The sequence below is a fragment of the Pieris napi genome, chromosome 6, assembly GCF_905475465.1.
Source record: "Pieris napi chromosome 6, ilPieNapi1.2, whole genome shotgun sequence".
Taxonomy (NCBI): domain Eukaryota; kingdom Metazoa; phylum Arthropoda; class Insecta; order Lepidoptera; family Pieridae; genus Pieris; species Pieris napi.
Genome location: NC_062239.1, coordinates 1,740,033 through 1,884,211, shown reverse-complemented (window position 1 = coordinate 1,884,211; position 144,179 = coordinate 1,740,033). Strand labels below are relative to the sequence as shown.

Here is a 144,179-nt window from a genome sequence, read left to right as displayed (position 1 = left end):
ATGAAGGGGTATCTTCAGGTGTGGACGGTGTGTCTTCTGGTGTTGAAGGCGTATTTTCTGGTGTTGAAGGGGAGCCTACAGGGGTGGACGGTGTGTCTTCTGGTGTTGAAGGGATATTTTCCGGTGTAGATGGTGTGTCTTCTGGTGTTGAAGGGGTATCTTCAGGTGTGGACGGTGTGTCTTCTGGTGTTGAAGGGATATTTTCCGGTGTAGATGGTGTGTCTTCTGGTGTTGAAGGGGTATTTTCAGGTGTTGAAGGGGTGTCTTCAGGGGTGGACGGTGTGTCTTCTGGTGTTGAAGGGGTATCTTCAGGTGTGGACGGTGTGTCTTCTGGTGTTGAAGGGGTATTTTCAGGTGTAGATGGTATGTCCTCTGGTGTTGAAGGGGTATCTTCAGGTGTGGACGGTCTGTCTTCTGGTGTTGAAGGGGTGTCTTCAGGGGTGGAAGGGGTGTCTTTAGGGGTGGACGGTGTGTCTTCTGGTGTTGATGGGGTATTTTCAGGTGTAGATGGTGTGTCTTCTGGTGTTGAAGGGGTATTTTCCGGTGTAGATGGTGCGTCCTCTGGTGTTGAAGGGGTATCTTCAGGTGTGGACGGTGTGTCTTCTGGTGTTGAAGGGGTACTTTCCGGTGTAGATGGTGTGTCTTCTGGTGTGGACGGTGTGTCTTCTGGTGTTGAAGGGATATTTTCCGGTGTAGATGGTGTGTCTTCTGGTGTTGAAGAGGTATCTTCAGGTGTGGACGGTGTGTCTTCTGGTGTTGAAGGGATATTTTCCGGTGTAGATGGTGTGTCTTCTGGTGTTGAAGGGGTATTTTCAGGTGTTGAAGGGGTGTCTTCAGGGGTGGACGGTGTGTCTTCTGGTGTTGAAGGGGTATCTTCAGGTGTGGACGGTGTGTCTTCTGGTGTTGAAGGGGTATTTTCAGGTGTAGATGGTATGTCCTCTGGTGTTGAAGGGGTATCTTCAGGTGTGGACGGTGTGTCTTCTGGTGTTGAAGGGATATTTTCCGGTGTAGATGGTGTGTCTTCTGGTGTTGAAGGGGTATCTTCAGGTGTGGATGGTGTGTCTTCTGGTGTTGAAGGCGTATTTTCTGGTGTGGACCGTGTGTCTTCTGGTGTTGAAGGGGTATTTTCCGGTGTAGATGGTGCGTCCTCTGGTGATGAAGGGGTATCTTCAGGTGTGGACGGTGTGTCTTCTGGTGTTGAAGGCGTATTTTCTGGTGTTGAAGGGGAGCCTTCAGGGGTGGATGGTGTGTCTTCTGGTGTTGAAGGCGTATTTTCTGGTGTGGATGGTGTGTCTTCTGGTGTTGAAGGGGTATCTTCAGGTGTGGACGGTGTGTCTTCTGGTGTTGAAGGGGTATCTTCTGGTGTAGACGGTGTGTCTTCTGGTCTTGAAGGCGTATTTTCTGGTGTGGATGGTGTGTCTTCTGGTGTTGAAGGGGTATCTTCAGGTGTGGACGGTGTGTCTTCTGGTGTTGAAGGGGTATTTTCAGGTGTTGAAGGGGAGTCTTCAGGGGTGGACGGTGTGTCTTCTGGTGTTGAAGGCGTATTTTCTGGTGTGGATGGTGTGTCTTCTGGTGTTGAAGGGGTATCTTCAGGTGTGGACGGTGTGTCTTCTGGTGTTGAAGGGGTATCTTCTGGTGTGGACGGTGTGTCTTCTGGTGTTGAAGGCGTATTTTCCGGTGTAGATGGTGTGTCTTCTGGTGTTGAAGGGCTATTTTCCGGTGTAGATGGTGTGTCCTCTGGTGTTGAAGGGGTATCTTCAGGTGTGGACGGTGTGTCTTCTGGTGTTGAAGGGGTATTTTCTGGTGTAGATGGTGCGTCCTCTGGTGTTGAAGGGGTATCTTCAGGTGTGGACGGTGTGTCTTCTGGTGTTGAAGGGGTATTTTCCGGTGTAGATGGTGTGTCTTCTGGTGTTGAAGGGGTATTTTCAGGTGTTGAAGGGGAGTCTTCAGGGGTGGACGGTGTGTCTTCTGGTGTTGAAGGCGTATTTTCTGGTGTGGATGGTGTGTCTTCTGGTGTTGAAGGGGTATCTTCAGGTGTGGACGGTGTGTCTTCTGGTGTTGAAGGGGTATTTTCAGGTGTAGATGGTGTTTCTTCTGGTGTTGAAGGGGTATTTTCCGGCGGAGATGGTGTGTCTTCTGGTGTTGAAGGGGTATTTTCAGGTGTAGATGGTATGTCCTCTGGTGTTGAAGGGGTATCTTCAGGTGTGGACGGTCTGTCTTCTGGTGTTGAAGGGGTATTTTCAGGTGTAGATGGTGTGTCTTCTGGTGTTGAAGGGGTATTTTCTGGTGTGGACGGTGTGTCTTCTGGTGTCGATGGGGTATCTTCTGGTGTAGATGGTGTATCTTCAGGTGTGGACGGTGTATCTTCAGGAGTGGACGGCGTATCTTCAGGTGTAGTAGGAGTAGTTGTAGTATCATAAATATTACATTCCCCTTCGAAATCTGGTGGTATATATCGAAATGAGTCGATTAATACAATAGAATTAGAAGCAGCTATCCCAAGCATTGTTATCTGGAACAAATAATATAAGTCTAACTTTTCAAATAATAAGTCTTACTTTACTTCAAGTACTCGTAGTACTTGAAGTTAGTGAATAAGTAGAGTAGAGTAGATCTATGATAGATTTTTTATAAAGAAGTCAATCAATACAATGTTGACATGTCAGTTTTATTAATTTATGGTTTACTGAGTTAAAATTTTGATAAATGTATTTTTGGTATCATAAATTGTTATTTAATTATTTATGAATATTACGGTAATTATAAGTTCATACAGCAATGTCAAAGTGTGAAAATGATAAACCTAGCTATTTTACGATTAATAAGAATTATCGATTTAAATTTCTAATCATTAAGAATTTAAATATTTGATAATTTTATTATGATTGGTTATCGATTAGGAAAACCTGACTATAAAATGAAAATTCCTGAAAGGAAAAAAGCCAATTTTACTATTTTCAGTTGCTTAAAAACAATGTTACTTAATTATTCGTTTCTTATTTCTATGGTTGGAGTGTGATTTTTGGAAGTTCGTAAGTCGTTGAGACGTCTCTATTTAGAGTTGTGACGCTCTCTCCTGTTTCTTTAACGATTTTGACAATTACAGTATTTTAATCCATATTAAACTATAAGTCTGACCCGCACATTCAAACGTGACATATATTGTCTTATAAATATTTATTGTTAAAAAAATTACGTTTTAAAACTTCGGTTTATGCAAATATTACACAATTAAATAAAACATCTGTTACAGATAGATGATGAAAGATCAGGTCTCTCGCTATCGACGATAGCTGGAAAGCACTTGAAACTAGATAGTCTATAACGCTTTTTTGTTTTCTGTTATTTGACTTACACTGCCTTGAAATTTGCTTGGACCATTTAGAGTAACTCTCGTTGTTTGCCAACCTGGGCCTCGGAACCACAAATTCCCCACAGTAATACTACTATCGGGCATTATTTCAAACACCGACACCCAAATTTGATCACCAGGCTTTGCTTCCATATACGCAGTCACTTCCAATATCCCTCCTTCAGACATCGGAAAAGATATAGATGACATACAGCTCTGTATTTTAAGTGGATAAACGAACTTTAAACTCTTTTCATGAGGTCTGTCAATATTAATATCGGTATAATTCTGAATCTGCCACATTGGTAAACCAGCACACATATTATTATTTTGATTAAATATAACATCAAAATCCTTTTCAAAGTCATAAGTAATACATTCACTACACACCCGGGCCACTAATAAACCGAAAATTAAAATATGTTTCAACATGACTAGAGTAGAATATTAAATTAAATATATCAGTAGCGTGTGACATTCGTAATGACTAGAGCGATGATAAAAGTTTGGAAATCACATTTTTATACAAATTATTGTTGCCGTATCTTACGCAGAAAAGTAATATTGCTTGTAAAGTAGGAGTTAAATTTTTATTGTATGTAATTGCTGGTTTTAGCTAATTATTTTTAATTTTAAATTTTCGTTAAGTATTGCTCTATTTCAAAGTATATTTTAGCAAAAAAATGGTTTTGTAAACAATTTACAGGTAATTTATTCATATTAGTATTTGTTTGTGTAAATAGGAACATTATATTATTATCAACTTTTCAGTAGGTAACTAAGTGCTATAACGCACGAAACTTTTATGTGACGTAAATCCTTATCTGAGCAGTGTATTCAAAAATTACTTAAAATCAACGTTCTAGAAAAAAGTTCTAGTGGGAGTAGGTACTTATAAAAAACTGGCTTATTTTAATAAATTAACGAAATTAATATTAGGATACTTAACTCTGTCTCGTCCGTCCAAATGGCAAATGGATATTCCCCATCGCACTAAACACTACGAGTGTAGTGAATAAATAAGATCAGTCAAGGAAGCTGTCTCGTGCCTTTATAATCCAAGAATTTTTAAGCTAAACTAAAAAATGATGTACTTGTAAAAGTTCCTTAGTAATTCTTACATAATTATACTTACTTAAATATTCAAATAAAATATTTTTTTTATAATCTAAATGCACACGGCTCTGAGCACGTTAGTTGTAGTTTATTGATTAAATAGTTATACGTTGTTAAAACAATTATTATAAATTTAAATTGTATTCATTTGCCGCTTAACAAACCTCAACGATGGTACAGCTATTTAGCTGTCAATACTACTTGTGTGAGATGGTACCTATAGTCGGATTTGAGAGCGCCAGGGCAAGGAAAGGAAGTATTACCAGCTCATACACCCCTTGATGTATTTTTTATAAAAAAGAGTCTAAATAATCGATTAAGATTATGCTTTAGAAGTAGGCTTTTTGAAGTTATTTTTTAGATTTCAGAGCAAAGTTTTACATTTTGTGTTACCCTCTTTACATGTCATCCGTACGATAAATCAAATAGTAAAATGTAGATGAATAAGAAATACTCCAATGTGGGATCGCTATTTAGGCATTTTGAATTTTATTCTTCTTTCCTGTGTTGTCTGTCTTTATAGATAATCAGATGTTTTATCCTCCCATAAAGAAAAGCAGTCCGCCTTTAAAATGCATCTGAATTTGAGCACAATAGCCAGTAAAGTGTTCTGGCTTATGCAACGAAGCTAAGGCGTTTTTATACAAACTGTACGTAATAAAGGTATTTTTACTTAGCTGTCTATTCATGTATCCGCCATATCGATCGATAAAATATATTATTGGGAGCTTGATAGCCACATCAAAGAGCAATTACCTGCGTGATAACGATCAAAGATAAGATTATAAAGATAATATCAAGATCTCTATATGGACATAGATAATTTCGTATTTTTAATTAATGACAAGGAATAATGACTGCTCGTATTTGAAAATAACGTTTATTTTGCGCCTATCGTAGTTGTAATTGGCGTCATTTGTAAAATAATAATAATTTATTATTGTTTCGGTCTACTGTGACAATGAACTTGCTTAACAGAGACCTGAAATGCGGGACGTGAAAAAACTTTGTAGTACAAAGGTGATGAGGGTGGAAAAAGAGAAAATAAAAAAAACGCTGGCTCTAACGTAGTTACGTGATGAAGCGAGGTCACAAATGTTTCTTAAGACAACTTTATTGATGTAATTAATACTGTATGTGTTTGTGTGTGCTAGGCTAGGCATGCTACTGTGCTACAGTGCTAGGCATGCTAAGGGTACGAATCACTTGAACTACGGAGACAGAAATCAGTAATCTAGTTTGCACGAAATGCTTTGAGGGGTAAAACAGACTGTATGGACCTGACACAGGAGTAGGTTGAATGTGTTAAAAACTAAATAAAGATCTTGTTATCTTACGTTTATAACTACGTTAAATAGGGCAACATTGAAGGGTTACCAATTCTGTCAACTCGTGGTATAATAATAATTGATCTTGGTAAATCATTAAAATCTTGCAATATTACGATGTTATTACTTCGACCTCTTTTCATACCTAAATAGAAGCAAATACTTGAAACAATTAGAAAAAATATTATTGTTATTAATACCAGCATTGTTATTGTGAAGGGGTTCCAAAAGCTGTAGGGATCTATCAATACTGGACTTGTCATTGGGTCTGTTGGCTCCATTGTGCTAGTATATCATATCTTCAAGTGAGGTCCGTCCGTCACCACCCACACCTAAAGATACACCATCTTCTAGTGTGGAGAGGGTATCATCTTCAGATGGTAATGCTCTGTCTGTGTACTGATGCAGAGGGGGTATCATCTTCAGGTGTGGACGGTGTGTATTCTGGTGTTGAGCACCTTCTTCAGTTGTAGAAGGCGTATCTTCAGGTGTAGTTGGTGTGTCTTGAGGATAGTTTGCGCCTCAAGTGTAAACGGCTGTTTAACAAGTTCAGCCTTGCGATTCTGTAACTCACTCCACCAACTCTCACAGCGGATTTTTGCTCACAAATCGTTCGTTAAGGTGTCATGTTACAATTTGGTATTCTGATAAACAATAACCGCGATAAAAGCGCCGCTCAAATTAGATTGTTTACTAAAATTGGAACTAAAATTTGGCACTCCAAACACTAAAGCTTAAAAATTATTGGTATTTGGTATTCTGATAATGCCATTTGACATCTCATATGAATTAAAATGTAGATTTTTACGTCAAATTAAAAGTTGCTCTTCCCTCGGTGAAATCGTGATTTACCAGTGAGTTAGCCATTTTTAGCGAAGTTAAAACTTGTTTTATGTGAAAATATTCTAACATAGGACAATCTATATGTATCTTGGGGTAAGTTTATAAAATAATATTTATCAATACAGCATTATTTTCCAAAAAAATTATATATATAAGCATTAGGCTTAGTGTTTTGTTATTGTTACAGAAGGCCCGTTTCAACTTTAAAACCTCTATTTCAAGAAATAAATGATGTAATCCATTAAAAAATACTTAATAAAATATCTATGGATGGCGAAGAAAATGTAGGCACGAAACGACCAATTGGTTTCTCGGCGTTGGTTACTGTCGCTTTTTTCCAATACCCAAAAAATTATTATGAAGTACACAATAATCTTAAACACGGTAATACAATTTTTCATATAAAATCATAGTTGCCTAAACTGCATTCAAAATAGATTTGTGGTCTGGGTTTAATATCTCTTAACATTTCAATCATTGGTAATTTTCTTCCTCGTTCTTGATGACTACCGCTGATGGCTGTAATACAATGGTTATCTGTTAAAATTATAAATAGTGAGATGTGGTAGGTCACTGTACTCACAAAATAATATTGCGTAGCAATTTAATTATTTTAAAGTTTAGGAAAATAATAAAAAACACTTGCATAAAATACACAGAAACTGAACATAAATTATGACATATTTAGTGTATCTTAGTAAAAGTTAAAAAAATTAACAAACAGTTCTTATGAATGTTAGACAAAACATAGGTAATATTATTTTTGTGGGTTTGACCTCTGAATCACTTAAAAAGGTTGCAATAGTAGTTTTCATGCCATCTAAAAACTACCAACACTTGCAATTACACAAATGAATAAATAAATAAACACTAATTTGTCTTCTTTATAGATACCCTTTTATTTTATAATTTTAAACCTTTTGAAACATAACATTTTGAAAATTTAAAATATCTATCCATCCTATTTAGTTTGAATCCTTAGACCATTTGCTGAGAGAATTACTTTTAGAGTGACATTTTTTTTTTAAAGATTAAAATTGTAACAATATATCCAGATGTCCGGTATCCATTGTTTTGTGCTGAAACATAATTTATATTTTTAAGTTATCTGTCCCTTACAAACAGCAGGGCTTGTCAGTTATCGGGTTATAGTAAATACTAAATATAAACTCTTAATTGGAAGTTATAAACAAAACACGTAACTTAAGATGTACTAATAAATAAACTTATTACTTACTTTTAAGCGGCCCCTTTGCCAGATGGGTTTTACGGTCAATATCAATATCATCTTCACAATATTCATAATAGGTTATTATTGGCAAGACGTTTTTATATTTACACTACATTATACAAGTGTTTTTATCTATTTTGAGTTTAAACTAGGTCTTTAGATAGGTCTCCCAAAACATGTTTTATGTACGTACCTATTCTATTTTTATCAAATAAAAGAGAATACGTAATTACGTACATATTAATAGACAACAACTCACTAGGTTGTTGAGCTACAAACTCCCTCCACTTGTCAAGACGTAATGTAAAATTTCTTAACCATGAGATTCCAAAAATTACGTGAGTGACGAAGGGAGCGTTGTTAGTGCGTGGTGAACTCACGGATTAACATTGAGTTACAGAATCGCAGGTCTGTTGGAAAATAAGTTGTTTTAAAGTTCTTTTGTTGTTAGATAGTGTGAAATTAATGTGTACTTGCTATTTAACCATAATAGCTTTGATACTGAGAGCAGGTTTGAATATAACTGTATAAAATTCAAATTCAAAATTCAAAAATCATTTAATCATATTGGTAACACTTTGTACACTTTTGACTTGTCTGTAAAGAAATACATATAAATGCTTCTAATTTTACATTTAGTGCCAGTTCTCAAATCAAGGGCGTAGAACGGAAGAGAAGAACTGGCAATAAACTCTCCGCCACTCTTTTTAATCGCCATGTTTTTTTTTTACACAACGTTTGTAAGGAGCTGTAACCATTAAACCATGTTCCACATGACATCTTAAGTAATTAATAATAATAACATAAATTAAAAACAAAGAGTTGTCCTCTATCAGCAGGAGGCATGGTGAAATAGGAGCACGCACTTACACTCTCGAGGGAACGAGGAATTAAATAATTAACATCACCGCATATAATTTAACATTTCAAAATGAACTGTGCTGCGTGTAAGAAGTCTGTGAAAAATGAAGACCTATTGGTCTGCACAGCCTGCAGGGCCGCGTACACACAAGTGCATTAACATGACTTCAATACATTTAAAAAAATATTTAACAAAACTAAAACAGTCTTGGATGTGCAGGAGGGCCTGCCAGGATGTCAAGGCAAGGCGTAAAGGTGATGAGACACCCGTAAGACTCAGTTTTTGGTGTCCTCCGGAAAGCAGTGCATCATCAAATGCATTTTGCACTCCGGGACTAGGCCAGTAACGTATGAAAAGCTACTGGAATCGAATATAAGTGCTGCTCTAACCGAGATTAAAAAGGAGTTCTCTAACCAATTATTCTTATTTTTAACTTTTAATTTAATTTTATTTATTACTAGCGACCCGCCCCGGCTTCGCACGGATGCAATGCTGATACTAAATTCCAAGTGCTATAGAGTATAGGGAGAACCGCGGCCTCCGACGCGCTGCGTCCCGCAATGTTTAAATTTTTAATATCTTCGAAAATATTCATTTAAATCATATTCTGTAATGGGCCAAATAGATCTATATTAAATCAACAATGTATATAAAGTATTTAATTGGATAAGCATTAATGCTGTATTGGTTAAAATCGCTTCGAAAATTATTTGCCATTATTTGTCGTAAAAAGTAAATGACAAAAAAAAATATTGTGGGATATCCATAAGAGGTAGACATATACCATCGCGGAGTTTTCTGTAGACCTTTTCAATGTGTAGAATACTTAGTACATTATTTTGATAAATCTCGTAGGGTTCGCAATGTAAGCGGAAAAAATGTAATTATTTACGACTAGTAGACTCGGCCAAGCGTTGCTGTGGCTAAGATTCTTGTTATATTACATAGTAGTAAACTATTCAAGAGAAACGGCAGGAGAACACCAATCCAACATGCTTTTTTGGTGGTTATGCCATTAAATTGTAGCTTATGTGAAACGTTGGTATTTTGTTTGATAAGGATACCTAGGTACGAATAAAGAGCCTTATCTAGCGGTGGTATTTTAATTTAAAAAAAATTAATAAAAGGACGCTTATTGTGACGTAACTATAAAAGATAGAGACATTCTGTCGCGACATTTTTTATAGATAGTGATGTGTCCTGAAAAATTGTAATACATAATTTTGTTCTATCATTAATAGTTTTCGCAGCTCACGCGATTTAAGGAAGTTTTTTGTTTATTTTTTACACCTTGGGTTAGATTATTCAAGTATTCTCAAAAATAACAGTATTTCTCCATCCATATTTAATGGATATACACATTTTACATAATTTACACATTACATATAAACCTTCCTCTTCAATTACTCTATCTATTAAAAAAACCGCATCCAAATTTGTTGCGTAGTTTTAAAGATTTAAGCATACATAGGGACAGAGAAAGCGACTTTGTTTTATACTATGTGAGTGATACAGTTTACACAAGACTTCATTACTTACACTACTAACTGTTGCTATTATTATTATTAATATTATTTATACGACTAAGTAATAGTATTATTACTTTCTTTTTCTTTTTTTGGCAACTGAGGCGCAAACTAGCTGCTGTGGCAGAATGACCAGCGCTGTGGATCAGTCTGCTCCTCAGCATAATGCCGAGCTAGGGCCAATTACAACCACATCACACACCCATTACACACTTGAAACGAACCGAAAGGAAATAGGGAAAATAAAAATATTTTTTTTGTTTTCTCATTATATTTTTTTTTCTTTGATAATTGCTATTATGTGTGTTTATGTGTGTATGTTTTTGTTTGTATTAAATGTTATGTCTACGTTTATGTCTATGTTTATGTCTATGTTTATGTTTATGTCTATAGCTTCTGGTGATGAGGGGGTATCTTCAGGTGTGGATGGTGTATCTTCTGGTGTGGAGGGGGTATCATCTTCAGGTGTAGAAGGTGTAGCTTCAGGTGTGGATGGTGTGAATTCTGGTGTTGTGGGGGTATCGTCAGGTGTAGACGGTGCATCTTCAGGTGTGGACTGTGTGTCTTCTGGTGTTGAGGGGGTATTTTCAAGTGTTGAAGGGATAACTTCAGGTGTGGGTGGTATGTCTTCTGTTGTTGAAGGGGTATCTTCAGGTGTTGAAGGGATAACGTCAGGTGTCGATGGTATGTCTTTTGGTGTTGAAGGGGTATCTTCAGGTGTAGATAGTGTGGCTTCTGGTGTTGAAGGGTTATTTTCAGCTGTTGACGGGATATCTTCAGGCGTGGACGGTGTGTCTTCTGGTGTTGAGGGACAATCTTCATGTGTTGATGGTGTAACGTCAGGTGTGGACGGTGTGTCTTCTGGTGTAGATGGTGTATCTTCTGGTGTGGAGGGGGTATCATCTTTAGGTGTATAAGGTGTATCTTCAGGTGTGGATGACGTATCTTGAGGTATAGTAGGAGTAGTTGTAGTATCGTCATAAAAATTACATTCACCTTCGAAATCTGGTGGAATGTATCGAAATGAGTCGATTAATACAATAGAATTAGAATCAGCTATCCCAAGCATTGTTATCTGGAACAAATAAGAAGTCTTACTTTTCAAATAATAAGTCTTACTTAACTTCAAGAACGAGTTCGGAGTTATGATAGATTTTGTATAAAAAAGTCAATTAAAACATCGTTGACATGTCAGTTTTATTAATTTATGGTTTACTGAGATCAAATTTAGATAAATAAATAAATGAGTTTTTGGTATCATAAATTGTAAGTTAATTATTTATGAATAACGGTAAGTATAAGTTCATAAAGCAATGTGAAATTGTAAAAATGTTAAACTTGGATATTTTACGATTAATAAGAGTTATCAAATGAAATTTCTAATCATTAGGAATTCAAATATTTGATAATTACTTTTAATAATTGTTTATCTAATAGAAAAACTTGACTACTAAACTTAAATTTCTGAAAGGTAAAAAGGCAATTTCACGTATTTACAGTTGCTTAAAAACAAAGTTAAATTATTAGCTTCTTCTTTATTGGCTAGTTGGAGTGTGATTTTTGGAAGTTCATGTACGGTTTGTTCGGTGACTAATTAGACTTTATATGAGTTGTGACGTTCTCCCTCTCGTGTTTCTTTAACGATTTTGACTATTACAGTTTTTTTTATCCAGATTCAAAGGAAAAGTTTGACTTGCACATCCAAAAACGCAGTCAAAATAAATATTTACTGTTAAAAAATTACGTTTAAAAATGCAAAGTGTAACGGTGTTCGGTTTATGCAGAGATTACACACTAGATTTTAACAAAAAAATTATGTACTTGTAAAAATTCCTTAGTGATTCTTACTTAAATGTTCGTATAAAATATTTTTTTATAATCTTAATGCACACGGCTCTGAGCATATAAGGTGTAGCTTACTGATTAAATAATTATACGTTGTGAAAACAATTATTAATAATAATAATAAGCCTTTTTATTTCCTGTTTTAAAATAGTTGCTAGTTGCTATATTACAGTAACCAAAAATATTGATTTTGTTAGTAGCTTGGGTCAGATTATGTAGTAATATATATGATTTATTTATGAATGAATAGAAACCCCGGTTTGGGTAAACGCCTCCTCCAAAGATGCCCATTTTTGTTGGTCCTGTGCTATGGAGTGCCAGTTTTTGCCAGCTTTTCTTTCCAGTGTCTTATTTTGTCCATTTTCATTATGTTTAACATGCTTTGCTCTAAACCTCTTTGACATACATTGATTTTACTCATAGCTTATGTAGAGAATTTCCAGGTCTGGCTTCTATAAGTTAAACTAGGTAGGAGACATGAGTTTATAACTTTAGCTTTGAGAGTTATTGGTAAGTTACACTTAAGTATTTCTTTCAGGCTTCAATATTAATTCCAGGTTTGTTGGACCCTGCTTTCTATTTCTATAATGTTACTGTTTTTCTCGAAACTTATTCTTTTTTCCAGGCTATATATTCTAAAGGGTAACCATTGATAGTTATAGGTCTTATTCGTGTATTACTCATTATCTTTGTCTTCGTTAGATTCATCTCCAATCCAACTTCCGCACTCGCTTGATGTACAGATTTGCATGAATTGCATCTCGTTGACGGTAGAAGTATCAAGTCGTCAGCGAACCTCAGGTGACTTAGGTAGGTGCCTTTTATACAGAGTCCTGTTTTACTCCAATCTAAAATAGATTCATGATGTTTTTGAGTATTGCTATGAAAATAGTGGGTGAGAGCGGGTCGCCTTGTCTTACCCTTCTTTCTATATGGAAGGCGGGGCCTAAAGTTTCGAGCTTTATTCTTCCTTTGTTGTATGTATTAACCCTTTGTAAACCTTTATGTATTTATCTGGCACCTCTTGTTCTTTTAAGCTTTTACTTATGTGTGTGACTGAATCGAAAGCTTTTTGATAATCAACAAAAGTTAATTATCAAAAAGCTTTCGAGTAAGTAAAGAGGTCTCTGAAACACTTGATATTTCTCCATAACTAACTCAATGGTGTAGATATGGTCGATAGTAGAGTACCCTTTTCTGAAACCTGCCTGTTCTACAGGTTGTTTTGCCTCTATTATCGGGCTTAGTCAATTATTTATAATGGATGCGAAAAGTTTGTATATATTTGGTAACAACCTAATTGGTATGTAGTTGCTGATCATTTTTGGATCGTCTTTTTTATATATAAGTACGATATCTGCTTCAGACCATTCTATGGGCGTTTCAGAACTTAGAAGTATAGAATTAAACAGTTCAGTTAATGGTTTTGCCAAAATTAGGTGAGATTCTTGTCTTCTTTTTTAATAATTTTATAGTAGATACGTTCTTGTAATATCTTCTGTATTAGGTTTCGCAAGGATCAAACTTTGTTGGATAGTTGTTTTTATTTTGACGTAGGAGGTCTGTACCGTTTTGTTCTCTAGGCTGATGGGTTGACCTGATGGCTCCAAAAGAAAGCTTGATAGGTTTTTTGTATTTTGCTATTCCATCCTTGTTTCTAAGTTGATTTGTTTTATTATTTGTAAAGTTAGTCCTATTTTTCTTTTGCCTGGTAAGCCTAATTTTACACCTAATAGGGCGGTTGTATGATGCGTAGCTTAGGTTCAGAACTTCTATATTTTGAAACAATTTTGGGTGATTTGAAAGAATGTAATCTAAATGCCGATCGCCAAGTCTACCTACGGGTTTATTTTTTCTTGAAACAGGTATTTATAATTGTTAATTCATATTCTATTTCGAAGTTAACAAGTCTCTGACCTCTATCGTTTCTTTCGCCGTTTCCGTATTGTATCATAGCTAGATATTCATTTTCTCTGGGGACTCCAACTTTTGCATTGAAGTCTACCATTAGAATGATATGTGTGTGTGCTGTTTCAAAGGCCTTTTCTATGGTCTTATAAAATTTTTCAATATGCAACGAAACTAAGGCGTTTTTATACAAACTGTAGGTAATAAAGTTAATTTTTCTTAGCCGTCTATTCCTGTATCCGCCATATCGATCGATAAAATATATTACTGGGAGCTTGATAGCCACATCAAAGAGCAATTACCTGCTTGATAACGATCAAATATAAGATAATATCAAGATCTTTATATAGACAAAGATAATTTCGCATTTTTAATTAATGTCACGGGATAATGACTGCTCGTGTTTGGACATAAAGTTTATTTTGCGTCTATCGCAGTTATAAGCGACGTGATTTGTAAAAAATAAAAATATTATTTTCGTTAAACTAGCAATTGTTTGGTCTGCCGTTACAATTAATCTGCTTAACAGAGACATGAAATGCGGAACGCGAAAATTATTGTAGTACAAAGGTGATGAGGATGGAAAAAAAAAGCTGGTTCCAGCGTAGTCACGAGATGAAGCGAGGTCACAAATGTTTCTTGAGACAACTTTATTGATGTAATTAATACTGTATGTGTTTTTGCTAGGCATGCTAGGGGTATGAATCGCTTGAACTATGGAGACAGAAATCATTAATCTACTTTGCTCGAAATTCTTTTAGGGGTAAAAGAGACTGTACTCTACCATTGCTTAGACTTATGCATGCATGCCTTTCTGTCTGAGTAGAGCTCACAAACTGTCCTCCGCCAGCAATCACGAATTCAGCAAATCGTGTCACTTCTTTACCGTTCCATTATACTACTGGAAATTTCTTTCACTGACTGAAGATAGTGTTTGTTATTTCAGGTAACATGTATACGTAATCGACTGGGAATAAGCATTTAACAGGTCGCTAATACAAATATGTATTATGACAACTTTCATATTGAGAATCGCATGCCCGTGCGTTATCAGGATTTCGAAAAGACTATGTAGGCACCACAGTAAATGTATTCTACCTATTGGTAGAAATTTTACAACGCCTAAACGTGCTATTAATTACCTTATTAAATGATATTCACTTTAATGATCTATAAAAATAAAGTCATTCATTAGTATAGGGGTTTTTTTAATGGAACAGGAGGCAAAGCAGCAAACTATGAATAGAGTGATCGCTGAGACAGAATTCGACCTTCCAGCATTGATGCATTGATATCACACCGCATTAACGGCGGTGGTATATTCCTCTGGTCATCAAGTGTCCTTTGAGGTTTTGGCTATCAATTTATCCACCCTACAAAGGCTTGCATAAAGTCCCTTGTACAGACTTAGCAGGGGACCAGAAGGCACATGTACCCAAAGGGAGGCGAACTAGTCTCTCGCCAATTCCACCAATATGCCCAAACTTTTCCTTAGCAATGGCTCTTTTGAAGGACCTACAGAGTGAGCTGTGAATTTTTTAAATTCATTGGTTTTTTAATCACACTTTCGTCATGTCGCTGTTTTGCAGACGGCGATATTATCTTCATACTTTCGTAACGCGAGTTCCTCTGCGCAGGTCAAAGGTCAAAAATGTAGTCCGTGTTACGATCATTCAAATTCATTTATTAATTATTTAATTGGTAACACAATGTACACTTGTAAATGTCAATAAAAAAATACATATTAATTCTTCTAATTTAACATTTACTGTTCTCAAATCAAGGGCGTAGAACGGACGAGAAGAACTGGCAATAAACTCTCCGCCACTCTTTTTAACATCTAACTCTCATTGTGAACATCTACTGTAGCACTCTAGGCTATTTTCACGGTAGGACAAATATTATACATTTCAATTGAAGTGTAGGAGATTATTAATGGATGTCAAATTTAATTTTTTTCCACGCGATAGTTTCGGCATTCCTTTTATGCTTCACCTCCTGACTGTTATTTATAGTTTCGCTAACAATTTTACATAACACCGTCTAGTCTAGTACACTAATCGTGCGCAACACCTTTTAACTCATGATTCTATTAATTATGTCCTTATTCAATTTTCATTACATTTGATTATTTACTATATTATGAATATAGTGAATAATGTTGAGTGGAGCAAAATTATTTAAATACAGACAGCAGGACCCAGGTACTTAAAATTAAGTAGCTACTTCATAAACATTATGCATTTTCCTACTGATTTCAGGATTTAATAGCTAAATTATACTGCCTGATCGTGCGTTGTTTTACCAATTTATTTCTAGACAATAATTTGGTAGTTAAATTTATAATAACCAACTTTTTGAAAGTGTTTCGTAATTTGTTGCGACGATTTTATGATGAATTTGATGATAATTGCAGTGCTAATATCGGGTTAAACTTAATTTCAAATTATTTAAAAAAATCTCAAACACTTGCACTTATTATTAATTAAATTACTTTGGCTCCAATACATACTCGTATATTAATATGAATGTACCGAGTTATTTCTTGGTATCTGCTATAGCAGATGCAGCTTGATATTTTTATATACTTCTTCCCACAATCGCAATGGCTACGTACAACAAAATAAGCAAATCATTTTGTCATAAAAGCTTTTGTCATGGCTTCCGGGAAAAGATCAAATGGAGGAGTGAAGCCTGGACGTAAATGTACACTTAATCTGTTTACTAACACTAAGTTAAACAGATCTTTAATGCTATAAAGTATAATTACAAAAATATTCTTTAAGGAAACCTATCTATTGGGCTCATATTAACTAAAACGTAAATTATATGAGAATTAAGTATATATTCTATAAAAAATTATTGATAAAAAATCAATCTATTATTGACTATATTCATATAACCATTAATATAAAAAAGTACTTACATATCCGGTAAAATTCCCGGAACCTTCCATAATGTCGATTCGTAACTTATGCCAGCCCGAATAAAAGTTTGGCGTGACTGTGGGCCCCAACATAATGCTTCCAAAAGTAGCATCACCAATCTCCCTCACTGCATTCACCATAATTGTGATTTGATCCTGCTCACTCGACTGCATGTATGCATTGATATCTACACGCCCTCTTTCACTTCCTTCAAAAGTAAAAGAAGCCACGCAACTCAACCGCTGCCTATTTGGGGAAATAAACTTCTCACTCAGCCAATGCGGAGGGTCTAATCCTATATCTGAATATGTCTTAAGGTCCCACATTGACAGGCCATTACACATACCAGCTGTGTTTGTGAAATTGTCCCTATAACCATACTCGAAATTGTAAGGCAAGCACGCGTCACACACCACGAAATATGCAAAAATCGCAATTAATTTATACATCTTTGAAATACTTAAGCATATTAAAGAATATGTTTCAGCTATTCAAATTATTATCTCGGATAAGATACGGCATTATTGATAAAATCAATTACAATGCTAATTCTGTAATTATACTATAGTATATAATTGCTGTTCCATTACCGATATCTTTACACAGGTAAGTCGACAGTTCAATGAAATTAACTAATAATAATAATATTGAAATCACACGTTGATTTTGTTCCATCACGCATTTATTATTGGCTATAAAAGTATAATTAAGCCTGGAAGTAGTTGTTATAAAGCTAATAACAAAATTGTAAAGAAAACTAGAAAACAATAACAAACAATATACCATGTATTTTTTACAACATACAAATTGCAACAAGGTGTCCTAAACCGTTCAATATGTATCTACGCCAATGTGTGGGCTATGCCCACTAATATAAGCAAACTCTGAGCAAAACTCATAATTTTTTTCTGTAGTAAATTGGGAACTATATTTTAACTTGGAGAAGCTAAAACTTAATAATACATCCATGAGACAAATTTGAACTTTGACCAACATTTATTTATTTACGCTCTGTTATTGGTTCTATAAATCAGCTGTTAATAAAAAAGTACTAGGAGATCCGGTAAAATTCGCCGAAACTCCGACCACGCGGAAATGATCTGTTATCTATTGACTTACCTAAAAACCTAAGGTAATTTAAAAACGAGACGCTAGTAGCGCTAAGTAAAAACTTCAAAAACGTATTGAATTTAGATGTGCGGCAGTAAGTTTCGTTAAACCTTCTACTTAAAAAAAGAATAAACCTAAACCCTAAACTCTTGCCATTGTGATTTGTACCTACTTATATGAGCTAAAACAAATTATACAGAAGTATTATAAGCAGTATAAGGCATTTGATACTCTAGAGCACGAATTTATTTGGTTAGCACTAAAAAAGCAAGGTGTCCACCAAAAATATATTACACTGGCAGCACAGCAGAAATATGACTAGAAAAATCTGGACCCATATTTCAAACAGCTCAAGGTGTAAGGCAAGAAGATCCTATATCACCAAAACTTTTTACAGCAATGATGAAAAATGATATTCAGAAATGACTGGGGAAAAAAGGGAGTTAACATAAATGGGGAACCATTAACTCATTTGCGCTTCGCAGACGACATTGTTGTATTTTCTGAAAGCTTGTTACAAGAACTAGCGGAGGAGCGAGCTAAAGCAGGACTATGAATGAATATCTCAAAGACTTAAGTGATGTCAAATTCAATAAAAGTGCCAATAAACGTGAACCAAGATGATGTTGAATATGTAAATGAGTATGTCTCCTTAGGACATTTGATAGCTAATAAAGAATGCATGGGCAAAGAACTGGACCGTAGAGTTACAAATACTTGGAAAAGATACTGGTCACTGTGAGAAATAGAAACTTGAAAATATATGTATATTATTAAACAAGAAAACAAACTAAGATTATGTCAAAATACTCTCGAAAGGAGTGTTCTAGGTCTGAAATTAAAAGATAGAGTAAAACTAGAAGAAATAAAGGACATGACGGAAGAAGTTTAGAAATGCTGTTACTTCTAGTAATAGATTGAAATGGAAATGGACAGGACATATTATAAGAGACGATAAAGTTAAATAATAATAATAATCTTTATTCATTTCTCACAAAAACTTAGTACATAAGCAAGTGACAGTTATATAATATTATAAATAAATAATTGTCTTACTTCTGCTTAGGGAAAATGCTAGTTTGTGTGAGACTGATGCCTGCTAAAGCTAAGAGTACCTGTGTTACAGGTCATCAGGCCTCCACCACTTCAGATCGACAGAAGGTCTTATATAGTAGAGAAAAATCTAGTGAGAATAAGCAATCATTATTGCAATATTTATAGGAATATACATATAAGAAAACCACATGGGGTATGTGTGTATGCGTAAATTGTGTGTATGTGTGTGGGTGTGTGTCTGTGTGTTTGTGTGTGTTCGTGAGTGTGTGTCTGTGTATGTTTTATTACTTAATTGTTAGTCTAATAAAGCTAAAACTATTATACTATACATTTATTCCGTATCATTAACATAAATTAGCATCAACTTTATACTCAACTATTTATTTATGGTAAGCATTTTTTCTGTTTCCTCATAGTTGAGGTCCAGTAGCCACAGTGCAACCGTCTTCTTACATTTATGTTTTACTATGCCTTTTCTACGCTTGTTGTTTAAGACCAACACGGTCATAATTAATAAGCGAGTGCTTGCGTAAAATTGTGGCAAGAACGAACATTTGACGCACAGAGAGTACCTTCCAATGTCTGTATACCTCTGTGGTGGGACAAATGAAGGAAAGGAACGCACTAACCTTGAGTATTGCCCTCTGAGCTCTCTCTATTTTCAAAAGGTGGGTTTTTGCGGAGCCACCCCAAGAAGAGATGCAATAGCTCAGAATGGATTGACATAGCGACAGGTAGACAGTTTTTATTAATGTGTGATTGGCAATGTGCCTCAAAATTTTGAATATATAAATGAATTTCCTAATTCTACCTGCCTGGTTATATAATTAATGGTCTCCCAGAGTTTCCTACTATTTTTATTATGTTTGTTAATTTCATCCCTTTCATATGCACGCCTAACCTTTTTTAGTAACGAATTACAGAATTTTCTGTATCTTTTATATGTCACTGCTAATGTTTCGTCAGCTGGGTTCTTTTTAGTTTTTTTGTGAAGGTTATCCCTGTTACGCATACATCTGAGGAGCCCAGGTGTCACCCAGGGTTTAATAATTCTTTTACGTCTGGGTACAGCTATCTCTTAGGTGCTATCAGTAATAGCCTTTGTCAATAGGTATCTAAATAACCTAGCTACCTCATTCACGTTTTTCAGACCATACAATTGCGAATAATCCAGTCCCGGAATCGCTAAATCTAAGCCAGCAAGGTTTATACTGCTTTAATATTGACGGGGAGTTAGAGCATAGTCCTTTTCGATCTTTAAGAGGAGTGCTACACTGTTATGATCGGTTATGAAAGATTGAATTATAAGGCAGTGTGCTTCATTATCTGATTTAACCATATGTGATCCAAACATGTCCGGTTGTGGGTAGGAACGTTATACCCGTGGTGGATGTTAAACTCTGCAAGCAGATTCAGATAGTCCCATGAGCGCTGGTCACTTGTCCCTGGAGCTATGTCAATATTTATATCACCTATAATAATTAGGTTATGGTTATATATATGGAATGGCTTCCTCGCTTTGATTAAAGAAAACGAGGAAGACAAAAAAAAGATGGGAAGATGATAGGTGGCTACGTAAAGCTAGAAACAGAGAAGAGTGGAAGCCCTTAGAGGAGGCCTATGTCCAAGGACAAGCTGTAGAACAGAAATCTACCGGCTTGCCGATTAGTTATTACAATTTTTTTTTTAGTGTTAATTTTTTAGTATTCCACATTTTTATGTACTAGTATAAGTAATTACAGCAATAAAGGCTTTTATTATTATTATGTATGAGCTAAAACACTGTAAAGGGAACTTTAGTTTAGCTCAATTGGTAGTTATAGTATACTCATTATTTCAATTATAGATCGGATTTTAGAGGTGGTGGAGTCTCAACTTATGTCCATAACAGTATTAGACATAGTTTGTCGGAGTCAACATATAAAGATGGCAACAACTACCTATGGGTCAAATTAGATAGATATGCCACCGAAATTGGACTTGTGTATAATCCTGGAGATACAAACTTCTCAAAGTTTTTGGAAGAACTTCGCTTGCAACTAAGAGAAAGAAAGAGGGCTGTAGTCTTTGGGGATTTTAATATAGATTGGATGTAATGGACGAGGCTGGATATAACATCATAAATAAAATTAGGAAAAAATATTGTACACGTGACTCGAAAACACGTAAATCAATAATCTGAGAGATCTGAAAAAGCGTTTGACACCGTAAGCCTCAACTTATTGCTTAAAAAATTAGAATGCATAGGAATAAAAGATTGTGCGCTAAAATTATTCAAATCTTATCTATCAAACAGAACCCAGATAGTAAAAATAGGTAATGCTCAAAGTTCAGAAATACCAGTAACATGCGGCGTCCCACAAGGATCTATATTAGGTCCATTGTTATTTTTAATATATATTAACAACATTCACGAACTCGGTTTACACGGCCGAATCACTCTTTACGCTGATGACACCTGCTTATTTTACTTTGGTTCAAATATCCAGACTATGGTTGTTCAAGCTCAATCAGACCTAAATGTTCTATCTTCTTGGTTTCAACAAAATCTTCTAACAATTAATATTTCAAAAACATCTTATGTAATATTCAAGGCAACAAATAAACTCATTCCTATCTTTCAACCGCTTAAAGTTCAAGACGTTGAAATCAATAACAAAAAATGGGAGAAATATCTGGGTCTTAGAATGGATACAAATTTAAAATGGAACTTTCATATATCACACATAATTACCAAACTAAAATCACTTATAAGCAGATTTTGGTCAATATCTAAATGCATTCCGCAATCTTTACGTCATTTGATCTATAATTGTTTAGTCAAGCCACATTTCATATACCTAATTGAAATATGGGGTACAGCATGCAAAAACAAAATTTCTAAAATACAAACACTACAAAATAAATTAATAAAAGCACTATTCAGATACAATTTTTTAACACCTACTAATAAAATCTACCAAGAAACTAAAATTATGACGATTAAACAACTATATGTTTATAGCACCTGTATCCTTATTAAAAAAAAATTAAATAACTCTCTACATAGTAACTTATCATTTAATAAAATCAAATACACCACTACACGCAATACTCGTCAAGCGAGTTTGCTTATCTTGCCAAAGCCGCGCACAAATTATTTAAAGAGATCTATTAGGTATGAGGGTGTGCAATTGTTTAATCGGTTGCCGTCTAAGGTTCGTAACATTAGCGTGATTGATCAGTTCAAAAGGGCATTAAAGATACACATCAGAATGGGCCCATTAGACTAAAATTGGGCTAGCTGATGGCGACGTGTATCTCGTTCGTATATACTTAATATTAAATTTCTCATGTAAATAAAAAAATATTTTTGTAATGAGAAATAAAGTTCTTTAAACATTATAGTAATTTCTAGTATAGGTCATAACTAGTGAGTATGTAATAAATTCTTTGAAATGGTTTCTTCAAAGAAACTTTCTTATTTGCGGAATAGCCATGCCATTTCTTCAATAGACAAATGTTACAATATCCAGCTAAGTATAAGGTTTTAGAATGTAATCGGAATAGCAAATTTTGTTAATTAATGGATATGTGTACTAAGTGCATCGATTATTATGCTTTATCATTAATTATATTATTTATAACAAATTCGCCATTGCTATAAAAGTATGTTAAAAAATCACAAAGTTTGAATGACGTCAACAGGAGGCTTCGTGGATATTTTAAAAATCGTGTAAATGTTTTGTTTATTTATTTTTATTTTTAACAAAATAAGCTACCGTTACAGATTACTCCAATGCGGCAACTATTTATAGTTTTATTACATACACATAGAAAAAACATCACAACATTAAACAGTAATACATTAAAATATTAATTTATTAACACTTCCTTGCACACAGAAATATAATACAATTGACATAATTGAAAGAAAAGGAGGACCAATGGCGGCCTTATCGCTTTCGAGCGACCTCTGTGACCAGGCAACCACTGTGAGAAAAAACAATAAACAAGATAAGATAAGCAAGAAGTGCAAAATACTTAATTATTTAGACAAAACCAATGGAAGAAAACAAATCAATTTAAACATGTAAACAGTGATCTACTAACTATTTCTTACAGTATATATAACATGAAGCAGACTGACAGTTCTGTCAGTTTACTCAAATGACAATTAAAAACGTTTGGTAATCTATGAAGTTTATTAATTATTCTTATACATTGTGTAATGAGTGCCGTTTTCGATGTGTTCAAAATAAACTATAATCAATAAATGTTGTAGTAAGTAATAAAAATTCAATTTTTATTACTTTATTGTAAGGTTTATCGTGATAAATATTCTTCAATAGAATAGAAAGATACGGCTTGACGATAACAAGACGTCAGGTAAGGACTATAATTTACAATGGGCTTTTAATGTTGATAAAAGGAAATTATATCTTTATTTTATAGAACAGGGGAAAAAAGAGCGTACCAATAATATGTATTAAACGTATATACTATATATGTAAGCTTTGGGTCTGCGAAAAAAATAATATTTGAAAGAAATTTATTTTAAGAAATAACATTTTTAATTTTCCAAAAACTCGCCGAAGAGGATTACAATTCGACCTTAAAAAAAATCATTTACGTTTATTAACGAACAGCTGATTTAAACAATACAAAATTCATAAATGTGTAGTAAAGCACTAAGTGACAAATTAATCCCCAAAAGTCAGATTAAAGATTATATATATTTTATCTGAGTATGTATATTATTATCCGATAACGTAGAAGGAGTAGGTACTTATGAAAAATTGGCTTATTTTAATAAATTTATGAAATCAATATTAAGATTCTTAACCGTCTCGTGCATTCAAATGATAGATCAAATTCAAATCTTCATCCCAGAAGAAGAAATAACATCAGTCAACGAAGCTCTCTGTCTCGTTCCTGAGTGCGAGATTATTAGCCTTTATAATCCAACAATTTTTAAACTTCACAAAAAAAAGTAAATATTCGTATAAAATAAATTTTAAAAAACTAAATGCACACGGCTACATATCATAAAGTTTCCCATCGTGATATTTATGAGAAAATCATCACGTGGGAAACTTGTCTATTAGATTGAAAATAACGAACAGATTCATGATCATTTTTTTTAATACTAGCGCCAATTTTTTTTTTTCACCGATATTATGATAAAACGATTCAAACAGGATAGTTAAATATGAAGAATAATGCAAGAACCTCCAGCGTGCTGCATATTCTAAAACGTGTCGCGATCTTTCATAGATCTGCAGCAATAGTCAAGGGTCATTCTAATTTATCTATAATTCCAAGTAAAAGAATTATGATTTTACAATAATGTGTATTTTGTCACTACTGTTAATAAATAGTTTTTATTATGTAACATTATTGTACTTAAAATCTAACTGAATGTTAAATTACAAAATAGGCTTTTTATTAGTATATAGTAATACATATGTATGAAATAAGTTACACGTAAATCTAAAATATATACACACGTACTAAGGTATTTTCACGCGTTGTGTGACGCGTAAATGGCATAATAATAATTGCGTAATTACGGGCCAATTCCTACCCTAAACCTATAAATTATAGGCAAATCACAATTGTCCTTATAAAAAATTAATTAAAACTAAATAAGATCTTGTTACCTTCTGATTATAAATTATTTACGCTACATAGGGCAATATCGAAGGGTTACCAATTCTCTCAACTCGTGGTATAACCATTGATCTTGGTAAATCATCAAATTCTGGCAATATTACGGTGTTCTTACTTCGACCTCTTTTCACACCTAAATAGAAGCAAACACTTGAAAGAAGTAAAATAAATATTAAAGTTATTAATACCACCATTGTTATTGTGAAGGGGTTCCAAAAGCTATAGGGATCTGCCAATACTGGACTTGTCGTTGGGTCTGTTGGCTCCAATGTGCTAGTATCATCATTTGTGGACAGTGTGTCAGGTGTTGAGGGGGTATCTTCGGGTATAGACGGAGTGTATTCTGGTGTTGAGGGAATATCTTCAGGTGTAGATGGTGTATCTTCTGGTGTTGAAGGGGTATTTTCAGGTGTGGACGGTGTGTCTTCTGGTGTTGAAGGGGAATTTTCAGGTGTAGGTGGTGTGTCTTCTGGTGTTGAAGGGGTATTTTCAGGTGTAGATAGTGTGTCTTCTGGTGTTGAAGGAGTATCTTCAGGTGTGGATGGTATGTCTTCTGGTGTTGAAGGGGTATCTTCAGGTGTTGAGGATATTACTTCAGGAGTGGATGGTATGTCTTCTGGTGTTGAAGGGGTATTTTCAGGTGTAGATGGTGTGTCTTCTGGTGTTGAAGGGGTATCTTCAGGTGTGGACGGTGTGTCTTCTGGTGTTGAAGGGGTATCTTCAGGTGTTGAGGATATTACTTCAGGAGTGGATGGTATGTCTTCTGGTGTTGAAGGGGTATTTTCAGGTGTGGATGGTATGTCTTCTGGTGTTGAAGGGGTATCTTCCGGTGTAAATGGTGTTTCTTCTGGTGTTGAAGATATTACTTCAGGAGTGGATGGTATGTCTTCTGGTGTTGAAGGGGTATCTTCAGGTGTAGATGGTGTGTCTTCTGGTATTGAAGGGGTATCTTCAGGTGTGGACGGTGTGTCTTCTGGTGTTGAAGGGGTATCTTCAGGTGTTGAGGATATTACTTCAGGAGTGGATGGTATGTCTTCTGGTGTTGAAGGGGTATCTTCAGGTGTTGAGGGGATTACTTCAGGTGTGGATGGTATGTCTTCTGGTGTTGAAGGGGTATCTTCAGGTGTGGACGGTGTGTCTTCTGGTATTGAAGGAGTATCTTCAGGTGTGGATGGTATGTCTTCTGGTGTTGAAGGGGTATCTTCAGGTGTGGACGGTGTGTCTTCTGGTGTTGAAGGGGTATCTTCAGGTGTTGAGGGGATTACTTCAGGTGTGGATGGTATGTCTTCTGGTGTTGAAGGGGTATCTTCAGGTGTGGACGGTGTGTCTTCTGGTGTTGAAGGGGAATTTTCAGGTGTAGGTGGTGTGTCTTCTGGTGTTGAAGGGGTATTTTCAGGTGTAGATAGTGTGTCTTCTGGTGTTGAAGGAGTATTTTCAGGTGTGGATGGTATGTCTTCTGGTGTTGAAGGGGTATCTTCAGGTGTTGAGGATATTACTTCAGGAGTGGATGGTATGTCTTCTGGTGTTGAAGGGGTATTTTCAGGTGTGGATGGTATGTCTTCTGGTGTTGAAGGGGTATCTTCCGGTGTAAATGGTGTGTCTTCTGGTGTTGAAGGGGTATCTTCAGGTGTGGACGGTGTGTCTTCTGGTGTTGAAGCAGTATCTTCAGGTGTGGACGGTGTGCCTTCTGGTGTTGAAGGGGTATCTTCAGGTGTGGATGGTATGTCTTCTGGTGTTGAAGGGGTATCTTCAGGTGTTGAGGATATTACTTCAGGAGTGGATGGTTTGTCTTCTGGTGTTGAAGGGGTATTTTCAGGTGTGGATGGTATGTCTTCTGGTGTTGAAGGGGTATCTTCCGGTGTAGATGGTGTGTCTTCTGGTGTTGAAAGAGTATCTTCAGGTGTGGATGGTATGTCTTCTGGTGTTGAAGGGGTATCTTCAGGTGTGGACGGTGTGTCTTCTGGTGTTGAAGGGGTATCTTCTGGTGTTGAAGGGGTATCTTCCGGTGTAAATGGTGTGTCTTCTGGTGTTGAAGGTGTATCTTCAGGTGTTGAGGATATTACTTCAGGAGTGGATGGTATGTCTTCTGGTGTTGAAGGGGTATCTTCAGGAGTGGATGGTATGTCTTCTGGTGTTGAAGGGGTATCGTCAGGTGTAGATGGTGTGTCTTCTGGTGTTGAAGGGGTATCTTCAGGTGTTGAGGATATTAATTCAGGAGTGGATGGTATGTCTTCTGGTGTTGAAGGGGTATCTTCAGGTGTAGATGGTGTGTCTTCTGGTGTTGAAGGGGTATTTTCAGGTGTGGACGGAGTGTCTTCTGGTGTTGAAGGAGTATCTTCAGGTGTGGATGGTATGTCTTCTGGTGTTGAAGGGGTATCTTCCGGTGTAAATGGTGTGTCTTCTGGTGTTGAAGGTGTATCTTCAGCTGTTGAGGATATTACTTCAGGAGTGGATGGTATGTCTTCTGGTGTTGAAGGGGTATCTTCCGGTGTAGATGGTGTGTCTTCTGGTGTTGAAGGGGTATCTTCCGGTGTAAATGGTGTGTCTTCTGGTGTTGAAGGGGTATCTTCAGGTGTGGACGGTGTGTCTTCTGGTGTTGAAGGGGTATCTTCAGGTGTGGACGGTGTGTCTTCTGGTGTTGAAGGGGTATCTTTAGGTGTTGAGGGGATTACTTCAGGTGTGGATGGTATGTCTTCTGGTGTTGAAGGGGTATTTTCAGGTGTAGAAGGTGTGTCTTCTGGTGTTGAAGGGGTATCTTCCGGTGTAGATGGTGTGTCTTCTGGTGTTGAAGGGGTATCTTCCGGTGTAAATGGTGTGTCTTCTGGTGTTGAAGGGGTATCTTCAGGTGTGGACGGTGTGTCTTCTGGTGTTGAAGGGGTATCTTCAGGTGTTGAGGATATTACTTCAGGAGTGGATGGTATTACTTCAGGTGTGGATGGTATGTCTTCTGGGGTTGAAGGGGTATTTTCAGGTGTAGATGGTATGTCTTCTGGGGTTGAAGGGGTATCTTCCGGTGTAGATGGTGTGTCTTCTGGTGTTGAATGGGTATCTTCCGGTGTAGATGGTGTGTCTTCTGGTGTTGAAGGGGTATCTACCGGTGTAGATGGTGTGTCTTCTGGTGTTGAAGGGGTATTTTCAGGTGTGGATGGCGTGTCTTCTGGTGTTGAAGGGGTATCTTCAGGTGTTGAGGATATTACTTCAGGAGTGGAGGGTATGTCTTCTGGAGTTGAAGGGGTATTTTCAGGTGTAGATGGTGTGTCTTCTGGTGTGGACGGTGTGTCATCTGGTGTTGAAGGGGTATCTTCAGGTGTTGAAGGGGTATCTTGAGGTGTGGACGGTGTGTCTTCTGGTATTGAAGGGGTATTTTCTGGTGTCCAGGGGGTATCTTCAGGTGTAGATGGTGTATCTTCAGGTGTGGACGGTGTATCTTCAGGAGTGGACGGTGTATCTTCAGGTATTGTACGAGTAGTTGTAGTATCGTCATAAATATTACATTCCCCTTCGAAATCTGGTGGAATGTATCGAAATGAGTCGATTAATACAATAGAATTAGAAGCAGCTATACCAAGCAATGTTATCTGGAACAAATAATAAGTCTTGAAAATGTTTACTTTTTATCAAATTTCAAGTTTTCGTTAGTAGAGTAGAGTAGAGTTATGACAGATTTTATACAAAAAAGTCTATCAAAACAACGTTGACGTGTCAGTTCTATTAATTTATGGTTTACTAAGTTCAAATTTTGATAAATGAGTTTTTGGTATTATTTAATATAAATAATTATTTAATTATTTATGAATTACGGTAAGTATAAGTTCATAAGCAATATCAAATTGCGAAAATTATAAACCTAGATATTTTACGATTAATAAGAATTATCGAATTAAATTTCTAATCATTAAGAATTTAAATAAATCATAATTATTTTATATGATTGTTTGTCTATTAGGAAAACCTGACTATAAAATGAAAGTTTCTGAAAGGAAAAGAGATGAGAGAGATTGAGATGTCTTTATTTACAACACATGGCTAATTATAATAAAGACTTTGTATGAGTTGTACCGCTCCACCTCTCCTGTTCCCTTAACGATTTTGTAAATTACAGTTTTTTTGATCCAGAATAAAAATCTGTAATTGTGTAAAAGGGTAACTTTAATTCGCACATTCAAACAATTACGTATAAAAACTTCGGTTTATGCAAATATTACACAATTAAATAATACATCTGTTGATCTTTCATCAGATAAATGATGAAAGATCAGGTCTCTCATTTTCCATGATAGCTGGAAAGCACTTAAACTAGATTGAATAATGTGATATTCTTGTTATCTCGTTTATAACTCTTTTTTGTTTTCTGTTATATGACTTACACTGCCTTGAAATTTGCTTGGACCATTTAGAGTGACATTCGTTGTTTGCCAACCTGGGCCTCGGAACCACAAATTCCCCACAGTAATACTACTATCCGGCAATATTTCAAACACCGACACCCAAATTTTATCACCAGGCTTTGCTTCCATATACGCAGTCACTTCCAATATACCACCTTTAGACATCGGAAAAGATATAGATGACACACATCTCTGTGTTTCACGTGGATAAACGAACTTTGAACTCTTTTCATGAGGTCTGTCAATATTAATATCGGTATAATTCTGAATCTGCCACATTGGTAAGCCAGCACACATATTATTATTTTGATTGAATATAACATCAAAATCCTTTTCAAAGTCATAAGTAATACATTCACTACACACCCGGGCCACTAATAAACCGAAAATTAAAATATGTTTTAACATGACTGAAGCAGAATATTAAATTAAATATATCAGTTGCGTGTGACATTCGTAACGACTAGAGCGATGATAAAACTTTTAAAACACATTTTTATACAAATTATTGTTGCCGTATCTTAACGCTGAAAACTAATATTGCTTGTAAAGTAGGATTTTTATTTTTATTGTATGTAATTGCTGGTTTTCGCTAATTATTTTGAATATTAAATTTTCGTTTAGTATTGCTCTATTTCAAAGTCTATAAATAATACCTGTGTGAGATAGAGAGAGAGGTACTTATAGTCGGACTTGAGAGCCCAAGGACGGGGATTGGAAATATTACCAGCACAAACACCCCCTTTATTTATTTTTTATAATAAAGAGTCTAAATAATCGATTAAGATAATGCTTAAGAAGTTGGCTTTTTAAAGTTATTTTTTTAGATATCAGAGCAAAGCTTTATATTTTGTGTTATCCTCTTTTGATGTCTTCCGTACAATTAATGAAATAGTAAAATGTAGATGAATAAAAAATAATCAAATTAGCCATTTCTGCGTTTCAAATTGTATTCTTCTTTCTTGTCTTGTGTGTTTTTATAGATAATCAGATGTTTTATCCTGTCATAAAGAAAAGCAGCTTGCCTTTAAAATGCATCTGAATTTACCACAATAGCCGGTAAAGTGTTCTGGCTTATGCAACGAAACTAAGGCGTTTTTATACAAACTGTAGAATATATCCGCCATATATCGATCGATAAAATATATTACTGGGAGCTTGATAGCCACATCAAAGAGCAATTACCTGCGTGATAACGATAGATAATTTCGCATTTTTAATTAATGTCACGGGATAATAACTACTCGTATTTGGAAATAAAGTTTATTTTGCGCCTATCGCAGTTGTAATGGAAGCGATTTGTAAAAAAATAATAATTTATTATTTCCATTAAACCAGCAATTCTTTCGTTTTGCCGTTACAATGAACCTGCTTAACAGAGACCTGAAATGCGGAATGTGGAAAAACTTTGTAGTACAAAGGCGATGAGGGTGGAAAAAGAGATAATAACAAAAAGCCCTGGCTCCAACGTAGTCTCGTGATGAAGCGAGGTCACAAATGTTTCTTAAGTCAACTTTATTGACATAATTATTACTGAATGTGTTTTTGCTGGGCATGCTAGGGGTACGAATCACTTGAACTATGGAGACAGAAATCAGTAATCTAGTTTTCACGAAATGCTTTGAGGGGTAAAATAGACAGTATGCACCTGAGGCTTGAATTTGCTCTTTTGCACAGAAAGTGAAGAGGGAAGTGATGGTGACATGTCACACCTGCGCTGTTTGCTCCGATGTCGATGAGATGATAACTGTACTGTACTGGTACTAGCTCTAATGAACGCAAAATTTTGCGGCTGAGAATCCACCAACATAAATGTTTAAGTGGTAGACGCGCAGGAGGAGATTTTCCACTGCGATGGCAAGTGGTGGTGGTCTTTTTTTTGCAACTTCTTGATTATTTATTATTTTTATATATTTATCCTAAATGTAGGGAAGGGATAGGAAAGGGAAATGGTGTTGCATCAGTTTACGCCGAATTTTCTGTGAGACCTCTAATCTAACACCGAGAAAATACCAATGAATTTCCTCGATCGTGCCAGTCCATTGGGCTAAAGTTTAGTTAAGTAAAACTACTATATAAAAGAGCAGTCATCGCCTAGTCGCTAAAGTATGTGCCTTTCAACCGCGTCAACCGGTGTCTCTGTTAATTGCTTTATAAAGTTTTCTTCTACATTCCAAATAAAACATATCGCCTTTTCACCTCTTGCTGTCTTAAGAATTATACACATTCTTGTTTATGCCATTAATAAAGCATACTTTAGCAATACAAGAAATTAACGTCAATATACTACGCCTAGAGTAATTATTATGGCATTGTTTCTAAAAGTAAATTATGCTCGAAAAAATTATATTAACATTTTAAAATATTACAAGAGTTTAATTCAGTATTTTAGAAAGCTTCTAAATGTTCAATTGGTTTTGGTGTCAATGTTTTATTCATATGATTATTCATTTTTTAAGTAATATAATGTTCGTAATATATGTCGTGTGGAGTATAATGTGTTTGTGTATGTTTTATGTAGGTGGCAAACGGGCAAGAGGCTCACATTGCCAGAAGGCTCGCAAGTGCGTTGCCGGTGTTCTTAAGAATTCGAAATGCTAATTTCTTGAAGGACCCTAAGTCAAATTGGTTCGGAAATACTTCAGTAGGCAGCTGGTTCCACATAGTGGTGGTGCGCGGCAAAAACAGCATTAAGAAACGCTTAGTTGTGGATAGATTTCGACCTGCGTAATAATGCAATGCAAATTGTTGAGAATTTTGTGAATAAATGTTAATGGCTAATAAGAATGTACAAAATATATTTATAAACTTTTTATTACTGGACGTTGGCCATCAAACTCGTGAAACACGTCTTGTCCCGTGCCAGTACAGCAACTCTTCCGCAGTCGAAATACCCGTCCACTCCCTATCGATACGAAGCCATTATTTTTTCCTTCTACCAACACGACGTTAACATTAATTCATTGAGGAGGTGGTGGATAGCGCAATACTTGGCCGTAAGTACGTAGACTAACTTAAATACAATAGAGTAGGGTAATTTATTTTAAGCTAATGCCTCTTTCTATTAATTAAAATGAATTCTCTACTGCAAACAACATTCATTTTCTAAATATTTTATCAATCTTATCTTATCTTTAAGTTATCTAAATTGTTGTCTATTAAGATATACAAATTAATAAGGACTTCGTATTAAGCCGTATTTATTCCATGGTTTTTATATTTATAAAATGCGTTTAATAATTACAAAAAACAATACATTTTCGGTCTTAATAATAAAAAATCACTATACATGCGTTATAACAAGGTGATAGTAATTCAGTGAATAGAGCTTGTACAGGGCATAAACACCTCTTTGACCAATAATAATCGATGTGTATTGGTTGAATAACAAAACGACCCTTATTTATTGTTACCCTGGCAACCCGCCGTGTTTGATTGACGTTTGATTTAATAATTCTGATACAACTCATAATTCTAATATAAGTTGTATTTATTTTATCAACCAAAGCAATTATATACACATTTACTTAATATACTAATAACATTTTATTATTTGCAGCTAATAGAAACTCCAAAACCTCAGACAAAGAGGACTAGAATTTTACATAAAAAGCCGCGTTCTGCAGTACAAAAGTTAGAAGAGGTTAGTATCAATGTGATAGAGAAAGGACTATTTCATTCAAAACCCCTCAACGATCATATTTAAATTTTTAGGCATCTCAAATAGTGGAAAGTGCCAAACACCGCAACACGGTAGTGTTCCAGTGTTTGCAGGAAGAGCACGAAACAAAACAAAGGCAAATGACTGAAACACATGAGCTCAAACAGAAACAATTTGCCGAAGCTCACGAAAGGGCTAGACAGGAGCTTCTTCTAAGGTTCAAATTGTTACAGCAGCAATTTAATAAATAATTATATACATATAAAAAAATAAAACCCCTGTTTTAAATGAAATATAACTTTTTATTTATTTCCAATCCTTAACTATCCACACCTATGTAAATAAAACAGCCTTAAAAATATGTTTCAATAAAAGCAGCTCTAGCAGCTTGTCCAGCCAGATTGCTTGGGGGCGTCTAGGTTGGCCTTGGTTCTTCTGGAGCATTCTCAGTGTCATCATACGTAACATCCAGGTCTTCTTTGATATCAATAGCAATATTGTGGAGGATTGCCATTGCTACTATATTATAATTTGGCATTTTCTAATGACACTGAGAAGCCATGAAGAAGACACCTAAATCGAAAACCCTCCACCTCTATTACTCTTTTCGACATCAGCTCGCACTATGTCACAGATCTTCATAACATACTTCTTTGAAAAGCGGTATTTTGTTTTGAAATCGCCATGCGAAAGTAATAACGGATTGCACCGAGTTTGGTATGTTTAGACTTTCCTTGGAGGCGGAAAATCTTCAATCGTATGTATTAGCTGCATATCAATATTATCTAAATCTTCCATTTGATCTTTAAAATCTATTTTCAACAAACACAAATACCTACCAACTTAAATCTTTCCTTGAACTAAACAGTCAAAAAATGCTGTCAAACGCGAAATCAGATAAAATTACGCAATTTTTGTCTTATACACCCGTTAAACTAGGCCTCTGCGTTGTATAAGCATTGTACAAGTCTTCATACAAACCAGACACTTGTTATAACAGCAGTATACATCAACCTTGTCAATTCAGGAATTATTAGTAACATTTTTCTTATAACAGGCTTATATGATGTGCATAAATCTTTATTAGTAAGACCGTTTATATTTAAATCCAGACTACGAAACGACGGACGAAAAACAAAAGTTATAGATGCTTTGACGTATGCCCTAAAACAGAAGTGGAATGACAATATATGGGCATACAGCAAGAAACACAGATAAAATGTGGACTTTAAAGACAACTATATGGCAAGGACCAAGGGGAAAAAGGAGAAGCGGACGCCCTAAAAAAAGGTGGATCGTAATTAATCCGACGAGTTCGACTAACGCCCACGCGCTTGTGCCGCCGGTACCAGCGCTAAGACCATCATTTTTCTTCTTTTCATTTCGTAATAAGACTCCTGAAGAACCGCCATACTGGTACAAATGACCCACTATTTTGTGTCACTATCTCCCGGCCTATAATGACTTCAGTATTAAATTCGTATCTGGCGTTAGAAAAATACGAACAACAAACTATTACTGGAGTGTTACAATACACTGAAGGTAACCGGGTCAATCAGGGTAAAGCCGGTTGTCCACCGCCACCGTCACCGGGACGTCACCAGTTACTTAACCAGGACTAAACGCACAACGGATCAAACGTTCGTCGAAGTGCGGTAACTAAGTCCATAACATATCTTCCAGGAAACGAAAAAATCTTTGGAAAGGCGATATCCGATAAGACTAATCTATATTAAGTCTTATACTACAATCTGTAAAAAGAACATTAAAATATTTTAATTTTTTGATAACGATATCGTCATACTTTCGTAACGCGAGTTCCTCTACGCAGGTCAAAGGTCAAATGTAGTCCATGTTACGATCATTCAAATTCAAAATCCTTTACTAATTTAGGTAACACAATGTACACTTCGAAACGTGAATAAAGAAAAACATATTAAATGCATTCAATTTAACATTAACTGCCAGTTCTCAAATCAAAGGCGTAGAACGGACGAGAAGAACTGGCAATAAATTCTGCGCTACTCGTTTTAACATCTAAAGGCCGATTTACATTATCTTAGTGTTTAGGAGAGTGCTTTAGGATAGTACTTTAGTTGAAACATGTAAACGCTACTTGCTTTAGTAAACGCTACGCTAAAGAACTTGCCTTTCAAGTTGTACTAAAGCACTCTCCTAAACACTAAGATAATGTAAATCGGCATTTAGATGTTAAAACGAGTAGCGCAGAATTTATTGTAACTCTCACTATGTTTTAAGATGTGTAGGAGATTATTAATTGATTTCAAATTTAATTGATATCAATTTAATTTTTTTACACGCAATAGTTTCGGCATTCCTTTTATGCTTCACCTCCTGTTATTTATAGTTTCGCTAACAATTTTACATAACACAGTCTAGTCTAGTACACTAATCGCGAGCAACACCTATTAACTCATAATTCTATAAATTATTTCCTGATTAATTTTTCATTACATTTATATTATGATTTATGAATATAGTGAATCATGTTGAGTGGAGCAAAATTATTTAAATACAGACAGTAGCTACTTCATAAACATTTATTTCAGGATTAATTATTTAAATTATACTACCTGCCCGGGCGATGTTTTGCCATTTTAATTATTTCTAGGCAATAATTTGGTAGTTAAAATTAAAATATGTAACTAACTTTTTGAAAGTGTGTCGGAATTAGTTACGATGATTTTATGATGAATTTGATAATTGCAGTACTTATATATACGTACGTACTTATATATATGAATATACCGAGTTATTTCTTGGTATCTGCTATAGCAGATGCAGATTGATATTTTTTGTATACTTTTCTTTTATTCTTCTTTCTTTGATTCTTCCCACAGACATTCGCAATGGCTACGTAGCACCATTTATTTATAACCATTTTGTCATAAAATGTCTTCCAGGAAAAGAGGAGGTGCGAAACCTGGACGTTACTGTTATATTTAAACTGTACACTTAATTTGTTTACTAACAATTTAAGTTAAACAGATCTTTAATGCTATAAAATACAAATAATTACAAAAACATTCATTAAGGAAACCTATCTCTTAGGCTCATATTAGATATAACGTAAATAATATGAGAATTTAGTATATATAAAGATTTATTGAGAAATAATGAGTCTATTATTGGCTGTATTTTGACAATTCAGCCATTAATATAAACAGTACTTACATATCCGGTAAAATTTCCCGAACCTTCCATAACATCGATTCGTAACTTATGCCAGCCTGAATAAAAGTTTGGCGTGACTGTGGGCCCCAACATAATGCTTCCAACAGTAGCATCACCAATCTCCCTCACTGCATTCACCATAATTGTGATTTGATCCTGCTCACTCGACTGCATGTATGCATTGATATCTACACGCCCACTTTCACTTCCTTCAAAAGTAAAAGAAGCCACGCAACTCAACCGCTGCCTATTTGGTGAAATAAACTTCTCACTCAGCCAATGCGGAGGGTCTAATCCTATATCTGAATATGTCTTAAGGTCCCACATTGACAGGCCATTACACATACCAACTGTGTTTGTGAAATTGTCACTATAACCATACTCGAAATTGTAAGGCAAGCACGCGTCACACACCACGAAATATGCAAAAATCACAATTAATTTATACATCTTTGAAATACTTAAGCATATTAAAGAATATGTTTCAGCTATTCAAATTATTATCTCGGATAAGATACGGCATTATTGATAAAATCAATTACAATGCTAATTCTGTAGTTATACACGACTAATTACTGTTCCATTACCGATATCTTTACACAGGTAAGTCGACAGTCCAATGAATATATTGAAATCACACGTTGATTTTGTTCCGCATTTTTTATTGGCTATAAAGTATAATCAAACCTGGAAGTAGCTGTTATAAAGATAAAAACAAAATTGTAAAGACAATTAGAAAACAATAATAAACATATACAATATACTTAAAAACTTGGAAGCTGTTCTCTGTGAGCAAAACTTATATTTTTTTTACAATAAATTATGAACTTTTTAACTTTAAGAAGCTAAAACTTAATAATAATTCTATGAGAAAAACGGAACTTTGACCAACATTTATTTGTTCTCTGTTATTGTCATTCAGCTGTTAATAAAAAAAGTACTTGGAGATCCGGTAAAACTCGTTGAAAGTTCCACCACGTGGAAGTGATCTGTTATCTATTGACTTACCTACCTTAAAACTTAGACAAAAGAAAAGAGACCTAAGGCCCATTTAGATGGAGAGAGTTTCTCGTCGAAGGTACGATTATCGAAAGAATATAAAAAAGTTTCTTCGTCCAAACATTCACACCTCTCGCTCTTCCACTTTGGCGACAATTGCCTCGCAATGGAAAATTTATTGTGTTCGCTCAGTAAAAACGTCAAAAACGTATTGAATTTTGATGTATGGCTCGTTAAATCTTCTACTTAGAAGAATAAACCTCAAAACTCCTTTCGAATTGTGTTGTGTACCTACTTGATGCATGTATGTATGAGCTACTTTAGTTTAACACTGCAAAAATTACTTTACCTTAGTAGTTATAGTAATTTCTAATATTTTTCATAATAAGGAATTGCAATATCATGTCTTCAGTACATAAATTTTGCAATATCAAGCTAAGTATAAGGTTTTAGAATGTAATTGGAATAGCAAATATTGAATGGTTCTGTTATTTTATGGATATGTGTACTTAGTGCATCGATTATTAGGCGGTATAATTAAAATTTAATTTTATTCGGTTTTGAAAGTTCGCCATTTTAATATCATATTGAAATATCGCGAGTTTTTAATGACGTTAAGGTTACCATTACACTTTACTACAATGCGGCAACTATTTACATTTTTATTACATACAAAGACATAACAAATTACAATATTTACAAAAATACTATTTCTTACAGTATTTTAACTAACAAGCAGACCAGTTCTGTCAGTTCACTTAACGAGCATAAAATTAATATTATAGGTACCTAATCTATGAAGTTCATTAATTATTCTCATAGATTGTGTCATGTGTGCCGTTTTCGAGAGGTTAGACGTAGACGAAGAAAATAGACGTACCTATGCAACTTGTTCAAAATAAACTATAATCAATTAATGTTATAGTAAGTAATAAAATATAAGTAATAAACATTCCTCAATTGAATAGAAAGATACGACTTGACGATAACGAGACGTTTGATAATGACTGTGATTTACAATGGGCTTTTAATATTGATAAAAATAGGCAAGGAAATTATATTTTTTTCATAGAACAGGCAGGACGCTCATCTGATGTTAAGTTATACCGCCGCACATGAAATGTCCATGTGCAATGCCAAAGGGCTCGGGAGTGAGTTGCCGGCCTTTTTAGTATTACCAAAAAAAGAGCGTACCAATAATATGTATTATACGTATATAAGCGTAGGGTCTGGAAAACAAAATAAAATTTGCAATACATTTTATTTGAGAAATAACATTTTTAATTTTCCAAAAACTTGCCGACGATTACAAGTCGACCTAAAAAATATTCTTTACGCTTATGAACAGATTTAAAGAATACAAAATTAATAAATGTGTAATAAAGCACCAAATGACAAATTAATCCCCAAACGTCAGATAATTGATTATATATATATTATTATTGGGGTATGTATATTATCATCTGATAAAACAACATTAAGTAATTGAATAAATTCCTAGAAGTGATAATAATTAAAATGATAACAGATTTTTTGAGAATTTTTTTAATGATGTAAGCCCTGCCTTGATCGGTTTTAATGTATTATGGATGAATGGAATGATGAAACCAAACTGCTTTAGTATTTCGATTAGAGTCATCTCTCAATCGTGCCAACCAGAAAGAGGACGAGGCTTTAATAGTACGTACAGTGGTGCAAATATAGAATCTAAATCTTTTATTAATGTATGATTTTTCGTTAGACCCTATTGATTACACTACACTTCCACTTATAGAAGTTCTAGCAATTTTTTTGCAGTTTTGCAGGGCCAGAATTTTTTATATTTCTTAGGGAAATATAGCTAAAAGCTATTTTTTAGTATGATAAATTAAAAAAGCTTTATGTAAAATAACATTTTAATGAAAAATTACATTCATAATTTTATGAAAACATTTTAGATCTTTCGAGCATGTATTTAGTCAAATTAGACATAAACATAATTCAGTCTCTGTAATTACACGACCCTAAAGTAGCAACATTTGATTTTAATCACTGGCAACACCATACTAAAATTATTTATAAAGTAACATTCAAATAAATCCAATCTAACTACAATTAATTGAAAAATGCACCGAATGTCGTAAATAATTTTATTTACTAATTCAGTCTGTAAAGTTACATAAAAATAAGTTCAAGAATTTCGATTACACAAAATATATGCAATCTCGTACATAAAAGGTGAAACTAAACTTAAAAATAAATTTATAAAAATATACACAGATAACATACATTTATTAATCAATCTATATTGACAAGTACAATACGCGTTGACAACATGTCAAAATGCGTTGACAAACTGTCAATGTACATTGTTAATGTCAACCCTTTTAATATGATACATTTATTTAAGGGCAAAAATGCCAAAAATATGTCATTCTTTTAAATGATACACTTTGGATTAAAATGAATCTACTTTGTACAAATATCTCAATATTACATGCTTTATGGCCTAGTCACAGGTTTTTATAGACGCTAGATTATTGGACATTGATAATCTATGATTCAAGTAAAATTAAACAATTGTTTGAAAAGGAAAAATGCATTCTAGTCATTCTGCTAATTTATAGTCAATAGTCAAAAATATTGCCATTTAAAACAGTTTGGTACTAAATAAATAACATTACAATGATATTGACGCAGAAAAATCATGTCAAAAAGGTTAAAATTATTTATTTAATTTTCATTAAAATCCCATTGTTGCTAAACGAAAAACATACAATAATTGCGATCCCCACTCCTGTTTTAACGTATACCCAAGTGTACGGATTGCATACAATAACGTACAATACTTTTTAGAATTTACATAGTACTGGTACGTCTGTGTGCAATTCAATTTCTAAATAATATATTTAAAACTTAAAAAAACATTGACTGATATTGTACCATTTACTAAAAACTAATGGACGCTTCAAAGAAATCTAGTCATTTCTACTAAAACCGAAAACTAAATGCTAAAACCCTGCTATACTAAGGTTTTTCATTGGTCATTAAAACGTGTTTTGTCATTTGGCAGTAAACTAATATCCTCCTTTTTTGTGTAGGGTAAGCTTGATAGGCTCTAATTAACCAGAAACCGAAGCCTATCAATTCACACAGGTAACCATAGTCATATAATATATAATTTCGTGAAAAACTTGTGCTTTTTCTTAACTAAACCGAACATCAGTACATAACTTCGTAAACTGTCGCTTTTTTATCTCCAGAGCCCGTCACAATGAACTTATCGTCTGATGAAACGTCACAACTAAGCACTGACGAGGATTCCTTTGACTGAAAATTAAAAATTAAAAAAATTAAAATGATTAGTGCGAGTGCAAGTGATTAGTAATTGACATTGATTAGTGCAAGTAGTGTCCAATTATTGTTTAGTGGCTCTGTTAAGTAAATTCAGTTGCCATAGTTTGGCAGGCACGCTGCGAGTGAGGGGGAAGAGAGGGCGCACGCGACGTCACTACTCGCAGATCACTCGCAAAAAAATAGAACACGCTTCTAATCACGTTACTACACAGCCAACTAATTACCTGCACTCATCACTAATCAAAGTGAATAATAATAACAGGCCTTTACACATAAAAACAAATACATAAGAAAATTTTATTGATGTGAATTGAACGCATGACTTGAGGGTTGAGTGTCGCACGCGCAATCCATTAGGCCATTCTAATAATCATCCTAATTGACGTCAGTAAAAAATTATCAGTTTGACGTTGTGATATGGAATTTGATATTTTATAATATTTAAAGTTCCAAGTATGTGCTGAATCCCGAGTATGTCTGTCCACAAATTTCTTGGAAAGTACAAGTCATACCAAGATTTTGATTTAAATATTGTCTATTCTAAGTCCTGGAACCGTTCAAGTTTTATCAAAATTAATTCTTATTAAGCTAAAACAATTTCAATAGTAACATGTACTTAATAAAAAATATTTTTTTATTATTATTACAATTATTTGTTTGATTGGGAATCGGACCCAAGACCAAATGTGTTCCTAATAAAAATAAACGAATAGCTAAAATTAAAAGTAGTATAAATGGATATTTTTTTACAAAAAGCTTTAGATGTGAATGTGTGTTGAGAACTGTGTTTGTGTGTTTGTGTTCAATATACCTGGAATATACTAGCGCCATACGGCGTCCTCCAGGCGTTGAGTAGATTATCTTTCCCCGTTGACACGAACCATTTGCCACTCGCCGCGAACCTTAGTGAGAGGACACAAGACTCGTGTAACACTAGTTGATATCTATCGGGTTTGCCCGCGTGTAATACTTCCACGTGGGAGTTCTCCATGCCCACGGCCAGCCAGGAACCTGAAATTTTTATTATTTATTATTGTTAAGAAAAACAAAATATTATTTAGCAAAATTAAAAAAAAAATAGGTGACTATTGTATCTATAGAAGTGTCAAGTGACTTGGCGATGGCGAACATGACTAAGACTTCTAATGAAAAAATCAGTGGCGCTACAACCTTTTTAGGTCTGGGCCTCAGATTTCTGTAACTGCTCATGATCATTTGTCAATAAATTACGCAAGTAGATGATCAGCCTCCTGTGCCTGACACACGCCGTCGACTGTTTGGCCTAAGGCAAGCCGGTTTCCTCACGATGTTTTCCTTCACCGTTCGAGCGAATGTTAAATGCGCACATAAAAAGAACGGCGGACCTCGAACCTACGACCTCAGGAATGAAAGCTAAAGCCACTTGGCCAACACTGCTCATCTCATACATATTGAATATTTGTGAAGTGAAAACTTCTTTAGCGGCGTTGTTCGCTTTTTTTGTTATGGGTAAAAAATGTTAAACTCGCGTCAGGACACGTGACCTGATCGAAAATTCGTAAGACCGATGGAGAGTAGACAGCTGGCGCGGCGTATTTAATGTAATATAAATTGTCATGTTTGTGTACAATAGCGCAATAAATAAATATTGTATTCTACCACATAAATGATAGTACTTTTATACTGATAATTAAAGCAATTCGTGCAAAATTATTCCCTAACCATTCCTAAATATCAAAAATGCACAACGTTAACATTCAAGTTTTCACTTCTACCGGCACTCCCGGAGTGCAACCCATCGTTTTTTTTTATTAGTCTTCTTACCTGTAGGACAGTATCCCAACGAGAAGATCTGACTTGAGAAGTCGTGCTGGTGCAATTGCCTTCCCTCCCTCAAGTCCCAGGAACGCACCGTATTGTCTAACCCACCCGTCCATAGTCGGGTTCCGTCCGGACTTATGTCTATACAAGATGCGCCGTCCGTGTGACCTGTACATATACGTAATCGGTATACAAAACACCACCTATTTTAAGCTATTGCATAGATTTTATCGCGGGCTTTGAGCGTGACGACCGAATCAAGAAATTCCGTAACGATAAAAACCTAACACGCGATGACGTAATATAGGTGCGGAAAATACGCGTTAGAGTGAGACAGACTATATAGGCGTTTTAATAAAAATAAATCAATAATTATAACTGCATAAGTTGATAAAAAATGCTATGCAATAGCTTTACCGCGGCAGTCCCCGTTTTTTTTTAATTAAAAAAAAAATTGATGTTGAGCAACATGCCCTACAAGTCAAATGGAAGTCTGGCTTCGAACACACACGACCTAAGTCATAAATTCACCCAAAAAAATCTAAAATTCCCTTTTTATTAACATTATATTTTTCTTATAAATAAAAATAATGTTCAGTACCTTGGAATTGCCTAACTAATGTTTGATTATGAAGATCCCAGACTGCGATATTGCCATCGGAGCAACAGCTGAAGCACACCTGAAATGGTTGTTATAAACATTACTATAATTTTGTATAAATTTTATTTATTATATATATATTTATTTTTTATTTTTATTTTAAAATTTATATCTTATTATATATGTAATTATTATCTTTGGTATTCCAGTGACGCTACAAACTTTTAGGTACCTTACATTACTGTATCCATTTCGCTTTTTATTCTTAATAGGCAAGTAGGTGAACAGCCTCGCTTGACAAATGCCGATTTTTTTAACTAAACGTCGGTTTTATGATGTTTTCACTGTACAAGTGAATGTAAAGGTGTATTAAATGCACACATCGGCAGAATAACCAGCCGGGGTTCGAACACGTTGCACGCTGAAGGCACGAGTGCTATACTGCTCTAAATTACTTAGTATTAAAGATTAAGAAAGAAGAAAGATTAAACCACAATTAATAAACTGATTTTGATTGATTCATTCATATAATATATTAAAAAAAATAACATAGGATTCTAAACGAGAGATAAATAGTATTATTTTACGCCCACATTTTCGCCAATTTATCAATTTGCGACGTGTCGTAGTAAATTTATAAACTAACGGATATCCATTCGTAAGATTCCAAACGGTTAGATTTGGTTAGTGACTTATTCAACCAATCAGAGCGCACATGTCGTTTGGTTATCGCTTACTTATAATGTACTATATAATTTTACATACATTTTAAAGAACTTATTTTACGAAGAAAATTTTACAAGTGATTAACTCTTTTATATCGAAAGTTGGTACAAATTTATTTCAGCATAAAAACATTACCAACAACATAATATTTCCTTTTATTAATTACCTTAGAATCAGGACTTATTGCTAGAGCATAGCAGGCCGGGGCTGAAGAAGTGAGTTCTGCTCTCATTCGAGGTGTAGGAGAAGACAAATCCCAGATGGAGAGATTGGAGGCCTCTCCTCCGACCAGCAATGTCCTGCCATCTGGTAGGAGTTTCACGGATCTGATGTAATTATCTCTTTGCTGGAATGAGATTTTAAATAAAAAGTTAGTAATATTTAATTCATTCTTATTTTTTTATTGATAAGAACTTGCCAACCCAACCACACTGATACATCCCCGTTATCAAAGACGTTGCCCCTACTGGATGCTGTCTCCGACACTATCGACATATTTATATGTTGGCAGAGTGAATTCACAGTAGCGATATTGTGTATATTATGTGTTTAAGAATATAATGTTTACTTTTTTATATTTTTTTCGACATTATCGTATTGGCATAGCCTGTAAGGATAATGTATGTATTTCTATAAAGCTTAGGTTTCCTAGAAAAGAGTTGCCGTTAACTAACGGCCGTCTTTACTTATTTTTAACATAATGCAAAAAAATATCATTTTCGCTTGTTCGAGTCACGTTTCCACTCATTGTATTAATTAAATATGGGCACTGCTACACGCGAAAAACGTTTAACTAATTTTTATCACCGCTATGACGGCCGTCATGCAAATGACAGCACCGCTGTTTGACGTTTTCTGAAAAACCTACTCCGATGTTATTTATTCCGACAACGTATGGGTGACGTCACCCAACGTTACATTACGACCGTTAGATAACGGCACCGCTTTTCTAGGATACCTAAGCTTTACAAATAAATATTTAAATCCAGTTGACGCTCACCAAACAGTCCAACTGCGATAGCGGCTCCAACGTATTAGGCGAACCGGGGCTGGTGATATCCCATAGTTTGACACAACCTTTACCGCCAGTGTACGCATGCCTCGCACCACTGCTTAGAGATAGGGCCACCGCACACACGACTTCGCCGTGGGGTAATGCTGCCACCTGTCTAGCACCACGGGGAATCCCCGGTCCTACGAGGGCGTCCGCGGGAAAAGGCACTGGTTGGAGCGGACCGCCGCATGTGTGGTAGGAGTATGCACTGAAATTTTATTCTAAACAATTAAATAACTTTAAATTTGAGGGTCTCTACGGATCACTATAAGTCGTAACTTATGAGAGGTCAATATATACTTTAAATACTTAATATATAAAATGTACGGGTTAATTTTTTTGTTTCATTGTCTGAACGGCTCAAAAAATACTAGCCCAAATTGAGAAATGATATTGGTAGAGATGTATTTGATGACCGATCCGACTTAGACGAATACTTAAATTTCGCAGTAAATAATGAATATAAAAATGCGAAAGTTTTACTAAAGTATCTTTCAGTAAAACCAACACGACAATGAAATAAAAAAAAATGATTTTGATAATTCTTTTTTTTTGTTGGAAAGTATCATATTCAAAAATGTATTAGATTTTGACAACAAAAGTCATAGTTCGCGCTCAATCTCGTTTCTTTATTAAAATGGCATTTCTGGACGGTGAAAACTCGAATTTATTATTTTGCAATCAGACCCAAATCTGGGTCGGGCGTGAAAAATATCCCTGGGCGGCAGTATCATTTAACATCATACGTAACGGATTTGGGGGGGGGGGTCATTTTATAAAAGGTTACGATCAGGGGCGGGGATTGAATTACGCGTTATTGTTAATATTATTTTCGACTTTCTAGTACTTTACACCAGTTAATGGTAACTTTTAACTATAGTCACTAGGTGGTCAAGAAACGCTTTACTATACTTGGGTACAGAAAAACGTTACGGCGCGTTACGTGGGGAAGGGGGTCAATAATCTCCAAAAATGTCGTGACGTAATACTTGAACGCTCCCTAAACGGCTGGACTGACTTTGATGAAATTGGTATGTTTAAATTCAAGAATGGTTTAGATATTTATTTTTAAGTTTGATTTTTTTGTATTTCTGACAAGACGGGTCCGCTATATCAATAAAAATTTAAGTAAATATATATGTATGTAATATAATCTTACGGTTTGGCAGGTGGCATCCCATTCGTCCTGTGGCCATCGTAGGGTAAGGGCGTTCTATACGCGGCATATGGTGGAAACGCGTACCTTCCCGTTGGGGTTGGAGCGCGTCCTTTAGCACCGGGCGTTCCTGGTTTCTCCTGTATTTTTTAATTATTTTTGATTTCCTTATATACCAATGTTGACGGTATATATCCCAAAATATAGCAAAGGACATATTTAAAAAGTTTAATACAAAATAAGAAGCTATTGATATGTATTAAGTATGACACATACGGCGGCGGACACTCATGCCAAATGGGCTTGCGACTACGTTGCCGGCCTTTTAAAAATTGGTTCGCTCTTTTCTTGAAGTACCAAAGTCGAATCGATTCGGAAGCACTTCAGTGGAAGGATATTTATTAATCTCAAAGCAATTACTGTTTTACCGGGAATAAACCTAGGATCAACCATCTTACTAATCCATTATTCGACATGATTTTTTTTTTATAATTGCAATACCAATATTGTCTTATGTAGTTTGTGTTACTATATGTAGGAGATAATCAACACGATGACATTTATATTATTAGAGTGGCAACACTTATGCAGTATCATAGACATCTTATAGATTATAAATTGTCAAAGTCAATCTGTCAGTAGTAGCGTTGCGATAGTCGTGTTAATAGCTCTCTTACCGGCGCCTGCGCATTTCGTTTAAAAACAACATGACGAACAATAGTGTTTAATAACAATCTCTCTCTAACTTACATCTTTAGAACTCTTAGGTGTAGATCTGCTAGAAGAAGACCCCGATCTCGAAGGTGGTCGAGGACCATTTTCCGTTCTCTCCCCATCCTGAGGTCTTACACTTGGTGACCCCCTTTCTTCCTCATTAGCTACATCTACAACTAAGTCCTGATCGCTTTTCTCAGCATCACTATCCTGAAATGTTTGATAAAATATTGTTGTCTCTTTCCATTACAGTTTAACATTATTTGACAGAAAGAGACAAATGACAAATGCATTACTAACTTGAAAGTATGTATTTCTTTAACCAATTAAGGATCACCTTAGCACAAGGTAATGCTGATGTAGTCTGTGCGGAAAGAGAACTGTCGTAGCACTTAAGGTAGCAGTGCTAAATTACTTTTTTGTTGACAACCCTATTAGGTCATTATAGTTCGACAGAACGATACTTAGAAAAAATAAAAGAATAATCATTATGACACAAACTCAAAATAACTTTACCCATAAAGGTAACCAATGAACGTCAACAGAAAAGATGTTAAATTGATTCTGAATATTCAAATACTACCAGTTCGCAAGGGCGTAGAGTGGGCAAGAAACTCTCCGCCACTCTTTTTCATCGCCAAGATTTGAGGCATACAAATTGTTGTAAGGCAGAGCAGCCATAAATATTTGAACTGGAGAAAATAAATACCAAGGATTAGGATCATTTAAATAATTTTCAAATTTAAAAAAACCCCTTATTGATCAATTTACGTTTAACGAGAGTTTTGAATTTATTCAGTAATAATTATCTAATTTCGCTTGGGAGTTTGTTGAAAAAACGAATACAATTTCCATTTAAGGAGTGTATTATCTTCTGCTGATTGGTTGTACGTTTAAAATTGTTCTGCTTCGAGTGTTATCGTTTATAAATCATTTATATTTTTTGTACATACAACAAGGCTTCAAGAATATATTGACCAGATAGTGTCATAATATTTAATTCCTTAAACTTATTCCGACTAAATGAAATGACGCGTAGCAAATAAGAATTATATTAGTTCGCGTAACCGTCACGCTGATTCTCTTTCCGCACATAATCTATTATTATAAGAATGTCTCCTTGTTACTAGTAAGTATGTAAGAATTAAATCAGAACCTTGTTTTTTAAAGCTTACAGTCCTAGTCCGATTAGTCGATTCACTAAAACATCTATATCCGATGCAAATTCGTTAAAAGGTAGCATTGGTAAGTGAGCTAAGTAAGCTTTTGAGGTTCGTATTAAAATCTATAGGCTTTTTTATGTGTATTTGATCTCCACAACTAATTAAGCTAAACTATACTAATTCTAAATGCCTAAACCATCGTTTCTCAACAATTTTTATGTCGCAACCCACGAAAAAGCCAAAAAGTTAACAGTCTTGCGAACCCGTCACTGTAAAATTATAATTTAGTTTTATATTTTTATACTACACTATAATTAACTAATCTTTTATACCTATATGTAGTTTGTATATATTATTTTTCAACAGACTGCGACTCCCTTTTAAAACAAACTCGACCCTCCTAGGGTTGCGATCTCCCGCTTGAGAAACGATGGCCTGAACTATTTCTAGGAGATCGCCTAGTGAGGCTTCGACAACCTTTAGATTAATAACCGTGTCTATAGCTTTCTAGTGTAATATTCATTGCGTAAAATTTGTCTCGTATTTTAAATTTATTACCCTAAATAAAAGAAATACAAACATACACTAGACACAGAGACAGGTACCTTGTCTTCTTTGCGTCGTTTGGCGTCGAGTGGTTCCGGCTCAGCTGGTGACCGCGGCCGATATTTATGTTCGCGTTCGTGAGGTGATACGGAATGACGCTGGGAATTAGCAATTAAATCGAGTTAGGAATCCATCAAATCATCATTTATTCATATAGGAAACGCAGCTTATAAAGGGTACATCAATAAAAATGTTTAAAAATTCAATGCTTCTATATTGTTAGTTGTCAAATCAAGGCCAATACTTTAAATCCGCAATTTATAAATGTTTGTAAGGAGTAAAATGTATAACTATATACATATAAATGCGACTGTTTTTGTCGGCGGTTTGAGTAGTGTTGGCCAAGTGGCTTCAGCATGCGACTCTCATCCCTGAGGTCGTAGTTTCGATTTCCGGCTGTGCACCAATGGACTTTCTTTCTATGTCCGCATTTAACAGTGGCTCGAACGGTAAAGGAAAACATCGTGAGAAAACCGACATGTCTTAGACCCAAAAAGTCGATGGCGTGTGTCAGGCACAGAAGGCTGATTACCTACTTGCCTAATGCCTGAGGCCTAGACCTAAAAGGTTGTAGCGCCACTGATGATGTCGGCGGGCACAAAGAGTTAATCGTCTGCGATGAAAATTGCTTTGAGTGATTTTTGTATAAAATATATAAATATATTTATTAGGGCGTATATTCCTATTATAAAATTTAAATATTACCTGTTGAGCCATAGCTCTTGAAGCAAGCCGGTCGTCATCCCTAGGTGGGGGTTGTCCCGGTAATAAAGGGGGAGGAGCTGGACCTGATAATGGAGGCTTTATGTCCGAAGGCGGTGGTAGCTCCACCTATAAATTATTCCTATATTGGCTTTCTCAGTAAAACGATGTTATTTTTTTTTTTCGACAATTCACACCAATTGACCTAGTCCCATGCTAAGCTGGTGAAGCTTGTGTTATGGGTACTAGGCAACGGATATACATACATATTATAGATAGATATACATATAAATACATATGTAAACACCCAAGACCTAAGAACAACACCAAATGCTCATCACATCGATGTTCGCCTCAGCCGGGGATCGAACCCGGGACCCATGGATTCGCAGTCAGGGGTACTAACCACTAGACCAATGAGTCGTCGTATTGATCATATTAGATACTGTTTTATTGAGTACTCGCTGTATTTAAATTCATACATTCTGTAAAGTGTAAGTTGTTCAGAGATTTTTTTAAACCTGTAACTTTTTCCGTCTTCTATTCTCGGTGGAATTACTTGATAAATGTCAATCATTTTAGTTGTTTATTTATTTATTAATAATCCACATCTTGTTTTTTAAATATAATATATACAATTTTTAAATTAAAAATATAGCCAATCTGTTTACACCATGTATATGAAGAACGTTATGTACTAACAATGACGATTTACTACTAACTTATTGGTTAAGGTGTGTGTGGGAATGTGTAATCTATGTAAGTATGTGTGTTGTAATGTGATCATAAAATCCATTCGATTTTCTTATCTCCTTCGAAAGACACGTGTGGAGATAATATGGATGAAGTCGAGGCTCGCGTAATATATAATAATATAGATAATTAATTATATAGATTTAGATTGTATCAAGATTTGGGATTGGGAACGACGTATGACCAGTTCTATTATCGGGTAACATTTAAGTTTCATATCAACAATAATTAAATCTCAATATCTGTGTATATAACAAAGTATTACATCACTTAACACGTGTTAGCAGGCGTCTAAGTTTTTTTTGGATTACCTTATGCGCGGGCGGCGGTAAATGTGGCGCTGTTGGTGGACCAGCACCGGGAAATAGAAGGCCCCCAGCGCCTAACAACGCACCGGCGCCCCCAACACCATGTGGTAGTGACGCTGAGGCGTGGATCTGTTGCTGCAACCAACGCTACTATCAAACACTGATACCGACCAACTTAAAGTAAGATAGAGATTCAGAAACGAGACTTCCGTATGACGAAATCCAATATTTCAGGACTTATCGCCCATTCGTTTCTGAATCTTGATGAGTCAACAATTATTCACTTCACAAGATCTTTGATATTTCTTCACTCACAGTGTAAACCAAGTCTAGGGAGCGTTCAAGTATTACGTAACGCAATTTAGGGGGAGGGGGGAGTACAGAAAAACGTTATGGTGCGTTACATGGGGGGGAGGGAGCTCCTAAAATCTTTAAAAATTGCGTAATACTTGAATGCTACCCTAAACTCTAACGGTGTGTGCCCCCTACATTGTACCATGAACGTGCAATAACACGAAAATGAGAACAGTCTGTAGTTAATAATAAGAATATTAAAGCATTGTGTAACGGATTTGGTGACCGTAGTATATGCGTATAATGCGCGGATGATACCCGTGTCATTATTGCATAGAGATTTGTGCAGAAATTATTTTTTTATTCTCAACGCTACTCGCTTGATACGCTACAAATGGTAGGTATCTAAACGAGCATAATTGTGAACTCAGCATGAGTACACAATTATGCTCGTTCATAGCACGGTCATGGTACACGGGGTAGAGGGCGGACTTCTTTACGACTGACTTGTTATTCAATGTTTAACTAGCTAGCATGAATTGTTTAAGAACTTTTGAATGTATGTTCGTGATAGATCTTCTAGCGAGATTCTCCCACACGACGTAAATTACGTGCCGGGGACTATACTAATTAGTGTAGTTCTGTATGAGAAATTTATAAAAATATTCCTGTTTGTATCCCAAAAGAGCAAACTCCTTTGTCTCTTTTACACATAAGAGAGAAAGAGACAACAGACACAGGCAGTTATTCGCCAGTGAATATACTGGAACTTATTTCGTCCTAGATTAAACGTAAACATAGATTATTTCTACAACTACTTGTTGATAGCAACAAAACATCTAAATCTATATAAAGCCATTCAAGTGCTCTGTGCTAAACTGCGTGAAGTGAATGGTGCTCGTGTTAAATGGAATGTGAAGTAAGAAAACAGTTTTATGAGTGTGTCGATATCAAATAGAAATGGTTATATTAATGACCGAGATATTGATTTAATACCGCCATTAAAACGCAATCGCAATGAATAAGTTAGTTTGCACGGTGTTGCTAGTTAATCGATATAGTACTTCTTTACTTAGCAAAATTTAAAATCATTTATTCATATAGGTAACACAATGTACACTTATGAACGTTAAAAATAAATATATGAAATGCTTCTAATTTTACATTTACTGCCAGTTCTCAAATCAACGGCGTAGAACGGAAGAGAAGAAGTGGCAATAAACTGTCCGCCACTCTTTTTAATCGCCAAGTTCTTTGTTTTACACAACGTTTGTAAGGCGCTGCAACCATTACACCATGTTCCACATTACACCTTATGAAATTCATAATCTATATATATAAAAATGAAACCCGTTTTCCGTTGTCACGACATCACATGAAAACGGCTCGACCAATTTGTCTGATTTTTTTTTGTTGTGTTTGTAATTTTCAGGAGAAGGTTCTTATAAAATAAAAAAATTACAAAATTGCGCGGAAAATTAGAAAATTCAAGAATACTTAACCACCATACAATTCGAACTTTTTGGTGTAACCTTATGGCGTTTGACATAACACAACATTGACAGAATGCGTGCTGCAAATATCGTCAGAGGATGTAAGAAAAATGAATATCGTTCAAATTAAATGCTTCGATTGGAGTTATTATATTGATAATATAATAATATGCGAGCCAGTAAAACAAACAAAGAATGTTGTATGACATAAAGCATTAGAATAATAAACAATTTGTTTCTGAAATATTTTTTAATTCATTATACCAATTTGAAATCAATATTCATAGTTAAGACAGGACAACGTCTGTCGGGTCCGCTAGTAATAAAATAAATTAAAAACAAAGATTTGTCCTCTATCAGCAGGAGGCATGGTGAAATAGGAGCACGCACTTACATTCTCGTCGGAACAACACGCAAAGCTAAAATCGTTAGCTTACGATAATGCTTAATGTATGTACAACTGATATGTTATTGACAAGATTTTAATCATCAATTAGGTGGCAAGTATTTTTATCAGCATTGGTAGCAAAAAAATCCAACCTGCACCATACACATCAATTGAAAAGATTAATATGTACTGATTTACGGAAAAATAAGTGCCATTTAACGCTGATTAACATGATAATAAAAAAATAAAATCAAGATAATGTACGCATATGTGATTTAAATACTTATCACTAGGAAATACAAAGCTTCGAGTCATTCTGAACTAACGGAAGTCTGTAAAAGTAACATTTAATAGTGACTCAAAATTAAATATTAGTTTTTCACTAGATAAAAAATCGACTTCTCAATTTCACTACAATTACATTTATACAAAATCTAGTATGTTTGAACATTTGTTCTTGCGGCAAGCGGTATCAACATACCATAACATTCACTCAAATTCGTGTTTGTATTTTATATGAATCTAGGAGACTTAAAAATATCTACTATTGCGATAAACCGCCTGGGGTTTAGTCCAGAAGGATAGAACACACACTATATACGAACTAGAGAGAACTAGTCGTAATATTTTTTCTAAAACTCATAACAATAGATCCGGTACAAATAAGTATTTTTAATTCATTTAAAGGCGAAAATGATTTTACTTATTTTTTACTGAGTAATATAATTATATTCTGGCACTTATTAAGAAATAAGTTTCAATGCGTTATCTTTGCCTCAAAGGGCCTATTAATATAAAAAGCTAGACTATAGGTAAGATTCTGAATTGAGACTTTGACTTCCTGCAAAATCCAATACAACCATTTACCCTACGACTTGTACAACTGTTCCATAAAAAATAAATAATGAGTTTTGTATGAAAAGGCAGTTCATTGCAAAAAAGGGTTAATCACAAACGAAAACCAAGCATTTTAACTAACTTACAAGCAGTTGCTGCAATCCCTGCTGTTGTTGTTGCTGCGGACAACATTTAAGAAAAATCTTTATTAATTTTTACAATTTCTCCACTAACATATCGTACGATTTCTACGAAAACTCATCAAGAATATTGGTATTACTTTCCGTCAATAATATCTTTGGAAGTATTATACCAAATACCCAATAAAGAGTCTTTAGGTTTAGTAATTATTTTGTTTGTATTCTCAAGGATACGAACAAAAAACTTACCCCTATAATAGCATTAAGTTCAGACATAGTGACCTGCTTAGCTCTCTCAACGGCGGAGGCAACTTGCTGCTGGTGTTCTTGTGCGAGAAACGGCAGTACCTGTCCTATTATTGCGCTCAACCTCTTTGCTATCTCTGTCTGAAAATACGAAATGACTTAAAACAACACTAACTTTGTGTAGAATGGAAATATGAATACACAATTGTCACCATCAAAAGCGTGCATGAGCTTTATTCTAAACAATACAAATATTTAAACAAAACAACGTAATACTTTTAATATATTTTTTATGAGGTATCAAGATGATTAATTAAGTACTGCTGCAACCTTAAAATTAATGACAATGCGCACTCCATTCAAGAGCTCTAACATTTGGATGTTGATGTACTAAATGTACAATTGGTAATACAAATAATTATTTTCTTTGTATGAAAACTAACCATTCTAATTACTCACTTACAAATCATACTTTTTTATAAGACAATGTATATGTGAACAAAGTAACAATAGCATGCAATCAAGTACAAATGTTATAATCGTCTAGAGCCATTAAACAAGTTCCTTGCTAATTATCAAGAAACTATTTGAATATAATTCTTCTTGGTGTACACACAAATATAAATACTATATGTTATATTAAATAATAAGATTGTATTTATCTGTTCTAAATTTTAAATGTATCAGAATTATACATATATTGTTTGAATGACTTAGATATGGTATTGCCAGTTTAAAAGACATCTGTCAAAAATAGTAATAATTGTTGTATAAAAATTATAACACAAAGCTCTCATTTCATATACTATTCAGCCACAATTTGATTATATTTCTTAGTTAGTATGATAATTTAGATAAAGGGAATAATGTACATACTTGCTTGTGCATTTCAACATTAAGGCCGTAGGACATCTCATAATACTGAAAAGGAAGAGAAACATTTAATAATAAGAAATATTCAAAAAATTATTAAACAATTTATAAGTTAGATACACACCATTACATAATGCCTTTGCATCTCAGTTTTTTCACTAGCTAGTTTTTCACATTCTAATTTTAACCTGTAAATATAAAAAGATAATAAACTTTTTCTGATTAACATAATATTACATAATTGTTAGTTTTTCACTCTGAACATGATCAACAGTGGTGGACACAACACCAATAATCTTAAGTAAATACAAGCTTTGCTTTTTTTGTTTTGTTTTGCTATGCTACAAATTAAAAAAAAACAACATTGGGCCATTGCTCTTTTAAAAATTACCTACCTATGTCTTTTTTTAATTGTTACATCAGCTAACAAAAATTCTCACCACAATATTTAAAAACCATTGTTTTTACCATTAGATTAATGTAACAGGTAAATGGGTAGCACATTACTCACGTATGATATTGTGCTTGTAAAAAATTAAATTCCTCTTTTATTCTTTCTAAAGTATCTGCTATTGTAAACTTTAATTGTCCGGCTGATGGCTGTGGGCCCTGCAATTAAACAACAACATAATAGGAAACAGTAAAACATGTACATAAGCATATATTTATATATATGAGTTCAAATATGATATTCTAACATTAATTAAAGTTTCCACTGGTTGATTAATAAGTACCTAAGTAAATTAAGTAGGATATTCCTAATGATTTTCGAAACAAATTTTGAAAAGCACTGAATCTGAACTAGTAATGTATATAATTAAAAATACAAACCCGAACAGCAGCGGCCTGATGCCGCGCAGGTGTTGGATACATGTTAATATCAAAAACACGCAATTAATATACACATATAATTTAATGTCTTAACTCGTAACACACTGTGCAAACTGTGGGATCAGCGTCATTTCCCTTAACCTATGCTATAACACATTAAACAGTTTTCCGTAAGAACACACTAAGCACAATGATATGCACAAACTTTTAATAAAAACTTTCACAATAAAAATCATTATCTCAACATTTGTGAATTACCAAATCTCGGCTAAGCACTTGCTTTATAATATTACACACAATTTAATCGATAAAATTGCGTGAATTCATATTACCGGGGCTAATATTTAACAAGAATATTTGGAAAATAGCTGATAAATTACTCCTCCATAAATCCACGCCGCAATTTTTTAACTGTCACTCATGCATCATTCACAAACGTTTACGAATCATATTTAAAGGCATTGTGTCATATGTCAATGTGTTACGCTCGCTTGCATATGTCAATGTCTTATTATTATCTTGGGATGTCAAACAATAACAGATTATTCTAAATCTCTTCTTACATTTCTTACAATAATTATTAGATTCTTGAATTTAGTTGTTTTGATTTTTTTAGAGCAATAATAACAATTATGAACAATCCTGAAAAACGTAAAGTATATATATAATAATGACAAACTTGGGTAAATAAAGTAAATTCACAGTGTCGTTAGAGAGTGCTTGGTCCAACACAAAAAACTTATGATATTTATTAACATATTACTTAAACAATTTTATTTTTATTGAATTATTCCGAATAATATAACAAGTTTTAAAACTACCTGTAAAATGACTGCAATGATGATTAAAATTACTTCAATGAAAAACGAATAATTGTTAAAGAGAAATTATAAATGTATATGTACACTTATGTGCTCCAGATTTTTATAAGCCTATAAAATATATTAAAATAATATGACGATCAATATACAATGTTTACTAACTATAAAACAAACTCAACTTTTAATATATTCGTACTAAACAAATGACATATAAAATATAAGTTTTTTACATAAGTTTTTTGTGTTGGACATTTCAACTTTAATTTTATTTTATTAGATAATACATATTAATAATAATAATTTAGTAGAGAAATAACTATATTAAATTTAGTACTCATTCTTCTTTTCTACTATTTCTATGCTTTAATTAGTTAGTTTACAAATTCATGTAAAATGCTGGCAACACTTGTAATAACGTTTATTATAGCATTTGTTATTTAGTTTAGCAATAAGCAAATCATTTTGAATTTTGTTGGCAGATTGCAGACGTCGCGTAGCTGCCACTGCTCGATAGTGAAATTAGTGCAGTGGTTCGTATTGGCGGAGTGTTTGAGATTTTTATTCTGGTTCGTTTGTTTATCACGTTATACGTAGTATGTTCCAATGATTATATTTAGAAGAAAGTGCTGTTCCTAAAGTGATATTACGTTGGATGAGTTTTACGTTGCAAAGAGAACCATCATGGATTTCAAATCAGCCGTTTTGAACACATATAATGCTGCGCGAGACGGAAATCTAACACGTTTAAAAGTAAGTATTTATTAATATATCTTATAATCATATCATAAAATGTAAAGTATATGATCTTGGAGATGTATATGCGAACATTCCAATAATAACTCGCTAGTAAAATTTACCAATCCCTACATAATATGTAAACAAGTGTATGTCAGATGTTTAAATATACAAGCAATACTTATTAAATTAGAATCTTGAAATGAAAATAAATTAAATCTGTATGATGTACCTGCATGCACTTTTACATATTCATAAATATGTTATAAGCTGAATGCAGCCTACCACATGTTAGGATCAATTTATTACTTTTGTAATTTGTTCCTTGAAAGTTATTTAATAAAAACAAGCACAATGTTGTAGGTATGATGACTGCAGCTAACTGCTTAGTATATATTCAATAAATATTATGATTAAAATTATTTTCAGTAAAATTAGTAATAGTCAGATTATGAAAATGTTTACATCATGATTGAAAGGGTGGTAATGTTTAAACTATAAGTTGCACCTATAAGTGTGCCAAGTGTAAACTGTAAGTTTTTTTAAACTAGGTTAAGTGCATTGACACACAATCAACTACCAGAACTTCCTTTTGAACTCTACTCTTGTTTGAAAATTAGGTCATCTATTGGACAAAAAATTTCTTCTATGTTAACACAATCTAACAATATTTATGGTATATTTACAGTTAAAGTACAATACAAACCTTTTTATCTGATATAAACTCGAATTTCTATCATTGTTTATGTAACTAATCCATGATTTGCAACAGTCTTTTGGTGAACATAACTGCTCTAAAAAGTATTTATATTGCGTAAATCATGCTATAAATTTGTGTTTATATCTGTTAAAGAAAGTTTATTTTAATAACTGTTCATTAAAAAATAGCTAGATCACCTTCATATTACTAAAGAAAAATTTATTGTGTATGCCAGCCATGATTGCACCATAATTATTTCTTCTTTTTTTATCAATTTTATACAAATCTTTGTTACATACAAGAAAGAACACTCTGTTCTTGAAATGCAATATGGCAGTCAACACTTTGAACTTAAAATAGTATGTACAGTCATTGCAGATGTGCTACCATTTTAGTATCATAAGTGTACAATAATAACATTCACATTATACAACATCTATTTTGTGCAGGAAAGAAAGAAATTTGATGCATTTTATCCCTATAAATATAGATGTTATTATCAAATAAAAAGTTGTAAAATTCTTAATAATATTTACTAATTCTAAGGTAAAATAAATTGTTATCATTATAACTAATAATGTTTTTAAGTAATGCCATAGAATTAATTTCATGTATATGCTATATAATATGAATTAATTTAACATAAAACCAAATGAGAAAACTTATTCAAACATTCTAACTACCCGCATCCATTTACTAATAATAAATCTAGCCTCTCTTGTGAACTTCAATAGAGTATAATTAATTCCACCTTCAAAGAGACCTATATTAGTTACTATCTCATAAATGTATATACAATAACACTGTTATACACAATAAACTGAGTATCTTATTAAGTAAGTTAATAAGCAATTTCAGTTTAACTGAATTTACTTAATAAAATCTGAATTAACTATACAATGACCAATATTGGTGGGTACTCTTAGAAGTACTTGATTTATTGATTTGGACAGTAAATATTAGACAGCCAGATATAGCCAGCCAGACAGATATTTTAAATAAGACACAATGCTTGATACCCTCGGTGAAACAATATTTATTCTAGATAGCAGGTACCAGAATTATCTATTTGCCATTAAAATAATAATGAAACACAGATTATATGTCTACACGAGTTAAGGGAGTTCACTAATATTTATAAATATATGTATGTAGTTTGAATGTGGCTAAGCTACTTTAAATATAATTATGCAATGCCCAATGTTGTAACTGTACAAGCACATTTCGGCAACGCGATTACGATATCTGGGACGAAGGCGAATTTAGCAACCTAATTTTTTATCGATAAGCTAAGATCACATGTATCAATACCGAAACATATAAATACTGATTGTATACTTACATTGTCAGAACTAATTTAGTTTTCTTTCGATTTAACTTTATTAAATCAAAGATGACAATTACCTTAGAGTATTGACATTTTCAGTTTAAGTTGTCTTATCTTTTATCAAATCGTCTGCTCTTGGTATCTTATTTAATTTTTTGTTGTTAGTTATCATGTAAAAGATACCTGATTGTAATGTACACGATATTATTAATAATGTTGGCTTGGTTTACATTATTCAATGAGCAATGAACGAAAATGTTAAAATATTCTATCAGTACTAAAAACAAGTAATTTCACGATCGCAAGAACCGATCTAACAGGTTCCCATGGCAACTATGATAATTTAATGTAATGTCTTTCCAGTATACTTATGCCGACACCCATTTTTGGGTTTACTTTGTACAGGCGACTCGCGTTCCACAATGCTAGTGTTTTTTTGCGATCAGTATTGAGAAGCGATACTAAATCTTCTTTGATAATATTATTTGATTTGTGTACACAATATTAAATATATAAATTATGCGGCGTGTGTATTGATAAAAAGATAAAATAAAATTTAATATTTAAATGAGGAATCAAAGTGCCTTTTAAGGAAAAGTTGTATCTGATACATGTATTAAATTACTAAAACAATATAAATAAATACAATATAAACGGAAAAGTTTCGGAGTAAAGATAGATATATTTCTTATTCTTTCACCCAACATCTTGTTAGAATGTAACATCAAAGCCTTATTTTTTTATATATTACTTATTTTTTACCGAATAATAACGGTTATATATAATATTTATACATATTTAAAACTTTACTGCATATATACAATATATACATGTACATATGTCGGCTATGAAATGCGCTTGCTGTAGAAATTATACGAGTGTTAGTAACAACGATTAGTTTAGAAGCAGTTAGCCGATTGCGACTTATTTCCTATAAAACCTAAAACGTCACTCAAGTTAGTTGTTCCTTAGTTAGCTAATAAATTACTACTTATTAATGTTGATATTTTACGCACACGGAAGTCACGCTTATTATTATGCCATTTATATACCTATGTAATAGACGAATAGAATAGACGCCATAAATTTTGTTTTTGTTATTTATTTTTGTTTGAAGAAATAAGGAAAAGACGTTTCTCAATAGGATTAAATGAATTTAAATAAATTGCAGAACTGTAATTACTGCTAATTTCGGATTCCAGTATTAAACCATACTTAGTGATAAACCAAAGGTACAGAGGTGAGTAAGGAATAAGTTTCTGTTTGCATTTACTAGCAGACTTTGTCACCTGCTTCTAGATGTAGGTTCCAAAGTCTTGGTCTATTAGGCGACTGCAAATTTATTTAAATTTGTTCTCTGTCTTGGCTATGGCTGCACAGTGCCGGCCGAGAGGTTAGACAGTTCATGGAGGCACCGTTGAATTTCTAAGCTATGTATCAATACGTCCTAGGTCTAGAGTGGGAATTAAGTGGTCTGGCATTCCTTTGCCCCGGTACGATGCGACCCCGGGAGTCTCCAGCAGTATGGATGCACCCGAGGAATATTTTAGTGGGTATTGCTCACCCGGTTATCTGAGTAGTAGAGAGGATGACTGGTTTGAGTTGAGTCATACATATTCCCGAAGCCTTTGTACTTTGGTTGCGTTATAGCATTTCCTTCTTGGTTATAAAAAAAAGGTTCGGATAAGTAACACTTGTTATAAATTTCGTGCTCGTGAAAATACTACTCCCTCTAATAAAAAGGTTGTTCCGTGACCTATAAAAATCGTAAAATGGTTTCAAAGGTGTGTTAAATAAAATGTATTTGTGCTATTATATACAACGACAAAACAATAAGCCAATTGAGTTTGTGAAAAATCGCTTTGTTTTGCTCTTGACTTTTTGCCAATTTGCGGAGAATAGTGTGTTGAATAGACTTTTTTAGTGCTAGGTCGCTTCCTTGTTATTATGACGCAATGTTATGGGATTTCCTGTAATAACAATGAATATTTAGGCACTATAATGATTAAATGAATCATAACGCGTCGTTATCGTAAAAAATTATAGCTCTTGAAATATTTTGCGAAATTAATATACTTAACAGATACGGATTAAATGTGAATGAAAATGTAATGAAAATTGTGGTTTATTTATGTGGAAGACTTTAAAAAAAAAATCATATCTACTTATCAAAGAATGGCGTCAACTTTCGATTGTTTACACGCAATGTAACATTTTTAAATGATTTTCATACATCGTTGATTTATACTTCCAGACTTCGGACTGGAGTTATGTGTATTCTGTACAAATTTCGTTTAACGTGTGTCGAATGCATGGGCCTGCTTCAAACTTTGCTTAGACCTAGAGTATGACCCTGAAAAGTGTTCCTCACAAATCCACCACTCACCAAACACCAATCCCCATATGATTTCCTCAGTTCTGCACCAGAAATGGATATATTTGCTACAAGTTTGAAACGATTGAGAGACGAATGTAAGATGTGTTAATTTTTTAAGTAGGTATACAATTTCTTGGTAGTTTATGGATAGTATGTAAGTTAGTATATTATAATTATTGTTTGGCATCTATTCGGCTTTGAAGCTCGGAGATTATCGTGGACATTTAGACAGTTGACAAATTGATTTATCTCAGAAATAAATTATCTGTCTTATATCTGATAATGCTATCTTTTTAATAGGAAAGTAGGAGCTAGTATTTGTTAAGGCATATCATAACACTACGTACGGAGTTGCTGAATTTGACTCTTGGCAAATAATATTTCTAGTGTGTCTTGGGGTAGTTATGGCACTTAAAAATTTGGAATTGTACGGTCAATATAAACTAAATCAGCTTTGGCGTAGTTGTTCATTGTAATACGTATTACATCGAAGTTTACCTAACAGTTTCGCGATAATTACAGTTTCAACAGAAAACTTATAATATTCGAATATTTTGCTGAATTTTTTGTTCGAACATTTCAAAGGAACGTATAATGGACTTTAAAATGAAACGATTCAATGTCATTTACGCGATTCAAAATAGAATACTCAAAGACCTTAGGGTAAAATTTTGATCACGATTCTGAATAGCGGTTAGTTACTTAGGTACGTCAAAAATGCATTGGATTTTGAAATATGGGTCATTGTTCGGTCAAGTCTCGTTTCTCAAACTAACCTTTGATACATGTACGCTTTTGGTCTATTCATAATACCAGTTCCACTACACTATAGACATAAACGTCGTTATATATATCTATATTTAATATATAAAATTCTCGTGTCACAATGTTCGTTCCCATGCTCCTCTGAAACGGCTTGACCGATTCTTATGAATTTTTTTATGCATATTCAGTAAGTCTGAGAATAGGCTATATCTATTTTTCAAACCCCTAAATGTTAAGTGTAACCCATATATTTTTATTTTTTAGATACAATTTTTTGTTTTTATTTTTTTATGATACAGCATACAAAAATACATACAACCCTTAATTGTCATCCCTCTACGATCAACTCCTATTTTTTATTTGTTACTTCAAAATTCAAATCTTATGACTTGAACTCTGAAAAATTGAGAAAAATTCACTGAAAAACCTAAAAAGTTTTCATTCCAAAAATCCGAAGTCTCTGGGGTTGCATAGCAAAATGTTCCATTTTTGTATGTACTAAAAAGGTGGATTAAGTAAAATCACATTAAGGAGAAACGAAGTTCGCAGGGGCAGCTAGTCTTTCTATATAAATAACATATATAATTCTCCGACAATAATATGTCAAAAATAATAACGTTTTGATTAAGTTTTATATATATTAAGCCGTATAGGGCAGCTTACTAATGTGTCTAGTTATTAATCTCATGAGATCATAACTGCATCGCAACAGCAGCGTATTTTAGTCATTAGGGTCATATGTATTGAGCGTAACACACGGCAAGTTAAATGACCGCAAACACACATGTGAGCTGTTACAGAGATAAAGTAGTTTATATTATAAATGCAAAGGGAAATGGATTGTTTGTGGACAAATTATCAAACGGAATTACTTCCACATTTCCTCTGTAGAAAAGTCATGTCTGCGAAAACTATTCCAATATATGAGTTCCTATATTCTATATACCAATTTGTTGTGTTCTAAACCGGTGCGTCAAGGAAGAACGACAGATAGACATTTTTATTTATTAACACTTCGTTGCATTACATTACAAAATTGAACATAAATGAAATGGTTGCCTGGAAAATAGCCCGATAGCGATGAGACCTCCAGTTGCCCTCCTTTTCGTTTCATTATGTCAATTGTATTTCTGCAACATAGTGTTATATAATAAACTACCGATTATACATAATTCAGAAAAAAATATCAAGCCATTTCCAAGATGTTGGTTACCAAACACTAAGACACGAGAATTATATAATTATTCTGTGAGTGTGTATGTCACTGAACTTCTCTCAAACGACTGGACCGATTTTGATGAAATTTTTTGTTTGTGTTCAAGGGGATCTGGGAATGGTTTAGATTCACAAATCAGCCCGCCAGATGGCGCTGCAGTCGGTACTTTCATACTTTGCTTTACTAATCGCTTGAAATATCATGCAGGACAACGTCTGTCGGGTCCACTAGTATATGTATAAATCTTGGTGCTGCATTTAAAATAGCGTGTATGATTTCTGAATGCAGGCAATTACGAACATCAATTGTAGAATATAGTACAAATATATTCATCTATCTATTGTACACTGGCGATATCAAAATCGTTAAGGTCAATGTATCGCGTTTTACATTCCCATTTATCTTGGTTCAGTTACTCTTTAATATTGTGGTTGCTCGTGCAGTGGTAAGACATTTTTAATTTATCAAATAGCATACAAATATAATGAATACACTATCGCTATCTAAGCTGTACGCTACTTATTAAATTAAGCTATCGCGGAATAAGCTTACAAGGAGTATTAAAAATATCCAGCGTTAAATCACCTGCAGAATGAGCACACCCCTCATACAAACCCTCACTTTCACACAGCATGATGTGTGATTTTTTTTCGTATATATACGATTATATTATGTATTCCATCTTTGGCTATATGTTTAGTATAATTGTTTTTTGTTGAATATAATGTATCTTAGCTGTAGGATTACGCAATAAATACGTTCGAAGTGTAGTGATACCGCCTATGAACCCAATGCCTTTTTAAGAATTGACACACTATTGAGGACCCTGAGTTGAATTGGTTCGGAAATACCTCTTCGCTAGCCATATGTATTTTTTTTGTTTTCAATTGTTACCGCCTTCATGCCTTTCAGGTTGCAAAGCGTTTCACTCGAAGATCTGGTCTACAACTATCGTTATTAGTCTTTGACCATAAATATTATATTTCGTTTTGTGGTATGACATTTTATTAGCCAATTGTTATCAAAATCTACTATAACTAGCTTCCACCCGTAGTTCGCCCTTCTTGCCTTGTTTGACACAACCAGAAACCACACTATTGGTAAGAACAATGCAAAGATACGCTCGATAATTTATCGCATTCACACAGACACGCGTCTTGCGGGGGACTTTATTTGCATGACGTAGAATGTTTTTATTAAAACCAGTTTGAATTACAAATTTGTTTATCATTTAAGCTTATTAAGTTACCAGTGCCACCTGCTATCCGGCTGCGGTTGTGACAGGTGCACTGAGCTGTCGAAAATTTACCCCATCCGGACTTTGCGTAGATGTAATCAGTTTTCAGTAAGAAATCAGGAGTTTCACTAGAATGATAAGGCGTTCTAGCCATATGACTTATGTGAAGGCACGATTATTAATACGACACTTCAGAAACGCGATTTCTATATCCAGCACATTTTTCAATTTCGGGAGTTAGACTGGTTTCTGAATCTTAAGGTTAAATTTAAGAATTGTTTCATAAAAACTAAATCAATTTGGTGTTTTTTTTAAGTTACTTCAGTTAGGTACTCCGCTTGCTCTTTGTGTCAAATTGTGTTTGCTGATGACTACTATATTGGATTTGAAGCTTGGGGAAAACGTACAGGTTTTAACTCCATTTCTAATCTATATGATTACATTCTCTTTAGTAAAATAACTATGAAAATTCCTAAAAATAGGTTAAATGTCTCTTTACTTGCGAATAGCTTCACACTAGACATCCTGTATAATGTAAGCTATCAGATAGATATCATTCATCAAATATCAAAAATTAACAAATCATAAAATAATTTAGTTAGAATATTAGATTTTTGTATTTGTATTTAAATGTATATTTATAAAAACTGTATAATCGTGAGTCCATGTGAATAAATTATAATTGGTTTTAATTATAATTTGCATGTTGATAATAAATATTTATTTTAATAATAATACAATCGATCAGCGTTACGTACCTATATATATACGTATATATATATACACCTATACAATTATTGCTTTTGACATAAACGTTGACTCACTGGGTATATAAAGATTTTTTTGTAGATCTACTGAATGCTGAATCAGGTCTGAGTCAAATGGTTATATTTAAACCTTTTACTAATTTTATATAAATAAATGAATAAGAAACATATTCAAATTCATGTTTACACAAGGGAACATATAACTACGAATTAGAGCGTCTGAATTGTAGATAGCATAATTAAGTATAAATGCGAGCCAAAAACTTCCAGGAATTCCCAGAAAGTTCTAGACATAACCAGTAACGTTTTTGTTTGTGTGCTAGTGATATAAAGTATATATGTAGCTGAAATTATCTTCTATTCTATTCCACCTAAGAAATGTCCGAAAAAACCCATTTGATTATATATGTGTTAATGAAAATAATTTAAGTGATTTTTAGCAAGCGTGGTTAGCAGGAGATAATCTCTTGTGGATATATATATAATATTATGCAATGGGGAGTACTCGCTTAAACCATAGACAATATTATATTTTGTTGATTTATATTAGGACGTGCGAAAAGTAAGTATTTTACTAGGTTGAAGAATTTAAAGTTTCAAATTAGATACAGAGAAATCTAGGTCAGGCTATTACAGTTGCTGCTTTCATAGCGTACGAAAAACTGAAATTTGCCTCCAATATTATGGCCTAATTTTCTTTTTTGTTTTTTTTTCGCACAAGTTAGACGTTTTTTGCCGGGTGTCGAATGGAGCCACGAGATCTGTATCAAAATGTACTTTTATGGGTAGTTGACGGTGCAGGGTTTAAAATATTATTTTATTGGATGCCTTGTTGCCATGGTTACCAATACAAACATCGCTTAACAGTTATTGCATATAAGAGAAAGATAATTAGAAAGAAAACATTAGACAAAAAAACATGGTTTTCTAAAATACACTCATACACTTCGCTTGCTCTGCGACCCAAAATCTGTCTTGGCCTCCTGAACTAGAAACTTCCAGTCCTTTGCCATTTCCCGCCAATTGGAATCTTCCTGTACCTACTCCGCCGGCGGTACCTGGGCCGGTCTTATGCTCTCCGACCACTAGGCTGGCTCAAATATAATTCCTTCGCTGACGCATCTTGACACATGCGGTCAAGGTTAAAATTACGCTTTTCTATTATCAATGATTTCTACACCATCAGTATATCACTTTTACACCATCACACAAAACAGCCAAATGAGGTATTACTTAGTTGAACGTATTGAATAATTTTTATTTGTTTGTTACCTTTTGTAAATGTTTGACCCTTTTTGTAGTTAAATGTATTATGTATTCCATTCTGGCTATATTTTCACTTCAACTGTTTATTATATTTAATTTATGTTAGCTGAAGTAAATTAACGAAATAAATTTATAATAATGACTAGTAACACACGTAATTATGAAGGTATTAAATGTAATGCTTTCTAAATTATAAATTTTGTTTTGTATAGTTTTATTCGAAACTCGTAAGAGTTTGTTACATTACTTGACCGTACAGTTTAGCCTTCATAAGTATTAATTTGGTAGTTAATAAGCGGGTGCACTGACCTCTCAACAATTCAATGTTGCAAGAAGTAGTGGGATACTTACAGTCGCTTTATTGTATGATGACATACCATAATAAAATGTATTAAGATTATTTTTGGAATTGGTTTTAACTAGCAGTGTTGGCCTAGTGGCTTAAGCGTGCAACTCTCATCCCTGAGGTCGTAGATTCGAGCCCCGGCTGTGCACCAATGGACTTTCTTTCTATGTGCGCATTTAACATTCTCTCAAACGGTGAAGGAAAACATCGTGAGGAAACCGGCTTGCCTTAGACCCAAAAAGTCGACGGCGTGCGTCAGGCACAGAAGGCTGATCACCTACTTGCCTATTAGATTAACAAATGATCATGAAACAGATACAGTTTTTTTAACTAGTAGTACTGAGGTCTGGTTTGTATTGTTTGTACCTGGCATACCTGTGGACCTATACATTGAAATGAAATCGTAGATGGTCTAACTGTCTCATGTACATAGCGAGTTTTAAATAATAATTTCGAATACAGAAAACGACTAATGTAGTCCGGTGTTTTTGAAGTTAAGTTATTTAAATAAATGATAACATATTCTTGATCATGTTTGTCTTATTATATAAACAAATATTTTGATAATAAGTAGATATTGCCGACATTTAAATTCAATATGTTTTTGACATAAGGAAGTGTATACAATTTAGTGCGGTTTATATTATGTTAATTTCTATATCGTTATTGTGTTAGTTTTATACAATTAACTAGCCGTTTCGCGCCCGCTTTGCTGGACGAATTAAAATAAATTTTATGTTTCATTATTTTATTTTTTTACATATTTTTACTATTCTTCTTTTTAACTTCCCGCTAAGAAAATTTAAATATTTCGAAAATCGAGTTTTTAACAGATGTTGACGTTTATAGCTTCTATGAAGCCTCCCCGAATGTTTCCGCGGTGAAGTCCGTATGGATAAATTTTCATAAAAGTAAAACAGCAATAAAAAATAAGGGAACGTTGGAATTAAAAAAATAAATAGCCATAAACCATCTAAAATTTCGCATCGAATGGTGGTAGTTTCATGTCGATACGATCAGTGGTTTAAGCGTGAAAGAGCCTCAAACGAACACCATTTTCTTTTTATATATATATAGATAATTGATAACAAGGTAGTTTCAAATAAATAAATTGTTTATTTGCAAAGAAATTGGTACATTTAGATCGATTAATTATAAAAATCCGCACAAATAGCCATATAAAAATTGGCACTTAATTGTCATGTTAATTTTCATAATATAATTTAAAGATTTCATCACCTTCCCCTTAAAATCATTACACGGCAGTGATCTACAAGGTAGTCGGTTCGTGATGTATGAGTTTATTTATATTAAGAGGGTAACCTTCTATTGAAACGATTTTGAAAATTCTTTTACAATTATAAAGACGTTATTTTTTTATATAGACTCGTGTGTGCCATATAATTTGCGTGGTATTCAGATTTGCAATGTTAGTCGTAAAAAATACGTAAATGTATGATTGAGATCTAGAGAAAAGTTGTGTAGCTTGATAATGCCTACAAAAAGGTCAGATATCTAATATATATGTTAACGTAAAATTGTAGACACCGTTAGATTGTAATCTATCTCGCGAGATTATAAACTGTCGAAAGATTGTGAACCTCAGCGTACTGCTTACAATTTAACGTATTATTATTCGGTAGATTGTACTACACTAACTTAGTTATCATTCAAACTTCTTTGGTCAATTACAGATTAATTTTACTTCCCAACAATTTCATATAACTACCAAATAATAATACGTTAATTTGTAAGCAGTTCGTTGAGGTTCACAATCTTTCGACAGTTTACAATCTCGCGAGATAGATTACAATCTAACGGTTTTTACAATTTTACGGTGACATATATAAAATTTTCGTGTCACAATGTTCGTTCCCATACTCCTCCGAAACGGCTCAACCGATTCTTATGAAATTTTTTATACATATTCGCTAAGTCTGAGAATCGGCTACTATCTATCTTTCAAACCCCCTAAGTGATAAGAGGTGACCACCCCAAAGTTTTTTTTTTAATAACATTTATTATTTTATTTTGTTATTATGTGGCATTAAAAAATACATACAACCCTTAATCAAGTAAGTCCATAGCGGGGTGATATTGTTTCTATAAAATGTTATTGTAGTGAAAATGTTATATGTAAATTGACTAAATTCTATGTTAGTCATAAAAATGTTTTATTATTTCCGGTCCGTTTTTTATATAGTATTTTATATATTTCATGTTTTTTATATTTTCACAATACGAAGTGGAAGTTTATTCACCTGTGGCTAGGATAGCGTGACGAGGCAAAATCTAAATTAAGTTTTTATATACATTTCCCATTTGACTCGTTTGAACTTAAAAAATTTCAATGGCCAAAGCCCATAAACAGTATACGAGTATGTAAGCCCAACATTTGTAAGCGATAATCATTTTCCTTCAATCTAAAGTAATTATTACTACACTGGGTGTCGATGCAGAAATCTTTGGTAGGAATGTAGTATAAGTACTGTACAGTGTACATATAACTATGATATCGTGGCTACGATTCCCGCCGAACTAATAAAATAGCTACAGATATATCTCTGGATGGATGGTAGTGGAACGGGACGAAATTGATGCTCTTTTGTTTTTAATGACATAGGTACTTAAATGGTTTATGTTATATTTGGACTTCTATTATAAAAATAATATCTTCTTTTTCTGTATGTTTTTAATGCATAACTAATAACTATCTAATTAAAATATATTATAAGCCTATTAAATTAATGTACATTCATGTTCCTTTCATATATTTAAAAAAAAACATCTAGCAAGTTTAGGAATAATACCAGTGTTTTCATACCATTCTCGTTTGAAACCTAGTGATTAGCAAGCGATAATTAGCCGTTATTAGTCATAGCCGCGAAAGTGGATGGAAATCTAGAAAAGAGGTTCATTAAACTCGGTCACAATTTTGGTAGGCGTTTGTTTTGTTTTTTACTCAGTACCGGACGTTATTTGGGTTCTCATAGTTTGTTGTTTAAAAGGTCAATGAAAGAAAAAATTTATAAAGTTGGACCGAGACTGGCGTATAGCGGAAATAAAATGTACATCATGTCTTGGACTTCTCCTCCGGATTATTAAATTACAACCTTGCCACCTCGACGTCTGGCGTTCCAGAACCAAGCGGTTTTATGGCACTTTTTGGCCCAAGACTTCTTTGTGAAACCAGCTAGAGATATTTCCAACCGATACGACTTAGAACACTTCAAGCGTACCATTTCCTTATAGGCCGTCAACATGAGCCACTTGGTGATGCAGGTGTTCATGAGCGGTAAGCACTACTTTCTAATGAGGGTCACCTTATGACCCATAAAAAAAAATAGTTTATTAAATACATTGGGTGCTTCCTAATGAAATCTTGCAAGACGCTAATATGATTTTTATGATACAATTATTCAGTAGTCGCAATGGCTTGCGACTGCTCTGTGATTGAAAATATTTAAATAGGCGATCGTTCTATCCTTGGTCACGTTGAAAACTCGTGAGGCCGTTCGTGAACTGGTAACACACAGTAGTGATGCGTGGGAAGTGGGTACAACGACATGCACAGATTCCTATATAACATAGGTTACGACGCGTTTCGGTTCGTCAGTTTGAATTGCTTAACTAGTTCTGTTTATGACACGTTTAGGAAAATAACAATTGATATTGTTCAGTCTTGCCTTGTGCCTTGTTTTAATAAACAAGTGTAAGGGCTAGTTGATCTAGTTCTTAGGGTAGGAAATTAAACACTCCAATAATGACTTAATTCACAATAATTCACTTCACTGACTTTATATAAACTGTATGACTTCAAATTAAAACAAAGAAATTGCCCGTGCGCATGTGTCACAACTTCTTCGTAACAATTCGTAAACATCCGAACTAGTCAAATGAGCAACTATTGCACATGCGCACTTGTAACAAGATTCTTAAAAATGTTAAGAATTTAATTAAATAAATATTAAAAGCTAACACAAGAATAAATAAAATCAACAGCCATTTAATGTTGATGATGAAGGCCTCCAGTGGGACCTGATGAAGCAAGGAACCTTAAAACTTACGGGGAATACCCGAACTGTACGTTTTAATGATACGGTTGTTTATTCCGTGGATGTTCCGTGGAAGACATTGAGTTTGGAGATGAAGTCAGCTCAGATGATGAAGTTGATCCCGTTGATGCATAACGCATGTTGATCCTAAATCCTTTAGTAACTATGTCAGTTTTTGTACCTAAATTATTTTTGTCTATAGAAGAAATGATTTACCCCAATAAATATCTGTCTTTATATTTAGGCATCTGCAAACAATGCTACATAATTCTAATATTTATATGTCCCAAATAAAGTGTCTATTGTATATTTATTGAAATAGTTAATCTACAAGTCAAAAATTATATGTCATCCGCTAATAAATATATTGTCCTATATTGCACAACTTTCCTGAATTATATGCAAATGTTTAAAACATGTACATAAATAAATTAAATAAAGGATGTAAGGTACCAGTCTGGTGGGCCGATGATGCATGCCTCCTAAGCCAAGTTTCGAGTGTACACATAGAAAAACAATTCGACTATGATATGCGTGTTGTTCCCACGAGAATGTGCGTTTCACCATGCCTCCTACTGAGAGAGGACAAATATTTGTTTTTAATTTATCTTATAATTATTGATTACCTAAGAAGTCTTGTGGAACATGGTGTAATGGTTGCAGCTCCTTACAAACATTGTGTAAAACAAAAAACTTGGCGATAAAAAAGAGTGGCGGAGAGTTTATTGACAGTTCTTCTCTTCCGTTCTACGCCCTTTATTTCAGAACTGGAAGTAAATGTAAAATTAGAAGCATTTAATGTATATTTCTTTTTTGACGTTCAATAAGTGTACATAGTGATTCCTATATGAATAAATGATTTTGACAGTGACAAATCAACAAACAGTGTAAATTCCATATAAAAAATGCACGTATAACCTTAATCTTGACCCACGAAACGAGCGTGTAATTGCTCATTCGCCATTTATTTTATGGCTGTGTTTACATGACTTGCCGGAAAATGATAAACCAGTTTAAATGTATTGCCATATAAAAGGATGGAATTATTCACCTTGAATATTGCAAAAGGCGAACTATTATTGATTTTTTAATGTCAGAAATGTAATAGCGTGTATTCGAGTTTTCAAGGTCCGAATGGATGTAATTCAATGTGAATTTTTTTATGATAATTTCAAATAATGTTGTGCAATTTAGTGTTTTTCATATTAAAATGTAAATATATGAATGAAGAATATTTTATTTACATTTGGCAAACCTGAGAAATATTTTGCGTTGAGGAAAACGTTAAACGTTAAGAGTTACGTTAAACGTTAAGAGTCAATATAATTGTTCCATGTGATTCGTAAACGCGAATTATTTTCGTAATTCGCCAATGTATCGGGTAATACAATTTATGAAGATGTAGACATTTGCCACCTTACCAAAGAGGAGTGGGAGGATATATTTTAGGAAGCGGGAAGACTGATCTTATTTTGCAGTGTTAAAAATTTCTTTTTTCTTTAAAATATTAAGTTGTGGTTGAGTTTTTTATATCTATTAATGTATTTATTTGACGTATGTTTTCTGTTTCGTTTATTTTGTTTAACAATGTAGGGTAGGGCGGGGCTAGTTGAGCAATTTTCCACTTGCTTGGATATAGCTCCTCAATGATAAGTCTCAATGAGTTGTTATGTGTCCTGATGGATTAGTAATTTATCCCTTAACAAAAGTGTCCATAGTATTTTTTTGTAACAAGTCCAATATAATAGCTACAGATGTTTAAATGCAGAAAGTCAAGTATGCTCAATGTACCCCATAGGTGGGGTAAGTTGAGCAAGGGTATGGGGCAAGTTGAGCACTAAGAATGTCTAGGCCAAACCATGGGTTCTATGTTAACTTGAGATGAAGTAAAATATGTGTTAGACAGTCAGCTTTTTATTTATAGTCTTTTATTGACAGAACAACAAAACTTAAAGAAATTTTCTTTGTATAATTACCCGAAACTAGAATCAACAAAACATGAGCATCCATATCTATCCATTACTTCCGATAATTTCTAAAAAAGATTACCAAGGGTGGTGGGTTTGGGTTTTTGTATGGATAGCTACGATTTTTTTGTTTTAAAAACATCATCAACCATTATTTTCCGGCCATCTTATTTGCAATTCAGCTGGGTGGAATTTCAATGCCAAATTTAGCAGCACACTCTTAGGCAAGGCGATGGTCGTCTTTTGGAGAAAAATTCCATTTGTAGCAAGTATTTTTACAAAGAGTCCTCATGTGAGGGAGGATATACTTCCCTCGGTGTTGTATAGCCCATAAATGAACCATCACTTTCATTTAATTTATTTAAAAGTCAACCCATACCGAATTCTTTAGCGGCGGTATTCACACTTTTTCCCTCATCGTGGGCAGCCTTTGCAGCATTATTTAAGTATTCAGTAGTGTCAGAACATCACCTCCTCTTGTAAGCATCCAAACAAAAATAAAAGATTCATTACTCATCAGTTGTTTAAGTCGTGGAGTTAGTTGAGCTATAGTTGCTCAACTTACCCCAACCCGGAATTTTAAAAGAAAAGTGGGATTGTAAAAAAATGCCTAGAACTAGACCCAAATCCTATTTACAAATCAAAAATACAATAATCTTCTGGAAGATTAACACTGTCCTGATTGAAAACAGAGAACATTAGACAAAGACAGACGAAAACTTGCGATAAACAATGTTTTTACTTTTTGGTCACAAAATAAACAAAACGCCGTGACACTTCACTCACTCGTCGAGCTGCCACTAGCTATCGTGCGATGATTACCCCTCCTACGACTTCTTCTTTTCGCTATTTGATACTCCCGCATAAGATGAATAGTTTCCGAGATATTTCGATTGCCCAACTAGCCCCTATGCTCAACTAGCCCCGCTCTACCCTACTCTGTTTTGTCTTTGTATATTGTCTAAGTGTTTTCTTTTATAACATGTAATAAAGAAGAATAATGAACAAACCGCAGGGCTCTTCTATAAAGTTGATAATTTTTTGTAAATATTGGTCGGATTTAAACTCGCTGGCGCAACATCCGAAAGTCTTGGTCTCAGCTACCTTCAACGGTCTTACGCTGCTGCTTGGCTGGTTTGACGATCAAATTAATAAAATAAAAATAATATAAGAAGACGTTATTAATAGTAATAAGGAGTATAAAATGTATTTATATCAATTTGTATTGTAAATAAAATTAATATTTAACAATTTATGCAAATAAGTTATCTGTATGTTAATGAATATGAATCATTCGTCGTGTGGTAATATAATTGTTTGTATGTAAATGTTTTGTTTCTTAATTGAACTTGGGTTGTGAATCGTTTTCGGGTCATGGTAATTAGACGTAAATAGTGAACAATACTATTCAGATCTTGTATCTGATTTCTAAGTTACATTTGCAGAATTTAGGGTAGATGATCATGACAGCGGGTAAAATGTAGCGAGAGACGGCCAAAGTTTATGGAGGTTATTACCCATATATATAAGGATTGTATTTTTAAGGCACTTTTGCCCCGCACCACCACTTTGTGGAACCAGCTGCCCACTGAAGTATCGAACCAATTTGACTTAGGGTCCTTTAAGAAAAGAGCGCACCAATTCTTAAAAGACCGGCAACACACTTGCGAGCCTTCTGGCAACGTGAGTGTCTATGGGCGGCTGTATCACTTAACATCAGATGAGTCTCCTTCTAGAAAAAAGAAAATCGTATTAAATAAAGCTTTATTATTATAATCGACTAAATAGTCCAAATAGAGAAAAGAAAGAGAAAAACTAGCTATTGTCAGTTGTTTTACCTACTTTTATGTGTCAGTGTACCAGCGACGCCATAACATCCTACGCTAAGAAAGTGTATTCGTTGTTTTCGCTTTCCATAGCCCATTAGTCGCTGGCCTAAAAATGATTAGCTGAGCTCTAAGGACTTACTATTCTGGCTTAGTGTTTATTTTATATGCACTAATGCACAAATTATGACACTTAGTTTTCACGTCTGCGACTTCTTTATATCGACTCCATACATGAAGAAGCATGGCCCGATGGGACGGTTAAATCAATGAATCAAATTCAAAGATGAGGTTCAGGGTGTGAACAGTAACAATCATTGTTCTATTGTGATTTATATGTGACACTGAACTAAGAGAGCAGACTTCTATGTGGTTTATCTTCTTATAGTGCCATCTCCTTGCGAATGTTGGCGATCATCATGGCTAGGTTAATTTTGGATGCCGAGCTTCTGAACAATGACTTGGTGCTTTGACCAAACCATTGTCTAAGGTTTTTCAACCAAAACGTGCGTCTGCGGCCAGGTCACCTTCTACCTTTTTTGCCTTGTATAATTAGTTGAAGGAGCTCGTACTTTTTGGTGTTACGTAAATTGTGTCCGAAATACTTTAGTTTCTTTTTCTTAACCGTCATAAGCACTTCCTTGTTCTTCTTGTTTTCCAGAAGAATCATATTGAATGCCCTGGTTTGCTTAAAATATTAAAGTTAATGTACCCGATTATAGAACTCGTCACATGATGATGTGGACACACAATCTTGGTACAAACTATGCTTAAAATAATACTTACACGTATTTTAATTCTAAATAATATGAAGTAGGTCGCCTCGACTTAATCCATATTATCTCCAAACGCTTCTTTTCGAAGGAGATAAACAATGGATTTTTAAGATCACAACACACTTACACACCCGGATACATTACACATTCCCACATACACCTCAAGATATAAATTTTTAGTAAATTGTCTTAGTATATAATTTTCTTCGTATATATGGTGTAAGACGTTTTGGCTCTATTTTTTAATTTAAAGATTAAATATTATCTTTAAAAACGCTGTGTTAAATGTATCTTTATTACGTCGGTTTTACTAATCACAATGCGGTAGTATACACCCAAACTCCCTAAAATCATTGAAGATTTGTTAGAGATATACAATATTTTATATATGTATACATACATACCTATGACAGCTGTATTATTTTATAAATATTCTAATCTTTTATTATTTTTGTTACAGGTAAGTGGAGACAATGATCTTACGATCAGGAAAATCTATATCAGGTAGTTGTTGGTCTTTCCTTGTTTTTCGAACGGTGACGTCTAACGTTCTATGTGATTCAACATATATATTATTATATATGTTATTTGCTCAACGTTACGCTCAATAAGAGCATTTACGTCATACGGATTAGAGTAGTATAAACGTGGAAATAACGTTTATCTATTGTTTGCATTAATATAGGCTGTGAAAATTTAAAAAGGATTATTTTATTTTTAAAAAGGCACGCTAACGAAACACAATACATGTATTTGCATAAATGACAAGTGTGCACTACATTTAAAGGGAAACATAAAAAAAAATACAATAAAAAAAACGACACTAAATTTGATTAAGAAATACAAATATGCAATTTAAAAATGTAATATATTTCTTCTTTGCAATTGTTATCTGTAACAATTATGTATATGCATCCTTAATTAACATTAGCTTTAGAGATCATAAAATTAATCGATATTTCATTTCGCTTGCTCGCTTCATTAAGTTTAGACCTTTGGTTGTCAGTTTTCTAAAGTAATATAATTTAAACTTCTGAATGTATTGTTAATTTATAAGTATATATATAAGTCCTCGGGGACTGACAGGAGTCGGCCAGTCGGTAAACATCGAGTTTAATAAATAAAGTAAAATTTGAAAAATTGCCAAGCCATAAATGGCAGACACCACCACCGCACATGGTCCAGGTTAAGCCGCGTTGTCGACTGATGATTTAAATGAAAAATAAAGATTTTGGTTTTAGAAAACGTAGTTTTGCTTTTGACAGAATTTTTATCATAGACTATTACATATAGTTATGTGTCAGGGTTGCCAGCATAAACTAGAGATGTAATAGGTTATAATATGAGTCGGTGAACTAGGGTTCATAACCTTTTTAAAAAATTATTTAAAAGTTAATATTTTGTTTAAACGATGGTGCATTAAATATATTTCAAAGATTTCTGGAAATCTGGGCGATACTGGTTCTAATAGACAAAACTCTTTCGACCTCGTTACCTTGTTTATAACAATCAAAAACCAAAGTAGAGCCTTTTTTCACTATTTTGTATAGTGAACATATGTTGGTCAACTCGAACCTGACAGGTTTCCATACACGGATTGAATGATTTGTCCGTATTGCACATAAGGTCATGGCATGTGGCGCTTGACGCTTCCGTGGTTGGTCATAATATCCAAGGATATTATATTATATTATATTCTAATTAAGGATATTATATTATTATTATTATATAATAAATACCACGTGTTTACATAAAACTCCTATATATGTTTATTTGTTTTTGGGTAGATTATTTGATATGTTATCAGTAAATACCCTATCGCCCTGAAGTATCGAGCTGAGCAGACAAGTGACTGATCACGTACTTGCCTTGAGCCGAAATTTCATTATGAAATTAGTTGCATGAAACTATTTTCCCCAAAATATCGCGCAGGGCACGAAACTCAGTTGCATTAATGAAATTCTAAATTTAGCGATTAAAAAGAGTGGCGGAATGTTTCTTGCCAGTTCTTCTTGCCCGCTCTACGCCCTTGACTGGCGAACTGGTAGTAAATGTAAATTTACAATTTACGTTCATAAGTGTACTTGTTTACCTATATGAATAAAGATATTTTGAGTTTGAGTTTGAATAAATGCATGCATTACGAAAATATTAAATAACACCTTAAAACTCTTGGTAAAACTACTGTCACGAAATTAATTTAATGCCTTATTTCGTAAAGGCCGATTTACATTATCTTAGTGTTTAGGAGAGTGCTTTAGGATAGTACTTTAGTTGAAACATGTAAACGCTACTTGCTTTAGTAAACGCTACGCTAAAGAACTTGCCTTTCAAGTTGTACTAAAGCACTCTCCTAAACACTAAGATAATGTGAATCGGCCTTAACGTAATTCCGGCTTAAAAGTATATTAGTATGTACAGCCAGTGCGACCTGAAAATCTGAACCTGAAAAAAATTGCAATAATAATTTTACTATAATAATGGTATGTTACCCCTTTCTAACATTACCTATATTTGTTTTCAATAATTAAAAAAAAATATCCAGCCATGCGCCGCCGATTATTAATAAACACCTTCAATTATATTAAAGGCAATTTTATATACCTACTTGAAAATGGCATAAAATAAGTTTTATACGTAATTTGCAAAACATGAAATATAAAAATATTTGGTCTTATGGGTGACGAATATATGTTTCATATATCTTATCTGTATGTGATTGGCTATCGCTCCGGAAGACGTTGGTGTGCCCTTCATTATGATAAATTGCGAAGATATTTCGCTGGTTACGATTATGGCTTGCATCGACCAGATACAATTACCACTTTCAGTACTGTTACATTATTACTTTGAATTCTCGCTGTATTGGCATTTTATATAATCGAGCAGTATTGGCCTAGAGGCTTAAGGGTGAGGGTGAGGTTGTAGGTTCCATCAATGGAGTTTCTGTGTATGTCGGTACACTCGCATACCGTAAATGAAAAAGTGAGGAAACCGATATGCCTTGGACCAAAAAAGTCGGCGTCTCTCAGGTACATAAAACTAATACAGAAACAGATATGTTATGTTATTATTATTAATTACTTAAGATGTCATGTGGAACATGGTTTAATGGTTGCAGCTCCTTACAAACGTTGTGTAAAAAAAAACAAGGTGATTAAAAAGAGTGGCGGAGAGTTTATTGCCAGTTCTTCTCTTCCGTTCTACGCCCTTGATATGAGAACTGGCACTAAATGTAAAATTAGAAGCATTAATATGTATTTCTTTACTGACAAGTCATAAGTGTACAATGTATTACCTTATGATTAAATTATTTTTTTGGATAAATAAATCTGTGGTCGAGATTAATATGCTACCAACATCATTATTTCATTAATAAAATAATGTATTACGCATACATTTAAAGAATTAAACGAAACACTTAAAGGCAACGCACTTGCGAGTCATTGTGATTGCCCGTGGGCAGCGGTAGTATTTAACTTTGTTAAGTTTGGCTGGTACGCTGTAAATAAATAACACCAGATGAGGCTGGCCATTTCATTTTCTGTTAAAAAATGTATTTTCTAAAATTGATATTCGTTACGTTTCCATGATATCGTTAAAAAACTAAATAAGATCAAAACATTTAATTTATAAACGATATAAAAACTTTTCTAGCAAAAAGTTGTTATCGCACCACGATCGAACGATCCGTTCTAAATTAAAGCTTTTATGTAAAACTTTTTAAGTAGTGATTATGTAAGCGTGAATTTTTAAACTAATAATTTTGTTTAATTTCTTAAAAAACGGGTTTTTTTATTAAAATCTGTATTTGCTATATTGTTATATATACTATACAATTTTTATTATTTCGTTATTGCGGATGGAGATGTTTGATTACTGTCGTGAAGTATGAAGACATCACAAAAAATCTAAGAGTAACATTGTATGTATAATTGTATATGGATTATAAGTGCAAGTTCGGCTTTTTTTAAAATAAAAATAACAAAGGAGTTTATCAGTTCAACGTCGAATTTTTGTATGTTGTATGTTTAAACCCATAGCCTAATATGACCTACATACTTCATAAATAAATTTAACATCGTTTAATAAATTTAATTCTTTTGTAAAACCATACATTAGAAATAAGAAATATTGTTATATATAATACTTTTTTTTATTGACGTGACAACGTCTTAAAATTTGATGGAGCCGGCTGCACGCACGATAAAACATGACGCATGCGGCGTTATCTCGCCCTGAGGCGTTCCATTTAAGGCTTGAAGTGCAAGCGAGAGCGCGGAACGAGCGACAAAGAGGCACAATCGGCCTCCGTGTTCGGCAGCATGCGTTCGTTAAAATATTGACATAATTGTATTTATGCGTACAAATAAATGTAACTTGATCAATTCAATTGTGATTTCTGTTACCATGGTAACCATTCCGTTATGCCTAGTGGCCTAGTGGCTTCAGCGTGCGGCACTCATCCCTGAGGTCGTGAGTTTGTTTCCCGGCTGTGCACCAATGGACTTTCTATCTATGTGTGCATTTAACATTCGCTCGAACGGTGAAGGAAAACATCGTGAGGAAATCGACTTGTCTTAGATCCAAAAAGTCAACGGCATGTATAATTAGGCACAGGAGGTTGATTACGCCACTGATTTATTTTTTATTTTATTTTATTAATGATATTTATTTTATTTTTATTATTAATATGTAGTTATAATCCAGTGGCGCTACAACCCTATATTGACCTTGACCATAAATTGCATTCGTGACCTTGATTATTTCGTTTTAGACTCGTAATTAAGCTGCTTTCAATGCCGGTCACAAATAGTCGGTTTTTAGGGTTTTTCTTAAACAGTTTTCCTACGATGTACATTGTACATAGCAAGAAAATTCCACTGGTGCTTTGAAACGAACACATATCCTCAGAGATAACTGCACATATATTTCTACCTAAGGTTGAAAGTCGCACACAACTTTGTCCATATCTCTGTTTAAGCAAGCAATATCTATATCGTGTCTATAGAAAGTCATTGTCAAGGAACAAAGTTAAGTTTTTTATCATTTGAAAGGCGTGACAAATATCTTCTATTACAACGTAACTAAAATAGCGGTATTTTGAATGAATAGTTTTTGTACGATGTTGAAACTAGGGTTACTGTTATATTGTTTATTTTCATTAAATATAATTTATATTCTATATTCAAGACGTATAGTTAATTATAGTATAAAAGCCAAGTGGGACATTCTCACAGTAAAACAGAAGAGAAAAAATAGAATAGACAATTTTACCTTGATATGTTAATTTCTCTGTTTCTTTTATAGTTGTATAGAATGTCTAATATATATAATAATATCTTAGTACCTACCACAGAGTACAGTATAGTGTTATGGACATACAAGAGTATTGAAGCTTTGATTAATAGATATTTTAGAGCAGTGTTGGCCTAGTGGCTTTAGCATGCGACCGTGTGAAGCGAAGTCGTCGGTTCGAACCCCGGCACCAATAGAGTTTCTTTCTATGTGCGCATTTAAAACTCCCTCGTACGATGAAAAAAAACATCGCGAGGAAACCGATAGGTATGCCTGTATATATATAGAAAACTATAAGGTCCGGCTCCGCACGGCTGGATTTTCTAATTTTCAAAACCGGGCCTATAGATTTTAGTTTTTTCGTTACGCAATAACACATTATTTTTTTACTATAAAATCTACGAAGCCATTTTCATATTTCAATTATATATTTTTTAATTGATCTCTTAGTTGAAATAAAACTGAATACTGAAACGCACTTATCTCGCGAAATACTTAGTCTAAATTTCAAAAATATGTTTCTGTTATAGAGTTCATTTATCGAGGAGAGCTTTATTGAGCTTCATTGATTTTGAATTGTGATGATTGATTCAGCATCGTGATACATTAGACGGAAAAAACTGTGTATAATATTATGTGTTATAATATTCAAGACATCCTTATTTATCTATATATATATATAATTTATCACTGGTATTTCTGGGTTGAAAAACTGAAATAATTATCAACAAAATATTGTGATGCAATCGCTATTGATTATATATATTTTTTTATAAAACTATGTAATAGAAAAGAATCGCAAAATATGTAGACGGCTGGACCAATTCGAGTATATTTTTATTTATTCCTTGAACTCTGAGACCTGAGTATGGTTTTTATGGAGAGAAAAATTTGAAAAAAATTTGAATAATTTAATGTCTATGTCATAAAATCTTCCAAAAATTGAAGGAGTAAATCGGACACAAAAACCTGATCACCTATTATAGAAATGTATATTAGGTTCCAAAAATAGCAGATACAGAAATTTGAGGTCAACCTAGAGTTTATAGCGCCATTTTTTTGGACATAGTTGTATTCATTGTTGGTGTCGTGACGAAGTGATAAATAGATGAATGTAATACAGATTAAAGCCTCATCTAACCTCAAAAAGGACATTGACTCGCAATACGGATGTGACTTCTTCCGTAAGCCTTAGCATTCAAAGCTTGCTACTTCCTCCTAGCACCTTTTGTCAGTATATTAATTATTTATCGATTAATTATAAAAAACTAGGAAACATACATTTTTTATAAGGTAATTAAGGATAGTTTTGTGAAGTCTCCCAAGATAAAAGACGTCATTTATTAGTTCCACATAATGTTGGTGGCAATAATTTCAGTTTAAATAAAATTGTAGTAGATTAATTATAAAAAACTAGGAAGCATCAATTCTTTATAAGATAATTAAGGATAGGTTTTCGAAGTCTCCCAAGATATAGACGTAATTTATTATTCCACATAATGTTGGTGGCAATAATTTCAGTTTAAATAAAATTGTTCATAAGTTCCTTGCGTAATAAAATTGACAATTGAAACGAGGTCGTTTCAACATTGACGAATCGGTTAAAAATTGTGTCATTATTCATCCTTAACCGGAAGTTTAAATTCGGTCATTGGCACTGTGTTGTTTTGACCTTATTGGCATTCCTAATATGCATTTACCCCAATTTATATAAGATTTATTTTCGATACTTATATTCTGTTGTCATTGGATAAGTTATTATTGAAACCATTTGGTACTCATTAACTTCTGATATATTGAAGTTATACTTCTTTAGGCGTGTTATGAAAAATTTATAAGAGAGAAATTTTACGATGCGCGCGCACCGTGACACAAAATTAACAGAATGAAGTTGCCCGCGGAAAATGCTACGGCATTGGACATAATTTAAAAACAACATTCGAATAATAATAAATATTTATTTATTTAATTTTCCAAATGTAAACTGAACTTTATTGACTATAATGACTCCTTTTCCAGTCTTTGATTATTTAATTGTAATTAATTATTTGCATGCAATCAAAAACTATTTTTAATAATGCCAAATAAGTATAACTTCTTACGCGCGTACACAAGTACACGCACCTTTTTTTTTGAAAGCAAGGAGTCAAACGGGTTCACTTGATGTCAAGTGATACCGCCTCCAGACACACACAAGAAGACTGACACGTTTTTCTTGGTTTTTCGTTCGATTCAATGTTCGGTTTGAGTATCGCGTGTTTCAAAATGAATGTGCAGCTCGCGAGCAATTTGCGAACTGCGAGCGTGCATTTTTATTCGTGCGCCGCCCGCGCTCAGTTTGCGAGCTGTACATTCGCGCCACATTCGCCAGATGTGGACGCACCCAAAGGTTGCGACATCAGCGCCACGGATATTAAGAGAACTATATCGATACTGCATACAAAAATTTAGTATCGATATAGCAGACTCTATTGGAATTCACAGAGTACAGCCTTGCGATTCTGTAACTCACTTTTCGAACTCACACGGCGGTTTCCACAGCGGCGGTCGCGCTCAAATCCGTCGTAAAGCAGTCATGTTACGATTTGGCATTCTGATAAACAATAAACTACAAGCTTTCACCTTTTCAGAATGCCAAATCATAAAATGACTGCTTCACGACTGATTTGAGAGCGACCGCCGATGCGAAAACCGCTGTGTGAGTTCGAAAAGTGAGTTACAGAATCGCAGGGCAGGTGCGAGTAGGTTGCGACAGTGACTTACTTACGGCTAACTAATTTGTATGGGAATGTTGTTAGATCACGCTTCGTCATATGTCTTTTTGAATAAAGTATATTGCATATTATTAAATTATTTGTATTATTATATCTAGGACAGTAAATGAGGTTATCTATTATTGTATGATTTACCTAATGTGCAGTATTTACATATATTTATCGGATAGGTCAAGAACGCATATTATCTATGTGCCAGTTTTTTTTTAATATTCGCAAGAATAGTGATAATCGGATTGAGAACTGTGATAATTAAATTTACATTTAGTAATCTGTTTAAATTGTCCTCATACACAAAAATGTTTGTGTTGTAAAGCTAAGTTGAAACTGTTACTTTAAAAAAGTTGTTGCTATGTCATACAAGTTTTTTTTTGTACCAGAGACACACTACGATTTAGCCTAATTTATGACGAATAAGTAATTTAAAACCTAGTTTATTTTAATAAGCATACTGTTTAGCACTTAAGATACATACAAGAATAGTACTAGAATCTGTTTTATTAATGATGGATTCGAAAAAGTATTCTTAAGGTGGGAACTGACCAACGTTACGAGGTGCAATGTAAAGGTGGGAACTGACCAACGTTACGAGGTGTAATGTAACATGTAATGTAATGTCACACAGCGAGCATTCGTGCAGTCAGTACGTCGTGTTACGTTGTTTTTCCCCGTAACACGACGTACTGACTGCACGAATGCTCGCTGTGTGACATTACATTACATGTTACATTACACCTCGTAACGTTGGTCAGTTCCCACCTTAACATGTAATGTAATGTTACACAGCGAGCATTCGTGCAGTTAGTACGTCGTGTTACGTCGTGTTTCCCCGTAACACGACGTACTGACTGCACGAATATTCGCTGTGTAACATTACATTACATGTTACATTACACCTCGTAACTTTGGTCAGTTCCCACCTTTAGGATTCTCACATATATCTAACGTATCAAGTTTTATAATGAATTCAATAAAAGCTGTTTTGTTAACCTAGTGAAATGAAATTTATTCAATTTTATGCAACACATTGACTTTTGACAACGACCTCCAAAAATTTGCTAATTAACACTTTATAGATTTCTATTTATGCAAGGCGAATTACAAATGAGAAATAGGTTACTTAATAGTTTACTGAATTTTGGAGTCAGTCAATTGTTTTTTTTTATATAATAGGGGGGCAAACGAGCTTGCGGGACGCAGAAAAAGGGCAGTCATCGCAGCCCATATACACCTATTTTTAGTGGGTGCGTTGCCGGCCTTTGAGTGAGGTGTACACTGTATACTCGAATATTTTTTAAACGAATTTAATGTCATGCTGCGTTTTGTCTGAAATATAAGTTTTAGTTCGGTTACCTGAGAAAATTGCATAATTATATTTTCCATTGCTACCATACAGCTAGAAATAGAAAGCAGAGCAGTGTTGGCCGTGTGGCTTCAGCGTGTGAGTCTAATCCCTGAGGTCGTAATATCCCTGGCTATGCACCAATGGACTCTTTCTTTTTCATATAACTGGGGGAAAACGGGCAGGAGGCTCACCTGATGATACAGCCGCCCAAGGAAACTCACATTGCCAGAAGGCTCGCAAGTGCGTTGCCGGCCTTTTTTTTGGTCATCGCTCATTTAACACTCGCTCGTACGATGAAGCAACGCTATGTAGGCCACGGAAAGCAGATCACCTAGTTCGTTATTAGAAAAATAAATAGATCCAGAAATTAAAAGTTGTAGCACCACTGGTTTTGGCAAACGCAAAGCGATGATAAGTTTAGGTAAGTGATACATTACATATTATTTAATAAATATGTATTACATTTTGTAGTCTCGAGATAAACATCAGAGTATGATGCAATAAAGGAAAATAATTGTAAAACACTTGTGAAGTTGTATGTGTAATTTTAATGTTTTGTTTATGACTGATTAACGCGTTTAAGACAGCAGCTATGGTTTCTTTTTCGTCAGAGATTGCCGTAATAATAGTAGTAGTAATCGTATTTTATTGTTGGCTATACTAGTACTAAATTAATTATAACGGATATGGGGCCGTTCAAGTATTTCGTAAGCAGATTAACTGCAATTTATCCAATTTAAAAAAATATTGTATATATTATCTGAAATAAAAAAAAGTTCATAACAGTGTGGTGGAAACATAATATACTGGACACAGTTTTTCTGTCCACCATAACTTATATACTAAGGCCAATGACATACACATCATAACAATATCGTCATTAAATTCCGCCATTAAAACGTCACATACAAATTGACGTTCCATATATATATATATACATATATACCTATATATAGCCGATGCAAGGAACCTGTTTTCGAGGAGAATTCTCATTCGAATACAGTTTGTATTCCTGGTAAATTATTTAATTGTTATGCCTAATATATAATTGTTTGATTTATGTAATATTTTTTTAATTTAAATTTAATATTTTTTATTTATTTATTTATTTATTTATTTATTTATTTATTTTTTCTTGTTATATCAGTAAGAAGTGCACTATTACATTCTACTTTCTACTAACTACTTTAAGCATTGATGAGATGAATACAAAGCTTAAGCGCTGGTGTCAGATTTAGGTTATGATAACTAATTTATTGATACATTTATCTCTATACGAATACAAAAATGATTTTTAAAATCAAGAGATTACGTTTATATGGTAATTATTACTACAACTTATAAAAGAAGAAATAAAGCTATATAGTCCCCACTGAGCATAAAGCTTCCCAAAGGCAAAGCAAAACTAATCGGGATCCCACGTAAAACTCGAAACGAAATGAGCCTATTCACGATGAACCGTTCCTCAATCAGCTTTATGTTTTGTACCTGAAACAAAATAAGTATTACGTTCAAACAATATAAAAGGATAATTCGTTTACGTTTTGACTTATGAACCGAATGAAGTGTGAAAGAAAAATTAAATTACTGGATGATTTTCTACATCCGGAAATGTTTGCCTTTAGCTGTCTTTAAACCCCGAAAAAGCTGAACGAGCTTTCCCTTTCCGGGCCACTCAAACAAAATACCTTATTAAAATAAAGTTCCGAAATGTGCTTAAATATTATTTATTTTTACCGGTTAGTCTTACTATGATTGTTAAATCTATAAAATGTTAAATATTTTATGAAAGGTTGGTGACAAAAATCAATTTATATAAAGATGTAATCATTATTTTATCAAACACTTTACATAAGGAATACTCTAAGTTACAAAACCGGGCTTTGAGGGCCATTCGGAAGGTGAGCATCGACTTATAACAAGATGTAAATACTACTAATGCAAGTTGCGTTCTCACTGTATTAGTATAATCAAAAAGACACACACAATCGTTTAAGCTTTTAAGAAGAAATCAACTTGCTTTCGCTGCTGACTTGACTGATTATTAAAAGGTAGGTTTCCACTGCTACAGATGTAAAACGATAAACTGTAAGCCTAAACCTATTCCCAAACAACTCATTAGTAAAGGCCGACTAGTATTCTTGCTATAATTATTAATTTTAAGTTATATTACTCATTCAGAACCTATTGCTAGCAACGGCTGAAAGGCTATTACATTGTCACAAATGTTACACGTTGTAACTATATAATAGCAATTATTTATTATGTGACTCCACCGATTCGTATCGAGAACGTAAAACATAATAGCCTATATCCATGCCATATAAAAGTAATTATTTTATATGCTACAGTATCAACTACGCATTGTGATTGTCATTCTGATAAATTGGAGTTTGAAAATGGCAATGAAAGTATGAAGGATTAAATGTTTTCCAATGTGATTAAGGAATCTTATATTTAACAATAAGTAACCAGTATTCATTACTTCACGCCAAAGACAGTAGAAATTATGAAAATATCCCTTTAGTTTGACGACTTTCTTTGGATCCTTTATTAAGAATATTTTGTCTCGTTTATATACTTTGATATTAACCAAGGTGCTGAAGACAACAGTTTTAATAATTTTTGTATCAATTTATCTTTGTCAGCTCAGATATACGAATAACGAACTAAAAAACATCTCAATACAACTTACCTATGATACCAGGCCGTCATGTTCATTATGTTAATCTTAAGCGCTATTTGTATAGAGCATGTTGTTTATAATTGAAGAAAGAAAACGATGTAGTCCACACTGAGCATCCAGCATCCGATAGGCAAAGCAAAACTTATGGGAATGGCACGTAAAACTCGATAAGCAATTGGTTTCTCCATCATGAATTCTAAGAAATTTCTCAAATCTGCGATGCGATTTTCATCTGGAACAAAACATTTGTAGATAATTAGGTCAAGATAGACAAGATAATCTGTATCCATCATATATACCCGTACAGAAATGATTATTTAAGTACTATAAGTTTATACATACACAAAATTTTGGCCTTTAAGTGGATTTAAACAAGTCTTCTTAATGATAATAAAGATAATTAGTTAGAACTTAATCAAACCTGTTGCTATAATTTCTTGATCGACGAGGCGTATTTTTATTCTCTCTTGGAGATCAGCGATATGTTCCATGAGAATTACAGGAAATAATAACGAAGCATGGTTGAACAATGCTCTCCATACTAAAAGGCTGATTTGAAATATCGTCAAATTTCTGCCTGAAAGCTAATAAAAAGCATAATATATAATTGAATTTCTAATAAACTCGTGATCAAATTACGAATTATAAAATTTTATTATAAATAATTAAAACTTTAAAATTACGCAAGAAGTAATAGTAACAGAAGATTATTTACCACAAAATTCAATACGAAATACTCAATAAGAATTGTGTCCAGGAACACAAAAGTTATAAGCACGCTGGTCTGAAAATAGATAACTGAATTAGAATTATATCAAGTATAACAATAAATATATTTTAATAGTTCTGAACTTACCAATAGCGTTAAAGCCGGCGAAGCTTTCTCAAACTGATCTATAATCTTTGAGTAGACTTGTCTATGATGATATAATTGAAAGTCATTTCGACCTAAATTTGTATAAACACTATTTTCAAAGATCTTCACTCGACAATATAATAAGGAAAATATTAAATATATGGGAAGCCTTTGAAATTCAATCATAAATCTTATAATGACTGTGAAAACAAAAAGGACCACACCCATGTACGCAAAAGAAATGTATACGTAAAGAAAGACAAAGTATAAGATATAGAAAATAATTATAAATGCAAATACAGCGTTGAACATGATCTGATGTCTTTTGAATAACCTCTTGGCGTAAAAACTCGAGTCGGTCAACTCATTCCAGTCACAATACGAAAAAAGATAACGATCGCCGGTAATGATGGACAAGATGAAGCCAGGTACAACACTGATGAATGTGGCCAGAAATTTAAAATTAAACGAATAAATCAAGTTGTTTTCGGTAGTGACTTGACTGATTATAAAAAAGTAGGCTTGCACTGTTACAGAAATGAAGCAGTAAATCTTAAGCAGCCACCTATTCCCGAACCACTCATTGTAAAGGCCGAACATTATTCTTCCTATCATAATTGATTTTAGGTTGTAAACCCTTTTGGAACCCATTGCTCACGAAGTCTAACGAGAAATGACAAAAGCTACACGGTTTTGTAATTAAAAATTCTATAAAACCACTGATAAGTATCAGGGTATCAGGAACATAAATTATATTTTAATAGCCTATATCTATGTTATATCAAGTTAATTATTTTAAAATTACTTTAGTCTAACACCTCTACGATTGTTATACCACCTGATGTTATCAATAGCAATTGAAAACTAATATTCTATGTAAGGAAGTGGATTGTTATATATAACTACATAAATACAAACATTTTTTCAAAATAATTCAATTATTATTACCTATAGAGTATATTTTTTAACAAATAATAATTCATTCTATTTTAATTATCCATACATGTGATGCCGCTACAACTTATAATTCTGTTTTCGTGATAAGTTTTTCTTATTAGGCATGTACGTAATGTGCCTTTTATGCCTAACACATATTTGGGTCTAAGACATTCCAGTTTCTTCAATGTCTTAATAGATTTATAAATGATTTTGATTAATAGATCATTATTTAATACGTAAAGAGAATTACGTCGAAAAAAAAACACTATACATATCTTGAATCGCTTTTATTTATTCTCAACTTACAATTATAATTAAACACATCTTTAACATTATAATTAATGGTAAAAGCTATAGTGCATCAAGCATATAAAATTTAATTATATAGGCCGACAACGCCTTCTACCTAGAGAATCAACAGCTTTCTTCTAATTAACAGAACATTCCTAATTCCATATACGTAAACGTTTAATATAAAAAACAAAGTAATTCCTCCCAAACTTTGTCGACCGTTGCACCGCGCTCTCTCTATGTTCTTCTGCCGTTGTATTTATTCCCAGATTTTTAAGTTACGCATTTGCTTTAATCCACCTTTAGAAAAGGGTTTATATGTTTGATTATCGGTACATAGACAACAAAGTTGAATCCTGCTGCTGTATCCTTAGGGAGCTTCAGAGTCAAAGCAAGACTGGTATATCAAAATCAGGAGTCGCCCTTATCTGTCTGCTCTGAACACCTTAGATCTTTTATGCCACCCTTTCCTGTTTACGTGAAGGAATTTGAGCGTTAATATTTCCTCTTCTTGCTTACTGCTGAGCATCGTGGTACTCCTGATTACGTAGTAGCAGAAAATAATAAGACTAGTAATTAGGTTTTGTTATAGTCGGTCGGTATATCGTATTTAGCTGCGTCCGCTGCCCCTCTATTCTTCATTTTTCCGGTAACGTTTTTTGAACAAAATAAATTTATTTAGCAGGGAATGTCAATTGTAAAATGAAAATGAAGTAATTGAGGCTAAGAGATAGAAATTGCAAGGGAAACCGCATATTAAATGGTATTATGCTAAATGCACTGAATTCCATTGGGTTTATGGTAAAATACTCCAAAAGTTGTCTCAGGTCCGCCTTTTGTCTTTCATCTGTAAAAAAATCGTAAATTTCATTGTGTGTTACTTTAAGTAACTTGGAAATGCTTTGAGTTTGACTAAAAATGGTACAGTATATAGTTTTGCCAGCGAAAGTTGTTAAAAATAAATCTGGAAGCTCGGAAATATAAAGAAATTACCTGAAATTGTAATAATTTTGCTGACTATGCGAAGTTTTATTTGATCCAATTCGTATGAGCAAACTTCAAACATGGCTGCACCGGTAAACGTTACTATTAGATTATGTGATATTCGAAAGCATGACCCTATTATTAAAGAAAGGCTTCCTGAAACTATAAATTTTATAAAACATGAATGTTACTGCATATAATTGTTATCGTGGTAACGGTTCATTATATATCCAATAATTTTGATTGCCGCTACAAAATAAATCGGATATTATTCGGAGTCAGGCATAGAACGCTTATCACCTACATGCTGTAAAATATCCATTAAACACACCACAAACTGGTTCATCCCTTATTGTGAGATCATGATACAAAACTTCGATATGTCTTGAAGTATCTTTTGTATGATGATATATAGTATTAATAAAAAAAAATTACATTCTCCAGTTGCAATCATGGTCATCCGGTATTCATGTATGATCATTGATATTATTCCAAAAATAGCAAAGATTAGTACCTGTAAGGAAGTATTATGTATTTGGATATTTTCGAAGCAAAGCCTCAAATAAATATTGACTTTTAGGTTACTAAATATTAATAATATATTAACACTTGTTTAAGTAAGAGCAAGATAGTAAATCCAACATATTGACTACGAAAATGACAGTGAAAAAAAAAGAAATTACCATTAGTTTAAAGAAAAACGCTTTTTACCGGATTAAAGTTATGTATTATTATTATAAATTTACAACTATTTGACATAATTTTAAATTTATCCGACGTTTCGCGTGCTTTACAGCGTGCGTGGTCACGGTGACTGAAGACAAAGGATGTTGAATGTCAAAAGGTATCACAGCTGCAGAGAAAGTTGCCTTATCTGTATTTGTTTCCCCGGAGTTGGTATCGACTAAAAGATGGAGGGTTTTGGCAAAAATGGCTCACGGTGTCCTCTATTTTCGCGGATTGTTTTTCTTTTTGAGATTTTAATTTGGATATTATTGGATCCCAGGTGTTTGACAATTTTAGGCCGTCTTCTCTATTGAAATTGGGGTGTTTTTTGATTTCAATGGCTTCGCGTACCAATCTTGGGAAGAATCTTTTCTCTTTCGCAAGTACTTTCGGTTGGTCAAAGCGTATGTAGTGATTAGGCCTATCTAGTATGTGTTCACAGACTGCTGATTTTGTGTGTCGTCTATGTCTTATGTCTGCAATGTGTTCTTTGAGTCTGCTGGACATATTGCGTTTAGTTTGCCCTATGTAAGACAGGCCACAGTCGCAATCCAGTTTGTACAATCCAGTAGCAAACTAAACGCAATATGTCCAGCAGACTCAAAGAACACATTGCAGACATAAGACATAGACGACACACAAAATCAGCAGTCTGTGAACACATACTAGATAGGCCTAATCACTACATACGCTTTGACCAACCGAAAGTACTTGCGAAAGAGAAAAGATTCTTCCCAAGATTGGTACGCGAAGCCATTGAAATCAAAAAACACCCCAATTTCAATAGAGAAGACGGCCTAAAATTGTCAAACACCTGGGATCCAATAATATCCAAATTAAAATCTCAAAAAGAAAAACAATCCGCGAAAATAGAGGACACCGTGAGCCATTTTTGCCAAAACCCTCCATCTTTTAGTCGATACCAACTCCGGGGAAACAAATACAGATAAGGCAACTTTCTCTGCAGCTGTGATACCTTTTGACATTCAACATCCTTTGTCTTCAGTCACCGTGACCACGCACGCTGTAAAGCACGCGAAACGTCGGATAAATTTAAAATTATGTCAAATAGTTGTAAATTTATAATAATAATACATAACTTTAATCCGGTAAAAAGCGTTTTTCTTTAAATGTGTAAAAGTTATGTAAATCAAAGACAATACTATACCATTAGTTTTACAGGAAATCCGACTTCATTGAACCGTTGGTGAATTGCATCGTACTTGTCCAATATCTGTCTAACATCGAGTTTCACAGAATTGCTCAATTTCCGACTTAAATTCTCGCAAAATATTTTAAATCGCATCCAATGGAGTACAACTATCATTAATATCGGCAATCGGCCTACGTCTGATACAAAACGGGTTAAATTTGGTGTAAAACGATTCGAACCGATAACAGAAAATACAGTCACAGCAACGAAAGAAAAGATGATGTACGCAATAGATATCTTAGGTATTTTGGAATATGTATTTGCATATTTTTGATAATCGATTTTTTGGTCAAATTCGAAGTACTTAAAGAGATATCTCTCCTCAGTATAAAACGATATTAGGAAGATAATAATGAGTTCTATAGTACGGCTATAATGCATTGTCACCATACTGTCACCTTCGTAAATATACTCGAGATAAAGATATATAGCGAGGGAAAACGGAAGGTATTTAAATAACGTATGTCCATTCATAACAGATAAGCCACTGTAACCGAAGAAACAACGAATGTAGGAAATTGATTTTATGTTGCAAACTAATAATTTCATTTTTATAATATAGTTGAGTTTCACTGAACAATCGTAATACGTGTGTCTCACAGAATAATGCTTACAAAAGGCGATTCATTTTGTTAATCTTCACTTAAGTAAATTGGATTAATTTGAGTGGTTTTTTATCGTATAGTATTTGGTTTGTAATAACAGATATTGTTTTTTGTACACGAGTTATAATTATGTTGTATGCTCATTATAAGGTAATGTGGCTTCAGTGATGAAATAGCCTCATGAAATAAAATATTATTTAGGGAATTAACGCGATTTTGGTATTCAAATGTGTGTCGATATGTTTTTAATACTAATTAATATATCATTTTGTGGATATATTTAATCATCAAGTTTTTGCTAGTATATGTTCGGCCCTGTTGTTTTCAAACGCAATTTTATGTAAAATATTTTATACGGCAGTCATAAGGTTTGTTTAAGAAATAATCACTTAAATTGCACCCTTTTACAACATTTATAGAACTTTGTTTCTTAATACAAAATAATAACTGTTTACTTGAGAATTTTAATATTATAATACGAACATGATGCACGTCGCTGTCAGACAGCTATCCTTATTATTATTATATTAAGTTAAAAAAGACTAAGGCTGTTAATGAACAGTACCTAAGTTTAAGCTATTGACTAGTATTGTAGAAAATTAAGTCAACATAATGTTACTTATCAGTCATAATTATTGTAAATATCATATCATAAAATCTGATAAAAGCCAAGCGGCTGATTGCAGTTGGGTAAATGTTTAAAAAAATATATTGTAATTCATCTAAAGTCGTGTTTTGTAATACGTAAGAAGAATGTGCCTTAAAAACTACTATTGTTACCTATAGAGTATACTTTCTGACAAATAATAATTTATGCTATTTTAAATATCCATAAATATGATGCCGCTACAACCCTTATTATTCTATTTTCGTGATAAGTTTTTTTTATTAGGCATGTAGGTAATTCGCCTTTTGTGCCAAACACATATTTGGGTCTATTACATTCCGGTTTCCTCAATGTTTACATTTATCGTAGCAAGTCTTAATATAGTGATAAAGTGATAAATGATTTTGATTAATACATATATTATTATTAAATACGTAAACAGAAATACATCGAAAAAATAACACCATACATATCTTGAAGCACTTTAATTTAATTCTCAACTAACAATTAAATATTTAACGCATCTTTAAAATTATAATTAAAGGTAAAAGCTATAGTGCATCAAGCATATAAAATTGCATTATCTAGGCTGACAAAGCCTTCTACCTAGTGAATTAACAGTTTACTTATAATTAACAGAACATTCCTAATTCCATATACGTAAACGTTTAATATAAAAAACAAAGTAATTCCTCCCGAACTTTGTCGACCGTTGCACCGCGCTCTCTCTGTGTTTTTCTGCCGTTGTATTTATTCCCAGATTTTTAAGTTACGCATTTGCTTCAATCCACCTTTAGAAAAGGGTTTATATGTTTGATTTTATCGGTACATAGACAACAAAGTTGAATCCTGCTGCTGTATCCTTAGGGTTAGCTTCAGAGTCGAAGCAAAGCGCAAGACTCCGGTATATCAAAATCAGGAGTCATCCTCATTTGTCTGCTCTGAACACCTTAGATCTTTTATGCCACCCTTTCCTGTTTACGTGAAGGAATTTGAGCGGTAATATTTCCTCTTCCTCCAATCGCTTGCTTACTGCTGAGCATCGTGGTGCTCCCGATTACGTAGTGGCAGAAAATTATTATTTTACTACTTCTACTACTAGTAATTACGTTTTGTTATAGTCGGTCGGTATATCGTATTTAGCTGCGTCCGCTACCCCTCTATTCTTCATTTTTCCGGTAACGTTTTTTGAACAAAATAAATTTATTTAGCAGGGAATGTCAATTGTAACATGAAAATGAAGTAATTGAGGCTAAGAGATAGAAATTGCAAGGGAAACCGCATATTAAATGGTATTATGCTAAATGCACTGAATTCCATTGGGTTTATGGTAAAATACTGCAAAAGTTGTCTCAGATCTGACTTTTGTCTTTCATCTGTAAAAAAATCGTAAATTTAATTGTGTGTTACTTTGAGTAACTTGGAGATGCTTTGAGTTTGACTAAAAACGTACAGTTTATATTTTTGCTAGCGATAATTGTTAAAAATGTATTCTGGAAGCTCGCTAATATAAAGAAATTACCTGAAATTGTAATAATTTTGCTGACGATGCGCAGTTTTATTTGATCCAATTCGTATGAGCAAACTTCAAACATGGCTGCACCAGTAAACGTTACTATTACATTATGTGATACTCGAACGAATGACCATATTATTAAAGAAGGGCTTCCTGAAACTATATATTTTTTAAAACATTAAAGTAATTGCATATAATAACGGTTCATTATTATCAAATTTTTTGTATTGCCTATCTTACCGCTACCAAAATAATATAACCGGAGGAAATTGGATATTAATTGGAATATTTCGAGTCAGGCATAGAACGCTTATCATCTACTTGCTTTAAAAATATCCATTAAACACACCACAAACTGGTTCATCGCTTATTATAGATCATGATACAAAACTTCGATATGTCTTGAAGTATATGTTGTATGAAGATTTATACTATGAAGATATTTATTATTAGTATAAAAAAATATTACATTCTCCAGTTGCAATCATGGTCATCCGGTATTCATGTATAATCATTGCTATTATTCCAAAAATAGCGAAGATTAGTACCTGAAAGGAATTATTATGCATTGGGATATTTTAGAAGTAGTATACCAACATTTGTTTAAGTAAGAGCAAGATACTAAAAACATTTTGACTATGAAAATGATAATGAAAAAAATAAAAGACATTACCATTAGTTTTACAGGAAATCCGACTTCATTGAACCGTTGGTGAATTGCATCGTACTTGTCCAATATCTGTCTAACATCGAGTTTCACAGAATTGCTCAATTTCCGTCTTAAATTCTCGCAAAATATTTTAAATCGCATCCAATGGAGTACAACTATCATCATAATCGGCAAACGGCCTACGTCTGATACGAATCGGATAAAATTTGGCGAAAAACGATCCGAATCAAAAACAGACAATACAATCAGAGCAACGAAAGAAAAGATGATGTACGCAATAGATATTTTAGGTATTTTAGAATATGTATTAGCATATTTTTGATAATCGATTTTTTGGTCGAATTCGAAGTACTTAAAGAGATACCTCTCCTCAGTATAAAACGATATTAGGAAGAGAATAACAAGTTCTATAGTACGGCAGTAATGGATTATCGCAATGCTATCATCTTTGAAAATATACTCGAGATAAAGATATATAGCAAGGGAAAACGGAAGGTATTTTAATAATGAATGTCCCTTAATTACCGATAAGCCACTGTAACCTAAGAAACAACGAATGTAGGTAACTGATTTTATGTTACAAACTAAATTCATTTTAATATTGTTCACTGAACAATCGTAATACGTGTGTCACAAAGAATAATGCTTACAAAAGACTATTAATTTTGTTTATCTTCACTTAAGTAAATTGGTTAAATTTGAGTGGTTTTTTATCGTATAGATTTTGGTTTGTAATAATAACAGATATTATTTTTTGTACGCGAGTTATAATTATGTTGTATGCTGATTATAAGGTAATGTGGCTTCATTGTGATGAAATAGCCTCATGAAATAAATATTATTTAGGGAATTAACGCGATTTTGGTTATCAAATATTAAATGTGTGTCGTTATGTTTTTGGGCCTTTCTCTACTAACAGGAAAATCATGGTCCAAGCATTTTTTTTTACTTTAGCTATATAAATGCATAGTTTTATTTATTAAAACTCATAATATATAACCTGTTAGTTAAGTAGCCAAGCTTAATAAATAATTTAGAATCATAATCATTTCATAAATTTGGTCTAAAGCCACTAAAAACAGTCCTCTGTCGTGTCCTAATTCCGGATCGAGTATGATTAGGTTCAGTTATTATTAGTAGTATTTAAAAATGTAAAATCTTATAACTCTATGAACATAAAGAATATTGAATGCATGTTAACAAAAAACAATTATAATTTTAGATAATTTTTAAGTACTAAAAACTAGTGTTCGAATTTTGTCCAAACATTTTTGGAACAGTCCTCTGTCACAATTTCAATATCGCGCCACAAATATATTAAATACTATTGTGGCTACATTTCGAGTGAAACGGAAAGATAACAGTGTGAAGTTTACTCGATCGCCTTGCTAAACAAGTCGCCGCCATTTTACGGAGTAACAACTCCTCTTCTGTGTGGCAGCCACGTCTCTGTAGGGTTGAGAGAACATTCCTCTGGTAAGTATTTTTTACGGTGTTTTATGTGTTATAATTATATTTATTTAACAAGAAAATTGCTCATTGTGATCATTTGTAGCTGTTTATTTGTTATGAAGTAATATGAAAAACTGATACGTAATTCGCCATTTTTACGTAAAAATAACAGTCCTCTGTGCAACAGTCCTCTGGAAATTTATAACACAGAGGACTGTTCAATGTGACAGAGGACTGTTTTATTTGACGTCCGTGTATTTTATTAATATTCTTTATAGTCTGCACTAACCTACTGATTGCCGATAGCCTCTTTCTTTCTTAAATTGGCTTGTCATGCTAATCCAGGTCTTTTGTTTTCTATTATTATGGGTTTTGGAAGTTTTTAAACCATTACGGTTTTTTTTAAATATTGAAAGTATGCTTTATTGTTTTAGTATAGCCGCAATGCCACTAAAGAAGAAACCTAAAACCAAAGAAGAAATAAAAGAGCAGAAACGAATTGCAGAAAGATTAAGATATCAGATATCAAAAAATGGATATCTGAGAAACAAACTTACAACGACCCCAAGACCAAGAATGCTCGAACACTTACCAAATACGTAAAGAAAACGTTCACGGTTCGCCCTCGAGAACTAATAGAAGAGCTGCACGAGGATTTGGAAGCCTATTATCAATACGAGAGAAACGTTACCCATCAATACAATGCTATCAAGAAATACAAAATAGTATATTTCATTACAAGTGCGGAAAGCCTGTCATTGCAAAGAGTTTCGACAAATGTCTACCCGAGCCGAGGCGCAGCCGAAGGTGAGGGTTGACAGTCGGAACAAGTTGCAATGACGGTTCCGCACGTGTACTGAACAACTATTTTTAATACAGTTGCGAAAAAATTATGCAATTTAATAAAATAATAAAAAAAAAAATAAACTCAACTCACTAATCATTTATTTCTTATACAAATTATTGTTCACATATACATTGGTACAGTTTTTTATACTAACTGGAGAAGTTTTAGGTTGCATTTTTATTTACTGTTTGAGACAAACTATTATTTATTTCGTATGATTTTTCATGTATATTTAATATTTAATATATAATATAACAAACAACTAAACGCGCAAAGAACATTTTTGGAAAATGGCGCCAACCGTAAAAGAACATAAGCAGATTTTTCTTTTTTCTTCACCCATTCTGGGTAAGCAAAGGGAACTATGCCCATACAGCCAAGTCTTCAGTTCAATTTTTTATTGATATGAAATGAAATTTAAGGAAATGAAATCTAACCTAACTCATTGAATCAAATCATTAAATCTTATATTGAAACAAAGCAGTAGCTTCTTTTTAGAAATATTTGCATGAATCATAAAAATTTCTACGATTTTTTTTAGTAAAAACTTCGTGGTTGGTTTTTTCTTTTTAATAGACATTATTTTGACAGTTGGGAAAGAAAACGCACTAGTTCGGAAAAGGTAAAAAAAAAGCACGAGTGTGTAATAGCCCACATCCCGAACGCTATACGTCCCTGCAATACGCCACTTTTTGAGCAACTGTATTAAAAAAAACCTTACCGACGAAGACGCAATCATACATATGGATTTTTCTGAAAATTATTGTTCTAAATACGGTCAAGAAATACAAGCATTTCATTTTGGAGGGTCGAGACTTCAGCTAAGTCTTCATACTGTGGTAGTGTATACCAAAAACTCTATCAAGTCTTATTGTACCGTTTTCAAAAATCTCACACACTCACCAGCTGCTATATGGGCACATTATGTTTCATTTTCAGAGCCTGTGTACATACAGATATCTACACAGACTCTGAAAATGAAAACATTGACAACTCACAGGATTCCACAATGGAGACCAACGACGACGCTACACTGGCTGGATCTAGTTCAATCAACCAACAGAATTACAGCATCGGTGATTACGTCTTGGTTAAATTTCTAGTAAGAAACACTGAATACTGTTATGCTGCAGTAATCAATAAGATAGACACGAAAGAAGGCGAACTAACAGTGACCTTCTTAAAAATTTGTGATGACATAGGGGACACTTTCAAAATCGATGAAAATGATGTTTCTGATGTGCCCTTTGAACAAGTATAAAATAAGTTGCCAAACCCTATCTGGGTTTCCCCTAAAAGGGAAACGAATATTTTATTATTTTAATATACCTGTACCTGTTTTTGAGAAATAAGTCTGCATTGATAAACTAGGCTGATTCTTAGTAATACCTAAGCTTAATTTTGATTATAATTATTTTAATTCTTTACTTAGAGAGCTTAGCTCGCAATTTGTTCCTGATAAATCTTTAAATTCTGTATGTGATACAGTATTCAATAAAGAAAAGAATACATTTGATTACATATATTAATTAATATTGTGTTTTTCTTCATATAAACTTTGATATAAACTGTTCTCTGGGTGAAAAAAACAGTCCTCTGGGTGGCAAAACAGTCCTCTGCCGCATTTTTTTACTAAATTGCCTATAATTCGAAAAATAAGGGAAAATTACAATGGTTTTTTGTTTATATGTATTTATGTTATAACTATCTATCGACTAAACGTATTATATTTTTAATTTTCTAGAAGAATAGGGTTGGGACAACTTTCAATAGACAAGTTTCCAGTTAGTAGAGAAAGGCCCTTTTAATAGTAATTAATAATTTTGTGGATATGTACCTAACATATTTTATAATCAAGCTTTTGCTAGTAGGTATATATATATAGGCCGTTGTTTTGCAATTTTATGAAAAATATTTTATATGGCAGTCATATTATTATTATTATTTATAGTCTGCTGTTATAGTTATTATTATTATTATTTTTTTGTTTTAGTTATTATTATTATTATTATTTTTTGTTTTAGTTATTATTATTTTTATTTTGCGGTTGCTTGTTATGTTCTCAAATAATTGATGTGTAAAATTGGTGAGGTTATATTTTCTTGTATAAGTATTTATGCATACATGTTGTTTTAAAAACTTATAAATAAATTAGGTTTGTTTAAAAAATAACTAGTAAAATTGCACACATTTATAGAACTTTATTTCTTATTACAAAATGATAACTTTTTTACTTTAGAAACTATATACGAACGATATGCACGTCACTATTAGACAGCTGTCCCAATTTTCGTCTTCTAGACTCATTCTGATATGTATCTTTGAAGTCCTTTTAAATTGATTAAACACTCTAATATTTCAAATTTTTTAACTTAGTTTAAGTTATTCACTAGTATTGTAGAAAATTAAGTCAACATAATATTACTTATTGGTCATAATGATAGGTTGTACAATACTTATTACCGTACGATCATTATAATACGTAAGAGGAATTATGCTTTCATAGGCTTTTTGATGTTAATAAATTATTGCAAAAACCTGTTACAGGCCTATGTCTTAACTTGAACTTTGCAAGTCGATTTCCTTGTTTCTATTAATGACAATAATATATTAGTGTTATTAATGTTTAATTATAGTGGTATATATACGATAAGCTTTTAACGCAAAAACTATTTTTTTTTAAATATTATTACACTTTTACCGTATTCCTCCCTTTTCACATCTTATATTATTCATCATAATATATATCATGTTTTATACGAATGCCACTTAGGTCAAATTCGACGTCATCGTACGTCAAGGCAGAATGCAAAATACCATCCGTATCACCTCGACGTCCGTCGTTCCACAACTGAGCGTTTTAAGACAGTTTTCCCGCGCACCACCACTATGTGGAACCCGCTGAATTGTTTCCAAACCAATTCGAATAAAAAAACGAGTGTACCAATTCGTGAATGGCCGGCAACGCACTGGAGAGCCTTCTGGCAATTTAAGTGCCCACGGGCGGCGGTATCACTTAACGTCTGGTGAACCTCCTGCCTGTTTGTCTTCTATTACATTAAAATGTGATGTAATTTGGTGTAACTTATTTTAGCCTCTGATAACTAACCAGGTTCCAGCACTTATATAGGTTGAATAAACTGATGATATTTTTTTTTAATGATAATATTGCTTTAAATTGCAAGTCATATTTAAACAGTTAAGTTTTGAGATACAAGGAAATGTCACACAAATATAATATTAACACGTATTTGTCGCCTTAGTCATATTTATTTGTATTAAATGATACAAATCGCTCATTTAAATTTTAATTAAGTTAATACTAGTGTGAGAAATGTTTTATGAAAACACGTTTTATAAATACAATATTATCACTAGTATTATATATATGAGCAGGATTGGCCTAGTGGCTTCACCGTGCGACTCTCATCTCAGGTCGCAGGTTCGATCCCCGTCTGTGCACCAATGGACTTTCTTTCTATGTGCGCATTTAACATTCGTTCGGACGTTGAAGGAAAATATCGTTAGGAAACTGGCTTGCTGTATAATCAAAGTCAACGTGGTGCGTCAGGAGGCTGATCACCTACTTGCCTATAAGAATAACAAATGATCATAAACCAGATACAGAAATCTGAGGCCTAGACATTAAAAAAAGGTTGTAGCGTCACTGACTTTTTTTATAGTATAGTATTTTACTAATCAATATATATTTTTTAACAGACACACATGAAATACAATATTTAAATTTCTTGTACTGCCTCAATTTTTTATTTATTTACAATCTGCTTAGAGCACATATATTAGTAGCTATAAGTTTACTCGTTCCCTCAATATTGAAGTATTCTAATAAAAAGTCGTTTTTTAATACAATGTACAATAAATACCACCTGGAAAATTGGACTAATTCTTATTATAAAAATGTCTTAAGTAAATTTCCATTCCGACGTCGCGGGTGACATGATAAATCTCCATTTTTAAATGATTGTCATAGGAAACCATGAATAATTTATAGGCAAACCAGAAATGATATCTGACGCATTGAAACTAGAATCTGACATTATTTATTGCACAGCAAGGTATTACAATAAACGATATTCACGATTGGAATTAATTTTAATATGTTGCACGTGATTGTGAAATTGCTTTATATTTACTATGTTTATAAATACTGTTATTTGCTGGAGCTTTTTTGTATAACTTTCCGAGCTGTCTAATTCATTTTCTCAAATGTTATAAGTTTAAGAAAGAAGAGACGAAAGAAGTTTTTAAAATAATTAAAATGTTGAATAAAATTATTTTCCTTTGTAACAGAACTTATGGCCGGTAGGTAGTTCGATGCCTGAGAAAGGTTTTCGTGCATTATAGTTTTATGTAACTAGAATTTAACGATTCTTGATGAAAAAATCTTGCACAAAAAAAATTATACACGAACTTCACGCAGTCAAGGCGAGTGTAGATTAGTGGTTTCGGTTTTATGTATTTCTGCGTCGTATTATAAACCGCTTCCTTTAAGTTTATTAAACTTTATGTTCATACCCACAATTATTCCGAGTACACGAAATAAATGCCTTAGTTTAACCATACCTTTGGTGAGTTAAGGGTCAAATTGTCGTATGAAAAATTACGTATTCTGCAATGAAATTATTATTTATTGCATTGCCGAATTTCAAACTACGGTACTTTGTAGTTCCCTAAAGTGGATTCCGATTGGAGACCACCAGCGTAGATTAATTATTTATTTGTATGTATTATTTTATTTAATCTGTACAGTTGTAAATGTTTGCATGTAAAACAATATTTCTAATGTAAAAATGTGTTTTATTGTCATGTTTCAAATGTTTTGTGATCTACAATTGTTAAGTCACGGACATTCTGCGAAAGCATTATGGTTTGCCAATTATATAACGATTGCATTTGTCGTTATTTGCTTTCGCTTGAAGTACGTGATTTGAAAGATCTATAGCTAAGACGTCGCAGCTCAGAATATTAACTAAACATATTTTTTATGGAATGGAAATTTGATGGAAATTGTCGGAAAGTTCCAAATTTGAAACTTACTTCCTCATTTATATACTATGGTTTGAGTGTGCGACTATCAATTCTAAGGTCGTATGTTCATATAATGGCTGTGCTATGCTCTCTTCTTTGTTATTTTCCATATTCTTCTCTCTTCTATGTGCTTACTTAACACTCGCTCGTACGTTGAAAGAAAATATCGTGAGGATATCGGCCTTTGACTCAAAATTTTATGGTGTCTGTCAGGTATAGAAGACTGATCACCTGATATTACATATGACTGTATAGGCACGTAAAGATTAGAAGCAAGCCAAGGGCAAAAAAACCCCGAATATTAGGGACATTAAGGCAATATTTCCGCCAAAACTTGTATAAAAACAGTCGGCCGATAAGCGTTCGCGATATTGTATGTATGTATGCAAAAAAGTGTTTACAACCTTTTAGGGGTCTCGGATTTCTGTATTTGTTTCTTGATGTTTTTTTTTTTTTCATAATAATCATGGTAGGCCTTTTGTGCATGACGCATATCGATTTTTGAGCCATGCTATTTCTATCACGTTGTTTTCTTTCAAGCTACGAGCGAGTGTTGCACACCTAGAATGAAAAATACATCAAGCCAATTAGGCCAACATTGTTCTATTCTACATGATATAATTACAATTCAAAGTTAATTGTATTAACGTAATATACATTGTATTGTTTTGATCACGTTTAGTTTATTCACGTGTTCTCTTGCGATGTGAAAATCGATTCCGGCCTACACGCTTCTCAAGGTCGTTTTTTGTTTTTTTTTGATTAATGATATGTAAGCCTAGAATAACATTTTTGTTTTGTTATCGGCGATCGTAAACACCTTTATATCCATAGTCGAAGCCATTTGACTTTGACAGTTCTCGTTAATCCGACTCTGAATTTTAATCTTAATGTCCATGGGCAGCGGTATCGCCTAACATAAAATAAGCCTCCTATATTGACCCCTGGTCGAGCTAATTTAAAAAAAAAATTCAACTGTTTTGCCTTTTTGGGAAAACTAGTGTTTTTTTTTTTTTTTTTGAAAAGTTCATACCTTTTTATGCACAGTACCCTATATAATATACATGCGATATCGACTGACCAAAAAGTGTACAAAACTTAGAAATTCTTCACTGCCCTATATTAATTAATGTTATACTAAGCAAACATATTTGCTGTTACTATAAAAAGTTATTTAATATATATAGTCTAATCGATTAAGTGTATTAACTATAATTAGTTGCGTCCTTGACTATTTATGTTTTAACGGAGCTGCTATTGTATGCTAATTAGTTCAACTGGTTTTTAACGTAAAATGTTCTTGTTGTCAAGTATGCGCAGCTGATGACTGCAGGGTACTACGCTTTCAATAGTTCGTCTGTAAACATAGGAATTGCTTTCTTAATAATAATATATACTTTATTAACAACAAACAACTTATCCCAGGCTCCTAAGGTTTTTAATTGTCAGGTCTCAGACAGTTTCATACATTTTCTATATTCATTTTAAAAATAGTAATTACAGATAAGTGACTAACACTTATCTTCTGCCTCGTAATTTAGCTACTTATAAATATATTAATTGTGACTCATTAACTATTGGATTAGCTCTTACATTTTTGTGTATTTTTATTTTTATTTTTAGATTTTACTTTTGGTAGTGTTTTATGTTATTTTTTAAAAATTATTTATGCATTTCTTGTACTTTACACTCTGTAGGTGTTTCTTCTTTTATGGTTCCATACTAAGATTGCCTGGTAGGTCTTGTTACCGATAAGGCCATGTGGAACATGGTGTAATGGTTGCAGCTCCTTACAAACGTTGTAAAACAATAACTTGGCGATTAAAAAGAGTAGCGAAGAGGTTATTGCCAGTTCTTCTCTTACGTTCTTCGTCCTTGATTTGAGAACTGGCAGTAAATGTAAAATTTGAAGAATTTCATATTATTTTTTTTTTTTTGACGTTCATATGTGTACATTGTGCTACCTATATGAATAAATTATTTTGAATTGTAATAGAAATTCATATTATTATTACTATTATTAAAGCTTTATTTAATCATATAAAGAAAATCATATAATAAGCCTTTATCACAACAAGTTTACATATATGAAAAAAGATACAATATACATATATACAGTTTTGTTATTCCAAGATGCGGCCACGGTCCGGGTGAAGGCCTCATACATTTCCACACTATTTAATTTTTTTCTCAATTTTTGTCAGCTAACCTTGCGTTGTCGACATTCTTATGCGCAGCTATTCTTTCTTTCTATAGTATCTTTTAGTTGTCCATATAATAGATGTGTAATTGAAAAGTTTTGAGTAGTTTTTGTCTTCAGAAAGTCAGAGAATGAAAATTGAAATGAAAATTTATGTATTTTATATGTGACTAGCGGCCCGTCCCGCCTTCGCACAGATGGACTATTATTTTTTAAACATTTTTTGTAATATTGATATGTTATTTAATATTGTGGAACATTTTTTTTTCTATTATCAATAGTTTTCGCAGCACATGCGATGAAAGATATTTTAGTATTCAAATGGTGAAAGAATTTTTTAAATCGGTCCAGTACATTACGAGCCATTTCGTTACATACACACTTACATACAAATCTTTCCTCTTTATAATATTAGTATAGATTACACACATTTCGATAAGTGAGTTATAATAATACAATGAATTTGTATGACCATTATGTGGAAATGTCAATTTACATATTGTTTGTTAAATCAAAGTTTCATGTGAGAGAAAGGGAAGTTCTTCAAGGCCAAAGATGAATCGGTGACAGAAATAACTTCACAATATCCTTTATATGCGAATATAGGGTGACATTTTAGGTCAAATCGCCTTTGTTAAGGGAAACAATGAATTGTTATATTTGCGTTGACTATTTATATATACTTATCTAAATATGTACATACATTACAATTTTTATTTTTTGCTTTTGAGTAAAAGATATTTAAAAAATAAATAAATCAGTGGCGCTACAACCTCTTTAGGTCGTGGCCTCAGATTTCTGAATCTGTTTCATGATCCTTTTTTAATCTAATAGGTAGGTAAGTAGGTTATCAGCCTCCAGTGCCTGACACACGCCGTCGACTTTTTGTGTCTAAAGTCGGAAACACACGTGTCGTGAGTCGTGACGCACCAGAAGCATATTGGTTTCATACATTTAATATTATTAGAAACATATTTGCATGTTGTGTCGTGTCACAACACGTTCTGTCTAATCATATTAAAATATGCTTCTGGCGCGTCACGACACGCCACGACACGTAAGTGTGTTTTCGACTTAAGACATGACGGTTTCCTCACGATGTTTTCCTTCACCGTTCGAACAAATGTTAAATGCGCACATAGAAAGAAAGTTCATTGGTGCACAGCCGGGGATCGAACCTACGACTTCAGGTATGAGAGTCGCACGCTGAAGCCACTAGGCCAACACTGCTATTAACTAAAAGATATTTACAAAGAGAATAATATAATTATCCATTCTCTCAAACAACGTGTACCATAAAAAAATTGTGTAATAATTACAAATCTCTCAAATTAATAAAAAAATTGCGAAAATAATTAGATAACCTTTACTTTTATTCGATAAGGCACGGTTAATAAAGTGTGGTAATAGTAAGACAAAAGGTAGCGAAATGCCGGTCAAAGTCGTTTCTCACGTTAAACGTAGCCTAATTCACATAAAACGTCAAAGCTATCGAAAAATGCTCGTATGGGTATATTAATTATTGAAATGCGGAGTATTTAAATTATAATTATTTTATTACGACAAAAAAATTTGCTTATTTATACTTTTTTTTAATTGCCATGCCTTATTTTACATTGCTCTTTTCTTGAAGGACACTAAGTTGAATTAGTTCGTAAATACTTTAGTGAGCAGATGGTACCACATAGAGGTGGTGCGCGGCAAAAACTACTACATACTATATATCAGCCCACTACCGAATATATCCAGCTCCGGATAAGCACCGTTCAATCCGTTAAAATCGCGAAGAATTCGAAAGAGAGGTGCCTCAACTAGGTTGGTTTTTACAGAAGGAATTTGAAAAATATTGCTGATTTTAGACCTAGGGAATGAGTCGCATTGTTCGAGAATCTAAAGATTAAAGTCGTCAACGTGAATAATGTCAATGATTCTACGAATTCCAACTCTGCATCGGTACATTGGCGTGATCTCGTGCGATTGAGATTCATTAATGCATTTGGAATCGTCGGGATCTCAATACATTAATTAACGTATATTTAAATTAACTTAATTTTAGTTTTACTTCTATTATAACTTTAGTTATACTGGTCATATGTCTTATACATTGCAGTTGGTACTTTTACTTAATTATATGAGAATTTTCTCAAGTACGCGGATAAATATGTTATATATAATCATCCATAATTGTATATAATAGAAATTATTGCCATATTTCAAGCGTAGTTATTAAATGTAATCTCACGTCTCATGTTTCCTTGTTCCGTGTTATGCTATTTTGAATTGCATTCGGATGCCATTAGCAGCGACGTCAGTACGTACAATTACTTAATTGAACGTAGGAAGTAATATTATTTTTGTCTTCAATAGTTTAGAAGAAAATGAATTCCTTTAATGTGAAAACTATAGGGGGATCTTTATCAGGGCAGCCGGTCGGTAGCCGTAGCGGTCAAAGACGGTTGCCCATTTAAACTGAATAAAGTAGTGCTTTAGCTCTGATAAGGTAATTGTTACTTATTGTTGTTAATTTCATAAATTATTAATTACCAGCGCAGCACTTTATGCGAAAAGTAAAATATTACTAAAAGTGTAGAGCAAAGATCATAGCTTAACTTGATTGTTTTCTTCATTTGGTGTTTCAAATGACTGCTTTAAGCTACTTTTTTTTATTGCGTTTACAGTTGCTAACTGTCAGGTGTGCTGGCGGTTAGCTCTGTAAAAAATATTTGTTTTATATTAGTCCTTTGTTGTTGAATAATTAGCTTGGTAAATGATTCGTCTCAGAGCAATTAAATGTATTTTATTGCATAGGTATCCTAGCATATCGCAATGTCACCTTTTTATAGTTAAGTCACTAATTGGTTAAAAACGTGGTTTATGAGGGACGAAAAACAACGCCTTTTTTTGTTTAATTACAAAATACCAGCATCCGGCTTTATATAATTTTATATTCTTGACTTTGCAAGTAAATGTTGTTTTATATATTTAATACAACAAAAAATACACAATTGTTTATTAAATTTTTATATAGACCTTATTGATAGCGACGGCAGTGTTAAACATATATACTTATATTTAAATGCTGCAATATGCTATAGAATAAGTTTCATATAGACATATTATTATTTTGATAAATTATCATACTATACACTAGCTTTTTCTATAATGGAGGTGATTTTTTTTAACAAATGGCAAGTGAGCCACAGTCGTCTTCATACTATGTGAATAAATATAGAACGTTTATTTAAGTATAATAAAAAGTTGGCGCCTGGTAGATAGTACCGGTGACCCCAGAGCTGGTGCTTTCTTCGCTCAACAAATAAGTATCGCAATACAGCGAGGGAATGCTGCCATCGTTAAAGGTACACTGCCACAGGCAACAAACTTTTTAAATTTGTTTTAATTTTCTATTTTTGTAGTTTTTTATTACTTTGTAGGATATGAAAATTGTAAATACTGTATATTTGATTGTTATGTTTAGGTTTTTATATAGATAATATACATAAATAACAGAATTATATATCTTCCATTTTGAAGATTAAGAAGTCTTGTCTGTAATTCAAATAATCGTAGCCTTTATCCAGTGCGTGTGAAACTGCAGGCACAAGCTAGTACTGTTTATTTGCGAGTCTAGAACGTTTATGAGGCTTCATCAGCGTCATTTACTATGCTAAACCCGTAACATTTATGAAATAAGATCAGCTTAAGAATATCATATAACCAAAGGTCAAACTCCTTTCTGTATATGATACATATTGTATCGAAGTATATCCCAAACATAAATTGCATATAAGCAAAGAAAATGTTATCAGCAAGTATAATCTGTAAAAGTTCAATATTAAATGTTATTGAACGGAATTTGAAAAATTCCGTTGAAGTTTGTTTTAATTAAGAGATTTATTAAATGATAGTAATACTTATAATATAATTCCAAAGAGGAGCAGTGGCCTAGTGGCTTAAGCGTGTACCTCCCAACACATAGGGCAAGATCTATAGAGCGCACTTAGACTTAGCTCAAGCTTTACTTACGAAAAGCTTTGCTTAGTGTACACTAAGCATAAACTATGATTTAGTATTTATAGACATTTTAACGTTGAGATTAAGCTAAGCACAAGCTAAGACAGAAAATGACAAAATACAAATTGATGTTTAATTTCATGGAATACCTTCTTTATTATCCTTTAAAGAAGTATAACAATAACAAATATTTAAACGTCTAAATCGGTACACATCAATCTTCTATTTATTGGTTTGGTTATATTTTGAATTTTTTTGTTGCTTGTCAATGTCAACATATGCCAGTGACAGATACGATATCACACCAGTTATTTTTAAGATCTCGCAAATTAGTAAATAGTAATTGTAAGTAAATTTTAAACCATTATTTTTGTTAGGCTTATAGTCAAAGGTTTTGGTAAGTCGTCGATTTCGTGGACTTGAGATAAAGCTAAGCTAGCACTCAGAGAGATTCGCAGTTTGCTCTATAAATACCGACTGTGACTTAACTCGAAAGTTAAGTCTGAGCAAAGTCTAAGTGCACTCTATAGATCTTGCCCTTTCTTCGTGCGTTTAAATAGCGCCTTGCCTTCTAAGAATAATAATCACGAAACAGATATAAAAATCTGAGGCGAAAACTTAGAGGTTGTCTCGCCACACATTTTTATTAGTTTGCTGTTTTGTTTTGTGTTGAATGATCCATATTTAAAGGAAGGCTGTTCTATATAATATCTCGATATACGGAAATAACTCCGGAGCACAGCTCGATGGAAAGTAGTTTCATTCGTATTTCCTTCGCCAAGTCGAAACAGTTCAGGCATGCAAATTAGTTGTGAATAAAACTAGAAACATGAATTTTTAAACTCACTAAATAATTCTCTATTTGTTTCATGATCATTTGTCAATCTAATAGGCAAGTAGGTAATCCACTAAAACGGGTCGTTGCTAGGTTAATTATTTACGTAACGTAAGGACTGAATAAATTAACCGACTTGGTATTTTATTTTTACAATTTATGTTATTGATGGCATGCGCTATTTAGATGTTCTACAGTTAATTTGTCACTGTATACAATGCAAGTGAAACTGTTTGAACAGCTCTCGTATTGTTCGAAACACAATTTGCACTTTCACGATGATTCATTGCAAGTGAAATGTATTGCAAGGAAAGCTTAATTTAATCATACGTAAAGTTAAATGACGCACTTCATTGTTATTAATATTGCGTAGGTACCTTCGTTCCACGTATTTGGAAAATTATTGAAACTATTATATTAGTTATTGTTACTGTTCCATTGTTGAGATCGTTATTAAGTTTTAGAGAATTTATTAATTACTTTGATAATTGATTTTAAACTTTAAAGCTTTCACATCAATTATTATGATTAACAGTTAGATAAAGAGTAATTATATATACTTACCTTATTCAGTTGTGATCTCTAATCAGTAGTAGTCTTCAATTAATTTTTTTAATTTATATTTTTTGCTGACATGTTTTAAAGGGTTAAAATTTTTCTTTTTCTGTATATCCATTTTTGATGATTACTATTACGTATAGGTTAAGAATATTGTACTTTTGTGTTATTAAATATATAGAAAACTTTTATGTCATACTTGACATCAACAGACTATGTGTAGACAGTAGATTGTTTCTTTGGAATTAAAATTTATTAAAAAAAAAACTTATTTTACGTCCCTAATTATACTATATGATCACTACAAGTTTTAATATTTCTAGAATAAATTTTCCTATTCTGATTTAAAAAAATACTGTCGCCTCTAAAATAGTGTTTTTCTCCTTTGAAAAACAAACGGCTGTTTCACTAAGCCATAAAGCATTTCTAAACGTTTATTTAAATGTCGTATTTAAATTTAAAGTAATACTTTACATGTTATTAAGCCTAGGAAGCCGTATTTTTTCAACTTATTATAGAAAAATCTGTTCTATTTTAAATACCTATATTATGTCATAATGAACTTGTAAGCGTACATTATAATAACAAATATGACGCGCAGAGAGATTACTATGAAATCTCTATTAGGTACTATAGAGTATAGACTATATCATTATATAACTATATCACTATATCAAATAGTCGGCAGAAAACGCTGCAGTCGGTGTCTAAGTTTTATCTATACAGCAAATAAACAGCTGGTATATATAAATCTTCGGTGCATGTGTTCGTAATTAAACTCCTTAACGGCTGGACAGATTTTGATGAAATTTTTTGTGTGTTCAATTGGAGTCGAGTATGATTTACATTATTAGTTTTTTGACGTGATAACGTCTTTAAAATCGTTTTAGTCGGGTGACATGTTCAGAAACTTGTGTCACACCAAAACCTCACGAGCGCGATCGCAGGTATAACGAGAGAGAGACGGACCGATCTCCCGTCTCATCTCACTCTAGCGGCATACAAACGAATGGAGATTTTCTCGTGCGGTTAAGTTTTCGTTGAATGTTTAACAGTGAAACAAAATGTGAAGTGCAAGTGAAGTGTTACAACAATTGCAAAAAAAAAGGTGAATAAAATAAAATAGCCTACTTACTAACAATTAACATTCTTGAATAAACTTGTAAAAGTAATGAAAGATGGAAAAAAGACACGTGTAAACAAACGAAATTTAGAGGTTATGTTATGATAAAAAACTTGTATCACCAATAAGACGTTATCACGTAAACATCTCGATCGTAAACCTACTTTACAAACAACCAATACAAGTTTTTTTTTTGTATGTAAGAAGTCTGTCAACGACAACAAGACAACGTCTGTCGGATCCAACTTTACTGCGATTAATTATTGTTAGTTTGCAACAAATAAACTCAGGATTGGGCCGATTTCACTATTAAAATGCTAAAAATTTATTCACTTTAAAATCCTTGATATGTTATTGAATACATTTGTATATTTGTAAAAATAAACGTTCAGCCGCAATAGTTTATCTAAAGATCGATACGTTAATTTTGGTCTATACAAATATAACTGTGTATTTACGTGTCCAAAATCGGTAAAATACTATTTTCGAGACGTTTCGTAAAACAAGATTCTGAATATAATCAAGTCTAAAGGTTATGACAAGGGTAAACGAAGTTCGCAACTACGCAGACACCGAAAATAATATTAAAACGATCAATATCTCTTGGGCGTATTTTTGTGAAATTGTAAAGTGACATGTTGTTCGTAAATGTAATTAGGTACTAGAAGATATTTGTTCTCATAACGTCACAATAGTACTAGGTTGTATTATAATGATAAGGTTTCGATTTGGGCCTTATTTTGGTATATACGACATAGCGACAGCGGCCAACGTATACTTCTTTTACGTACTTAATCAGTGGCGCTACAACCTCTTTAGGTCTGGACCACAGATTTATGAATCTGTTTCATGATCATTTTTCAATCTAATAGGCAAGTAGGTGATCAGCCTAATCAGATCTAAGGCATGCCGGTTTCCTCACGATGTTTTCCTTCACCGTTCGAGCGAATGTTAAATGCGCACATTGACAGAAAGTCCATTGGTGCACAGCCGGGGATCGAACCTACGACCTCAGGGATGACAGTCGCACGCTGAAGCAACTAGGCCAACACTAGTCGTGTTAAATTTAAACGTGATTGGTCAATTGAATACATGTTTCACAGTACATGTACTATAGTTAATTATACAGGAATGCTTAAGCATGATACTGGCGCCACAATTTCTAACAATAACTGTAATGAATACCTGACAATACCATTAAGTATTGATATCGATCACGCTTAGAAAGTCACTTTCGATTGTATTCTAGGTCATTAGGTTTATAAAGCACTTTCCATTTGAATTATATTTTACAAGTAAAACATGGCGAGTATTTTGTAATTTCTAAATATTAAGAATTCGTTTTTCTATTGGGATATTTAGCAAAAATAACGCCTGACTTTTTATGCGTAGTAAGAAGACACTGCGCAAAATTTGCTAAAATAAATTGTGTGTGTTGTGTGAAGTTATACTGGCAGTGTGGCATCGCGTCTACTTGTGTGGACACGTTAGCGCCGTCTCACCTCCCTCGGACAAGCAAAAAAGCTGGGGCGGCCGCAGAACAGGCGGAAAAAAATTAACGTCACAACTAGAGTATTGTCTCGATTTTGTTCCGTTTGGAGTAGAGACTCTTGGGCCGTGGGGTTCAAGTGCACAGGCACTAATTAAAGATTTAAGTTGGCGCCTCGCAAATAGTACCGGTGACCCCAGAGCTGGTGCTTTCCTCGCTGAACGAATAAGTATCTCGCTGGCAGTATTTCTGATAGATGTTAATGATGCACTGCCACGGGGACCAAACTTTTTAAATTTGTTTTGATTTTCTATTGTATTAATGTTTAATGATTAATATAATTATTAAGAAAAATTTAAATACTGTAGTAATATTTATTATTAATAATGTAACTAATTAAAATATTTATGGTAAGTAAATATAAATTTGCAATATATTATTTGACTTACTTCATATAATTTGCCATATTAATAATGTAAGCTATTCCGCGATTACACTTTTTATCCTGAAATTGCTAAGATTTTTTTTCTTATACGTATTAAATTTTTCTTTACAAAAGTAGTCCTAGAAAGGTGATATACAATCTATTATCGCTTCGTATATCGTAAAAGGAAAATATTGCTTATAACCGAAAATTCTGCCTGTAGCGGTCTATATATATTTATTAATGGTATCTTCTATATTAAAATATGTATGTAAATAACTCTCTCGCCGACGAAAAGCACTAGAGTAGATAATGCAAAAAAAATTTTTTATATGAAATTAAAAGTTTTATTTCGATATTATTACATTTATTTTTCCACTATTTGTAAGTATAGTTAAACAGAGAGCCGGTTTAAGTAGAAAATTGGCTTCGACAACCGTTGGTTATGAAACCGGAAAGCTTCTGTGAAACAGATATTGCCTGTGAAAGGGCCTGATTTAGATATTTCGAAAGCTGGTACTTTCGTTTTGAAGTGGGTTGCTATCAACGCAATATATTAGATTGTGTAATGTGCTAGGTTCCTTGTTCTGAGGGCTGAGCTACTTGGCACCTCAAAATTATTTATCGATTGGTCTGTAGGCGAAACTTGGTTTTATTGAAGCAAATAATATTTCCTTTATTTTCTATGAAACTTATTAACTTAGTACACTTTTGCATAAGTTTTTTTATATAAAACAGGAGGCTCATCTAATGTTAAATGATACTGCTCATGTCGGAAGCCTCGGTAATGCGTTGCCGGACTTTTAAGGATTAGTACGCTCTACGTTGAATTATTTTAAAAATCACGCAGTCTGCCATGTCCAATCGAATGCAAATGTCAAAAAACCCTTATCGTATCTTGTGATATTTTGCTAACCATTTTTTAACAGGCGGCTAAATTTCAATGGAGATTGTTTTATCTCTGCTGTCAGACTTCAATGTGTACGTAGTGTATGTGTGTGTAACATACATTACGTACACATTAGCGAAAAAATATTTGATATATAGGTCAGCCAACAAATTTGCACCTTAATATATTTAAACAGACTACAAGGAATGGGTCTGCCATTTACAGGGAAAGATCTTTTGCTTAATAAGCTCCTTATTAAACCTTTCCGTGGACCCAGGCACCGACTGATAACGCTGCAGCCCAATATATAATCTGTCCTTATCATTTTTGGGTTCATTTATAAACACGTTATTGATTTATGTGCTAATACGTATTACGTGCGGTCAAGATTAATTATTAAATTATATAATGATTTCATTATATTTAAATGTAAAGGTGAGTGAAGGTAATCGCGTATCACGATTACATTAAATATTTCGTAACATAAGATTAGGAAGAGGAAACATTGTAATTAAAGCGTTATGAATCATAAAATTTAATTGTATGGCAAACGTATATATGTTTCTTTTAGGCGACGAGATTGTCAAAATATGAAATAGGGTGGAAAAAGTTTAATCAGACCTTCACCTGAACGGAGATCGCATCTTAGAATAACAAAATGCCATCAAAAACTTAACTTGTAAGAAAACCAAGTCTTGCAACTTGAGATCCATGTATTACCAAGTTGGTTAATTTATTCAGTATCTACTTAAGGAACCTTCTGTCTTAAGTTATTACGTAATTAGCGAACCTAACAACATCTTACAGTGTCTTACTGCATCTTATAGATTTCGTGGGCTTTTTTTTGTATATTGTATGTAAACTAAACGTGAACTACACACTAGCGGACCCGACAGATGTTGTCCTATCTTAACTATGAATATTGATTTCAAATTGGTATAATTAACTAAAAAAACATTTCAGAAACAAAGTGTTTATTATTCTAATGCTTTATGTAACAGCCATTCTTTGTTTGTTTTTCTGGCTTGTATATAATTATTTTATATGTATTTTATCAATATAATAACTCCGATCGAAGCATTTGTTTGAACGATATTTATTGTTCTTACATCCTCTTTGACGATATTTGCAGCACGCATTCTGTCAATATTATGTCAAACGCCATATGGTTACATCAAAAATGTTTGAATTGTATGGTGGTTAAGTTTCTAATGTACCGCGCATTTTCTAAATTTTTAATTAAAGATTATCATATGTAATAACTCTTATAGTAATAATTATAAGCGTAGATAATTGACGTGCCGATGTCAAACTTAGCCCTACCGTCGAATTAAAATAATTGTAATACCCCATTAAAATACCGTAATTGGTATTTACAAAGAATTGTTATTATTCCAATTAATTTCGCTTCAAAAAACACACGAACAAGGAAAGTGGGCAAATTGTTATGTCGGTATTTTTTCAATTAAAATGTAATTTCCATATTAGTTACACCTTTTTTGCAAAAGAAAGCAGTGACATTAAGACAAATTGCATTTCCTCTGCGAATTATTGTTGTTGGTATTCAACAAAAATCTTAACGACCAACGAAATGATTACAGTCAATTTCAATAACTGTCGATTTTTAACTGAATTCAAACTGAAGGAGGTTATCAATTCCGTGTGTAATTTTTTGCTGCTGTCATGTTTGTATATGAATAAATATTATTTTTGTTTCTATAAAACTCTACAACATCCAATATTCTATTTTATTTATGAATATATTTGTTGCCTAATAAATAGCTCTTCCATCCGTGTCCGGATAGACGCGTGAATAACGAGAGAACGCGCGTCTCTCTGATGTTAATTAATAAAAAATAAATTGTATTTTATACTTTATAGAGTATTTTAGAGTCGGTTATTTTTGGTAAAAAGGCATTTGTTTTGGAAAGGCGAAGATTACACTGGCTGAAACTGTATTATAGCAGTAAGAAAAATCAACTATTAACCTTATATTACATGGACTACATTTTTGTGTATTTGTTACTATGGTTTCCATGTAATTAAAGTAAGCCAAATAAATTTTTACTCAGTTCGTTACTATGGTAACTATTTATATGAAAAATATGTACAATCCTATTCGGTCTTAACAAAAATTATTCTAAAGGTCCCTATTAGTGAGAGAATATTTTTGCAGGAAGTTGTGTCGGAAGGGCATATATATAGCACACTCAACAAATATATAATAGAACATAATATACTTATTCGTCTATATTAACCTGTTTTCACTAAAGCAAAGCACCTTCTGTTAATAAATTATAATAAATAATAAAAATTATAAAGAAAGATGAGACAAGAAAATTCTAACGAAAGTAACTTCTTACTGTCCGGTACACTCTTGACACAGCGGTCGTGATCGCTGTGAAGTAGTGGTAACAGAAGGGGCAGATGTGATGAGCTTCACGACATTTCGCCATAGTTGCCTATTAGAGGTCATCCTGCTCTACTGATTGAGTGAATCTCCTACGGCAGACTTGATTTGGTCGGTCCAGTTTTGTCTAGCGCCTTCCACCTACCCCTGGACGACAAGGCGTTCTATGGACCGATACCACGCCGAGATACGTGTCCGAAGATTATATGGATGCGAGATTGTACTGTTGAAAACAGACGCTGTTTAATACCGAGTTCTGGAAGTATCGAGAAGTTTGTACGAAACTCGGTCTACGAAACCCCAAGCAAAGACTAAGAAAGTAACTTACAGGTTTAAAAAAGGACAAAATATTAGAATGTTTAAGCGACCGTGTAGTTGATTAAGTATTAACGTAGTTCTGGTACATTTTTTACAAGCCATATAATACCATTTTAATGAATCGTAAAGATGTCTAGCTGTTCCGGGCATTACGATTCTATTAACCTTTTCTTGACCGCTTAAAAGGTTAAAATACAACGGAGTATTCTTTCCCAATCGTTAAGTGAGTTGTTTTTCTGCTTATCAAACCTCAGTGTTTGTTATTAATAGTTTTATTTAAACATAACTTCAATACATATATAAGTATATAAACACAATGCAATGTACCTAGTAAAATGTTTACGAGCTAACCCTAGCTTTAAAGACTTTCCATTTTACAGGAAAAAGGGAATTTCCCGTATATCGATTCACAATAGTTACCAATACTGCAGGGTTTCCACAGCTTAAAGCCCTACAAGTAACTTGGGTTATGTAGGCATCGTGTGTCGCACAACGATGGAAAGGCAATAGAAAATTACGCAATTATCTTGTGTAACCGGAGTGAAAGAGGATTCTTGCAGTGTTGCACTCGACACAGACGCGGTCGGTTGCCTGCGGTTCGACCCACTTTCGGTACATGATCGTGTTCTCATAATCAAAATTTTATATAATTCGAATTGTGGTAGTTCCGAATACACGCGCGTTTTATTAGTACTACGCCTCCGTTTGTTTCAAGACACTATAAGCTATATTATGTTTATATCTGTTTTAACTGTTTAAATAATTGACAGTTTCATTAACATTCGGATATTGGTTTATACGTTTTAGTTATGGACTTAAGTATACAGTCAGTGTGTATTTTAAACAATTTAATGAAAACCCGAAGGACTAAAGGAAAAATGTTACACGTTAAAATAAATTAAAATCTGTTACTAATATATAACATATACATCAATTTGTAATATTTACTATTTAACAAACGGGAAGTGTCGAAATATGTGTATTATAGCATTTTGTAGCTAATGTTGCAAAATATGTCGTCACCACGACTGGCTAGAAAGTGCAACCTTACTCGACCGTAAACAATGCATTCTAATGCATTTTGTGTATCTATTTAAATATAGATGTTTTTGTAAATGATTTAGTGGAGTTGAAAATGTGGACGGAATACTATTTATTTTGCGATATAAAGTCGCTCTCTCGACCCGGAAGTAAGTTGCCGGCGAGGATAAATTACTTAATAATTCAGTGAATTGGTAGCTATAGCTATCAAGAAGTTATTTCAATTTTTATTTAAAATAGTTACATACAATATAATTTTACCAAGATTTGTTTCGTATTGACACATTCGTGTAATATCTATTAATTAATAATGTTTCCAATGCTTCATAATCTAATTTAATTTGATTTTGATTTACTTTTAATTAGTTGAAAACAATAAATATTTAGTCTTTATTGCATAGTCTTGTTTAGACAATCTCAAAGTAATTGTTTACTTGCAAATCAATACCATTCCAATTATAGTCAATGTCAAAATTCATTTATTCATATAGGTAACACAATGTACACTTATGAGCGTCAAAAAAGAAATATACATAAATACTTCTAATTTTACATTTATTATCTCTTATTTAAACTGACGAATTATCGTGTTTATTGACGTCTGCTGTTAATAGCATAAGTGATTTACGGTCTAGTTCGTAGAAAAAATACTAAAACAGATACAGTGAAAACAGATACAGTACTACACATTTAAATAGAACTTCCTATTATATAAATGTTTTGCTGGTGACAGCATTAGACGATTCAAATGGCATAATGTGATAAATTCGCGTATATATGTTAATTTGTCCGGATCCGGATTTGGCTTATTTAAACATTTTAAGTGATTAAATTGACGTTATACCAGGACGTATCTCAACGCATATAGGAGTAATTTTGACCAAAAATAATTGATCAAACCGCATAGTCGTTTCCTTTAGTTAACAGATTATTTTTTAAACGGCCAATACTATTTTATTGAGCACTATCTTAGGATGTACGGTGTGTACTCTATTTACCCACTTATTTAATCTTAAGTCTTAAGTTTATCGCCGCCCATGGCAAGTGCGTACAGGCACTTAAATAGGTACTCTTTTCTAGAAGGCCCCTAACTGGTAACGATTCTATAATACCTGCAAAAATATATTGCTTGCAAATGGTTTATATAAGCAATTTCAAAAATATCTCCGATGAAATAAAACTTGGTCGCGAAGTTCAGTCGCGTGATACGGAACGGAACGTGATTATATTCAAATAGATTCACGTTTTTGAAATATCGGTTATGAAGTCTTCTCATTGAAACTGTATGTAACCAAAATATTACTTTTATAGAAATTTTAATAAACCCATTGTCGCTACAATCTTGGTCCCGGATTTTTGTATGAAATGCTGCATATTTTTTTTATATATTTATAAACACGTAGCCTTCTGTGCCTCATAAACCGTGTCGATTGTTGGGTATACGGTCTTCTTATACTATTTTCTTTCACCGTACGAGTAAGTGTTGAATGCGAATAGGCAGAAAAGTCCATTGGTACACAGCAGTGTTTGACGTGACAGGACTACGTGGCCAGGCTCACAAGTTTCTTAAAACAATTTTAATTTAATTTATATATTACGTGTATATAACATTTGAGATTTTTTTTGTAATCTCCTTGATTAATAAAACCTATTTATAAGGAACAAACAACTTAATAAAAAATATACTTCCTATTCGTATAAGTAGACAAAAATAGTAAATATATATATTTAGTAAACAGTTGCGAGGACGTAACTCTTAAGATTTTAAGGTCATCTAATGTAATATTTCTAACCTTACTAAATCATACATCATTCGGTTTGTATGTTTCTGTATGAAATAATAAATAACTAGATTACACAACAGGTACGGAGTAAATTTCTTTAAATGAAAAAAAAATCAATTAAAATGGCAGTCGGCGTCTGTTCAAAGTACGCGTTTTTATTAATTTGATGAAGATAGTGTTTTAATATTTTGTGAATATAATAATTGAGACTGTAAGATGACCGCGAAATATTCTCTAAGCTTCGAAGGTGTATTCGGGACAGATAAATTCATTCCTGGTTAAAAACCAAAATATATGGCAATTAAGCGCTATCGTATGTCGCATTCTGTTGCACGAATATAGACTCGTGCGCAGTTTATTCACAAGATCGAAAACCTTCGGACGTCGAAATTGAATCCATTTTAAAATTTACGCTCTGTGACGCAATTTTCTTTTTAGATATTCAAATTTAATTGAACCAAAAGCGTGGCGAATGAACTGAAAGTCTAAGTGTTCGAAATTGAAGAATATTTAAATGAAAGCGGATTAATTACAAAAGTGTGTGCTATAAGTGAGAGTTTGTATTATGAATTGTGAGATTGACATGTGAATAATGTCCGGTGGTGTTTGGGATCTGATGGACTTGATGCCGACGAGGTGCAAGTGGATTGAGAGGCTGCGACGCTGCGGGAAGACCCTGCTGAGACGGCAAAGACGCCTTCTGAGGAGATTGAGAAAGGTATTTCTAGTCTGGCGTTTATCATGTTGGGTTTCGGGCGAGTGTTAATGTTTAGTGCGTACACAAGGAGTTCTTCTATTAAGTAATTAACTTATTAATACTGTCATACCTATGAGGTAGTGTGGACTAAGTCTCCGTAGTGTGACGCCCATTTTTTCCTGTGTGCATTAATCTCTATGAGGTTTATAACGGCATAATTCATTATTCAAGGAAAATTAACACTATGGATATGGTTTGTGGACTCAGTTTCCGAAATTAGACTCTTAGTAGGTCCGTCGTGCGTATAGTCCTGGCTAACTAAGCCAACCAGCCAGGAATAACTCCTTCCGAAAGCACAGAAACCTCCTGGGTACTTCGCAGGCTTCACGGAGCGACCTCACTGTTCCGAGGATTTCTGCACGTTGTTTAGCCACAGTCTCGCATTCCAGGACTACGTGGGTGACTGATTCCTCTGCGCTAAAGCAGCCTCTGCACAAGGGGCTGTCTGTCGCGCCTAGGACAAAATTGTCCCTATCATTGTTTTGAGATTGGTTCTGTTTAAGTTTAGAAGTTGCAAAAAAAAATTAACACTATTCTGAGCAATTTTTTAGACATTCTTGAATGTTTAACTAAGGGTATGTTGCAGGTATGTTACTCTTGCAGTATGCCATATGATATTAAATATGAGTGATATTATATTCTTTAATACTTTATTCTTTATGACGTCTTTTACCGTGAAATAAAATGATTAAGACATAAAAAATTAGCATAATATGAAGTATTTAAATATTCTCTTAAATAACCTTGGTTCCAAAATGGTTGGATTACGTGTAACATTCTTGATTTATTATTATTATTCAATAACTCAAGATGGACATTTATGAAACGCTTAACAATATTGGTCTTTGTCAACCTGTATTTTTTACGATATTACATATTTATTCATATAAATAAATACCAGTGGCGCTACAAACCTTTATGGTGATATAAGTTTCGTTAGTTTTTGTTTTTATGGTATGGTTTTGTTTTGTGTGATCCTAATGTTGGGACATCAGCGCTACAAATTGAGTGAGTACTACTAAGAACTTGTATACAAAAACATTCGGTTCTGGTACAACACTGTGTTATTCAACATGTTTGAAGCATATTGCATACTGTAGGGACACGCAGACACGGTGTTTATATGTTCACATTGTGTGGGCCCGGGTATCCGGAAGCTGTATCTCGGATCCTCCCTTCCTTGGCTAAAATAATATGCACTGGTTCGGCTGTCGCGTGTCTGTATAGTATGTATAGTAAAAGAAGGAATCCAAAAATCGATCAGACAAGGCCGCTAACTCACCGGGACGCCACGGCCAGAGCCTATTAGATTATTAGGGACCGTTGGTCCTGGCTGCGCTTCCAAATTGACGTCGTTGCACAACCGTCACCAAGTGAGTTAGTTGCCATGCATTTCAATACAAATTGTTTGGTTACGTAGCCAGCGACGTTGCCATGGCATCCCGGTGAGTTAGCGGCCTAAGACTAGTACTTACCATCAACAGTGGTGTGTCCTACTCCACCTACTGGATCCTTAATTATTATAATGCGGTACGGTACACGGTTAATCCAACTACGTATGCTTGCACAATTACGCCGGAACATCAACATCACCATCACCATTCCGGTTTCTGTGTCAAAGTCAAAATCGAAAATTGTCGTCATTATTTGACTGACACCGATTTGGCGGTTGATTGGTAGCTATAATCTACATTGGTACTAATCATACTTTTATTAACTGGAGATCCATTAGAACACAGCTGGAGCTCGAAGCGTGGATGAAGAACATATGTTCTTTGGAATGAAATAAATATTTCTATAAATGTGAATATTTATATTTCTTATATAAAAGTTTCTTATACATATATATAATTACATTTTTTTATATAATACTAAAAAAACTACGCGATTAAAAATTGCAATTTTTAATAATCTTCTACTGCCTTAAAAATGATGTAATAAAACTTTAAAAGTCCAATAAAATGGCGGTTGTCTTATTAAGATAACCGAATATATTCATTTTTTTACTACAAAATTGCAATTTTTAATAATCTTCTACTGCCTTAAAAATGATGTAATAAGACTTTAAAAGTCCAATAAAATGGCGGTTGTCTTATTAAGATAACCGAATATATTCATTTTTTTACATTAATTTTTAAGGAAGATGAAAGGTCAATCACCTTTGTATTTACGAAAATAACACGAACAGTATTTTAAACATTTTATTCAGAACTATAATCGTCTACGTATATTTGTTGAATACCGTTTAAAAAATCCGTTTGGTAGATAGTTACAGAAAGAACACTTAATTGATAAATACATTGTGTAATCTGGAGGCTTTAAGTGTGTCAATAACCCGAAACAAGACCCAGTGACGTAAGATATACGTAACAGTTGTCTACAAAAATCGTATTTAACAATAATCTGACCTTTAAAATATCCTGTTATTTGATTTTTAATGCGAACTACTTTTTTAAGCCATCATTAAAAAAATTATACATAAGATGTTTCCGTTCTTATTATTACGTAAGTGAGAGTACGTTTAATAAGTCGTTAAAATGAAGCAAGTTATTAAAATATGATATCTATATATATAAAAGAAAGTCGTGTTTGTTACAACACTTATAACTCGAGAACGGCTGGACCGATTGCCATGGTTTTTGATTTGTTGGATTTGTTTCCGTCCCGAATAGCAGAATAAGCAATAAAATATCGGATAAGTTAACGAATAACAATAAATAAATTAATTAATTTTACGAATGCAAAAACCATATGGTGCCATCTGTTGACAAAACTACGCATCATTTTACGTCGAATTCGTGTCAGTTCAAGAAATTCCGATCTTGAGGTGAATGAGGAGATGCATAACCATGCTTTGATCCTGATCAAAAGATGTTGGATATCAGAAAGTGCTTAACATGCAGTATCGCCATATTGACGCTAGAGAGAAGATGCCTAATGTGTAAAACTGCCATTCTTCTTTCGCAATGGCAAGCAATAAAACATTTCTGTATTTGCAAAAAAGTTGTATTAATGTAATACTTAACATTAATGAAATCCTAAAATAAGTTAAATTAAAGTAACAACGATATTATAAGGTTGTAGGGCGGAACGAAGTTAGCCAGGTCAGCTAGTTATTTATAAAAGAACAATATGCATCAGTTAAAGGGTTGCTATGACTCCGATATATCAGTCGCAATCTTTATAGATTTATAGTAAGTTATTTAGTGTAAAGTTATTGTGGGTAAATGGTGAAGAGAACGTGCATTCATTTTGTGAGACTTCCGCATTTGTGTTACCAATATTCAATGTTATTATAATCAATAAAAATTCCATCGGAAGTAGTTAATATTTTTTGTTTACGGAAATTTATTGAATTTATAAATATGTATACAAATAATTACCGAAAACCCATTTTGAAATCGCTGTCAAGTAAAAAAATACCGACCTAGGTAAGTAATAAATAATGTTTAAAACAGATATGTATAATAATAAAAATACGACAAACATTAAACGAAATTTAGCACGCGTGGTTGGAAGCCAAACACTAACAAAATTCAACAATAAAACATACATACAGGTTCAACTGATAATCTCCTTTTTGGATTATAAATTATTTGGATTAAAAGAATGGATTTAAATATGACGATCTTAGTAACTTGTTTTCTTTATTAAGAAGATTGAGATTGTCAGAACTGAAAAAATACGATTATGAATAACATAATATTAACGAATTGCTTGAATAATATTGCAGTAAAGACTGACATATTCTATTTTACACTAATTAAATTCACAAAAGTGGCATAGTCCAGTATTTGTTATAAGAATGTTTAGGTATTTTTTTCTTTTATATTTTTTTATAGACCTGGGTGCAAACGGGCAGGAGGCTCACCTAATGTTAAGTGATACCCCGCTCATGGACACTCTCAATACAGAGGGCTCGCGAGTGTGTTGCCGGCCTTTTAAGAATTGGTACGCTCTTTTTTTTAATGGACTCTAGTCGAATTTGTTCGGAAATACTAAAGTGGGCAGCTGATGGTGATCCCACATAGGGTGGTGTGCGGCAAAAACTGCCTTAAAAATGGTTATCTGGTTATCTATTCCTTTGTTTAATTATCTGTTGATGAATGAGTTAGAATAGTTTTACATTGAGAGTTGTACCCAAATCATATATTTGTATCAATTAGTTGACCTGAATTTCATGTGTAGATTAGTTTACGAATATGCTAATACGCGGTATTGAACCCGGGACAATGATAATTGTCTCGAGACAATGCGTTTCGAAACCGAGGGCGTCTTTATTAATTCGATGTTTCTTCTAAATCGTTTAGTTTCTCTTCGTAAGTGCTCGAGATTTGGTCCTGTAAGGTTCGTTTTGTTGCGTCTATTTTTTGTGTAGCTTTTTTTTACCATTGTGTACTTATTTTTTTAATAAACCCGAGGACGGTAGGCTAACTTGATCTTAAGTGATGCCCATGGAGACTCATTGTCAGAGAGCTCGCGAGTGTTTTGCCTTTCAAGAAGTTTTCTAAAAAACACACTCTTTGCCTTTTTCTTGAAGGACCCTAAGTTGTATTGAATCGTAACGTACCTTACAAAGTAAGTTTTTTTTATTTAATCATAACTTTTATTAAACTTTAAATATCTAAACGCGATTTATTACCAGACGTTTATAGTACTTCGCGGCAATGTATAGGTATATGTAATGCTTTATAGTGGAATTACTAAAAGGTTGTACATTTAAGGAATTATTATTATAATAAATTGTTATATGCTTTTTTCTGATATTTCAATCTTTGGAAAGTTTATTATATCTTAACATATGTATATGAAAGGAAAATAAAGTGTGTATTGATCACCTATTTGTATAATACGTGCATAAAATCGAGTTAAATCACGATATAAAATTCTCCATTTTTGTTATTTAATAAGTTCAAGCGAATAATAATGAAAACAAGGCAATATTTATGTTATTCTAGGCAATTATTAAGACCATAATAAACCAACTGCTGAAGTATGAATCATCTGTGTGGGCATTTGAAATGAATATTGTTGGAAGGCCCGATCGCGGTGAAGCAATACGTTGCGACATGCGTTCGCCAAGCATACGGCGCCTGCGTTTAGCTCGATTTCACTTTTGATACATCAAATATAATAAATAGTACATTAACTGTGATTTACTTTGGTGCTAGAATTTCTTTTTAAAGGAAACCTGGTCCGAGAAAGCCTCAGAGGTAATAGGGAAGCATCTTTGTCTAAAGTTCCAAAAGAAAATGTTATTTATAGTATACAGTAAAAGTTGTTTGCCTTAGCTACGGTTTCCTAGAAAAGCGGTGCCGTAAAATGACGGCCGTTAGTTAACGGCACCGCTTTTCTAATAAACCGTAGCTTAAGTCACGTGTCAAGGGATACAAAGGATACATTTTTATTGTATGTTGCTAAGGAATACGCCATCGATATTCTGTCTTCAGGGTCTGAGACATGCCGGCTTACTCACGATTACTTTCATCACCGTATGACCAATGGTTGAAACCCATTTCGAACGTATTTCTGAGAACTTCCGAGAAGTTTTATTGCAACTTACAGTTTTCCGAGAGCCGTTATCCGTGTTCCGCCTTTGTCAAGCAAATGCCTTTACAGTAAACCGTAGCAAAAGAGCGTGAAACATTCTTGTCATACATATCCTTAGTTATATGCTCTCTCCACTAATACAATTGAATTTTTTTCTGCACATTCGTATTAAGCGTGAAAGGTGAAATTTGTGAAATATGTTTCCATGTCTCACTAAAATAAAATAAAAAATATCATATATCTGTTTCATGAGTCCATTTGTCTATCTAATAGACAAGTAGGTGATCAGCCTCCTGTGCCTGACACACGCCGTTGACTTTTTGGCTCTAAGGCAAGCCGGTTTCCTCACGATGTATTCCTTCACCGTTCGAGCGAGTGTTCATTGTGCACATAGATGAAAGTACATTGGTGCACAGCCGCGGATATAACCTACGACTTCAGGGATGAGAGTCACACGCTGAAGCCACTAGGTCAACACTGCTCAATGTCAATTGAAATAGCTCTATTCCATGTCTATTTCCAGAAATAGTATAAGTTATTTATAATTTAACTAATAAATTGTAATTGTAAGTTTTAAGTTTGTTTTGGAAGAGCTGGGTCACAAAGTAAAATAAGTGTTGTTTGATGATTTGCTATTTTAAAAGAGTACCGAGAGTTTTTTACGCCGGTTTTTTTCTCTCGGCCTACACTATCTGTCTTCTTTCCCGATGAGTAGGGATGCCTACAGATTCAAATTTAATGACGTGGAATAAGTGATACCTGTGTCTAATGTTCCATAATAAACACATTTTATTGTATCCTATTTTTGTAGTGTTTAATTGAGGTTTATTATGGTTTTTATCCAGATATAAGATACAGTTGAGTCTCAACCCAACCATGTTTGTATTTATTGTAAATTCGTTTTAGTTCTTGTAATTGTTTTGGTAACAAAAGGACAATAACCTTTCCTGAAATTACTTAATGAATTCTCTTCTTATTCCAGGTGTACCTGCAGAGTTGGCGCTCTGACGAGCTGATGAACATGCTGCTCGGTGCCAAAGTGAGCGGGGCCACGCCCCTCGTGATAGCTTGTCGCAATGGCCATTATGATGTAGCCGAATATCTCATAGAAAGGTGCAAAGCCGATATTGAACAACCTGGTTCAGGTAATGGTCGCTACTATATACTATATGTTTTAACTTTTATGCTATATGTTTAGCAGTTGTGACATGTTAGTACGTTAATCTTAGGGAGCATAGTTTATTTAATATGCATTTACAAAACGTGTATGAACTAGCTTTTCCCACCTTTGGAAAGAGGCAAATAATTATTTATTTTAAACTTACCATACAAAATAAAAAAATCAATCAATCTACCATTTCAAAACAAAAGAAATTTGTATAAACTCGCAAACTTTATTGGCCTTTTTATTTAACGTGAATGAATCAGTTTAGTGTCTGTTGTCATGTTTTCGTTGGTTTATACATATAAAAAATAAATTATAATTATTATACTAAAGTATTCATGTTCTGCATCGATTCTCTTTCACTTGATTGCAATGTTTATAAAAGTACGCCAATGAAAATTAAACATTATCAAAATAGAAATAAAGTTCATAATCCCTAACAGCAAGGTCCAACAACTTTGAATGGTAAGGTTACACGGAAGTGTAAGCCTTATCTCGTATCAAAGATCAAATTCCTTTATTTTCCTATCTTAAACGAAAATCAGTACATCCATGACCAAGAGTTATTTTTTAGTTTATAAAATACGTGTCTTTTACATTGCACATACAATTTGGCGATCTATCAAGCAAACCTCGGAAATGTTTCCTTCGTTATCAGATACTACGTACCTACAGTCGATTCTCGATAAGTTGAAACTCAAGGGACCAGATATATTCAAATTACCAAGAGTTCAAAATACTAAGTAAATTAGAGTTTGATGGAAATTCGTTATTTATTATTTCTATATTATTATTATGTACTATTCACCAATTATTATTATTTCAAAAAGATATTCGTAATATTTTTTTGAGTGAGCGAATTCAGGCTATCAATGTCCAAAGAATTAAAAAAAAATAATTGACTGGTTGGTGCCGGGGATCGAAGGTACGGACTCAGGGATGATAGTCGCACGCTGAAGCCACTAGGCTAACATGCATGTTGGCGGGAACATTATCGCATGTTGGCGGGAACATTATCGCATGTTGGCGAGAAAGATACTATTCCTTCAACTTCCAATTGCCGAGGGGACCAATTAAAATTTATTTTATTCAAATTATTGAGTATTTTTAAGGGACCGGAGAAAATCAAATTAACGCGCGTTAAAATTATCGAGTCGACTGTACGTATGTATGACTATTTTAAAAGCTGTGTTGTTACCAGATTAGCTTTAGACTAATTAAATAACAGTTTAAAGACACCACAAGCTTAGGATGTCCTATAGCTGCATTTATGTAATCATTTTAACTTGCTAGTTACTGCAATCCAATTATACGTGCAGTCTGCACACACCTGTCAGGAAATGTAAAATAGGTCGGACTATGCTATATTAAATTTTCCGGCTATTGTACGGCTCATATGCTTAAACTGTTCGACAGAGAAGTGAGGCCATTTGAAGGTTTAAGAAAAATATTTTCTGGTCGAAATTTTAAAGTTCATTTTAAATTGGTTTGTTGGGTCAGTGCTCTATAGTCATAGTTAGTATTAATTTTGGTTCACACCATTTAAAGGACCAGAAATATTTATTACTAACTAGCTGGCCTGGCGAACATCGTACCGCCTAACAGTCGATTCTTTATTTTTTTTTTAATACTTATTCTGCTATTCGGGACACCGGTCTAGCTAGTAAAATAAAAAAAAGAAAGTTGATAATACAACAAATACATTATGTCAAAAAATAAAATTTTACCTTCCCGGAACCCCTCCACTAACACTTGAACTTTATGATATGGTATTAAAGTTCAAATTGCCTTTAAATATTATTACGACTTTTTCACTAAATTTTTTAAATTTTTCTCTCCGTAAGAACCATCCTCGTACTTCAAGGAATATTATAAAAAAAGAATCAGACAAATCGGTCAAGCCGTTTTCATGTTATGTCGTGACAACGGAAAACGGGTTTCATTTTTATATACAAAGATTTCTCGTTAATTTTATTGAATTTTATGTAAATTTTATACATTTTTAATTCCAGTAACATTCGACGGTGAGACAATCGAAGGCGCGCCGCCGTTATGGTGTGCAGCGGCCGCCGGTCACCTGCCACTGGTCAGGTTGCTGGTTCGCGCCGGCGCGAACGTCAATTCCACCACGAGGACTCACAGCACGCCGCTGCGGGCGGCCTGCTTCGATGGACATTTTGATATTGTTAAATTTCTAGTCGAGAATGGTGCAGGTATGTTAAAGAATATTCCAGGTAATTTTTATGGATCGGAAGCTTTTATTCAGGTCATCATCAGATAGAGAGCGGGAATGCAAAACATAATAAAACGGTTTCCAAGGTCCAATCACATAGACATATGATATGTCATCTCATTAATCACAACCCGAAAACAGCGCCCGTAAGATTGGGCATTGGGCAGATTGTGAATTTACGCACAAATTCACGTAGACGCGCACGCGAAAAAATACACCGACCGAAAAGAAGCGACAGGGAAGTCCCCGTTACGTTTGAAAGACGCGCATCGTATATTAGTTGATTAATCTCAGGGATTCCAACCTCATGATTTGATTTTTTGGGGCCCTTTGTATTCACGGGGCTCTTGGCTTCACCCCAAAAAGCCCTTAAGTAGATCCGATCCGCCCCTGTCCGTGAGCGACTTTAATTATGAGTTTTTGTATTGCGCGATCCTAAGGTTATTGAGAACAATAGCAAAATTGCATATAAAATTATCGGTATCACCATTGAAACTTATAGAGTACGGGCACCTGAGCCTTAGTTTCGTTTTACATTGTGTACAAGTTACAGGACACAATATGATAATTATTCTATATTAATGTAAATTTAATATTCAATTAATGATTTCTTTAGGAATATTCTCTTCCTTCTTAGAATCAACTTCAAAGACTTACATTAATATAAATTGTTCTCAATTTCAGATATAGAAATAGCTAATCGACACGGTCATACGTGCCTCATGATAGCGTGTTACAAGGGCCACATACGGATCGCAAAATACTTACTGTCATTAAACGCAGATGTTAATAGAAAGAGCGTGAAAGGAAATACGGCATTACACGACTGCGCTGAAAGCGGTTCCCTTCATATATTAAAGATGCTTTTGGGTCACGGTGCTACAATGGATGTGGACTCTTATGGTTGGTATATTTATCCCACTTATATAATATATACTCATACTATAAACATAAAAATTGCTTTTGTGTTGTTTATAATTAGTCATTTATGTAAGAGCGCGATGTCGACTGAAAATTGCTTAACTTTTTTGCTCCGTTATATATATCAAAAGTGTGTAAAATTGTGTTTATAAATCTATATATGTAAAACCAGTTTGGGTTGGTTACACAATTTTTAACTGGAGAACGGCTGGTCCGATTTTTAAGATTTGTATTTTGTTGGATAACAACTTGGGGAGCGTTCAAGTATCACGTAACGAATTTTGGGGGGGGGAGGGGGTCCTTTTGTAAAACGTTACGATTCGGGGCGGGGATTGAATTATGCGTTATTGTTAATATTATTTTAGACTTTCCAGTACTTGTCACTGGGTGGTCACGAAAAGTTTTACTATTGGGTACAGAAAAACGTTACGGCGCGTTACATGGGGGGGGGGAGTCAATAATCTCCAAAAATTGCGTGATGTAATACATGAACACTCCCTTGACATTTGCTTCGACATTTTCCTAACGTCATAGAAATGAATAATTTTAAGACGTTTGTGCATTTTTTTCTACTGTTAAGAAAACTCCGCTGGGTCAGGTAGTATATATACAGGATGGCCAAAAAGTCGTGGATCAAACGCAACTAGGGGATAGATAAGGTTATCAGCTGCAAAAAATTGTTCTATGGGAGGTCCCTAAACTCAACCCCTGCAGAGTTATAATTTATTTTGCGTTTTTATAAGAAGATTGACTTTTTTTTACGAATTCTTTTTAAAATTTGAATAAATCTACACCTGTATGTTTTTCATAATATCCACTACATTAGTACTGATAAGTCCCTGCGATATACTATTTATATTTATTTATTGAATGTATTGAAGATAATATTAAGTTTACGATATAAAAATTTCTCAAATCATAACTTTTTGTTTACCACCCCACTGTGAAAAAAAATACTCTACCGACAAGTGACCCTGTGTTACAAGTTTTGACGCATTTAATAGGAATTCTGAAAAGGTATTACACATGGCCATGAGTGGCTCTAATATCTTTCTAGGAAGAATTACAAACAATTATTATTATTTTCATATAAACTCATTGATATACAAAAAACCCAAGATGCACAGTCTCATATAAAAGTAACGCTCGAAAGTGTCCCGAAACACTATTTCTGTCCATAACAGTATATGTTACAAGCATATATTATTGCAAAATCAACCTTACGCGAATTGCTTAAAGTTGTTATTACAACGCAGTGTATACGTACTTAAAGCAATAAAATTTTACGATCGACCGTGGTCGGTAGGACAAGGTATTGAGTGGAGTCGAACATGACTTTTTTATTTACAACTATTTAACATAATTTTAAATTTATCCGACTTTTCGGGTGCTTTACAGCGTGAGTGGTCACGGTGACTGAAGACAAAAGGTGTTGGATGTTAAATAGTTGTAAATTTATAATAATACATAACTTTAATCCGGTTAAAAAGTTTTTTCTTTAAATTAAAAAAAAATGTTAAATTGGCTACCTCCTGACCCACACTTTATATAGCGTAAATATATTTGTCAAAAACTACACACAAAAAAGTTCAAGAGTACATAAATTTATTTATAAAAAAAAAACACAAATAAATAACATCGACTCCACTTGTAGACGCGAGACTATTTGAAATGAGCGCACAATTTAGAATGTTGCGCTCATTTTTTGAGGACGTTTTTTTGACGTTGAGTGTGCATCTTGGGTTTTTTGTATATCAATGTATAAACTACAAATTATTTTATATAACTTTGAAAACAATTTTTTTTTCTTTCAGGCATGACACCCCTCCTAGCCGCCTCAGTAACCGGCCACACGCATATAGTAGAACACCTGATTAACAATGAGAACGGTCTCGTGACAAGACAACAACGCATTGACGCATTGGAACTTCTAGGAGCCACTTATGTTGACAAAAGACGAGATATGGTTGGAGCTTTAGCCTTGTGGAAAAGAGCGATGGATGACAGGTAAAATTAAGTGTTTCGCGTGACTCGACGATAAGGTAAACGCGAGGGAAAACTTCGTGAGGAAACCTTATGGTCTAAGATCCCGATATACAACGACCTTCACCGAGATGCTTATTTAATGAAACTTATTTTATATTTAATTTAATATGTCAATAAATATAATCCATATGGGTTGCCTAGCAAATTTCAGTCCAGAGTATTTTAATTAATATTAAAAAAAAAATATTTTTTTAAACATTAAACCGGTATGATTATTAGATAAATTCTATACCAATTGAAAGTATGAAGCCCATAGAATATGCAAACGTTAGGTTGTTTTTAATCAATTAATTATTTATGTGTATATTTTTTATGTGACACTAAAGTAAATATACATCTTTAGTAAAAAAGAAAGTTATAGTTATACATATATAATACTACCCTGATTAAAAGTATTGATTGAAAAAAATTAAAAAAGTTTACTACATGCAAATCATAAAAAAAAATTTTTTTTTTAAATATTAATTAAACATACTCTGGACTGAAATTTGCTAGGCAACCCATATGGATTATATTAGTTGACATATTAAATTAAATATAAAATACGTTTCATTAAATAAGCATCTCGGTGAAGGTCGTTGTATATCGGGATCTTATACTAACTTTTACACATTTAAAGAAAACACTTGTTTACCGGATTGAAGTTATGTATTGTTATAAACTTATAATTATTTTACATAATAAAAAAAAAAATGACGTTTCGCGTGCTTTACAGCGTGCGTGACGCTGACTGAAGACAAAAGTTGTTGAATGTCAAAAAGTATCACAGCTGTAGAAAAAGTTGTATTATTACATAATTAATGGGTTACGGGACCTCATAGTTGTAATTTTTTAAAGAGAAAATATGATTTTGTGTATAAATAATTGAATAATATAATAAGTGAATTGTCAAGAATTATTAACCATTGAGAGTGTTCAGAGGAGTTGTTCGGATTGATACCTTCAACTGAGTTTCATCATTGGACGTCGAAACAGGATACAAAATTCCACCCGTTTCACCGCGACATACGTCGTTCTACAACTGAACTTTTATTAACTAAACACTGCCTGTTTGCCGACTCCACTATGTGGAAACAGATGCCCACTGAAGTATTTCCGAACCAATTCGACTTATGGTCCTTCGAGAATATAGCGTACCATTCTTCAAAGGCCGGCAACGTACTTGCGAGCATTGAGAGTCCATGTGCGGTTTCGCTTAACATCAGCCTGTTTAATTGTTCTATAAAAAAACATATTTCGCTTTTAACTCATGATTTTTTTACATAAACACTGTAATTGTTTTAAAGCCCGCAACCGCAGACGTGGTCAATAATTCTTCTGTGCCTAATCCCGTATCCCAAACAGATGATAAAAATATATTTCATTATTCCAGATTTCCCACAGACGGAAGTGACCCCTTACCCAAACCAAAGGACATTCCCCGCATCGAGGCGTATGACTACGCCGTGGAGCCAAGTAACGTGCAACAGCTGGAAGAATTATTGGCAGACCCTGACGCTATGAGGATGCAGGCCCTTGTTATTAGAGAGAGGATATTAGGTTAATACCAAATATTTAGTTTTAATAGGTCGGCTTAGCTTCTTGGGTGATCAAGATCATGAAATCATTGATCATTCAATCAAATAAATGAAATGTCATGTACAGTGTAAACTCTATATAACGACACTCAAGGGACTGTGCATATTTTGACGATACAAAGAGTTGTCGTTAAATAGAAAGAAGAAAAATCTGTATTAGAAAAAGAAAAAGTTTATTTCAGACTAGTGTTAGTTTAATTACATGAAAAACAATTCTTATTAGAACGCTATTGCGTATGTAAAGACATACTGCACCAGTAATTATGTTGTATTTTTTCTTTTTTTTAATCATATCCTGCGATATTGAGACATCTTTGTGATAAAGCACGTGCAAGCAATCCCAATTTGTAAACAAAAGAACGGATTTCTTAAAAAGTTCGATACGTATGATACCGACTGTCGAGTTTTACGGACTAGGACAATAAAGCGGCAAAAGAACGTACAAAGTTCCGCAGTATTCACAAATTTTGGCAACTTAAAAAGTACTTTTTCTTATTTAATAAAATAACGTAATGCTATTTAGAGTGTAACATTGTATGGAAGACAAGCTTAACCAACCATAGCCGAGTGATGTCGACGCTTTAGGGGGTTTGTCGTTTAATTTTTTTTTTAAAAGACAATTCACACCAATTGACCTAGTCCCATGCTAAGCTGATGAAGCTTGTGTTATGGGTACTAGGCAACGGATAAACATACATATTATAGATAGATAGACATATAAATACATATTTAAACACCCAGGACCTAAGCACAACACCAAATGCTCATCACATCGATGTTCGTCTTAGCCGGGGATCGAACCCGGGACCCATGGATTCGCAGTCAGAGGTACTAACCACTAGACCAATGAGTCGTCAATTCATATAAAGGTCGTTACATGGAGTTTACAACTTAACTTAGTAACAAAGCCTATGTACGTCTATGTACACATTTCAAGTGTTAAATTGTTATGAAGGTAAAACTTGTGAACTGAAAAGGAATGAATGATAATTAATATACGAATGGTCTATCAATCCCTATATTGGAATGGAAATTAATTTCAGGTCCAGTTCACCCCGACACATCGTATTACGTACGCTACCGCGGCGCGGTGTACGCGGACGCGGGTCGGTTCGCACGTTGCAGGCAACTTTGGCACCACGCGCTGGATATGCAGAGAGCGGTCTTGCCTCCACTATCGCCCCTTACGCAATCCAGTCTTTATAGCTTTTCCGAATTGTTCTCGTATATGCTGGCTGAAAGAGCACGTCCGCCATTGAGAGGTAAGTTATATTGAACGCTAACAGATGAAATGGTTATTTGATAAAAAAAATTACTGATTACACTTTAATTTTCATTTTTGAGTGCATACAAAGAAATACTTATAATGATTTTGTAAAATTACCTACCTTAAACTGAACATGTTGGCACGGGCAAAACTTTTTGAAAATCTGTTATGTGGTGTAATTTAAAGTGTGTTCCTTTCAATGTCTATTAATTTTTACACGCTTTATATTAGCTTCACCTGTATGTTTGTATGTAACCGACTCCTTCGGACTTGATTTTGACCCACTTTTAACGGACAGATTTAATTCAAACTTTGCGCACCTGTCAAAGATCGATGACAATGCAATAATCCGAAAAAAAATGAAAAAAAATTAACTAAAAAATAAATAGTAGTTTAAAAAAACTAAAAAACACGCTTTTAGAGCACATCAAATTAAAAAGTTAACAATAATTCCTAATTTAGGCTGAAAATGGTAATGAACAAAAAATACTGGTATTATTGTGAAAACGCGTGGTAGACCAGTGCCGATAATTTTTGAAACCTAAAAAAATTACAGTAGGATGAAACCCATTAGAAAAGCTGGGGAATATGATCAAAATGAAAGGAAAAATAAATTACGGTCGATCTGAGGTCGGGAAGGGGTAGGGGGGGAGTTTTAAGGGTAAAAAACGGTTTATCTCGATTTCCGGCAAAACTACAAGTCCTATCGAAGAAAGTTAAATGGCAAAGTTGGAGGTCATAAAAAGATCTAAAACTTTTGTATTCACACATTTTTCACATAACCTCAAAATTTATGTGAAAATTTCAAAAAACCAAGTTTTTGATTTTTTATTTTTATCTTTAACAAAAATTATTTTTTTTTAACGAAATTTGGTGAAAACTTACCTTTCTATGTCCCAAATACACTGTAATTTATTTGATTAAAAATATGTGTAAATTTCGTTAAAAAAAAATAATTTTTGTTAAAGATAAAAATAAAAAACCAAAAACTTGGTTTTTTGAAATTTTCACATAAATTTTGAGGTTATGTGAAAAATGTGTGAATACAAAAGTTTTAGATCTTTTTATGACCTCCAACTTTGCCATTTAACTTTCTTCGATAGGACTTGTAGTTTTGCCGGAAATCGAGATAAACCGTTTTTTACCCTTAAAACTCCTCCCCTTCCCCTTCCCGACCTCAGATCGACCGTAATTTATTTTTCCTTTCATTTTGATCATATTCCCCTGCTTTTCTAATGGGTTTCATCCTACTGTAATTTTTTTCACTTTTTATTTATTTTAAAGGCTATCTGCACTGGTCTATGGGGCGCTCTGTGCCATATTTTTCGTCTATCGAGCAACCAATTGCCTTTTTATAACAGAAAGAAGTTTTGATTTATTTACTATAATGTGTAATGATACTTTTTATATCCATAGAAAGTTTAATTTTAATATCATTTATTAAATTATTTCAGGTCGAATCGTACCACCAGTTACCTTTGAGGATATAGAACCAGTGTACACGAAAGCCTTATTTGAGATAGAGAGAGGGGTACAACTCCTTGAGGGAAAACTAAGTGATGTTGATAGAGAAGCTACACTGTGCACACTTCAGAGAGTTGTTATCATAGGTAAAATTATTTATAGATTCTGATCAATTGTTAATCTAATAGGCAAGTATGTGATCAGCCTTCTGTGCCTGACGCACGCCGTTGAATTTTTGGGTCTAAGGCAAGTCGGTTTCCTCACGATACTTCACCGTTCGAGCGAATGTTAAATGCGAGAGAAAGTTCATTGGTGCACAGCCGGGGCTCGAATCTACAACCTCAGGGATGTCGTACGCTGAAGCCACTAGGCCATCACGGCTCATAATTTTTAATTTTTAAATTAATAATTGGTTAATATGTAACTTTTGATTAAATTGAGTAAAACTAAAATCTATTATTTAAAGCACCCCGATGCACACTATTTATTTTTGCATATTCTTAAATTAAATCTCACCTCATGTAGTTCACTCAAGTGTTCTATAGAATTTTAATTAAATGTAAGAAAGATTTTCATGAGACTTTTGTTTCAGCATTGCACCTGGCGGCTTTGATGGCTCGGCTGTTAGAGGAACCGGATATCACTCCGGATGTGGTCAGTCAGATACATCGAGCCGTTTACACACTCGTCAAGCTTGATATTAAGGTGTGTAACATTATCAGTTTTTATAAGATCCAATAAGAAATATTATAGAAAGAAGAAATCTTATATATAAAATTCTCGTGTCGCGGTGTTTGTAGTTAAACTCCTCCGAAACCGCTTGACCGATTCTCATGAAATTTTGTGTGCATATTGGGTATGTCTGAGAATCGGACATCTATTTTTCATCCCCCTAAATGTTAAACCCCTAATTTTTAGATAAAAATTCATTTTTATTTTTTATGATACAGCATAAAATACATACAACCCCTAATTTTCACCCCTCTACGATCAATCCCTATTTTTTATTATAGTGACGTCATAAACAAACGAGTGGCGCTACAACCTTTTTAGGTATGTCCCTCATAATTATATCTGTTTCATGATCATTTGTCAATCTAATAAGCGAGTTGGTGATCAGCCTCCTGTGCTTGACACACGCCGTCGACTGTTTGGGTCTAAGGCAAGTCGGTTTCCTCACGATGTTTTCCTTCACCGTTCGAGCGAATGCTAAATGCGCACATTGACAGAAATCCCATTGCCAAGTCCACAGCCGGGGATCGAATCTAAGACCTCAAGGACTCGCACGCTAAAACCATCACTCGTTGCTGCAACACTTAAGTGACGTCATAGCTGTTAATTTGATTAAGATTGTGTTAATTTAAAGGTTGAGCAAAATCTTTAAATTGAAGTTCAGTTATCCTTAAATGGACCGTCTTGAAGTCTGGGTGTGAAGTAATGGTAATCTTTCAGCAGGTGCGGCAAGGTCGTTCCGCCCTCCACGTGGTGTGTTCCGCAGAGGTGACCCGAGCGAGGGGCGGAGCGCCCTGGTTCGAGCACGGGCAGCCGGCGCCTTCACCTTCGCTCGTGTCGCTTATGCTGCGTCTGGGGGCGGCGCCCGACGCGCGTGACGCGGACGGGAATACGCCCTTGCACCTGGCTTGCAAGGTATGTTTTGTTTGAAGCGCAATACGACGCAAAATTTATTGATATATTTTTATTACTCTTTCTGGTTATGTTGGTATTTTTTTCAAATTCTATTATATAATTCATGATTAAATTCTATTAGGGGCCGTTCAAGTATTACGTAAGCAGATTTACTGCCCTATCCCCCCCCCTTCCTTTTTTTTATTTTTTTTGTAGGAATGCTTAAAAACGAAATGCATTTTGACAATGTGTGGGTAATATATGTAAAAATGTAAATAATTATTGTTGACGTAATCACCGAACTAATACACACACACATAGATAAACTTATTTTTTAAGTCGATTAAAATTTGTATCTAAAAAATCAGAGTTTTGCAGTAGATTGTTTGTACATTCCAGTTGGACCCTTGCCCTGCTGAAGTAGTACGGCAACTGCTTTCATACGGCGCCCACATCGACACGGTGAACTACGAAGGCGAGACGCCGGCGGAACTCCTCAAAGCCACCAACCAAAACCTGTCCACAATCGTCAATCCGCTCAAATACACAACACTGAAATGCCTCGCCGCTAGAACGGTAAAAAATTACAAATTACCATACAGACATGTTGTACCGCAGTGCCTGCATTCGACTATTATCACTCATTAGTTCAAGTTAAAGGGACTGTCGTCTCTTTCACACTTTGAATTAAGAATTGGAACGCATGTTGTCTCCCTCTATACACAATGCATTCGACCATTATCACACATTAATTTAAATAAACAAGTGCGAGGGACTGTCGTCTCTTTTACACAGACATGACGTATGACTTTGAATGCAGTCTTTATTACCTGAAAGAGTTGACAATTTTTCATGTCTATGGATGCATGGAAGCATGCCTTTTTTTCAGTAGGGAAAGATATTAGATTTGTTTCTATATAAAGCTTATTATTTTGATCATAACTATACAAACTTTTACGGACTATCATCAACTTGGATCATGTTGATAAATTCGTTCTTTTCCAATTTACCAAAAGTTAACTCAAGATATATTTTGTTTAATCTATATGGAGAATTGCTGAAAGAAACAAAAAAGCTTCCATGTTGATGAGAAGAACATATATTTCATTTTTATTTAATTTCTATACTTTAAACGCGCTTGCGCATGATAACTGTAATCTGACAAATTCCTAATTAACTTTGACATCTCTAAGTACCTATGACTTAAATTGCATGTTGTCTCTTTCTCGCGACTTGGAAAGAGGAGGATAATCATGAATGCCATTAATACGTTTCTACTGCTTATGTATAAAGATATTATTAAGAGTTTTTGTAACATGTTTTATTTCGCATTTTAACATGTGCCAGCTTCGCCAACGTCACGTTTAGGTAGACCTTTTTTTTATCTTTTATGTATTCTAAGATTTTCAAAAGCTTTTTGAGTGTAGCCAAATCTAATTAATCATGTTTTATTTTAGATTTTCTTTTTAACCCTGGCGTTTCGTTTACATGGCATACTAGTCTTTTTGATATCGTAGGATATATTTGATTTAGACATTTTCTCAATTAAATCGCATATTTTGTTAGAGAACCTCTTTTACACCGTTAATGAGAAATTATAGTTGTAAATTAAATTGTTTTGATACGGTGTAACAGCGGTAACAATGTATAGATAGTTTAAGTAGGTAGATTATTAGGAATTTAATTGATAAAATTATATGGTTAATTATACAAAGTAAAACTTATTGAACTGAATTGATATTAGATTTATTTTGGCAAATGATACAAAAATGTGTGTATTTTCTCGTAGCATATGATATTAGTGTCTGCGTGATTATGTACTAGATTATTTTGAAATTAATAAAAGTGCTTTAAAATATAAATTGTTGTATTAAAAACATACCCCCATTTATCCTTAAACAATTTTGTAACTACCGTCGTTCCACGCTGATGTTCTTAATCATTAATTTAATTTAATGGCTTAAGACTGTCTGTCTGTCTCAATTATTAAAGGCCATAAAACCCAAAATAGGACTGACACCAATTCTTTTGCACATTTTTTAACTAACTGTTACCATATACCATTGCATCAAGTAACAGCAATGAAATGAAAAGAACACTATCATATTATTATCATTTAATGAGAATTCAGACATTTAAAATGACATATCACATTAGAAATGAAGGTGAAATAAAGTTTGTTTATTAAATAATATAACTTATATGCTATGATTATCCAATATCAATAAAAAATTAAAAGCTTTAATATGTCTACATAATGAATAGTACTAATTGATACATAAAATCTTTTATAATCAAAAGATCTCAATATAAATCCAATACCAAATAAACAAGTGTTCAAGGAAACAATTGTTTCAGCTCTCGTGGGAATGTTTTGAAAGTTTTTTTGAAGTCAGTCGTAGCCTCGGTGAATTGTGACCAAAGACTGCAAGTGGCCTCCCAATGTCCCATCATGTCCTGGCATAAACGAATGCCATCTCTATTTTTGATCTTTGCCATTTTGACCACAGGGTCCAGTGTTATTTTCTTAAGCTGCAACTTTTTTAACGCACATACTAAAGGCCAGAAAGAAAACTGTTCGTAGAAGTGTTCAGTACCACTTACAGATGCCAAGTACAGTTTAGACACAACCGGGCACTTATTATCCCATTTTAAACCAAGTGCCTGAGCCTCAGTCGCCTGTAATTGGGGGAACTGTGAGCGGTTGTCATTAGCATATGCGGCTGTTAAACCAGTCAAGCGGTTTGCTGTAAATTCATAGTGTTTTACAATCACATTTGGCCCACCTTTTATCACTAACAGAGGTATGCTGGAAACAAATTGTTGAATTATTTAGGAAGAACTTAATAACAAATCAGTAATATTTCTAGAATTAAAATTGTAGGTGATTAGTTACGGTATCGTAATGATAACAGTGATGTGTTCTGACAAGAACAGATCAGAATAGATACGGTTGTGTGTTCTGAAAAGAACAGTTTCATCGTTGTCGTAAGACACGGTAATATGTCCTGAAAAGAAGAGTTATTAAACGTTTTTGTCGAGAAACATTAGTTTGTTCTGAAATTAACAGTTTATTAGCGTTATCGTAAGGCTACGATATCGAAGTGTTCTGAGAAGAACACGTTCGTTTGCTTCGACGGCTGCGCGCAGAAAAGGGTCAACTTTTTGCCGCGCCGCGTTTTTATCGCCTGCCCTGGTACCTTCGCAACCAACCCTCCGCATTTTGGCACCACATGTTAATACTAGTTGTAAGTGTAGGATAATTTTTGGGTATAAATGTACATAGTTTTGTAAATAAAAATCATTCCATCTTCACCTCTTCTCTACAAACAATTATGGAGTTTAAGATGTACTGAATTCATACAATACAACTGGGACATAAATATTATAGCTAAGTTTACAATATGTTTAGGAAATAAATATATCCTATAATACTTTGAGGGCATTTTAATGGTGAAAGAATTTTTTAATTTATTTATTACAAACATGCAAAAATACAAATCTATGTTGATTATAAATATTAGTTTAGAAAAGAAGATAGTAAAAATAATGGCAAACAGTATATAGTATAAATAGTAAACCTGGATAAATAAATAATATATGTACTTATAATAACAACATATAAACCAACTTACTCTTTTACTGAAGTTAGCCACATGTCTTGCATAGTAACTTTTTCACCTGGAGAGATATCTTTTAATGCTTGTCTTAGCTGATAGCCCTTCGATAATATGGTTTCTACATTTTTATTGTGACATAGGAAGTCAGCATTTTTATAGATTTCAAAGAACATACTTCCAGAGAAATGTGAATCACTTGAACTTTGAAACGCAAATTTTTTCATCTGTAAAAATAATTTACAAATTAATCTTCACATACAATATACTGACGAATGTTGTAATACTTTATTTGTTTACTTTGTCTATAATCAGTTTCTAGAATTCAATTATCAGACACTGCTACAGGATACAGATGTGATGTAATGTGTGTGATAAATATTGTTTATGTTAAGTTGTTTGTATAAAGAGCAAAACTGCTAAAAATTAAAAATATGATATCTCCTAAAATATTCATTAAAATCAAATGATACTATGGCCAAATTTTATTCAAATTGAATTCAAATAATTTTTATTCAAATAAAAAATGTTAATGTATATGTTAATTCATTTATTTATCTAAGACTTAGTTTCTTTATAAACCTTTTCACAAATAATCAATTTCTATTAATAATATTTATTAAAGAATATTAATAATACCTATAGAATGAATATATTTTATATAAATACTTGACATGCCAGAATATAGAATGAAGTCAAAGCACTCCTCTAGATATTTAGTTTTTAACTATTTCTTTGTATGGTTAAAACTTAAATGGACAAATTCTATTTAAATTTAAATAAAAAATTCTTACCGTGTACAAACTATTACAAGTAGCAAGAGTACGTCCAATTACAGTCCAAACTTATATAAATTATATATAAAAACGTACTCTAAAATCTAAACTCAATCACTCCGCGATGTGTTTACTTAATTTGACCCTTGTACTTGTTAATTGTTTATCAATATTTCTGTTATTTCTTTCACCCCATTAGCAATACCAAATTTTAGTTTGATAATGTTTCAGTGTTGCTATCGTAAAAACCTAATCTGCCGTCTGGCTATGACTCACCGCGGGCCATAGGTGATCAGAGGTTTGTGTGTTTGCGTTTCTAGAAAAAAAAACATAATTGTTGTGTTTAACATCTTCTTTCGTATTTTTATTTATATGATACGGGTTATATATTTACGGTTTTATCATATTCTGGGGAAAATATTTATCTGTAAATTGGTAACCCTTGTTCTGGGTGTATCGATGTTAGGGGATTCCCTTAAGTAATCTCAACTATAATCCGACTAATTACAGTTGTAATATAGAGTTATAGACAATAGGCTACTTAAGTTCGAAATTCGAATTCTAAGTTACATTTAAGCATTGATTGAAGATTTAATACGAGATTTAAGTTAAGATTGTATTCTAAAAGGAGATATAATTATTAATATTCGATTTAACGATCGCCAAATCAGAATTCTACCTTATCCCAAAATGTAATTTAAGCCGAGATCTATGCTGAACTGAATGCTCAAGAACAGATTTAACCGTCAATCTGATGATTCTCGAATTGAGAAAACATTCTTTTGTGTATATTATTGATGCACAGTTGTTTTATGGTTTCTGCTGCTAAGTTTCTATGAATATATTTCTTCTTTTTGTTAAGTTTCGATGTGTTAGTTTATTTTTAGGGTATTTTAAGAAACCAAGTTAGATATTATTATTATGGAAGATATTTTCTTACGGTATCTTGTCAGCAATGGACATTTTTGGTGACAGTGACTATTTATTGTACGAAACTTTTTGGTGACGAGCCTCATAGAGGGTTGGACTTAAGCAT

At 33.6% G+C, this 144,179-nt stretch overlaps 6 protein-coding genes and 1 long non-coding RNA gene across 19 annotated transcripts in view; 2 read left to right on the top strand and 5 right to left on the bottom strand.

Moving 5' to 3' along the window:
* LOC125050252 (mucin-2-like) overlaps positions 1-17,420 on the bottom strand; it is a 19,366-nt gene extending 1,946 nt beyond the window's left edge. The window contains exons 1-2 of the mRNA XM_047649981.1: positions 16,938-17,420; positions 1-2,512 (exon numbers count right to left, since the gene is read on the bottom strand). The exon at positions 1-2,512 is cut by the window's left edge and continues 1,946 nt beyond it. Coding sequence (XP_047505937.1) covers positions 1-2,512; positions 16,938-17,387 — 2,962 coding nt within the window. The 5' untranslated portion in view covers positions 17,388-17,420. The remainder of the gene's footprint in view (positions 2,513-16,937) is intronic.
* A 5,645-nt stretch (positions 17,421-23,065) lies between these two features.
* Positions 23,066-29,654, bottom strand: LOC125050251 (cell surface glycoprotein 1-like). Its single transcript, XM_047649980.1, has 2 exons — positions 29,124-29,654; positions 23,066-28,334 (listed from the first exon to the last, which is right to left on the bottom strand). The coding sequence occupies exons 1-2, from the start codon at positions 29,550-29,552 to the stop codon at positions 24,765-24,767; spliced, it is 3,999 nt and encodes a 1,332-aa protein (XP_047505936.1). The 5' UTR covers positions 29,553-29,654; the 3' UTR covers positions 23,066-24,764.
* Positions 29,655-39,692: 10,038 nt separating this feature from the next.
* On the bottom strand, positions 39,693-55,458 carry LOC125050247 (protein groucho-like). Of its 10 annotated transcripts, none has more exons than XM_047649963.1 (17): positions 55,021-55,458; positions 54,701-54,798; positions 54,314-54,377; positions 54,193-54,237; positions 53,320-53,457; positions 53,077-53,109; positions 49,922-50,053; positions 48,861-48,986; positions 48,134-48,253; positions 46,423-46,596; positions 45,676-45,812; positions 44,463-44,724; positions 43,629-43,808; positions 42,737-42,815; positions 42,139-42,303; positions 41,147-41,346; positions 39,693-40,308 (listed from the first exon to the last, which is right to left on the bottom strand). In XM_047649963.1, the coding sequence occupies exons 1-17, from the start codon at positions 55,060-55,062 to the stop codon at positions 40,201-40,203; spliced, it is 2,103 nt and encodes a 700-aa protein (XP_047505919.1). In that variant the 5' UTR covers positions 55,063-55,458; the 3' UTR covers positions 39,693-40,200. The 10 variants fall into 10 exon arrangements, with proteins under 10 accessions (XP_047505919.1, XP_047505921.1, XP_047505923.1 ...); XM_047649965.1 differs by having other exon boundaries at positions 48,155-48,253; XM_047649967.1 differs by having other exon boundaries at positions 48,861-48,956.
* Positions 55,459-56,287: 829 nt separating this feature from the next.
* On the top strand, positions 56,288-140,612 carry LOC125050172 (protein fem-1 homolog CG6966). Of its 3 annotated transcripts, none has more exons than XM_047649814.1 (12): positions 117,829-117,931; positions 120,583-120,862; positions 127,434-127,596; positions 129,629-129,829; positions 130,534-130,752; positions 132,585-132,777; positions 134,189-134,355; positions 135,437-135,655; positions 137,115-137,270; positions 137,717-137,829; positions 138,577-138,771; positions 139,150-140,612. In XM_047649814.1, exons 2-12 carry the CDS (start codon positions 120,737-120,739, stop codon positions 139,396-139,398), a joined length of 2,001 nt encoding a protein of 666 aa, XP_047505770.1. In that variant the 5' UTR covers positions 117,829-117,931; positions 120,583-120,736; the 3' UTR covers positions 139,399-140,612. The 3 variants fall into 3 exon arrangements, with proteins under 3 accessions (XP_047505773.1, XP_047505770.1, XP_047505772.1); XM_047649816.1 differs by having other exon boundaries at positions 117,830-117,931; positions 138,580-138,771; XM_047649817.1 differs by lacking the exons at positions 117,829-117,931; positions 120,583-120,862 and adding an exon at positions 56,288-56,591.
* LOC125050174 lies at positions 94,051-96,499 on the bottom strand. The gene is made up of 4 exons (XM_047649818.1): positions 95,715-96,499; positions 95,511-95,589; positions 95,048-95,200; positions 94,051-94,901 (listed from the first exon to the last, which is right to left on the bottom strand). Exons 1-4 carry the CDS (start codon positions 96,303-96,305, stop codon positions 94,729-94,731), a joined length of 996 nt encoding a protein of 331 aa, XP_047505774.1. The 5' UTR covers positions 96,306-96,499; the 3' UTR covers positions 94,051-94,728.
* On the top strand, positions 97,125-97,716 carry LOC125050176. The gene is made up of 2 exons (XR_007117104.1): positions 97,125-97,187; positions 97,598-97,716. It is a non-coding gene; the product is annotated as an uncharacterized LOC125050176 (long non-coding RNA).
* Positions 140,613-140,849: 237 nt separating the features above from the next.
* On the bottom strand, positions 140,850-143,379 carry LOC125050175. Of its 2 annotated transcripts, none has more exons than XM_047649819.1 (3): positions 143,162-143,379; positions 142,386-142,594; positions 140,850-141,559 (listed from the first exon to the last, which is right to left on the bottom strand). In XM_047649819.1, the coding sequence occupies exons 2-3, from the start codon at positions 142,592-142,594 to the stop codon at positions 141,088-141,090; spliced, it is 681 nt and encodes a 226-aa protein (XP_047505775.1). In that variant the 5' UTR covers positions 143,162-143,379; the 3' UTR covers positions 140,850-141,087. The 2 variants fall into 2 exon arrangements, with proteins under 2 accessions (XP_047505775.1, XP_047505776.1); XM_047649820.1 differs by lacking the exon at positions 143,162-143,379 and adding an exon at positions 142,668-142,690.
* Between the last annotated feature and the right edge of the window lie 800 nt (positions 143,380-144,179).

Coding starts and splice junctions, on each gene's coding strand:
- LOC125050251 (XM_047649980.1), bottom strand. CDS start 29,552: ATGTTAAAACATATTTTAATTTTCGGTTTATTAGTGGCCCGGGTGTGT. Junction 28,335..29,123: donor CAAGCAAATTTCAAGGCAGT/GTAAGTCATATA, acceptor TATTTGTTCCAG/ATAACATTGCTTGGTATAGC.
- LOC125050247 (XM_047649963.1), bottom strand. CDS start 55,062: ATGTATCCAACACCTGCGCGGCATCAGGCCGCTGCTGTTCGG. Junction 54,378..54,700: donor TTACAAGCACAATATCATAC/GTGAGTAATGTG, acceptor TTATATTTACAG/GTTAAAATTAGAATGTGAAA. Junction 53,110..53,319: donor AACTTAATGCTATTATAGGG/GTAAGTTTTTTG, acceptor TGTTGTCCGCAG/CAACAACAACAGCAGGGATT.
- LOC125050174 (XM_047649818.1), bottom strand. CDS start 96,305: ATGAATTTAGTTTGTAACATAAAATCAGTTACCTACATTCGTTGTTTC. Junction 95,590..95,714: donor GATTTCCTGTAAAACTAATG/GTAATGTCTTTT, acceptor AATTCCTTTCAG/GTACTAATCTTCGCTATTTT. Junction 95,201..95,510: donor CATGATTGCAACTGGAGAAT/GTAATATTTTTT, acceptor AAAAATATATAG/TTTCAGGAAGCCCTTCTTTA.
- LOC125050172 (XM_047649814.1), top strand. CDS start 120,737: ATGTCCGGTGGTGTTTGGGATCTGATGGACTTGATGCCGACGAGGTGC. Junction 132,778..134,188: donor AAAAGAGCGATGGATGACAG/GTAAAATTAAGT, acceptor TCATTATTCCAG/ATTTCCCACAGACGGAAGTG. Junction 138,772..139,149: donor CCTTGCACCTGGCTTGCAAG/GTATGTTTTGTT, acceptor TGTACATTCCAG/TTGGACCCTTGCCCTGCTGA.
- LOC125050175 (XM_047649819.1), bottom strand. CDS start 142,594: ATGAAAAAATTTGCGTTTCAAAGTTCAAGTGATTCACATTTCTCTGGA. Junction 141,560..142,385: donor TGGCTAACTTCAGTAAAAGA/GTAAGTTGGTTT, acceptor ATTTGTTTCCAG/CATACCTCTGTTAGTGATAA.